The sequence below is a fragment of the Melospiza melodia genome, chromosome 19, assembly GCF_035770615.1.
Source record: "Melospiza melodia melodia isolate bMelMel2 chromosome 19, bMelMel2.pri, whole genome shotgun sequence".
NCBI classification, from domain to species: Eukaryota; Metazoa; Chordata; class Aves; order Passeriformes; family Passerellidae; genus Melospiza; species Melospiza melodia.
The window spans coordinates 15,590,278-15,695,523 of record NC_086212.1 but is presented as its reverse complement, the minus strand read 5'-3'; the positions used below and the strand labels follow the sequence as shown (position 1 = coordinate 15,695,523).

Genomic DNA, 105,246 nt, shown 5'->3' with positions numbered 1-105,246 from the left:
GGGTGGGTAAGCCAGTCTGAGTCTCCACATTTCATTGGGATGATGATATGGAAATTGTTTTTCTGTTCTACTGGCTGAAGAAATTACAGAACCATTTCTGTTTCAAATTGAACATGCTGCCTTAGAACACCAGACCAGGACAGCTAACAGGTTCTTTCCTCTGTGTCAGTTCAACATCTTGCAACTCAGTTTTTGCACCTTTACTTTTTGTAACTTTCCATAAAATGGTGGCTGGGACTCAAGTGATGAAGTACAGAGACAAAGGGAAACTAGAGCAACAAAATAGTGGTTTTGGAAAGAAGGCCAAAAGATATAATATAAAGATGAGACAGAGATTTTCAAGAAGATTGTGGAAAAGTTTCCATTGACAACAGCATAGAAAAGTATTTTTGCACTTTATAATCTTAACCATTCTGGAAGGAGAGAGAAAGGATCAGTTCCACAGACCCAATTTCTACACACAACGTTTCAGTTTATTCAATATGTTTCTTCTGATCCAGTAACATTTAGTCTCATAAAGCATTTGGGAAACATTGCAAGAACAAAGAAAGTGAAGCTTAAATAAAATAAGAGTCACTGAATAGCTCACTGGACCTGTTGAGTTACGCATTTTAATTCTAGTCCAATAGGAAGAAGATACAATAAGCCAAACCAAAACAAAGCTCCTTTTGTCTCAATGAAGATTCCTCTGAAGAATACCCAACTGCAACTCAAGAATAAATGAGTTCAGTAATGAGCAGAGAGAGGAAGCCTTTCCTGCTGAGAGGAAAGCAAACAAGCCTTCTTAAATCTGAATCAAGGAGCCGAGGACCTGCCTTTGGGAAAGACATAAAGAGTTCTGCACATACATGACTAAGGTCTGTACTGTATGATAAAGCTAGGGACATTTCTTGATGATACTCTGAGTTTCTTACAAGAAGTTATGAGAAATAAAGATCAGATTAAAGGTCAGAGAGAAGGTCACTTATTTTAATTCCTCATAGTGTTACTCATATCTTCTGATTGAAGTTATCCTGATCAAAACCCACTAAAATTGAAAACCAGGATCTTCACTAGCTTAGTATTCTGTTTCCTTTGTTTTTACTGAGTACAAGGTTTGTGTCAACAAAATCTACCTCATTATACACTTGCCTTGGTGAAAAGCAGAGTGCTGTGCAAAGCAGGCTGTTCTGTGCACAAACAACGTGGAACAGCCAGTTGTGTGCCATTCGGATACACACAACTCCAACTAGCACTTGCTTGTGTGGCAAATAAAGTCTCATTATCACCTCTCAGACAGGAAATTTGCAAGTGAGTGATTATTCAGCCCTGGGTCTTCCACCTCTCCAGCACCTCAGGGTGTGGGAGCGACTCAATTGCATTTGCATCTTTCTAAACAATTACACTTCTCACTCTGCAGGCAAACGCAGGAGTTGGCAAAAATATTTTTCCCAACTGCTCCTTCACTTTGGCTGCTATCCTTTAAAAACAAATGCACTTTTTGTTGTTTTCAAAACATGTTGTTTCTAATGTTTCTCTGTATTTAGGTAATTGCAGACTTTTGTGGCTTAGATACAGTTCTAAACACTATAAAAGGAAAATAGTTGGAAATTTTCAAGCCTGAATATATTAAGCTCTTAAAATGACTGTGTTTAGGACTGCTGCTCATCAGAAACACATGCTGCTATCAGTGAGAGCAATGGTTGTTCAATAACATGGGCCATCAGGGCAATAATATTTGAATACGTGAACACTTTGATTTAACGTCTGATATTCAGATTCTATTGCATCTCTGCTTGTCTGAATAGTTATATTCCTAACACATCCTCTTATGGTTACATATTATTTGTTATCATAACAAGGAATAGAGGCTGCAGCTCAGCATCGAAGGGTCTGTGTCTGCTTCCGTCCAGCATACGTGATTTATTGCGATACCTTCACGTGAGTCTGGTACCACAGCTGATCTCAGCATCGGCTCCTTCTGACAGGACAAGTGAAAAAAAATTTCTAACTTGGTTTTGATTGAAAGGTCAAAACAAAATTTATTTAATTTAACAAAATTATTCTGTGGGGCAATTGTCTAGTTTCTGCAGACAGGATGCCGATCCTTTGAAATGTGAGAAAAATGAAAATGCAGATTTGGAGTATAGCCAAAGTATGTATTTCAGGTTTTTTTTATAAGAAAGTTCAAGTTCTCTTATGAGAGAGAGAACGGCAAATCTGATCTGTCCTGATGGCTTTATAAGGAAAGAAGAATTTAATTTGTATTTACTTAAAATTGCATAAACCTCACCTATTCAAAATACTGCTATTATCCTTTGTAACTTACTTTAGGGTAAAATATTGGGCTAAAAGGCAAATCCCAGCAGCGAGCAGAAGTGCTGCAGTCAGGTTTGAGAACTGGGCGGTGGCTGGCAGCAATGCAGGCAGTGGCAGCAGTGCAGGGCTGACAGCGGTGCAGGGCTGACAGCAACGCAGGGCTGGCTGAGGCGCAGGGCTGGCTGAGGTGCAGGGCTGGCTGAGGTGCAATGGTGGCAGAGGTGCAGGGATGGCAGCGATGGGGGGCTGACAGCAATGCAGGGCTGGCAGCAGTGCAGGGCTGGCTGAGGCTCAGGGCTGGCTGCAGTGCAGGGCTGGCTAAGGTGCAATGCTGTCTGAGGTGCAGGGCTGAGAGCAATGCAGGGCTGGCAGAGGTGCAGGGCTGGCTGAGGCTCAGGGCTGGCTGCAGTGCACGGCTGGCTAAGGTGCAATGCTGTCTGAGGTGCAGGGCTGGCAGGAATGCAGGGCTGGCAGCAGTGCAGGGCTGGCAGCAGCAGCTCCTGCCCACCCTGGCCCAGCTCCATGGACAAACAGCTCCAGTGCCTCTCCTGCCAAGTGATTTTTCTTTTAATCTCATCACATTGCACAGTGCTGTTTCGATATATTGTCTGTCCTTTTTTCACATTACAGAGCTTCTCTGGGCTGGAGTGCAAGTTCTGTGTGAGGCTGCTGGCAGTCAGAGGGTCAGAAGATACAGATGGTCTAAGACTGGGATTTGAAGAAAATAGCGGGAATGAAAGGGAGAGCATTGTCTATATAGATCATGGTGAAATGCCTTGCTAATATCACATAAATACTTGTATACTTACTCACTTAGTAGTTATCTAATTATATTGCTAGCAGTGGGAGAATTCTTTACTATGTGTATTTATTGATTTTAGGGCATGCAGTGTTGAACTGGAAAAAATTAGAAAGTTGAGACAGTGAATCAAATGAGGACCCCCCTGGGAAATCCACTAATAAGTACATTACTGGACAGCAGGAAAAGTGGCTGGAAGCCAAGCAGAATAAATAGAATCAGTCCTAAATGAAATTATTGAAAATAGGCAGAAGAAGGGAAAAGAAGTTCTATGCTAATGTTTGACTGGGAACTAAGCTACTATACAGACCAGTGCTGGTTTTCCAAGAATTTTCCTGTCCATTCGGCATCTATTTTTAAACTGTGGTTTCCTTCCTAAAACAAGCTATGCAGCAACATGCCAGTGGTAAAGTGCTGTGAGGTTAGTCCTGTCAGTCAGTACAGAGCACCTGGCCTCTGGGCAGATATCCAGAGAGCTTCTTGCCAAGGAAGTAGCTTGTACAAACTGTGAACTCGGTCCACCTGTTAGGCATTGTTTGCTCATGATTTATGTCTCGCACTACAGACGCATTCGCCACAATGAGCTATTTACAGCAGTTTAATAGTAATTCTTGTAATTGGCACTGAATCCACTGGCAAGCAGATGCATGCAGACACATGTATATCTTCTCCCTTGGTCTGCCTTCTCTCCCACTGGAAAGGCTTTCTTTCTTTGTTTGCCTGCAGCCAGTGACACTCACTGTGCAGCTATGCTCTGCAGCACAGTGCTGTGCTCAGTAGCAGCATTGCACCGGGCTGCATTGCCTTGGAATTAGCCAAATGACTCACATCCTTCCCTCAGAAATCAGCTACTGTAATCCTAAAATACTTTGAGGAAAAGAATATTTGAAAATAGTTGTGAGAATGATATCAACCCCATTACTCTTTAAGTACATTTGGTTATTACACAGTCATGTCAGTGTAAGGAGAGCACTGAGCAGGCCTAATTAGACTTTAGAACTGTCTGTCTCTGGTGGTTGAGACCTTATGTGGGCTGGGAGACACTGAGGCATTATGCCATGTGCTGGGAAGCCCAGGTGCATTTGGTGTTCAGGTGAAAGGAGCCCTTGGCCATAACCAAACCTTAGCTAGGGGAGCGTGTCATCCACCAGCTCTGTGCTCTTCACCTGGCAGTCGGAGAGCTCACTGAAACTGAGGTCTGCTACTGAATCTGGGCTCTTTGAAATCCAAACCATAATCTCAGTGTAGCCTTACACCTATGAATTCAGATACTACTCCATGATTTCAAAAACGGGGTTTTGCCCGATAGAAATTTTTAAAAAAATCTCTGTTAAACCATCTGTTCAATCTATTTTCTGAAAACTAGCCTGTATCCATTTGCTTCTCTCCTGAGAACTAATCCTGTCCCATGATAAAAACCCTAAAATCAGAACTGATAATTTGGCTGACAATATGTGAAGAGTTCTGCTGCTTAATTAGTTCTGCAATGCTGCTGACAGTAATTACAGCCTCCTTTTGTGTCAATAACTAAGTCAGCAACTCTCAAAAAAGATTCAGGCCCTTATTTGTCTTTTAGTTATGTCACTTCTGCATCCCTGTAATTTCAGTGATAACAGTAGAATTACCCTTAATGAGCAGCAGTGTAAGTGAAAGGAGCATCCAGATGTGTACATTGGAGGTTGGGTTTGCAGTCACATTTCTTACTGGGAGCATATTTAGAAAATATGTGTCTGAAAATACAAGCACAAGTCAATTTTCCCTGGGAAATAATACTAAACTGATGCTTTGCACAGATGTTCAGAACCCTTGTTAGTGGTTTTGGGGACAAAAATTGCAGTTCTTGACAAATCAACACTAAAGGTCCATTGATGACATTTTAAGAGTTAGAGTCCTGCTGTTTGAGAAAAAGGAAGCAAAACTGCAATCTAGAGAACTGAATGTGCTCCTGTATTCTCCATTAGATGTGGCCATGTGGATTTGAAGGAGACCTTTGTGGAACTTCCATGAAGTGACGTCTGTGTGCAGTGGTGGTTAATAGAGCGAGGAGGGTGTCAATGGAGTAAACACGGACACACGTCCTGCTGGCTTTGGAGCCCTGAGCTGGATTTCAGCTGCGACGTGCTTTACCTAGGCAAAGGGTAAAGGGAGAAGATTCAATTAGGTATAAGGTTATTAACAGAGGGTTAATTTCTGTGGCTGAAAATTTAATTTTTAGTGAGTCCTCATTAATATATGACTTTGGCTCTTTCAGACGTGCTCTCTCTCCATGCCTCGTTACAAGACTGTGGGAGAGTTAACAGGGATAATGCGAATGGGGAGATACTTAGGTTAGAAGCGTTATAAAATCCAACATTCCACCAAGGCGGCCTCCCGGGCAGTAATTTACAGTTTTTCTCCAGAACGACGGACCCGGCCCTCAGTCTCAGACTCCGCCCTCATCTCCGCCCATCGCCCCTCACTCCGCCCCGCCCATCGCCCCGCCCTTGGCTCAGCCCTCGCTCCACCCCCTCGCTCCACCCCCTGGGCTCCGCCCCTCGCTCCGCCCCCACACGCGCAGCCCTGCGGGCGGGGCCAGGGCCGTGTCGAGTCACGTGACGGTGCCAACATGGCGGCGCCGTGGCGGCGGCGGCGCGGCCGCTGAGGGAGGCGCGTCCCTTCCGGGTGGTGCCGCGGGCCCGAGCGCCCGCCCGGCTCTTGCTCCCGCCTCGTCATGCAGCCACCGGCTCACGAGCAGGACGCCCGCACTAAGAGCATGTTCGTGTCGCGGGCCCTGGAGAAGATCCTGGCGGAGAAGGAGGCGAAGCGGCCCCCGCACGGGCAGCTGCGGAGAGCCTGCCAGGTGGCGCTGGGTGAGTCGGCCCGGCCCGGCCCGCGCAGGGCACGCGGGGCGCGGCGGTGGAAGGGGCCCAGCCCTCCGGCACATGTGCCCTCCAGCTCGCGTCCCGGCAGGATGCGGGAGATCCTCTCGGGACCTTGGAGCGGAGGGAGAGAGTTCTCCCTCCAGTACAGGGCGTTCAAATATGAGGGGAAAGCCCCCAAATACCTGTTTTAATAAGTTCTGGTCTCGATGTGAAACAGGAGGGTCTTGGTCTTGCCACTTCGGTTTTGAGAAAATTAATTGCAGTTTTTGGACTAGGAAACAAGAGTTTTTAAGGCCGTCGACTTACGGAGTCCCAGAGTTTCTCGGGATGTTAAATCTGACCTGATCTCCAGGTCGTGTTCGGACTGGCTGAGGACTGTTAGCATTTTGGCCAAGTACACGTAATACCTGTGATGTTTTCAGAGCTGGCAGCGCTTTTTGTGAAGTTGGTGGGCTGGTCCTGAAATCTGCAAATACAAGCTATGTAAAGGTCTCTGTGGTAAAAGTTCTGACAACATGTGACACATCTCTGTGTCACAGAGAGGGAAAAGATAAACTGAGGAGAATAGTAGAGCTCTGCAGCTGGAGTTCTCTGTGGCCCTTTCTTAATTTGCAAAAGTGACATTTCTCTTTCAGCTTTGGTTGCTTCCCATCAATAATTTCCTTTGAATTGGGAGCATTTCGTGTATCCAAGACAAGAAAAGACAGGTTGGGTATGTAAGGAGGCTGGGCAGGTGCAAGTTCTGTCTCAGGCAGAGTGAGCTTAAAGAAATGCTGTCATTTTTATCTTCCAGCAGTCTTTGCTGCCAGAGATCCGCAGGAGCTTCCTGTAGTGTAAACACATATGCCCCAGCAGTTAGAGACTGCTTTTCCTAATGAGTTCCTTTTCCTGATCTCTTCCCCAGCTGCCCCCACATGCACTGAACCCATTTACTGGGCTGAGGACCTGTTTTGCTGCTATATAAATATATCTAGAGGCTGAGAAAGGGAACTTCCTTGTAAGATGCCTGGTGAAGGCCGGTGCTTGCTGAGGCATTGGAGGCGGTGATTTTGGGAGGAGTGTTGTGCAGCAGGAGTGTTGGCACCTGCCGCTTGGGTTATGGCTGTGCCTGCGTGTTCTAAGGTGCAGCCTGTGGCAGGGGAGCTAATGCTTCTCGTGGTGGACAGAATAAACCTGCTTTGAAAAGGAGTCCGTGGGCTTTCTTGGACTAAAGCAGAGATCAGCATAAAGAGATAACCTTATGTTGACCAACTGTTAGGGGCCTGAATGACTGTATGGGAGGATCTCTGTTACATTTGGTGAATATTACTTGATTATTTTAGGTTGCTAACAGGAATGGGGTTTCTTTTATTTACATGTGATTTTCCCTCCCAAACTTTATTCTATTTTGATTGAGCCTTTTTTTTTCTTTTCTCGACTGAAAAAATCAGTCTTATTTCCATATACTTAATTTTAATTAAGCACATACTTTGTATTAACTAAGACTATGACAGTTCCAAAAGTGTAAACTTAATTTTCAAGTTCTGTGCAATAGTAAATATGTGAGGAAATGTCGGAAGAATGTTACTGGCAGTCTGAAGAATTCAGGCCGAACTTTATAACCTGCAGAAACTGTCAGGAATGAAAGAAGCTTCAATGCTGTGAATAATAATAAAAAGTCCAGTTAACACTGAATAAAATTAATTCTGTTTGAAAGAAATGTAGTTACTTTATGAAAGTGGTCATTGTGTCATCTGTTGTCTGCTGCACTTTTCTCCAAGTAATACTTCAGATAATCCATTTCTACTTACTAAATCCCTTTTGCTGTGCAGTCTTCTCTATGCAGCGGTGTTTTTATTGGAGCCTTGTGGCATTGTGCCACTTATAAACCAGGCAACACAGGCGTGGAGCATGTGTAGCTGATATCTACTCCTGGGACGAGGGAATCTAAGATGATTTTTTTTTTTCCAAATAGGGAGAAATGGATGTATTCTACAGCTGCCTAATAGAAATGAACCAGTTTTTATGGCTTCTGCTATGGTGTTACTGCAGTAGTGTTTCTATTGCTTATCTATGCTTTATATTTGTTGTTTGGTGAGAGAGAAAGAAGCTTCTAACTGTGGGAATGATGCTCTTGTTTTCTTACATGAGTTCTGTATTAATTTGTACATGTAGCTCCTGAGAATTTAGGTAAATTACTATGAAATGTTGCTGTCTCTCTTGTGTAGGAAATATAGGTATTCTTTAATTCTAATTGTTTTAATTTTTCTTAATTTTTTTAAATTTTAATTGCTTTAAGTTTTCCAAATTTAAATTCTTCTTACCCTTTTTTCCTTGTAATTCAGTCCTTTCACTGGGCTAATACTGATCAGTTTTGCACTGCAAAATACACATGACCTTGTAAAAATCAGAAGTAACTTAGGTGCATAAAGGACAGAAACACAAGTGTGGAGGAAAAGGAACAAAACACTTCACAGTGGTGTTTTTTTTGGTTTTTTGCCTCTTTCCATGCCCTCCTTTGAAATACACAGTGTTAATGTTAAGTAAGCAGAGTTTGAATAGATTCCTTCATTCAGTCTCTTGCTTCATCAGTAGGTGTAACGGTTGTCTCCTGTAGCTGTAGTGCCAGTAAGTCCTGAGGGAGACTGGGAGAAATTGAGGGTTTTAAACAGAGAAGCTGTTCTGTTCTGCTCTGCTTTAGAAAACCCTGTTTTGAAGAAAGTTTGTTTTCGACAGACCATTTTATTGTATAAAAATAGTTGCATAATGAGCATTTTCATTTACATGAAGCTCCACGTACACATGATTCTTAATAAATCTCCTGAAATTATCCTGAAAATTTTGCAGTGGAATACTGACAGTCTGTATCCCCACAGTTCATAATTGTGCATCTGGGTCACTCACATAAACTATTACCCCTGCCCTACTGGGGCTGTTTTTAATGACATACTGTGCAGCCACCCCAGTTCTGCAGCCTTCTCTGATAGCCTGGGCAGCTCCACATACAGATCTTCAAGCTTTGTGAACAACAGAATTTGTTCAGTTAGCTTGTTAACAAGTTAAAATCTTTTCAGCCCTGCCTTCACTTAGGAATCTGGTTTTGTGTTTAGGAAGTCTCTGTGTATAAATGACAGATGTCCAAAGTAAGTGGTGTTTCTTTGTTTGGCCTCTTGTCCAGCGAATTCAGAGAGCGCTGGGGCAGAGAGCAGACTGCGGCTTGCCCCGGCCCTTTTCTGAGGGGCTCTGCACAGCCTTGTGTGATCCATACCTGTTGGGCTTTGCCTGGAGTCCAAGGCAGGCTGGGCTTGGCCAATGCGGTTGGCTTTACTGTCCTGCGGGAGGGAAGTTCTGGCTGCTGCTCCACGTGTTTGTGTTGGCCCTGCTGCCTGCTGCTCGGACCATGGCCCATGTCCTTGTGCCAGCACAAGCCATTTTTTTGCCCAGGGGCTTGCTTGCTGCCACTGACACAAACCTGACTCTAAGGCCACAGAGCAGTCATTGAGCTGCAGGCAGACAACAAATGTCCTCTGCTTTAATGTGTAGTTTTCAATACAAGTGAACTGAACCTATCCATCTGCTAGAGAAAGGCAGCTACCCAATGTCAGCTTTATTCTGCTTTTATGGCCAGAAACTCTGGAAGAAATTGCTGCAAGGCCATTCTTGTTCCAGGTCTGTTGCCTGGGAGGAATGCTGCTGGACTTAGATGGGCAGCGCAGGGATTGAAGATGTTTCTGACTGAAGGAGGCGCCGTGGGAGAGACAGGGAGCTCTGGTACCTAAAGCACTAAGTGAAGGGTCAGCATTGTGCTGGCGTGACAAGATGTTGACCAATAGTGGGACTCTGTTCTGTAGCTGCAGGAGGGAGCTGAGCTGTGCCCCTTACTCCTGTGACTGGAGGAAAACAGGACCAGTGGCGGGCGGTTTCTGGAAGCTGGCTGTGTCTGGTTAGGGCTTGGCAAGCTGTTCTTGGCAGCAGCCTTCAATTAGGCAACTATTTCTGTTTCACTCACTTGTGATGGTCAGACCACCAAATGAGTACTTCAGATGTGGAGGTTTTCAAACTGTTTTGGTGCAATCAGTAGCAGAAGTGTGCCTGCAGCTTCCTTTTGTCCTTTCATTTATTCTTTTCTGCCAGTATTATCTGTTAAAATACTGTTGTGGTGAAGATATTTTCATATGTCTTTAGAAAAGCTTTTATTATAATAAAATTGTGGGGAACTTGGTCAGGCCTTGGTTTGATCTTTTTTGTTGCTGTTTATAGAGTACTTCTGAGAGTTAAACTGTTGTTGATCTAATATGGGATATTATTCTTGCACTATTTTTCCAGTGCAAGATCTGTGACAAGTATCAGTAAAGATGGGCATGATCATGTCTCCTTAAGACTATAATCTTTATGAATCTTTCAGTTCAACATGTTCTTTACTTTGCAAAACAATCAGTATGGGGGGAAATGATCTCCTTGAAAGAAAATGAAACTTAGTGGAAATTTTTGCATTAGAAAAATTTCTTCATTAAGAAAAAGCTCTGTATGCCTTAGTTCTACAGGGTGTGTGAAATACAGCATTAATTATGTTTTTGCTGACCCTGGAATCCTGCTGTACTTGGGATTGTAGCTATAGCTAAAATATGTCTTTCTCTGCCAAGACCTGGAGGCAGGACTAAGCGTTCCGAAGGTGTAAAGCTACCCAGAAGAGTCCATGTTTTAAGCAGCAGTTCCTGCATGCTATGGGAATGCGCCGTGCTAAGAGCAAGGCAATCAAAACACAATACATTGGGGCACAATTCATTGGTGGGTCACATACATTGTCAGTAGCTCTTTGGATTATATGATGTTAAAGGTGGGGAAGGTAATTAAATCAAAAGGCCTGAATTTCTGACTAGTCACCTGATTGGTAGGCCAGCTGGATCCTGGAATTAAAAACACAGTGGTTTAAGAAGTGATGCTGTGCAAGATTTACGTTGTCTGTTTGGCACAGAAAACCTTGGTCATTTCTTACCAACAGCCTCCATTCTGTTGTCTCCTCTCCTGTTGAAGCCTAAAGAATCAGGGGATGGTTGTGTTGGCTTTGGGCTGTCACAGAGCTGCAAAGTTCCTACTGACCCTGAAGCCCCAAGGCCCCAGTGCTTACACCTTTCAATAACTGGTGAAACTGTGATCTCTGAAGCCGAGGTGTTACAGGAATGGACTAGCAAATACTGAAGTGCAAAACTGGATTTAAACATCTTAGCTTTATTACTGTGTTATTGATAATGATAACTAAGGCTTGCATTTTTTTCTCTTCCAGATGAAATAAAAAGTGAGCTGGAAAAGCAAAGGTAAATTATTAATTACTCTAAACAGAAGGGTGTGACAAGAACAAATGGAATAATTTTGGGGAAGTGTAAGAGTGTATATACATTATAACAGTGAGTTTGTAAATACCCAGACCCACCTTTCTGCCAAGAACACGTGGCTGGCCTGTGTGTTTCACTTACACAATGTTTGTGGCTGTGGGTACTCAAGCCATAACTGCCTATGAATTTCACCAGGAAAATAAATTGTGAAATTTCTAAAAGGTGCCGTTTTTTTGCTTCCTTTTACTGGACTCAGTAGCCTGATAGGAAGTTATGGGGAGCAGTACATACCCTCTGTTTGATAGCATGTACTCTTTATTACCTAGATCAAGAAGACCAATTTAAATATTGCTGCAATAAAAGTTTTAAAAAAGTTTTCCAGCACTGTGCTATAATTGAAAAAGAGCAACTGGGTCTCCAGATGTGTTTCTGTTTGCTTAGTGTTCTGCTTATGGGCACTGTTTAATCCATTTTGATTAACATGGGTAGATATAGCAGTTGTGTAGGAGTTTTCCAATATTTCAGGTAGTGGGACAGTGTTGGAGTATAGCGAGGGAAGAGTTAAGCTGAAGAAGATACAAAAAAGATCAGATAGAATATAAATAAATGTAAAATGGGTTTTGTGGTTTTTAAAGAAAATTGATCTTTGTTTAAGAAAGTATATGGAGGAAAGCTGCAGTACATTTGTATGCTGCTGTGCATTATTTAGCTTTAAATTCAAAAAAAGAAGAAAGTGTGTTTTACTGTGATATACATGCTTAGAAAAATTAATAATTCTTTGTATCTGACCTAGAGAAGGCACTGCTGCTCCACCAAAAGCAAATTTCATTGAAGCAGATAAATATTTCCTTCCATTTGAGCTGGCCTGCCAGTCAAAGTCTCCACGCATTGTCAGTACTTCCCTGGATTGTTTACAGGTAAGTGTTATGGATAAGCTTGGTCAGAGTGAGATGGAGAAAGCTGCAGTGACCAGATCTGGCACGCAGCTCCCGCAGCAAGGAGCGGCCCTGCCCCGGGGTGACAGCAGGCAGGTCCGCATCCTGGGGTGACAGGAGGCAGGCTGTGTCCCCTGGGGTGACAGCAGGCAGGTCCCCACCCCAGGGCCACACTACACAGGTCCCTGCTCCGGGGTCACAGCAGGAGGGTCCCCACCCCGGGGTCACAGCAGGAGGGTCCCCACCCCGGGGTCACAGCAGGCAGGCCCTGCCTGGGGTCACACTCGGCCGGGCACTGGGCACAGGGAGGAGTGTGGCTGCCTTGCTGTAGCCCCTTTGCTGGGGCTGGGGGATCCTTACACCAGGCAGTAAAGGTGCTTCATCTGTCGTGCTCTACGAGGAGTGTTACCAAGGGGTTTCTTGTGGTGCTGACGTGACAGAGGAAGTCACACTCTGGTGTTTAAATTTTTTTCTCTGGTTATGTTATGAAGAAATGGCTCAAGTTGAAAAAGCTTTTCTGTCGTACTAAAATCTCTTTTGTCCACATATATGAGCAGTAAAAGTATTTGCTGACCAGACTGTAGATAGTGTTAAATTTGTACATTAAAACTAGTTAAGTGAGGTATGCTATCTAAACACACCTTTTTATGCTGTGCTAAACTGTTTTTCTTAACAATATATGGTCATCTAAGCTGCATTCTTTCTATCTAGAAACTCATTGCATATGGGCACATCACTGGCAATGCTCCGGACAGCGGAGCGCCCGGAAAACGGCTGATTGACCGAATAGTGGAAACCATTTGCAATTGCTTTCAGGGTCCTCAAACAGATGAAGGAGTACAACTGCAGATAATTAAGGTATTTTATTCAATTCATTTTGGTGCAACATTCATTTGCTTTCTCTCTTTCATTTTGTAACTGAAAAAAAAAAAGACAAAATATTACTGAGGGCTCATTTGCTCCATTTCTTACATTGTCCTGTGTGTTGCTGCTTTCAGGGAGGCTTCCACCAGGGCAGAATTGGTGAGGAAAATGTACTTCCTGTTGGGAGAGCAGAATGTAAAGGAATATTTTAAAAATGTTTGTCCTTTCTGAGATAAACCATCTCAGACAAATTGGTGCTCCTCATAGAGGCTCGCTATGCCTACTTCCATCAGGCCAGGGAATTGCTTTCAGCCCTAATAGCAGGCCCTGGAACTGGGATGCAGTGCCATGGAATGCTGTTCAAGCCTGTCTGCTCCCCTGGCCATTTTGCCAGTGTATTTTCTAAACAAGGCGTAGTAATGTCCGTCAGTAGTGTGTATTCTGGTTCTGAAATCTTCTTGGGCTGCTGTAGCTGAGGTTGGAAGTTCATGAACTTCTAGTAATCCAACTGGACGTTAGTGTAGGCCTATTGGCTCTTGTGTGGAAATGAAGCTATGGAATTTAGTAAATTTTTTTGGAGGTGGAGTATCTCACTTGGTGGAAATTTAGTTTTGATAAGACCCTCTAAGAACAGCTCAGGAGAGAGCAGAGATGTGGAAGTCCTTTTGAACTTTCTTTGATTTGAAGTGTTGTTGCTTGTAAAGCCTAAAAAAAATTATATCTGTGTTTAGTAGCAAACCCAGTGAGTATTTTGGAAGACATGCATGAGGAGCATTGCTGTCTACTTGCCTAGGTTTCATTTTTACTGTGTTATGGACTTTTCTAGGCTCTTCTCACTGCAGTAACATCTCCATATATAGAAATTCATGAAGGAACAATTCTTCAAACTGTTAGAACCTGCTACAACATCTATCTAGCCAGTAAAAATCTTATTAACCAGACAACTGCCAAAGCTACCCTTACACAGATGTTAAATGTAATTTTTACACGGATGGAAAACCAAGCTGTAAGTAGCTATTTCTTTTTCTCATCTCAAATGTTTAGGCTTGAAAATGACTGAAAACTTTTTTACTATTATTGTTTTTAATGAATCTGTCATTATAGTTGCATATCTGTTGATTCATCATGTTAGAAAACCTGTCAAATTGTGCAGTGAGGCACACTGATTGAGTTGAAAATAAAAGGTGACGTGCTCTGCTGATAACAAGATTTCGCACCATAGCTTCTGCCAAATGGCATTAGATAAACAAATGATGCTTTTCAAATAAACTTGAAGTGTATCTTTTTAATCTTACTGGCCAAGTGATTGTAGTTTCACTGTTTCATGCTAAGACTTGAGTTCACAAGGGAACATCAGTCATCATAGACAGGATTTCCCTCAGTGTATTCTGTACTTAGATGAACCTTTCCATATGTGTTTTCCAAGTTGCAGGAGTCCAGAGAAGCAGAGCGAACGCAGAAGCCGCAGTACCCCACAGTGGCGGGGCCGCGGTCCCCAAGGCCGGGGCAGCGGCAGCACAGCTCCTGGGGAGGCAGAGCTGGCACCGCCGGCACCGTGCTGGCCAACGGGGAGCCCGGCCGCGGGGAGCCGGGCGATGGAGAGCCCAGCGATGGAGAGCCCGGCCGCGGGGAGCTGCAGCAGGCCCCCACCATGCTGGTGGCAGGTGAGCACAACATGGGATCTGTTGCTTTCACTCACAGCCAGCTTGTTGGAAAGTGCTCTTTGAGGCGCCTTCAAGGAGCAGTGGTGGGGTGACTGGCTCCCTTGGCTTTCCACTGTAGACTTCCAGAGTGTGCTGCCATCCTCAGCTTGTGTCTACACTATAACTGCTGCAGAAAGGTTCCTGTTCTCCCTAGAATTCCAGTTAAACCATGTGTACTTTATCTATAGAGGATTGTAATGGAATTTGACTTGAACAGGTTGACAAAAGGGAAGGAAAGGAGGAGAATTGTCTTGGTATGTGGGATGTGACAGAGCTGCTCTCAGGTAATTAAGTCCTGTGGTAAAAATGGTGCATATTATGAAGACTGTATTATCAGCACATACTGCATCTTAATTAGAAATGCTTGTAACAGTTGATAAATAAAAATGACAAAACAACTGCATTGAAAATATCAGTGGTTTGATTCAAACAGCATAAAGAACATCAATGAGTATTTTTGAATGACTTCTCACAAATTGTTTTCAAGGAAGGAAACTGATAAATTTTTATGCTTCTGTCTTTGTCATGTTTTTCCTTTTAGTCTTCTTCCTAAACAAAAATACTAAATTAAAAATTCTCTCTGTGTTTCATTAGAGGAAACGATTGATGGAGGAAAGGAAATGGTTCAAGGCATCTTGGAAGATGTGGTGGATTCAGCTGTGAAAGGTAGTAAAGTCTTCTAAACTAAAATAGTTGCGTATGTATTGATTATAGAAGCATGGAAGTAATTTTTGTTATTAAGTATCTTGACAAGAACACTTACTAAGGCAGCAAGAACAGGTTTTGATTGTATCACAATATTCTTTTGCTGATAGCTGAGAAACTTTCTAGTTTACCAGTGCTACTTCTCTGCCACTCGGTGGTAAAGCTTCACAAAGTCGTGGGATAGAAAACTCTTGCATGATTTTAATAAACTTTCCATTTTCCCCTTTAGTGGCTGAAGAAAAGCAGGTAACAGAACCTGTTGAGGCTCTGCCTGCATTAGAGACTGCGGATACTCTTCTTTCTGGCTCTAGCAATGAAAATGTACAAACAAATGGGATTCCGGATGATGGGCAGTCTGTTTCCTCCACTGATAATCTGGTAAATAATTGCACTGGATGCCAATATACATCTACGAAAGAAGAAATGTTCTTATTGCGACAACTAATAGAGTGGGATTTGGCAGAAGAAAGGGACAGAAACTCTAATGTATGTGTCCTACTCAGATTCAAAAAGGAAGCAGCAGCTGCAATTTAAGCATATATTGAAAATACCTGTCCTAAAATTTAATGTATTAGTTGTATTTTAATATGGAGTGCGGACAGAGACAAAGGGTCAGTCAACATGTGTGAAAAGATCCAGATCCCTTGTAGTCCTGTTTAGGTTTAGTTTAAACTGTAGCTGATTCTCAGAGGAGCTGTGGAATCTCCTAATTGCTCTGTTTCTTTGTCTCACTGAGGGTCTTGTTGTGTTTCTTATTTTCAAGGAAACAGATGTATCTGGACATCAAGCTGCTGCCAGATTTTCCCATGTTCTACAAAAGGATGCCTTCCTTGTGTTCAGGTCATTGTGCAAGCTCTCCATGAAACCACTGGGGGAAGGACCACCAGATCCCAAGTAATGTGACAGGATTTATTATTGTGTCCTCTCCTGGTAGCTTTTAGAGACAGTTAAATTGCTGCTGTATAGTTAAGCAGGTGTTCAAAATCCACTTGTCAGGCCCTTGGTTTAGTTAGCTTGATGAATCTAGGATTGAAATACCTTTAAATTATTAAAAATTCAGTACTTGAGATTTTTGGGTTTTGTATAATAGGCTTATTAGTCTTACCAGTTGGGGTGGCCTTGACTATAGTATTTGTGAAGCTTTTGGTGGGAGAGTGGGGAAGTGCTTAAGAAGCACTGAGCTGCATTTATTAGGCTAGTCTAAGGTGTTGATATTACTAAAAAAATTTCAAATTTGGATGGTAGAAGTTCAAAATTCACTTGGCTGATTTCCACCATCTTGCCTCCTGCATTTAAATGAATCAAAGTACTTCCTGATGTAGAAGAAATGCTAGAATGCAAATGTTGAATGCAAGTATATACTAAGAAAATATAGAAATACATTTAATGTTGAATTTTTTCTAGATCACATGAATTGCGTTCCAAGGTTGTGTCTCTCCAGCTGCTTCTCTCAGTGCTGCAGAATGCTGGTCTGGTTTTCAGGACACATGAAATGTTCATCAATGCAATCAAGCAATATCTTTGTGTAGCATTATCTAAAAATGGAGTCTCTTCTGTTCCTGATGTGTTTGAGCTCTCTCTTGCCATCTTCCTCACACTGCTTTCAAATTTTAAGACCCATTTAAAAATGCAGATTGAGGTGAGAGACTTTTATTCTGTAAGTTGCATATGCTCTAGTTCTCAAAATACTGTTCTCAAGTTAAAAAGACAGCTATAACTTCCATTTTGATTTTTAGTTTGGTTTGCTTACTAAACTAATACATTACTATTGTATCCAAATTCTAATATACATGAAATATTACTCTTGAAGAGAAATTACTGAGCAGAAATTAATCTGTACATTTGATGTGGTTCTAATAAGTTTCAGATCATCAAGTCCTTAATCTTATTTATTTTGCAGGTGTTCTTCAAAGAGATCTTCCTGAATATTCTAGAGACTTCTTCAAGTTCCTTTGAACACAAGTGGATGGTGATTCAGACTTTAACTAGAATTTGTGCAGGTATTTTCACTGTGTAAAAGAATCACTTCTTCTGGCAGCAGATGAAAATTATTTTGAAAAGAAATGTCACATATCATGTTTAAGTATGAAAATTTGAATTTGATCCTAGAGTGCTTGGATTAAATGTCTGTATTCATCTGCAGTGCCTGCTCCAGCTGGCTGATTCCTTTTAAAAATTTATTGCACAGAATCCTAATTACTTCCATTTCCTTTTCTTTTCAGATGCCCAGTGTGTAGTGGATATTTATGTAAACTATGATTGTGATTTAAATGCTGCTAATATATTTGAACGTCTTGTAAATGATTTATCCAAAATTGCACAGGGACGAAGTGGGCATGAATTGGGAATGACACCTTTACAGGTAAGGAAAACAGCTTTGAAGATAAGGTACTATTGTTTCATAAACAGTGCTATCTTTGCATTGTTACAGATAGTTCCAGAGGTTCATGTTTTCTGTAACTTACTGATGTTACTTACTTTTTATTAGTTTAATAATTTGCAATTGGATGCTGAGGCAGTGCCATTAATTACTTGGTGATTTTGCTGCCTGTTTGCACTGTGAGACCAGGCTGCTTCTGGTCTCTTTAGTTTGACTGGCAAGGGAGAGAGAGCCAAATGAGCCTTCCTCTTCCTCAGTTTAATTTCTGTCTTTCTGAAACTCATACACTAGTGATACCGTCTGTGGGGTTTGCTTTACACAGACTTTATATCTCCACTATAAGCATTTTATTTTTAACATTATACTTTTCCAGTCCTTAGAGAGAGACTATTGTAGAGACTGTTCAGTATGGGCTCAGCATGGTTTGTTGGTTTGTTTTTTCTTTTTTTATTTTATTATTCTTCTTTGTGTTTTAGGAACTAAGCCTGAGGAAAAAAGGACTTGAATGTTTGGTTTCTATTTTAAAATGTATGGTAGAATGGAGCAAAGACCTTTATGTGAACCCCAATCATCAGACTAGCTTGGGTAAGATTGCTTCTGTATGGAGAGACTGGTTTATTTAATCAGTTCATTCTTGTGTTTGTTCACTGTTTAGAAGCTATTCAGAAGTGTGAGTGCCAGGTTTGTACCTTAACAATTTGTTTACACAAGTGAGGTATTTTACAAACAGCCATTAGTGCTGTTGCAGTAACTGATTCTTCAAGTGTCTGTTTTGAATAATCAGATTCTGTGGATGAGATTTAGCCAGGCCCTTGTCTCCTATAAAGGCTGATGTAGAGCAAGACATGTAACCAGTCTTGGAGTTACTAAGTTGATGTACTGGAATTTCTCCATAGATGCTGCTGGTTTTCTGCCTTTTGTTGGATTATTTTAGACTTCCATCAATAGAGCATCTTCATGTAGTATAGTGCAGCCTGCCAAAAAGTATACATGGTAAAATAAGAATGTTAACTTGTAGATTTCGCTTAAAAGTTACGTTCTGTAACTAAAAGCTCTTGACTGAACAAGGATAAGTTAAGTCTCACCTTGTTTGTAAATAGGTTCATATAAACCATCTGAACAGGAAATGGCTGAAGGTAGATGCCTGGACGCTGGAGGGAGACGGAGTAGTGTCAGTTCCTTGGACTCCACTGTATCATCAGGAGTCGGAAGTGTTGGTACCCAGACTGCTGTCCCAGATGATCCAGAGCAATTTGAAGTCATCAAGCAACAAAAGGAAATAATTGAACATGGGATAGAACTGTAAGCCCAGTATGACAGGAAAACAAAAGTTCACTTTAAATAAAATGTATTGTTTCTTATGGTCTCACAGTCACACCTGCAGGGACACTTATAAATTGATGTTAATGCTGAAGACTGTTGCCTGCTGTTGTGAAAAACCAGTGCTGGAGGCTGTCGTAGTTAAAAGGAGTTTCATAAAATTCTGGGTGGAGTGGAAGGGGTTTTCTTTCCTCCTTTTTTTTCTTTCCAGCTTTCCTTTCTACTGGCTCAGCTCCACAAGAGTGTGTACATCTAGAGAGAAGTTGGTTTGAGGATCACAGTTGTCTTGCAGCTCTTATATGATTTGTTGCCCTTTATTGAAATAGAGTTGGAAGAATTAAATCATTGTGCAGCTGTGCTTTACTTCTCTTTCATTTATTTGAAGGTCTGCATGTCTGTAAATACTAGAGAAAAATCTTGAACAGCAGCATTTTTAACATTTCATGTAGACTGTAAAATTTTTCATGTTCAAAAAGGTGAGTTTTGGGGTTTTTCAGCAATAACTTGTAAGATTATCAGCAACTCAGTGTACCTTATGAGGTGGAGCCTATGGTGTGATACAAGTAATAGATTTGTTGCGCATTCTTTAACTTTTTTCCTAACTAGAAAGAAAAGATATGGAGGTACAGCACAGAGTCTTTGATTTATGAGGATTCTGTAAAACTTCTGTAAAAAGGCTGTTATATTTTTAATTGTATGTCAATTTCCCCATGTTTTTGTCTGAATAGGTTTAATAAAAAGCCAAAGAGAGGAATACAGTATCTACAGGAGCAGGGAATGCTTGGCACTACAACAGAGGACCTGGCACAGTTCTTGCACCAAGAGGAACGCCTCTGCTCTGTAAGATTACATGCAGCACATTTGTACCTTTGCCCCTGTACCTTTGGCCCTGCCCCTGGTAGCTCTGTGCCCCTGCTCTGGAGTTCATATCTTAGAGAAATGAATGTGCAAGGCTCCCCATGGACACACCTAATGCTACAGCTACCTGCTGTTTACTGAGAAGCCTGGGACAGCAAGTAAAGTACTATGTTATAGTAAAGTGCTGGAGGGTTCCCCATCAATGGAATGTGCATTTTGTCTGTTCCTGGAGGCTGGAGGGAAACAGAGCAGTGTCAGTTGCTGGCAGTCCCTTGCCAGCAAGGGAGGATCGTGTGCTGCAGTGGCAAAGCATTCTCTGCTGTGTGTGCAGCTGGGCACAGTTCAGCTTTCCTTGGCACTGCAGTAATGCAGATCTTGCCTTTGGCAGGGAGGGAGGCAGGAATATGCAGACTGAGGAGGCATATCTGGGACCCCTGTCCCTCCCTCGGCTGCTCTGCCCACGCAGCAGCGTGTCAGCTTTACAGAGCTGACAGCTGTGCAGTTCTTGGCATAGAAACCCTCTTGCAGAGCTGGCACTTGGATTGCACAGTAATAACTGTCTCTTGTGTTTTTTAGACTCAAGTAGGGGAATTTCTTGGGGAAAGCAGCAAGTTTAACAAGGAAGTGATGTATGCCTATGTAGACCAGCTTGATTTCTGTGGAAAAGACTTTGTCTCTGCTCTGCGTATATTTCTGGAAGGTTTCCGTCTGCCAGGTGAAGCCCAGAAGATTGATAGATTAATGGAGAAGTTTGCTGCTAGATATATTGAATGCAACCAACGGTAATTCAAACCCTTTCTATCAGATCAGTGCCCAAAGAACATTCCGTGGCTGTACTGTTGTGTGGCCCTTAGGGGCAGGGGACCGATTAAGCCCATACCAGGCCAGGAACTTTTACAGGCCTGTGTGAGGAGGAGATCTTGCTGCTGATATTGGATAGGAAGGATACTGATGCTGTCATTTCTTTAAATCCCAAGTACTTGCTGAAAGGAATTACTGGAAAAGGAAAGCCCTAAGTACATTAAAATCGAACAGCTAATACAGAGACAATTTTAGACAAATGTAGATCAGTCAAGTATAAAAAACTGTATTAAGCAGTAGAAATGGCTAGAATTAAAAAAAATCATGACAAAAACAACTAATAGCATGTTACAGTGCTGTTGCTTGCCTGTTAGATGTGGAACAAAATGTCTATGTGCTATTTGATACCAAATAGGCAAAGCTGCTGTTGTTCCTAGTGCAATCAACACTGAAGTTTAGTCAGGCTTAATTAGTTCCCTTTCCTTAGTCCAGTTGGTGTGTCAGTGGGTTGGTTTTATATCAATCTTTATGAAACTCTGTGAGTAAAAAATAAGCTGTCATTTAACTTTTTTAAGATTATACATTACTGTTCTTTGGGTAATCGGTAGGGAATGTACTTGAAAATCTCAGTCTAGTTTTCAATATTGCAAAGATGATGCACTTCCCCACCCTTTTTATTTGTGTTTTAAACTGCTTGGGGTTTGATGCATTTCTAATGGTTAGCTTCAGGCTTTGTTGGCTCTTTGGTTGAGTCCATAGCACTTCTGGGTATTTTTCTTGCATATGGAACTAGAGCTAATGGATTGAGGAATTGGGAGTCTATAAACCTGTTTTGTTTTTTCCTCCCTCAGGCAAACACTATTTGCTAGTGCAGACACTGCCTATGTTTTGGCGTACTCCATTATAATGCTGACTACAGACTTGCACAGTCCACAGGTAAAAATTTAAAAAAATCCAGACTTACAGGACTACAAAGGTCCCTGGAACTTGAATTCAAAATCTGATATCCAATTTATTCCTTCTTACAGGTAAAAAATAAAATGACAAAGGAGCAATACATTAAAATGAATCGAGGAATCAATGACAGTAAAGACCTGCCAGAAGAGTATTTATCCACAATCTATGAAGAAATAGAAGGAAAGAAAATTGCGATGAAAGAGACAAAAGAATATGCAATTACAACCAAGTGTAGTAAACCAAGTAAGAAGGAACTAGAAACTGGGAAGACCACAGTGCTCTTGAACTGTGGCAGGAGCTAAGGGATGGCACAGTGGTGTGCAGAGTCCTTGTGAAAATGCCTTGTGGCAATACCTAAAGTACATTTGGAATGGTTGATAGAGGTATATGGAACCAGACCGGCTCAGTTACAATTTAACATTCCCTTCTGTGGTGGGAAGAGCTGTGTAGGTGCCTCTGGCACCGCTGCAGAGCAGCACTAGAAACCAGATCTCTTGGGGTTTTTAAACATGAGTGTGAGGAGTAACTCGAGAGGGAAATTACTTTGAAATTAACTTGTTTTTGTGTGCTAGACTATGAGTGAGGGCTTGATTTGGGCTGTTTTTTTGTCTTCCTCCATAGCTCAGTGGCTGGGAGGTGTCATAGTCCTTATGATAGTGTTTGAAAACCAGAGAGATTGGAGAGTTTGTCATAATCTGTAGTCACCTCTCCTTATACAGACCAAATGAGGGCTTCTTTGTGTAGCATGCAGTAGAAACCAGTATCCCCAGCTGTACCCTACTTTTACTCAGAATAGCTGGTACTAATTTAATTCAAATTTGTGAATTCTGAATCTTCAGCATAGTGGTTTTCCCAGTATTTTTATGCTGTTTGCAGGTTTTCTCAATCAAAATAGGAACAAAATTAATTTGCTTGAAAATGGAAGTTGCACCCTGTAGTACAAGGGTAAAGAAGCACTAAGTTATTCATTTATTTACCATTGTGGTGAGGACTTGTTTTGTTTTGGGGATGTGAGCTTAAGAAGACATAGGGTTTTCCATCCACTTTTACAGGCAGAATGACTTAATAGAGTATGCACCTCTAACGTGGAGCAATTATATAATAGCATGTGCTATATAGTAAAGGGCTGAATTAGTTATTTTGCACAGAATAAAGTCTTAAGTTTAGGTGTGGTTTTTAGTGCTGGATTTCCTTGCTTGCAGCTTGGGGCAGCCTCCTGACCTCTAAGATTTTGCAAGATTTCTGTCTTTAGATTTTATTTCCATTACCTTTATTTAACATTTTGTGATGCTCAGTGTGAAGAGAAGGAATATGCTCTTGTAAGAAAAGCAAGCAATGTCTGTGTGTGGTGTTCCCCTTAGGTGTAGCTAATGAGAAGCAGCGGAGGTTGTTGTACAACTTGGAAATGGAACAAATGGCAAAGACAGCCAAAGCCCTCATGGAGGCAGTGAGCCATGCAAAGGCACCTTTCACCAGTGCCACTCACCTGGATCATGTCAGACCCATGTTCAAAGTGAGTGTCAGGTTCTCACTGTGTCTTTGTTGTGAAGAGTTTAAAGCATGGGAAAAAAAGTGGAAAATTACTTTGAAAAGTTTGCTAATGAAACACACGGATTCTTTGGATATATTTGGCTTCAGTAACCAGTGTTTTGGGCTAAAGCTGTAAGAGACCTCTGAATTTAGTTTCTTCCTCTGTGTAGCTTGTCTGGACTCCACTGCTGGCAGCTTACAGTGTTGGCTTGCAGAACTGTGATGACCCAGAAGTTGCGTCGCTGTGTTTGGAAGGAATACGCTGTGCCATCAGAATAGCCTGTATCTTTGGAATGCAGGTTGGTGCCAGACTTAGCCTGGGACTCGCTGAGGGCCATGTGGGCTCTGGGAGGCAGGTGAAGAATTACAAACAGTATACACATAGAAGATAAAGTGTCTCATCTGCTTCCTTGAAATGGTAAAAGGTCTTGATGTAATCAAGCATTTCTTCAACTCTGCTTTTCTTGCTGAATCTTTTATTAAGAGTCTTTGCTGACTACTCTTGTTCGGCTGGAAAGTGCTCTGACAGTGCCAGCTATCCATAGAAGAAAAATTTGTAGGCAAGTTGCTTTCTCTGCTTCTTTGGGGACTTGATTTTTGTGCTTGTTTCTCTCTCTTGTAGCTTGAACGAGACGCTTATGTACAGGCCCTTGCTCGTTTTTCCTTGTTGACTGCCAGTTCCAGCATTACAGAAATGAAACAGAAGAACATTGATACCATTAAGACACTCATTACAGTTGCTCACACAGATGGCAACTATCTTGGCAATTCTTGGCATGAGGTAAATCTTTATTAGTTTAAATAGTGAACATGGTGTCGTATTTTTTCTTCTACTATCAGCTCTCAGAAGTTGCTCAAAAATGTGAAGAAAGTGCATTATATTGTTAAGTTTTTGTGGGTTTTTTTCTAATATGTAGATAAAAATAATGCACTGCATTTTTTTTTAAGACCCTGTGGAAACTGTGTGACAATATTGTAATTTTTATGGCTGCATTTGATATAGGATTTAAATTATATTAAAAAATCTCATTTGGCTTCAGAAAATTTCTCATATAAACTATTATATTCTTATTCATGGAAACAAAAATATTCTAGCTTACAGGTTCAGACTTGTCTGTGCAATGTTTGGCAGCATTTACATCATAAGCACATGAAAAATTAGGGCTAAAATACTTTGGTGGATGATTGGTAAAAATGAGCTATCAGGATTATATGCATTTTCTTAATGCCTGTTTTCCAGGAGCAATTTTATCAGCTCTAAATCTGTGCTGCTGCATTATATTCTCTGGCTCTAGTCATGGACTACATGATATGAGCCAAAATGTGCTAGAGCTGACAGATGCCTCAGACCTGGCTCACAGCACACTCTCCTGAGTGCTTGTGCCAGCCAGGGGATGTGGCTGTGGGAGAGGAAGAAGGAGGCAAGTGCAGCTTTGGCATTTAAACGCTCTAGGTTGGAATGTTGTTACTCAAGTGGTGATAGCTGCAATGTTTCAGTCTTTTCATCTCTAGGACTATGAAGTCTCTAGAAGATCAGCTCCAATTTGTTTATAGTCTTGAAAGTTAATGGTAAAAATAATGAAAAGGTATCCTTTAGTAGTTAGAGATCCAAGATAGATTTTGGAGCACTGTTTATTTTATTCTTGTATTGGAATGATTTATGGTGGCTGATAGTATTGAATGCAATCAACTTAATTTTCAGTTTTTTTAGTAATGTTTTAGCTCCATCAAAGCTCTTATAACAGCCAAAGCTGTTTGAAAGGTTGGAGAACCTAGAAAGGTCATAAATATTAAATACAAATATATGTTAAGAATAAAAAGATGGTGGTGTGCAGAAACACAATGTTAAATTTCTTTTGGTTTCAGATCTTGAAATGTATTAGCCAGCTGGAACTGGCACAGCTCATAGGAACTGGCGTGAAAACTCGGTATTTGTCTGGCTCTGGGCGTGAGAGGGAAGGCAGCATTAAGAGTTATGCCTCTGCAGGAGAAGAGTTTATGAGCCTGGGATTCGGTAAGATTATTAATCCCAAACTTCACGAAGATGCACATACAAGTGGAGTAAGGATGTTAAAGAATCCTCAGTATTATAACATACTTGAATATATTTACTTGCTTCCAGGGAAAACTATATTGGATTAATGAAATTGTGTATTCCAATATGTGTTTATAATTACCAAATCCGTTGTAACTTTAGAATTGGGTTAAGCTGTTTAATAACTACTCCACATTATTTGTTGGAATATGTTGTTGTCAAAACTGTTTTGCTGTACGAACTCATGGTTTTGTTAAAAGTATTAATTAATGAAAAGAAAAGCCATTTATTTTTAGGAATTAATAGATGTTTCAATTAGTTTTCCAAAGGAATTTCTTATCTTTACATGTTGGGTTTTCTGTTACAGTTTGTATTGTTTCTGCAGTGTGTACAAGAAACAAATCTTAGATTTTTGTCTTAAATTAGAGGGACAAGGCAAGTTGCATTAATCTTTTAAAAAATTAATTTGTATCCTTAATGGTTTTACAAACTTTGGAATGGATGCTATAATGATGATTACAATGAATACAGAACTGTGTTCAGCATTAACTATTTGTAGCTAACTTAAAGTTCATCTTTTAAAATAGTCTTTTATCTGTTCCAATTTTATTAACAATATCATATCACCTTAATCTAATAAATATGATGTTTAGCTGTGTAATAATCTGGCAAAGGCACTTTCTGCTCCATATAAATTACATGGTAGCTAGAAGCAGTAGTCACTTCTCTTTGTCTACTTGCTTGATGTTGGAGTCAATATAAAGTCATTATTTCCTAATGGCAAATACTGTTTTTTAATAATTTATGGCAGGGAACCTCGTTGGGAGTGGGGCTGACAAACGGCACATGGCGAGCATCCAGGAGTCTGTGGGAGAGACCAGCTCGCAGAGTGTGGTGGTGGCAGTAGACAGGTACTGACAATGTCACCTCTGCACTCTTACCTCAGTCATCATCTTTGTCATCTGCCCTTCTGAAATGTTGTCTAAAGACATGCTTCTCTCCTAAACTATGTGTTGGAATGGGAGTTCTTAGTAACTACTGTGCAATGGTGCAAGTCTGCGCAATCATATATTCAAACTTGCAGTGTTTATTCTAACCATGAACGTGTCTCTTACCACATCAAAGTCCAGGACATTTGGGAATGTTCTTTGCTTTATCAGTGTTCTATATGCACCAGTATCAGCAGTCTGAACTCCTCTCAAGATCAAACAGCTGAAGGGCAAGAAGGGACTAGAGTGCATCCATAGTCTTTCTCCTGTCAGTTTTGACAGCCACAGCTGACCATATTCTTAGAGGATATAAAGATCAAAGATGGCTGATAACCAGTAAAGTCTTGTAGCAAAGCTTTCTGTCTCTTTATTGTCCCCATGAAATTTAACACACTGTCACCCAAATGAGTGTCCAGTATAACTTGGCCTGGGTAAACTTGTGAGCCTGTGCCTGTTGCTGCAGTGCGGTAGGAGCATGGTAGACTGTGACTTGGTGCAGGAAAGAGGATGCTTAGACTAAGGAGAGATGCATGTACTGCTGCCAAGGAGCAATACAAGAGGTGCAGAGTTCATGGCATGGAGGACTGTGAAGTATGTCCAGATGTGCTGACCTTTTGCTGCAGCTCTGAGCTGTAACCGATTCTTGCGGATGTGCAGCTGAAACTCCAACTCTTGTATTTGTTGTAGGATATTCACGGGCTCCACGAGGCTGGACGGGAATGCCATAGGTGCGTATGGTGGGTTCCAGGGCCCCTGGCACAGGAGCAGCCTGGCTCACAGCAGGCTTCTCCCGTGCAGTTGACTTTGTGCGGTGGCTGTGCGCTGTGTCCATGGACGAGCTGGCGTCGCCGCACCACCCGCGCATGTTCAGCCTGCAGAAGATCGTGGAGATCTCCTATTACAACATGAACCGCATCAGGCTGCAGTGGTCGAGGATTTGGCATGTGATTGGAGATCACTTCAATAAGGTACTCTTTAAACTAACGTGACACAATATGCATAAATAGTGGGACTTCTTTAATCAACTTTCTGTGTTGTTAGTGGCTTGAATTCTGATATTGAAAAAGTTCCATTCGAGGCACCTAAAAGAAGCACCTACTTAAAAATCTAAAGAGTACAAATATAAATGTTTATAGGAATGATCTTTAATTGTATAATCTTCATTATATAATTTGGTATTTTTGTATTTTTTCTTTGTCTTTTCCTTCAGATAAAATGCCAAGTTAGTTTTCCTCTGAAATGTAAACAAGTGATCCTTGAACAACAGTTGTTTTCCTTGTGAAATTGACTCATGTTAGGATGAGATTTTTAACCAAAGATTCAATTTATTTTATTGTACTGTGTTTTAATTTTAGCATCTAGCTGGCTATTACAATTCTGCTTGATGCATTCAAAATCCATGGGTCTGTTTAGATGGATGAAATGACAGAAAGCCCCCTTTAACAAGAACCCCTTCTTTCCCAAGCATCAGAATACTAGAATGTGCTAGCAGTATTTAGTGGGCTGAGATGGAACTTGAGTGATGAATTTGTTACTCATATAAATGACACGTTAATTGAAAAGTGTTTGAAAATATGCTTTTCTTCTAGGTTGGGTGTAACCCTAATGAAGATGTTGCCATCTTTGCTGTAGACTCATTAAGGCAGCTGTCAATGAAATTTCTTGAGAAGGGAGAGTTAGCCAACTTCCGCTTCCAGAAAGACTTCCTAAGGCCTTTTGAGCATATTATGAAGAAAAACAGGTGTGAGGCACTGCAATTTCTGCTTTAGCTTTAGTCCCACTTAAGGATGTCACTTGGTATGGGTCATGGTCATGTACAGGGAAGTGGGGGAGTTACATTGTGCCAGTGTAAAGTAGTCTTGCATTCCTTTCTCTTCTTTTTTTTTTTTTTAAGATCTCCGACTATTCGAGACATGGTGATCCGCTGTATTGCTCAGATGGTGAACTCTCAAGCCGGTAACATTCGTTCTGGCTGGAAAAATATTTTTGCTGTCTTTCATCAAGCAGCATCAGACCACGATGGGAATATCGTAGAGCTGGCCTTTCAGACTACAGCACACATAGTTAGTAAGTAATGCTTGACAGATGCATGCACCCCAGTTGGCCTGTCTGCTGTGAGTTGGTTTCAAAAGGCTCATCTGAATAAGGCTTTTGTATTTGCAGGCAAATAAACACACAACCTTGCAGCCACACTGTTTAAACTCTGCAGCTGAGTCATACCCTTTAAGTCTCCGGAATGCTATGGACAAACTAGATACAGCTATTCTGCTGTACAACTCAGGAATGTGGTTGGTGAGGTGGGATAGGGAAGAATGCAGGAGAGGGCAAAGAACCATATTTAATGTAGAAGATCTGGCTCTTTTGTGTTTGTCTGTTCCATAGCAGTATGCCATGGGTGATGTGCCTAGATTGATGCAGTTTATCTATGGATTTTAATATCAGTAATTTTTAAAAAGTGTATTTGTTTGTTCTTTACAGCAAATATTTTTCAGCAGCATTTTCCAGCAGCAATTGACTCATTTCAAGATGCAGTAAAATGCCTCTCTGAGTTTGCCTGTAATGTTGCCTTCCCGGACACCAGCATGGAAGCCATCAGGCTTATTCGCTATTGTGCAAAATATGTCTCAGAAAGACCACAGGTATATTTGAATTTGTACCCCTGCTGCATTTTCATACTCTCTTCTACTGTTAAATGGAGATCAATTACTAAGAGCTTTCATACTCAAAGTTCAATTGCAAGTGTTTGTTTTCAAAGCTTACTTGGATTAAGGAGAAATTTTGGTATTATGTAAGCAGTAAACTAGGGCTAGTTAAGTAATGTTAATTCTTGTAAGTCCAAATGGGAAATAACTGAACTAAATAGTCTTTGGGGTTTTTTGTTTTGTTTTGTGTGGTGGGTTTTTTGTCTGGTTTTTTTTTTGTTCTTGTGGTGTTAAGATGACTTGGAAAGTGGTACTTCCTGTTCTGTCACCCTAGTTATGTCTAGTGCAGTTGGTTACAAATGTGTATTCTTCTCCATCAGTCTGTTGTGTGAATACTGAATGTAATAATCACTGGCTGAGGGGAGCCTGGAGTTACATTGCAGTTGCATGTCTCCAGTGCACTCCACGTTCAGTGTACCAGAGACTTGTAGAACTGCTTTCTGCTAATTTTAGATTTCCTTTTTATGTGTATTGATATATCAGTTGTCTGTCACTGTTAAAGTAGCTTTCTAAGAAGTCCAAACCTCAGCAGCTTGTAAGGCCTTTACCTGGACTGAAGTAAAAACAGATTGAAGTATTTATTTCCATATATTATTTTCTAGTATTTTTGCAGATAATTAATCTCAGAGTTGTGCTTGTATTTTGCAGAATTGGAGTGTTACAGTACGAACTAAGCTAACTTTCCAAGTTTCTCTGTACCACTGGTAATATCTAAATTTGTTACGTATAAAGATTTTTAAGATAATTTTTTCTTTAAATGTTTTTTCCTACTGATCTTCAAGGTATTAAGAGAATACACAAGTGATGACATGAATGTGGCTCCTGGGGACAGAGTGTGGGTTAGAGGATGGTTTCCTATTTTGTTTGAACTTTCATGTATCATCAATCGTTGCAAGTTAGATGTTCGTACAAGGTAATAATGCTTTTCTTTTTTTTCCTTTTTTCTTTTAATTCATGCAGTGAAGATATCACAGGAACACATTTTAACATCTGTTCCTATGCTTGTTTGCATTTGTTTACAGAGGCTTAACAGTGATGTTTGAAATCATGAAGAGTTACGGGCATACCTTTGAAAAGCACTGGTGGCAAGACCTGTTTAGAATTGTGTTTCGGATTTTTGATAATATGAAACTCCCTGAGCAACAAACGGAGGTAAAACAAACAAAAAAAAAAAAAACCCAAAAAGCAAGCATTCCCTAGATTTGACTTTTTAACAACTTGCACATCTGAGTCAGCAGTTTCTATTGACATCAGATATGGCCACCCCATACTGCCCCAGACTTAACTAAACACATCCTGTATTCCTTCAAATTCTGTGGCATGAGTGAAACTTTCCCCAGTCCAGTGACCTATGTGTGTGTCCACCTGATTATTTTCAAGAATGTTCTCCCACTGTTATGAACATATACAATTTTCTGACCAGTGTTCATGTGGCCAGCTGAGTGCTTCTGATAAGACATCTGTGGTCATGAGGCTTTAGTTCTGAGTTCTCCTCTCCTCAGAGCTGTGTCTTTTGTTGACCAGCCATGTATAAGCCAAGTGTTGTAATCATGGAAGAATCCCCATAAAACCAAAGACTTTTCATTTTCTGTCCCAGAAATCAGAGTGGATGACCACGACGTGCAACCACGCCCTTTATGCCATCTGTGATGTGTTCACACAGTTCTATGAAGCTTTGCACGAGATCCTTCTTCCTGACATACTTGCACAGTTACACTGGTGTGTAAAACAAGGTACCTTATTTACCTGTATCTTTTGATTAAATGTAGTTTTAAATGGTCATTACTTAAGAAGGGGAAGGTTAACTGAATTTTGGAAGAATAAAAGTTCCCATTAGGACAATATGTGTTGCAGTACATTGATGCAGTATCTTGAATATTTGAGCATCAATCTTTTTATTGAGTTAGGCAACTTTTTTGTTACTGTATTCATAAGGGGCTCATGTTGTTAACTGTGACACAGCAAAATCTTTTGGAGAATGGATCAGTCTTCTGAACCTTCTGCCAACAAGCTTTTGTAGTTTGACTGCAGTGATACATTACCTCCTTTATTTACACGTATAGATACATGCATGTATTCTGATTTTTTTCTTTTTTATTATTTGCTTGCACCTGCTTCTTCCCCCTTCTCCCAACCAATGAGTACTTCTAAATACAGCTTTGAAAAGAACATGTTTTCTTTCTGGCTCCAAGTCTTACACATGAAATCCTGCATCTTACTACCATGGAATATCGGGGGACAATCTTGCAGTAAATCATAAGCTTCCGATTGCTGCTTTTCCTTCCTTTTTCTCAGTCTCTGCTTCCCTTTTGCTTCTGCCCTGTCTTTTGTCTTCCCTAGTTGTATTTCCATCTCATGAAGGCTATTTTGAAAGACTTTTTTTTTATTCAGTAGGTTCTTCAGCTTCATATTGTTGTAACATGTAGGTAGGCTTTGAGCCAAGAGACTGTGCATTTCACAGTATTGGTAAAAAATTTTAATGGAGCAGTAATAGGGAATACTTAATTTTTCCTTGATATTGTACAAGTTGATAAATATGGAACATTTCTTTTACAGATAATGAGCAGTTGGCACGATCAGGTACAAACTGCCTAGAAAACCTGGTAATACTCAATGGACAGAAATTCAGCCCCGAAGTCTGGGGCCAGACATGCAACTGTATGCTAGAAATCTTCAAAACAACTATTCCTCATGTGTAAGTTCATAAGTTTAATTCTTATATTGATACCCAATTCTAAAGCAACAATATTTACCTTTTTTTGGTTTTTTTCCTGTTTTGTTTGATTTTTGTTTGATGTTTTTTGTTGTTGTTTTGTTTCTTTAACTCTTCGAAGCTTGCTGACATGGAAGCCTGTAGGATTGGAGGAAGATTCATCTGAAAAACACTTGGTAAGAGTTAACTCAGGGTGATAAACTGACTTGAAGGGTTTTGTGTTAGGTTAGCTTTTGAAATATTTGTTGTAGTCAATATACTTGTCAAGGAATTGATAGTAGATTGTGTTTGGTGTTACTGTAAAAATGATGTGAAGAATGGATACAGAAAGCCTTTGAATCTAGGAATAGAGAAGTCCTCTGAAAAGTGATAGCTGGTTGAGAGTTAGTGTTTCGGATTGCTGGAATTGCTCTGCACTCTCTTCTAGGATTTGGACCTAGATCACCAGTCTTTAAGCAGCATGGATAAAAATGCTTCTGAAAGAGGACAAAGCCAATATTCAAATCCAACAGATGAGAGCTGGAAAGGTGGTCCTTACACAAGTAAGGAAATCATACAAGCTTTTTCAATGCACCTTTATAGCCAGACTTAATTCACTTCTGTAGCTCTCTACAGAAAGTTTTGGGGCAAGGGGGATAAGTCTTTGCCATTTGTGTTTGTCTTGCAGTGAGATTTTCTCTTTAGAAGATAATTCACAGCATTACTAAATATCAAATTATTAAGGGGAATTTCATATTTTGCTAGCTTGCTGTAAATGAATCATGATTAATTGCTTCTGAAACTTCTGTTGCTCCATTTCATTAGACCAGAAACTATTTGCTGGCCTCCTGATCAAGTGTGTGGTACAACTGGAGTTGATACAGACCATTGACAACATAGTGTTCTATCCGGCAACAAGCAAGAAGGAAGATGCTGAGCACATGGCTGCAGCTCAGGTACCATCAGACTTACTTGTAACCTTGTGGTGACAGTAAAGTACAAACTATGGAACATTCTGACATGTTCACAAAATAGTGTCTTCTCCTGACTTTTAGCATTACCCCGAATGCGTGTGTAAACTACTTTTAAATTGTGATTTTTTTTTTTATCTGCTTCCAGTGTTGCCTGGTGCTCTGCCTGTTGTCGTATTCTATTACCTTACTTTTTATTATCAATGTAATAGATTATAGTTATTTTATCATGAATACATACTATCAAAAATGGGTTTTGTTTGTTTGGTGGGAAAGCATTCTTTTCTGCTCATTAGACTCATTAGACTCATTAGTGTCTTCATTTAGCCACAGCTGAAGCTCTTCTCAGTCTCTGGATATTTGCACTGGAAGTGTTGCAGAGGTTGAACTCTTCAGCAAGGTCAATGGTCAAGATTTCATTCATTGCTGGCTTCAGAGATGTCCCTGTCCCTGAAAGTTCTGATTCTGGGTAGTGGTGCATAGTAGCTCTGGCTTAGCTGTTAATAAGGCTATAAGCTGGAAGTTCTGGATAGTGCATTCACGTAGTGTTTTGGGAATGGTATAGTTAAATTCCTAGTGAAATTAGCTAAAAATATTGACCAATTTAATTAAATTTGGCATGAGCCAAAGCTGAGGAATTTCTACACTAGGCAACATTTAAACCCACACTGTTTTTATTGTTCATTTTGATGTTTTTAGAATTTAACAGACCTACCCAGTTAGCTTGTAGAGAAGAGGAAATGTTCTGTACTGTATTGCTGTGACTGCAGTGTTTCAATAAGGGAGTTGTTCCCTCACTCTTGAGTCTTATTTTCTTATCAGTGACTAGGATAGATCATAACTTCTCTCAAGTACCCCACTAAGAAGAATACACAACTCTGATCTTTGACAGGACCACCCTGCTGTGTTGTGCTGCACTAATACTGCATTGCACCTATAAATGAATTAGAATTACTGAAGTTTACAGCATGTGCTCTCTCTTGCTCTCTCTCTCTCTTTGTCCCTCTCCCCCTGCTCTTTAGCGAGACACATTGGATGCAGTTATCCACATTGACACAGAAGACCAAGGAATGTATAAATATATGTCTTCACATCACCTTTTTAAGTTACTGGATTGTCTGCAAGAGTCTCACTCATTTTCAAAAGCCTTTAATTCAAATTATGAGCAACGAACTGTTTTATGGAGAGCAGGTGAGGTTTTTATTTTTATTTGATAAAAATGTTGAACTACACTTCTAACTTTAAGTATCATGACACAACAATGTGCCATTGCAATCACCTATAGAGTTTATTGGACAGTTGCATGCTTTTATTGCTTGTCTCCTTCCCGATGACTTGAATAATTCTGTTTGCTAAATTATCTGCTTTTTTTGGTTAAAGTAGATCTGCACAGCTGGTACTGCTGTAGTTAAGTATCTTTATAAATAAATCAGAACTCAATCAAAATCAAGGAGGAGGAAATACTGTCTGGACAAGAAATCATTACTGGTCACTAGTGCACATATTATTGATAAAATTTATTTTTGGCTAGTAATTCCAGCTTTGGATGATCCCTCTTGTCCTGTGTGGGACTGATTTCTAGGGTTCAAGGGTAAATCAAAACCCAATCTCCTAAAACAAGAGACCAGCAGTCTGGCATGCTGCCTGAGGATCCTGTTCCGGATGTATGTGGATGAGAGCCGGCGGGAGGCCTGGGACGCGGTCCAGCGGCGGCTGCTCAGGTAGGACAGCCTTGCCCTGCCCTGCCCTGCCCTGCCTGGGGGGAACAGCCCTGCCCTGCCTGAGGGGACAGCCCTGCCCTGCCCTGCCCTGCCCTGCCTGGGGGGACAGCCCTGCCTGGGGGGAACAGCCCTGCCCTGCCCTGCCCTGCCCTGCCCTGCCCTGCCTGGGGGGACAGCCCTGCCTGGGGGGAACAGCCCTGCCCTGCCCTGCCCTGCCCTGCCCTGCCCTGCCTGGGGGGAACAGCCCTGCCCTGCCTGAGGGGACAGCCCTGCCCTGCCCTGTCCTGCCTGGGGGGGCAGCCCTGCCGGGGGATGTGGCCACTCTGCACTCTGAGTTCACTTAGCAGTAAGGAAGCAATCTGCCTAGAATAGATGGAGCACCTTCTTGCCTGACATAGGCTTTTCTTTATAGAAGTGCTGGTGTCTGAATAGCTTTTCCACTGACTACACAGTGATAGAGGTATAATAGGATACACTATAATTGAAAAAGAGTGCAGTATAAGCTGCTGTACACCTGGAATTTAAACAAATTGTTGCATGTGATTGAGAACTTTCCCATGGAAGTGCATCTTGCTTGAAAACAAAGTACACTGAGAGGACAAACAGATCATGTAATCAAAAACTTTATAAGGGTTTTCTTTATGGTTTATGTGAACTGTGCCATCTCTGCAGTGTGTGCAGTGAAGCCCTGGCGTATTTTATTACTGTCAACTCGGAAAGCCACAGAGAAGCCTGGACCAATCTCCTGCTGTTGCTTTTAACAAAAACACTAAAAATCAGTGATGATAAGGTAAGAAGGGGCTTGAAGTCATGTCTGCTTTTGGGTATGTTTTTCATTCCTGCTTTAGCCTGAGTTCAGTCTTTATTTCCATCCAGATTGGAGGTGGGCCATTCCTCATAGTGAGCGCTCTCCTTGCAATACAGCAGTGGCACCTCCACTGTCTGCAGGCCTTCTGCATTGTGGAAATGAGGCTGCATCCATGCAATTCCCAGTTGTGTGGGAATGCGGATAGAATTACTGAACATTGTGCTTTTTCACGTAAAAGCACAATGAGTGTGCAGTAAGGGAGAGGCTTATGCTGTATTACAGCCACACAGGAATGGTAAGGGTGAATTTCACGCCTGTAAAATTGGAATTCCAGTTTCCTTGGCCACCTTGGCAAGAATTATTTTTATGATCTTGGCCCTTTAGAGGAAAACCAAATATTCATGTTGCCACAAATAGACTCTGGCACTACCTCTGGCCTGAGAAGTCACACAACCCTGGCTCTGTTTAGGGAGTAACACCAGAGCACACTCTGCCTGCGCCGCTGCCGCAAACAACACGGATCTCGGTGCCCTTGGGCCGTCGGGAGGGCTTGGGTGAGACCTGGTGTTCTAACAAGTTGCTGTAGCCATGAATGTGTCAACATTTTTTATTTTGCTCTAGCAGTTGAGAATGACGTCCTGTTTCTGTGTCTTGGCTAGTTCAGGGCGCACGCTTCCGCGTATTACCCGTACCTGTGTGAGATCATGCAGTTCGACCTGATCCCCGAGCTGCGGGCGGTGCTGCGCAAGTTCTTCCTGCGCATCGGGCTGGTGTTCAACATCTGCATCACGGGCGAGTAGGCACGCACAGCTGGCACGAGCCTGCCTTCCTGGTAGCTCCCGGTGAGGCTGTTACACCGGCCTGTACGTAAAGCTGTGTCCAGAGATGGATTTAAGTGGATGGGAAAAAATGGGACCCTGTTGTATCACCACAGGAGCAAGTTATTCTTACCACAATGGCATTTGAGAACGAGGAAAATAATCCTGTTCTGTCCATCCTACAGAAGTGTCAGCAGTTTTATTTAAATTATTGCTTACAGAGTCTATACAGTAGATGTGCAGTCTCTTTGTTTCAATGCTAATCATTTGTATGATCCAGTATGTCTCTTCTAGTCTTTTATGCACTGCTCAGTCTTTCATCCCAGCTAGAGCTGATAAATCAGCTGGATATCTCCACAGACATTATGCCCCTTGGAACTAATGACTGTATTTGTGTAGCCTTGTGATGTTGGCAAGTGTTCATAATAAACTTGACTGTGGTGGCCAGTGACCACCCGAGATCCCTCTGGGTTTTCCTTTGTGTCCTGGACCAGGCCAGGCAGGGCACTGGGCTGTTGAAAAGGACAGCCTGGAGGATATTCGGAGAAGGTTTTCCTCCTGTGTAGCAAATGACTTAATTTTTTTTTTAATATCAGTACTGCATCTTCTGAGACTTATTTTTAGTTTTATGGAAGATTTTACATCAGGAGCACCAATAGCATCTACTCCTTTCGCTTATTAGGCTTGAGTTAAAGGCAATTTAAGAAAATGAAAAGGCATTTCTTTTCCTTCCATATATTGGCAGATCATAGAGCATACACAGGAGCATCAAAAACAAGGCTCAGAAGAAATAAACCTACCTTTTTGACCCTTGAATATAATTTAGCAGTAATGGTGATTGATTAGCAAAAAGTCCAATCCTTAACACAACTTTGCCTCCTTTTACTGCAGATCTGCAAGTTCTGATTTGTCATTTTGTGCAAATGAGTTTTGTTCTCAACTCTTAGTTCCTAGTGGCATCTAAAAACCCTGAATTTCCAAAAAACTGCTCTAGCAAAATTAAACAAGTTCATTCACGTGCTCTAAGGTAACAACACAATTCTGTGCTTTGAAGGCTTTCTGTGAAGCAAAATATGATGTGACACCACAGCTTTGTTTGCCCAAGAGAATTTTCTTTCCTTGAAATGCATCACGTTTCTGTGACAATGTTTCTATGACAGGATGCTGTCTTGACCTTTGAAATAATTTTAAATTTCAAGTTCAAAACTTTTCTAAACCAGGGAAGTATGGCAAGATAAGAGGTTCCACTTCCTAAAATAATGCAAAGTAGTATTAAGTGCTGTGCTATCCAGAGTAGCAAACTCAAAATATTAACAGTATTGAAAGAAAAAAACAAACCAACAAACAGCAACAACAACCTACCTACTTGAGTGGAACTAAGTGTATAACATTACTTTCTTTTTTGAGTTGAGTTTCCTGGTAGGATGGCCTCGGGTGAGGTTGTCTTTGGATATGCTGCTCTGAGCTGCTGGGAATGTTCTGTCTTTGGAGGTTTTTTGTTTGTTTGTTTTTGGTTGTTGTTGGTTTTTGTTGTTGTTGTTTTTGTTTGTTTGGTTTGTTTTTTGTGATCTTTTTCCCAAAGGGTTTTTATGGTGCTCCTCAATACATCAGTTTGTCCTGTGTAAGCATTGTTTGGGAAAGGTTTTACAGTCAGTAGTAGTGACAAAGCTTTCACAGTTTATTTTCACTTTTTATTTTTAACCAAAGAAGAGTGGTAGTTGTGGTTATTTGACTTTTAAATGCCCATTAGGTTAAATCTATACACTGCTATTTAGTAGAAGGGAGTGAATGGCTATATATGAAAATAGGAGAAGACTGAAAAATAAGTAATGCTGGTATTTAACTTGCTGCATTTGCAATATCCTTTTGTGTTGCATCTCGTGTAGCTGCTCATTCCCTGGGAATGTCACTGCATTGGGTACTGCAGAAAATGAAGTATTTATTTTAATTCTATTAAAATCTGTAATAATATGCTATTCCTTTTCTTCTGGTTGTAGGTAGTCCTAAGGAAAATATTTGAACCATTATTTTTCAGATTTGGAATGTGTTACTGCCTCATGGAATGTGTTCCCTCATGTCCCGTCAGACACACCTGGCCCAGCTGCATGTGTTGCAGGTTTGAAAGCCCTACAGTCGTGTCTTGAAAAAAGTCTCAATTTTGAGGTCTTAAATGACTTCACAGTTGCTTCATGGGCTTTCTTTAGTGTAAAGGGCAGCATGTGTAGTCTCTCTCTGCACATAGGATATTTAATCCATGCTTCCTTTCAGCCTTTGGTCTGAGACTGTTCTTCTCCTTAAGAAAAGCTTTTGTTGTATTTATACCAGTTACAAACCCCTGAAGTTGGGCATGTGATATCCAACTATCTCAGGGTCTGCAGAGCATGAAGGAGAAAGGGGCCTGGGATGCAATTGCATTGTCAGAGCCCAACCCTGTCCTGTTCCTGCAGGCCCTGTCCCCAGCACAGCAATAATCAAATAATCAGGGGGTGCTCAGCTTCCTCGACAGCACTCGTGGGTTTTCCTCAGAGAGTCAGGAAGGGCCAAGCCCACCTCCATGCCAGCTCAGCTCAGCCCCTGCAGTGGTGCCAGCTGGTTCCTGTGTGCCAGCTCAGCTCAGCCCTCATGGCTGGCTCTGTGGAGAGCAGGACTGTGCAGCAGAGGGAGGCAGAGCAGTCACCCCTTGGACGGGCTGTGCAACAGAGGGATGTGCAGCTCACCCACCTGTTATGGCAGAAATCCTCCAGACCCCATTGCTTTGTTATGAGTCATTTCAGGCCTCCCAAGGGAATGGAGGAGGAGAGGATGCTAATGAGGAAAACCCTAAATCCTCCCTTTTGTGGTGATTAAAAACTCCCTTCATGTTGCTTCTGTTGTCTTACCGTCCAGGAAAAGGTTGGTTTTTACAGCAGTTTATCCATGTCTGGTACCTCACATTCTAAATGTGAACAGAACAATCTAAACCAATGTCCACTACTAAAACCAAAACCCCCTCAGGTTTTATTTAGCTCAGTCTTAATATTCAGGAAAAAGATTAAAAATAGTAACTCTGTCAAAAGTGCATCTAGCTTTAATCTGTGACTTCAGTTTGTTCAGCACCTTTGTTTAAAACGTATGTTTTCACATATTTAAAATGCCTGAGTTTTAATATCTCTATTAAGTGCATTTACTATCAATAATTTAAAGACTATTCCTTGCCAATGGATGTATAGAGTTCTGGGAGAATACCAAAATTATATAATATGAAAAACTATGTAAAGTTTTCTACATGAAAATACAATGTACAATAGTTATAATATTCCATGCTTTAATCAAGTGATAAATCAATAAAGTTTTACGAAGTGTTCCTTTTTTGTTCAGGTGCTTCCTTAAGCGGCTCAGAGGCTTCGGCGCCACTCGGGCTTCTCTGCGGGTTTGGGGGGTTCCGGTTCGTGTTTTATACCGCACGCTCCGTCCTCGTCGCTGTTCCGCCGGGAGGCCAGGCCCGTTCCCTTGACAGTGCAGGCGCTCGGACCGGGCCCCGCTCCCGGGGCTCCAGCTGGGCCCTGCGGCCCCCGTCCTGCTCGCTTCGGTCCCAGGGCTCCAGCTGGGCCCTGCGGCCCCCGGCCCCGTTCGCCCCCGTCCCGGGGCTCCAGCTGGGCCCTGCGGCCCCCGGCCCCGCTCGCCCCCGTCCCGGGGCTCCAGCTGGGCCCTGCGGCCCCCGGCCCCGCTCGCCCTCGTCCCGGGGCTCCAGCTGGGCCCTGCGGCCCCCGGCCCCGCTCGCCCCCGTCCCGGGGCTCCAGCTGGGCCCTGCGGCCCCCGGCCCCGCTCGCCCCCGTCCCGGGGCTCCAGCTGGGCCCTGCGGCCCCCGGCCCCGCTCGCCCCCGTCCCGGGGCTCCAGCTGGGCCCTGCGGCCCCCGGCCCCGCTCGCCCCCGTCCCGGGGCTCCAGCTGGGCCCTGCGGCCCCCGGCCCCGCTCGCCCCCGTCCCGGGGCTCCAGCTGGGCCCTGCGGCCCCCGGCCCCGCTCGCCCCCGTCCCGGGGCTCGGGGCGGGGCTCGGCCGCCGCGCTACGAGAGGCGCCGCGGGGCCTTGTGGGAAGGACCCAGCCATTGGCCGCCGCCTATTGAGCGCGGTCCGGATTGGCTGCCAGCGGCGCGCCCGGGGCCGACGCGGGTGCTGATTGGCCGGACCGCAGCGCGATGTCACCGCCCCGCGCGATGCGGTCACGGAGCCGCCGCCGCGCCCTCGCCCGGCGGTTTGAATGTGAAGCGCAGCCGGAGCGCTCGGAGCTGCCGCCGCCGCCGCCGCTGCCGCCGGGGGGGAGCCGCCAGGTAAGGCCGGGACGCGCTGCCCCGCAGGGCGATAGGGCTGGGGCGGCCCCGTGCCCTGGCGGCACAGCGGCCGCCCGCGTGCCAACTCCGCGTTGCGCTCGGCTCTGGGCCCGCGGCGCGGCCACAGGCGCAGCGCACCATGCTGGGCCCTTCCGCCCGCCTCTCGCGGCCCACGATTGGTCCGAGGCCACTGGGCCTGGACAGTCCGCGCCCCTCATTGGCTGCGGCAGCTGCCAGTCCGGGCTGCCGCGGGGGAGGGGGACCGAGTTAGTCTGAGGGGTCTGGGGCCGCCGGGGGTCTCGCTTGGCCCCGGCCCCGCCGCCGCCGCCCCTCACGGCCCCGCCCGGCCCGGCCCGGCCCGGCCCGGCGCTCTCTGCAGGGGCCGCCGCAGGAGGCTGCCGGAGCGGAGCAGGCGCGGCCCGGCGCCGGGACGGACGGAGTCGCCCCGACCCTTCCGCGGGTGAACGGCCCGGCGGGCCGCGGGAGGGCGCGGGGCCGGTCCCCGCCGCGGAGTCGCGGCTGCTCCGGCACGGCCTGGCCCCGCGGTTCGCGGGCGGGGGCGCGGGGCCGCTGCCGCCGGCCCTGGCGCTGCTGTCCCAGGCCCGCGCTTTGGGGAAGCGGGAAATGCCCCGGGACCCTCAGAGCGCTGCCAGGATGGCTTTTCCCATCGGATCTGGCTCCTGAACATTGTTCGGCGCTGGGAGGTGTCCGGGCAGTGCTGCGTGAGGGGTGCACTTGGGTGAAGCTCTTCCCGGGCCGAGCCCCAGGGGTACGGCCACGTTCTGCTGGGTCTGCGTTTCTTTGTAAGTGAGCTGCATTAATTTGACTGAAGTTGGTGATGTATTAAGCACACTTTATGAGTTTTCTGAGGCCTTTTCTCCAGACACATGGTACAACCCAAGCATCTTATCACTCCAGCTAAAGTACCACCAATGTTTTTCGTACTGAAAAACAAACATGAAGTGCTAGATGAGGAGAAGGAAATAAGCATGTGTAGGTAACAGGTCAAAATATGTTGGTGGGTGTGAATTGGTGAACAAGACTATGGACAGGTAAACCCCAAAAGCACAGGGAAACATGGAAGAGGACTGTTCGGATAGATTTTTACTTCTTGCAAAATATGTTAGGATCTGATTTGCTTATTAACATTTATCTAAGAGGAAGCTGCTACTGTCTTTTAAAATTATATAGATGCCATAACTGACATAAAAATTGCATCATTAAAACTTACTGCCTTTGCAAGCATGCTTATACAGAAGCTTATACATGCTTATACTGTGTTTTGCACTGGTGATCACCATAAAATAACTCCAAAGCGGGACAGGTAAATTTTCGTCAATTGTACTAAATAGAAACTCCAGAGGAAAAATGGAAACATTTGTTTCCTCATAACCGTTGTAGGGAGTGAACTGTGCTGGTGGTGGTGGGAAGGACGGGAAGGATTGATGATCATGTCCAGAGGAGCATCTCCATTAAAGCACATCTTACTGTCATTGTATTGCTGTAATTTTAATTATTCCAGTGCAGGCTGTGAAGTAAATATAAGAATATGTGTGGGAGAATTACTAGAGAGGAGCAATATGGACTTATTGCAGAGTTATTCTGTAAAAAGTATTGCATTCAAATTAGCCCTCACCCTAGTCTGAACTAATTTTACAGGAAGGATAAACTAACTGGCTTTGAACAGTCTTTTGTCTCTTTTTTAAAAAAAAGTATTTTCTTTTGAGATTTTTCATTTATAAGGAGGTTTTGATTTTTTGAAAAAGCTTTGACTCTTCAACACACTTTGAATTGTTTTGTTTACAATTATGTAGGGCAGGACTGTTCAGCTATTTCAGTCAGGAGCAGTTTCTGGGGCTGGCAGCAGAGCAAAAGCAGAGCCAAGTTCGTGTTGTCCTGAAAGGGCAGGAGATCATCTTTTGGCTGTACCTGTTTGTGTCTGCGGGATGCGTAAGCCTTTTCTGGACTTTGGGGTCCATAAACCAGACACTAGCAGCTACCTGTAGCTTGAGAGCTGGGATCTTTGCTGTGCCTGGTGCACCCTGGTTGGGACTGTGCTCGTGAGCTGTTGTCCCAAAGAGCTGCTGTTGCTGCTGTGGGATCTGGTTTAGATGGGTAGCTTTAGGATAGATTTTCTGATCTCTGGTTGTAACAAAACTACTTGTGGGTTTTAGGTTCTGCCAAAATGGAGCTCAGTGATGCCAATTTACAAACTTTAACTGAATATCTAAAGAAAACACTAGATCCAGATCCTGCCATAAGGCGTCCTGGTAAGTGATTCTCATGATTGAGAACAAAAAAGTTCTGTTTCTTTTTGTCTCTCCTGTCTCTGTGTAGCAAACTGTAGTGGATATTTATGCAATAACCTCTTTACAGAACTTCTCAGTATCCTTTTAAAATGAAACCCCAGAAAAAACTAATGAAGGGTAGATATAAATAGAAATAATTTTATGTACTTTTTGTGATTTTGTTTTTCTGTATTCTTGCTCTTTTTTTTTTTTTTTTTTCCCTTTTGCACTGTTGTTATTTAAAACAGCGCTGCTGTTCCCAACAAGTGAGGATTTACTTCTCTTGGGTTGTGGCTTTTCCAAGGGTGAGGAGGCAGTATTTCCTCATCCTGCTGGGGATCCAGAGCTGTTGTTGACAGCAGGAACGCTGAGGAGCTGGGGAGCAAAGAAGCTGTGATAACTTTTGTCAGACATGTTCCTGTGAAGCTCTGGGAAGTGTTTGTGTTGGGTATTTTAAACAGACACTTGAGGAATCGTAGGATTCCCATTAGAGAAAGCAGCTGAGCTTTTGCTAACCGCAGTGTATTCCCTTACAGCGGAAAAGTTCCTTGAATCTGTGGAAGGAAGCCAGAACTATCCGCTGTTACTCTTAACGCTGCTGGAGAAATCACAGGAAAATGTCATCAAAGTTTGTGCATCTGTAACGTTCAAGAATTATATTAAAAGGAACTGGAGAATTGTAGGTATTCTAGTGAGGAAGTATGCTAAGAACTAATTATCCTTTTAAGGTACAATAAGCAGATCCACATCCCACCCAACTCAGTGTCATCTGTGAACCTGCTGAGGGAGCCCTTGATCCTCTCATCCAGATCATCAGTAAAGATATTAATCAGTAGTGGCCCCAATACTGAGCCTGGGGGAGCCACCTTTGTGACTGATGGTATAGATAAGCATACCTTGAACTTTTGAAATTGCTAACTTTTGATTTAAGTATGTGGAAAGATGGTAAAATGGATGTGAGAAAGTTGGTGGTACCATTAGGCTTAAGATATCTCAAGATTGAGTGTCTCCCTGGAGGTGCTTTTCTCTTTTAATTGCTGGATGATTTCTAGGTCTCTGAACTTCACTGCTGTCATCACAGATAATGTGACTGTTACTGCTGTCACCAGGCTGGGACAAGCCACCTCATTATTTTATTTTTTTAGTAGCAGCTTTGTGATTTTCTACTACTTGACACTGCTGACTGACTGGACTTGGAGCTGATTGGTGTTTTGAACTGGTTAGATAACCTAAAGTCAATGTTAGGGTTTTGATTGTGTAACTTGCACCTTCATGTACAGTCTCTAGAAAGGATGGCTCGAGACAGCTCACACAAAATCAGTTTGTGGGTTTGGCAGAGGTGCTGTTTGGTGTGGTGGAAGAGGAGATGTGGTTAAATGTGGGGATTTTATTGCCGTGTGCACCCACCCTCACTGCTGCTCAATTGCTGACCCGAAAAGTTACCCTTAGGGAAGAGAAAAAAAATTCTTCAAAGTTTTACAGAAGGATATTATTTCTTTCAGCTTTTTTCAGATACTGCTGTTCCAGATTCATTGAAGGCAGTGTCTCTAACAGGTCTGCTTCTTAGGTTCTTCAGCATGGTAATAGTTACATAAATCAGTATAAACAGGTGGTCTCTGAAATGCTGATCATCTCTTATTGCCTGGAGAATGCCGATATGCCCATAAGTTATTGTTTTCATTTTAGGTTGAGGATGAACCAAACAAAATATGTGAATCGGACAGAATAGCCATTAAAGCCAACATAGTGCCCTTGATGCTTAGCAGCCCAGAACAAATTCAAAAGCAGGTAATATGTCATTCCTGGTTGTATCCATGAAACTTCGGGAATATTCCAAGCATGTCTAGAGTCTATGTTTATTGGCAGAGCTCAGTTCCCTTACCAGTGAGCTCAACCTTATCCAAATAACTTTGAGGATATTGTTACAGGTATTTCTACCTACTTTAACATTTCTTTAATATGATTATTGTGTAATCTTATAGCTAAGTTCTACTATTAGGAAGTTAAACAGCAGTTCTAGAAGATAAGATTGTATAAGCTTAAGGTGAGATTTTTGTATTTGTGTGGAAAGTAGTAGATAATTTAATCCAGTGATTTTTGAATTGGACAAGAATAACCAGGATTTTCTGGGATGTTGGCAGCATCTGGCACAACTGCTGTGTGCTGTTCTGTCAGCGAAGCTCCGTTTCCATTGCAGTTAAGTGATGCCATCAGTATTATTGGGCGGGAAGACTTCCCTCAGAAGTGGCCAGACCTGCTGACAGAAATGGTGAATCGCTTCCAGAGCGGAGATTTCCATGTCATCAATGGGGTTCTGCGCACCGCCCACTCTCTATTTAAAAGGTACTGCAAATAAGGGAGTTTGTGTATGGGTGGTAAAAGTTCTGTTCAGCTGGCATGTTTTACTGTTAGACTTCATTTCGGACATTTACAGAAGTCTATAGTTGTGACTTCTGCATATATCTTTCAAGTAGTTATCAAATTGTGCACCAGGCAGGGTTTTGAATCATGTTGCTTAGTTCTTGTTTACTTTACAGTTTTTTTTCCACGGTTCAGCACAAAACAAAATTCTGTGTGAATTAATTTGGTAATACATGTAAAGACTATTCTGTTTTTCATGTGCTTCTCTCTTGCTTGTCAGGTACCGCCATGAATTTAAGTCAAATGAATTATGGACAGAGATCAAGCTTGTTCTTGATGCCTTTGCTCTACCCTTGACAAATCTCTTTAAGGTATTTCTCGTTGAGTCATTTCTAAAACAAGTTTCATGTTCTGAATTGCTTGCTGTGGATACCGGTATTATTAAAACTCAAGAATTGTTGTTCAAATCTCTTAAAGGGGTTCACATTCAAGGCATGAAATGAGACCTAACAAGACTGATAAGAGGATGAAAAATAACCATATTTTCTGGTTTAAAAAAAAAGTTCCATGACATTTTTCAATATTTTGTTGGTGTGGGTTTTGTACTTGACAATCTTGCGTCTTTTTCTAGGCAACTATTGAACTTTGCAGCACGCATGCAAATGATGCCAGTGCCCTGAAGATTCTCTTTTCTTCTCTCATTCTAATTGCGAAGCTGTTCTACAGTTTAAATTTTCAGGTGAATCTCCTTGTTCTTGGGATAGTTTTGCTTTGTTCTGAGGAAGCTGGTACTATAGAAATTATTTGAGGCAGCCTTTAAGGCCGTGCTTTATGGCAAAAAGAAAAATCACCAGTGAAGTAAAAGCACAGTAAGGAAGGGTTATTTAAGACGTTAGCTTGAGCCTTTGCAAGCAAAAGTTCAAGAGAGTCTGACTGGCACTGCTTCAACGAGGTGTTGTATGGGGCCTCTGAGTAGGAGCTGGGAAAGGCAGGAGTACAGTGCCTGAGTTTCTATTCACTGTGCCCCCTTTTATAAATGTGCTTTTACTGACAGGAACTGGTCATGTAGGTGGGAGTCCACTACGTGTAGCTCTGTGGCACTGTAGGAGCAATAATTCTGGGAGCACTGTGGGTTGTCTGGGTTTGAAATCAGATCTACATTTTGGACATTATTAAGTGTGCTCTATGGGAAATGCTAAAGCTCCCTTGCTGAGGTGACATTTATTTAGTATCTCAACATGAACGCAAGTCTGTGAAGTGTGATTGTGCTTGGATTCCTTGGGCTGCTCTTCCATAGGGGGCAGAAGAATCAGCTGGAGTTAAAAAAGACTTGCTCTCTCTTGTTCTGAAAGTGAGAGGTGATAAGGCTCATTCATTATAAAAATGTGAACTGTTTAGAGTCTAAGCAACTAGTTTATTTGGAACTAGTTGCATTCTGGGGCTCTGCCAGAACAGTTTTTGTTTGGGAGGAGGGAGGGGCACTGTTTCAATTTGAAGATTGTTTTCCACAGGTTACTGTCTCTCAGTAGATTATAAGGTGAATGCACTACTTCCAGTGTAGGTACGTTATCTAAGCAGTGCAGCTGGAAATTAAAATGTAGATATATGCTTTTCTTTCACAGGATCTTCCTGAGTTTTTTGAAGATAACATGGAAACATGGATGACAAACTTTCATAGCCTTTTAACTTTAGATAATAAACTCTTACAGACTGATGTAAGTACTGCATAAACCACCTGGTTTGCATCTGTAGGGGAGAAGGTGGATTGACAACTCAGGTCTAATTCTGAACAGCGCAGTGTTTTTTTGTGGGGCAAACAAAGGAGTGGAATGACTGCAAGAAAATGGGATTTAGGAGAAGTTGCTCTGCTGTCTAAGGAATTTGAGGTTCAGTTCTTCAAGCTGTATGACAGTTACAGGTATACCCAGCTGTGCACAGAAATCAAATTACCAATACTCATCACTGAGTTGATTCTTCCAAGAACAGCTGCTGTAGTGACCTGACCATTAGCATCACAGGACTCAGGTTTTCTGTATCTGTCAGCTGGTTCTAGAAAACAGGGTACCTTAAAGGACTTGAAACAATTGAACATAGAGGGCAGGGCATCTCTTCAGTATTTCAGTATTTGCTATCTTGGTCTAATTAAAGAATCAGAAATTTCACTGGTGAAAGCTGATACCAGGTCAGCAAAACTCCAGTTGTTTTTGTGTGTGTTTTCTGCATTTTAAGTGGTGTTGTCTTCCATCATCACAGCACAATAGTTTGCCACTTGATGGAGCCAAAACAACTCTTCCTTGACAACACATAGGGAGGCACACATATTAAGTGTATGTTGTGCTCTAGTTACCCTTCTGCTAAAATAAGCTTTGCTGCTCTTTTGTCTTGTGTCTGTGCGCTGCTCCCAGCACAAGCACTGGTGCAGCTGAACTGGGACAGGCAGTAAAGCTCAAAAGTGGGGGTGGAGGGAAGAGGGGCAGACAGAACTGGGGTGGGGTTTGGTTGAGTTGTTTTTTTAATTCCAGTTCAATTTCCCAGTTTGCATTGTAGCTCCACAAATATCTGTGATCTGGGGAGAGGGAAGGAACTTCTACAGCTACTCCAATTAATGAATCATGATGTAGTGGCTTCTAAGTGTATTTTTCATTGCCTTGTGTTGTCTTTTCTGTATTACATTTGTAAATTAATTTTGTGCGAATCATTGTGTCTGTTTTCAAGTACACAGTACCTGATATGAAATGTAGGTATGATTTCTAACTTGAAAAGCAGTTTGGATATGATCAGCAAAATACAGTAGTTCTAGGGACAGTGAGAGGGATTTCTTTCACCTGTTTAGGACATGGTAAAACAGTGATGCAAATATTTAATGTAAATACATTGATATTTTTAATGTTAGAGTAATACTGAAGTTTGGATATTTAAGTCCTTAGTTTTGTTTTATGTGAGGATGAAGAGGAAGCTGGATTGCTGGAGCTCTTGAAATCACAAATTTGTGATAATGCTGCTTTATATGCTCAAAAATATGATGAAGAATTCCAACCCTACCTGCCGCGTTTTGTAACAGCAATCTGGAATCTGTTAGTCACAACCGGCCAGGAAGTGAAGTATGACTTGGTGAGTTGCTAAAATCTGATCTTGTCAAGTTTTATAATAAATCATAAATGATTCAGTCCTGCTAAAGTTTTACTTTCTGTTTGTGGTGCTGTAGCTGGTCAGTAACGCGATCCAGTTTCTGGCCTCAGTTTGTGAGAGACCACATTACAAGCATCTGTTTGAAGACCAGAATACATTGACAAGCATCTGTGAAAAAGTTATTGTTCCCAATATGGAATTTAGAGGTAACTTTCTGAGACTTAAATTTTGAAAACATAGCAAGAATATAACTAATTATCATGACATGTTGCTTTACAGGACTAAGAATTGAGGATTCCCTCTTGTGTATCTTAGTGCTAGATACAAACCCAAGTTTCTGCAGCAGATTGCTGTCCTGTGGGCTTTGTAGAGTTGTATGAGTATACCTAACTTTTCATGCAGTGAAAATATATTGCAGTGATAAGAAGCTTCTCTCTCTTAAGTCTATGACTCTAAAAGCCTCTTCAAATACACCTGGTGTGGAATATGTGTTGAGGTTTTTCTTAGAATCAATACATCAGCCCATGAGCATGAAAGACTAATTTGTGGGACAGAAGCTAAACAGACTAATCTGGCAGGATATTTCTCGTTAATTAACATTAATGTTATAGAAAGGTCCTTGGAAAAAATAGCAAGTTTATTATGACACACCATTTTACTATAAAAACCAAAGACTTCACTACTTCAACTTCCATGTATTTTGTATTTTCAGCGGCTGATGAAGAAGCATTTGAAGATAATTCTGAAGAGTATATAAGAAGGGATTTGGAAGGATCTGGTAATCCACAGATTTATACTAAGAATACTTGGTCTTTAAATATAGCTCTAAAGAGCTGAAGCAATTTACTGAAGCTTTTATAACTTCATTTTGAAATTGAGAAGGTTTCCACACACCACCCCCAGCTGGATTTTATCCAGTCTATAATCAAGCCTACTGTCACGATAAGTTTGTCACAGTGTCTTTCTGGTTTGAACAATGTTTTTATAGGGCTTTTTCCTTAATTGGATTGGTATGTCTTCTGCACTGCCCACATTCTCATTTCAGCAAGGACAGCCTATAAGTCAATTCTGAGTAGTAGCCAGTTGTGTATTTAGTTCCTATGTGTGGAGTTTTAAGTAACAGGGAGAGACTCTTGATGTTGTGGCTGAAATTGTGCCTGGGGTTGCACACAAACTGTGCTTGGGCCAGCTGGCCAGGAGCCAGGCTGGGACGTGGCATATGTTCAGAGCAGTGCCTGCCCTGAGACATGGCTGTGCCAGCCCAGCTGCTGGAGTGCTGGGGGAGGCTGTGCTCTGCAGCCAGGCCAGAGCCCGAGTGAGCCACACCTGGCTCTGTGTGACAGGGCTGCGCCACCTGCAGTTCTCTGACAGACGCTTTGGAACTGATGGCATTTTGTGATTGATTGATTGATTGATTGATTGATTGAAGAGATTACAGTATTCTTGCAGTGGAGGAGAAAATTGGAGGAAACATTTTTGAACTTTTTTCAAGAAAACATCATTCTTATCCAGGATTGGCTGCATTTTAGGTATTTGTGAAGTTTTTTATGAAAACGTACTATCAGGTGTGATGGGCCAATAGCTGGCTTGTGCTCCAGCATGTTGCAGTCTGATGGGGGCGAGAGAAGGAGGGGTGAAATTGAGAAGACTCATGGATAAAGACAGTTCAAGTGAAAGGGGAGAGAAGTTAGTGACTCACCATTGCCCACAGGCAAACTTTTGCCCAGCCTGTCCCTGAGCAATGGCTACTTCCCCCAGAGCTGCCCCCCTTGGTTTTTATTGTTGAACATGTTATACAGCTTGGAATGTCTTGCTGGTCAGTTTGGATTAGCTGCCCAGGTTATCCCCTCCCAGATCTTTGCCTGCCCCAAACTACTTGCTGGGAAAGCAAAGCAGGAAGAAGAAGAAGCCCTGACACTGTGACAGTGCTCTTCAGCAGCAGCCAAACCCTGGGTGTTACCAGCAGCTTCAGTCATTGGTACAAACACAGCACCAAGTGGGCCACTAGGGCAAAAATGAGCTCCCTCCCAGCCAGAGCCAGTACCTTTGGGTGCATAATGTCCAGGCAGTACCGGCCCCCCTGCATGCCTGCTGCCACTGCTCAGGGGCAGGTGTCCCTTCTCTTTGGTGTGCAAGTAGTCCAGTTGTGACAGTAAATAAAAGGCTTACCAGTGTTCTTACACAGCAGTGTGGAGGGTTGCAGTAATTAACATGGGATGTGGCTGTAACTTGAGAAGCTGTTACTGTTTTGATTATTTTGTTTATTAATATGAAAAGCTGTCTGCTTTCTCATATCCTAAGAATCTTTGGTTCTCATGCAGATATTGACACCAGGCGCAGAGCAGCTTGTGATCTGGTCAGAGGCTTGTGCAAATTTTTTGAAGGACCTGTAACAGGGATTTTTTCTGGATATGTTAATTCTATGCTGCAAGAGTATGCAAAGAATCCATCTGTTAACTGGAAGCACAAAGATGCAGCTATTTACCTTGTAACATCTTTGGCATCCAAAGCTCAGACACAGAAGGTACTTGTACATTTTATTCTTTGCAACATGGCTGCATTCAGATATTACAGTGCAGATGAGGCCTGCTGTTTGTTTCAGCTGTTTCAGAAAGGGAGTAACTGTGTATGCTATAGTTCATATTGATGAGATGAAAAGCTGCCCTTTAAATGATCCTATCACAGTTGGTGCCATCTGACCTTCAGGTAGATGGGGCACAGTGTGGCCCTGTGGCTGACATGTGGGATCCAGCCAGACAAAGAAACAAAACTGCCTCGGCTCTGGAGCCTCTGAGTGGTCCTTAGGCACTCTGGAAGCCATGGAAGGCAAATAGAGCTTTACAGAAGATGATCAGACCTGTTAAGCAGATCAAAAGGAATTTAAATGACTCTTGGAGTTCTTGATATTTCCCAATATTTCCTGCTACTTGAATGTGGGATTTGTGAATGACATGTGGATGCTAATGATGGTTGGAAATGGATGTCATAACTTGCTGATAGAGTGGAGACAATGAAAAAGCACAGCTGGGCTAACCTGTATTTGGAAACAGAAGCATTATATCGAATGTCCTATGGAACAAGTTTAGATGTACTACTAGATATTTTAAATGCTGTCACAGTTCAAATCTCAGGGTCTTTACAAGACAGATTTGAGGCAAACATAGTAAAATGTGTACATCGTTTCATGCAATTTTGCTGAAGGTTCTCAGCAAATTTCGCTGAAGCCATATTATGCTGCTGCCCAGCAGTTGTTAGTGATGTGTAACGGGAACCAGTCCGGTAGCATTTGGGAAACGACAAAGTTTGTGTCTTTTTCTATGCTATTTAATGGCAAATATGGACTAATTTAGAACACTTCATTGAAAAATCTCCATCTAAAAATCCTGGTTTAAAAAGAGATTGTATTTTTTGTAAGAGAAAACTAATAGTAATTTTTTTAAATTAGTAAGAAAACTAGCAGCTTATATGTCAGCATATAAAAATAAGAGTTGTTTTTTACTTCTTCCAGCATGGCATAACACAGGCCAATGAACTTGTTAATCTGACAGAATTCTTTGTGAATCACATTCAACCTGACTTAAAGTCTGCTACTGGTAAGTTAATGTTAATTTTGGTAGGGTATTTTTGTGATGTATCATAACCTTGACAGTGACCATTGTTTGTGAAGTCTCAAGCACTCCTTTATCAGCAGAATCTCTGAGATGGACTCTTAACACCTGGCACAAAGTAATTAATTTTTGTTTGGCCAGCAGTGAAGAAGCTCTTACAGCAAGGCGGACTGCCACCTTACCACCTGCTCTCTGCAAGATCAGGGCATGTACACACATGGTTGCTGTCAGCTACATGCTTAAACTTGTTGTATCAAATTTGATTTCTGTATTTGAGACCTTATAGTAAACTTCTATGCTCTACAAAACCCTGAGAAGTTAAAATACTGAGGCCCTATTGATGAGGTTGTGGATGTCTAGATTTAAACCATGCGGTTTATTTTACACTTTAACAATTATCTTCCTGCAGCTGAAGCATAGTGGGTTGTATCGAAATGTGTAATTGAAGGCTGCTGAAATTGAAACCAGAAGATGAAATTCATCTGAGCTGGACTGTACTTTTAATGGTACTGGGATGTGATTTGTACCTAAAACTGATATTCTAACAGTGCCCATACGAAAGTGCAGGAACTAAGAAATGTAGAAAAACATTGTATTATTTTCTACAGGGGAAAATTATTATGTAGTGTCAAGTGTCACTTGTATATATAGTACATGTTCAGAAATCACATTTGTATGAGGAGTATCAACGAAGTTTGCATATTTTTTCTATTTCAGTGAATGAATTCCCTGTGCTAAAAGCAGATGGTATCAAATATATCATGATTTTTAGAAACCAAGTAAGTTTTTCTTTCACTCTTATGGAAAAACATATTGTAGGATGTTACTTTATTTTTGCCAAGCCTAATTTATCGCACTTGGCCATATGCTAACTCAACAGGTGTTTGATAGTCATATACAACACTTCATGCTGAATTTTTAGTTTAGAAAGTAAATGATATTGTTATAAATATCCAATTAACATGTAGTCTATATGCTGTCCATATGCTATGGGAACACTGAATATCTTAGCTGCTTAATTCTGTGACACACTCAGATGTTTCCAAGTCAGTGTTAGTCCAAACCCTTGATTGCTTGTATCATTGTGGTAGTTGTTACAGAGTACAGCAGTTTTGTCCTTGAGCTTTTCTGATTCATGAGATAGGGTGAGAAAATATGTTGCATATTATTCTAAATTCTGGACTACCTTTATTAATTTCTTATGAAATATATGTGATACTGGTTTTTTCAAACCTTGATATTTTAATTACCTATTAAGATGAAATAAAATGGAAAGGGAAATATACATTAGGGTTGTCTGCACTTACTGCTAATTCAATGTACCACTGGTGTTCAGGGGCAGTGTATGAGCCATGACAGAAGTAGGTACCTCCTGGTTGTCAGGATGTGAAGGAGCAACAGGAGGAGCCTCCCAAGATACCTCCCTCTGCCAAGCTCTGCATGTCGCTGATGAGCTTGGCTGTGCTCTAGAGTTGAACCATCTGTATTTTTTAACATACTTATGATTTGTTGCTATACTTTTGTAGGTACCAAAAGAACAACTGCTGGTGTCTATTCCCCTCTTAATCAATCATCTCCAAGCCGAAAGTATTGTGGTCCATACTTATGCAGCCCATGCTCTTGAAAGACTGTTTACCATGAGAGGGACAAATAATGCAACCCTGTAAGTTTCCAAGCAGAAATAAATCCATTGCTAACAGATTTTTGGATATTAAGGATGAGAAATACCTGTAGGGCATCCTTTGAGTCATATACTATGGTATTGTATAAGGCTTGAAGTTTGTTACTCTCATCATTAAGGAGTTGTGTTTCATTTAACAGCATTACAGCTGCAGAAATGGCACCGTTTGTAGAAGTGCTGTTAACAAACCTTTTCAAAGCTCTGACACTTCCTGGCTCATCTGAAAATGAATACATTATGAAAGGTAAATGCATAATGAGTCCTGCAATATAAGAATAACTTGGTTAACTTGAGGTAAAGGCTTACAGTTACAGGTTCCTGACATTTTTATTTGCAAAACCTGTTTTATGCAAATGTGTTGAATAGTCTGCAGTTACTTATCAGGCTGTGTCAAGTCATCTTCAACTAAACTTAGGGTAGCAGAGAGAAACACCAAACATAATGGTACTAAGTTATTTCTCAAATGGTACTCTTGTAGTCAGGACAACTCCCTGGACAGTGTCAGGGGAAGATCTGAGCAGTCTGGTCATGGAGGGGACATGTGGTCATGGCTAGTGAAAGGATAGATCTGATCATGGCTTAGGAGATGCTGAGATCTCAGACTTGCCCAGGACAAGTGATGGCCTCTGTAAAGTTACTTGATCTCCTATGCTCATCTCTAGAATGAGAATAAGGAGGGTTTGTTTCATGCTTTGTCAGGGTTATAGATTGAATGTTCTTGCAGCAGGTGCTCTTTGTTCTGTACCTAATTTCTTGGGATCCTATTTTAACAGTAAAAGGTAAAGGATTTAGGCATATGTTGAGTGGCAGTGTATTTTGTCTTCAGAAGCTAAAATTTTCCATTTATTTGCAGCCATCATGAGGAGTTTTTCTCTGCTGCAGGAGTCCATAATTCCATACATCCCTTCTGTCATCACCCAGCTCACACAGAAACTGCTGGCTGTCAGTAAGGTAAAGAAGCAGAGCAAAAGGGTCACCTTTTACCTTTTAGAGCAGTCTTGCTGAGGACTTACGTCCTGTTGGTGGTGTTCTGTTAGAATACTCTAAATAGTTCAGTATTTTCTGATGCAACTAATTTGAAACAGCATTCCAGTGAGGTACTGACTTCCTTTTAGAACATATTCTCAGATCATTCTTCCTTCTCTCATCTGAAATTTAGAAGCAGCATATGAAAAGCAGCATCCAGCTTTTTTTTTTTAATGCTAGTTTGTTGTAGTATAAATGCTTGCTTGTGCAGAGGCCACCAGTACAATAATTGGTTTTATCACAACTCCTGTATTCTTTGCCCATGAAACTTCTGAAGCTAATAATAATTGGCATTGAAATGTGGGATTGAATTAAATAAATTACCCTTCTGCTTTTGGTGGGTAAAATTCTCTTAGTTTTGTATTGAGACTTCAAATTCTTAACCATTGACAATAGGGAATATCTTAGAATACCTTCATTGATTGTGCAGAAAACTACTCTGTACAGTTTAAACTCAGCTTAAACAGCTTATAAGGAGTATTCAATAGAGAATTGACTGGACACTTGAAAGATGAAAAATAATTTTTTTCTGGTTTTTGTTCTGTGGTATTTTAACTGGTAGTTTATATAGAGCTTCTGAAAAACACTTGCTACAAAAAAACCCTCTCCTTTATGGAATGAATTTCAGAAGCAACTTATGTATGTTAGTGCATAAATTAAAAGTATCCTTACTCTGAAATGCTACTTTATTTAGTCTTCAGTTGATAAAAATGTATATTTAGCAAAATAAGTGACTTGTCTGCAAGTTTGGGTTGATTTATCTGTTTATAACTTGTTTTCAGAATCCCAGCAAACCTCACTTTAACCATTATATGTTTGAGTCAATCTGCTTGTCAATAAGGATAACGTGCAAGGCAAACCCAGAGGCAGTGGGGAGCTTTGAGGAGGCTTTGTTCCTGGTGTTCACAGAGATCCTGCAGAATGATGTGCAAGGTAAGGACAGTCAGTGAGTGCCTGTGCTCTCTCCGCTGGGGTTGGCTTCCAGGATTTACCTTATGGCAGGCTTTTTGTAGCACAGGAAATTCAAGGGGAGAAACAATATTTTCACAGTCTGAAAGTGTTTTGATTGTTCCATAGGGTACGTCAACAGCATTCGCTTATTTTAAATCGCATTCTTAAAATGTCTAGCAATCACTACTCCAAAGCCTCTTCATATTCTTAATTCTGTTGCCTTTTTTCTAGTAGTTTGTTTTTTATGTTCTGAAAAATTAACAGGTTGAGGAAATAGAAAGTGTATAGATGCAATGCTTGTTAATTTTTGGAATAATTACATTTGGGAAGGTATGTTTCTTCAGAGTTTTATTTATTGAATTCTTAATGATAATATCAAAATTGTGGGTTCAATCCATAGATATGTGTTTTCTGGGAACTGACAGTGACCATGTTGTCTGACTTCGTAAATGTCATCATTTCTCTTCCAGAGTTCATTCCCTATGTGTTTCAAGTGATGTCACTACTTCTAGAAATGCATAAAAATGAAATCCCATCATCATATATGGCATTGTTTCCCCATCTGCTCCAGCCAGTTCTCTGGGAAAGGACAGGAAATATTCCCCCTCTGGTCAGGCTCCTGCAGGCTTACCTGGAGCGGGGTGCCAGCACCATCGCCAGCGCTGCCGCCGACAAAATCGTGAGTTCTGGGGCACAGTCACAGTTTGGCCTGGAGACATGGTGATCTGAGGCTCCAGATTGTGAGGAACTCCAGCAAACAGCTGGATTTGTGCAGAGTTTGGTGCTTACTTACAAAGACAGACTAATACTCTGAACATAGCTTTTTGGGTTGTTTTCTATTATGTGGATAAGGTGAATTGTAGGCTGTTATGCTTTTGTCAACTGAGATAAAGAATTCCTGCTTTTAGTTTTTGCAAGCAGGTAAGTTTCCAGTTTTCCTGTCTTGTTTGCCTCATGTTAAACATGTGCATAATGAGTGCTCTCAGGTTCTGTTCAGAACAGTCTTGAGAAGAGTGAGAAGAAGCAAAAATGTGTTTTCCTTGGCCTGAACCTTATAAACTGAATCCTGGCTTAGGTTATGAAGGCTCTTGCCTTGGTGTATGCTTTAAATGGTAATGGTCAATTTTCTGGTAGGGTCACATATGAAGAATTGTGGTCTAATGATTTTGTATTTGCTTTTTTTGCAGCCTGGATTGTTAGGTGTGTTCCAGAAGTTGATTGCCTCTAAAGCGAATGATCATCAAGGGTTCTATCTTCTAAACAGTATCATTGAGCATATGCCTCCGTGAGTATGAGCTGAAATTACATTTAAAGCTAATTTCTGTAGATTTTAATTATGAAGTGTATGAACATGCCAAATGCTAATTTTTAACAACTGAAAACATCACATTTTTCAGTCAGATATATTTTAACAGTTCTATATATGTTTTCTGTGAAGTGACATTAGTAAAATCTCAGTGTGAATTGAATAACTATCCTTTTAAATTTCCAGTGAATCAGTTGACCAGTACAGGAAACAGATCTTCATTCTGCTATTCCAAAGACTTCAAAATTCCAAAACAACAAAGTTTATCAAAAGTAAGTTCCTTGCTGTGTGGAAAGCTCTGGTGACAGCAGCAGTTCAGAGGTGCAGCTGTGCAGAACAAGAGTCCTGTTGTGCCCCGCGGATACGCGCACGGAGGGACAGCGCTGACTCCTGGGACTTGTGCAAATCCCTTGTCATCAAGAGGGGTGTATGGGGCAGTCACCATAGCAGGTGATACTTACTTCATGAAAGTGAGGGAATGGAATTAAAATAAGGAGCAAGACTTGGGTATTTCTCTTCCTTTCCTAGTGTATGGTGTCATTATTGAAAATGTCTCAATTTAATCTCCAACCAATAGCAGCAAACTTTCCCTCTCATGCAGCACAGCAATACTGACCACATGTCCTGTAGTTGTGTGTTAGTGCTGTGAAATATTCTATGCTTGTGTAATTTTGGCTTTAGTATGACTAAATTTATTGATAAGGTTTTATGTTAAACTGGCAAAGTTGTGACAGATAATTGCAATACATATTCTAGTTATTCATGCTGTCACAAGAAGATTGTCATAGTTAATAAATTATTTTCATGATACTATTGCTACCCAAATTATGCAGTGTCCATTACTTAGCCCTATAAAATCTGGTTAATGCCATCTGATAGGAACAAGAATGATAAATTTGATTATAATGATCTTCCACAAATAAGGCTGAAGTGGTGCTTTTTATATACTGCACCCTGTACAAAGGGGCTCATACCTCACCTCAGTGTCTGCATTGTGTGAAGTTTTCTGCTAAAAGTAAAGTTTTTGGAAGAGTTTCTTTGGTTCCTGATCTGAAAAAAAAATTGCAAATGAGTTTTCTGATGCCTTTTTATAACTGCTATGAGGGGAAAAAGGAATAACTCTTGTCTTGTTGTACCACCTTGTTTTTGTGTTGTGGTCTGTAAAAAGCTGAGCTTTTACACAAATTTCAAGGCAGCAAGTTCACGTACTTCACTTAAACAGAACTTGTATAAAGACTGCCATTTCTATCCCCTTGAAAAACCTGGAATGTATTTTGCTGCTGACTCTAAAACTATCCTTTTGTTTTCATGTTAAGTTTTACTTTGTCTTTTTTCTTGTTACAGGTTTCCTTGTCTTCATTAACTTGTATTGTGTAAGATATGGGGCATTAGCTCTGCAAGAAATATTTGACAGCATACAGCCAAAGTTAGTATGTTTTGTTTGTTTGAGTTATATTTAATACGGCTGTGTTATTTTTATCTTTTGAAGTAAGAAACAGCTGTCTGTTTAGCTAGACTATCAGACTACATTTATCACTAATTTGAGTGGCCACATGTTTCTCTTAATGTGGTTCATTTATTTGTCTAGAAAGTTGTCTTTTTTTCTGAATTTCTGACCACAGTTCCTCACTGATAGTTCAGTGAAGTTACTAATCTAAAAAGGTTATAAAAAGGAAAGATTGATGTTTTTAGTTGTTATCACTTGTGAAAAGTCTGTATGTACAAATGTCTACTGCAACAGGGCAGCATCTTAACAAATTATCTCGTTGTTTCTATTCCCTAGTGATTTATATTATTTCTGATTCTCTTCTGTCACAATAAGGCTGATGAGGCTTTCTAATACTTTTTTCTCTCAATGCCACCATAGGATGTTTGGAATGGTGTTGGAGAAAATTATAATTCCTGAAATCCAGAAAGTGTCTGGACAAGTTGAAAAGAAAATCTGTGCTGTTGGCATTACAAAAATATTAACAGAATGTCCTCCCATGATGGACACAGAGTACACCAAACTGTGGTAGGTACCACACTTCTTCAGGATGTGCTGGTGAGGCTGTTGGAGTTACTGAAAATGGGAGCTCAGACCAAAATACATCCCCGTAGGAAACTCCTTGGTGATCTCCTCAGACCCTCAAGGCTGTTTTAGGCCTTTCATCCTGCTTCTGTTTCTCAGCAAACGAAACTGTATTTTCAGAGGATGACAGAACTGGTTTGAGATGTTTTTGATGGAGATAGCAGATTTGGCTAGCTGGACCTGCATTTAGGGAAATACACTGCTTTCCTCCAGCTTGTATTCTTTCTGAAAAGCTGGGCCCAGTTTTGACTTACAGCTCTTCTAGTCAAGAGACCTGAGCATATTCATAACCTGGCAGAGAAACTGTAATATCTTAGCTTGAGAGTGGAATTCTGGGGAAAGCCAGCAGGGAAGTTTGATTGTCAACCGGTGCAGCAGTCCAGCATGCCTGGTAGTTTGAATTTGATGACAATCACTGGATCCCAGACTAGATCCCTGAACTATAACTTTGTTTTTAATATGCTCAGAGGAAAGTTGTGATCTGGAAAAATCATTGCTCTTTTCAGGTATGTTTCATGACAATTTGAGCTGATAAATACATACATTGCTCATGCTGTTGATAGGAGTACCCAAATTATGCCTGTAAAATATTCAGACCCACAATTCTTCTGGTCCAGCGCACTTTGGGCATTTACAATTTCAGTAGCCAATCAAGTACTTGCAAAGGCTGAATTATAAGGGGTTCCAAATAACTTGAGCCTGTCCTAACATATTCTAAGCACTCCAATTTTGCCCTCCTCTCTTTGCTCCCAGGATTCCTTTGCTGCAGGCCCTCATTGGCCTCTTTGAGCTGCCTGAGGATGACACGATCCCTGACGAGGAACACTTCATTGACATAGAAGATACTCCAGGCTATCAGACTGCATTCTCCCAGCTAGCCTTTGCTGGGAAGAAAGAACATGATCCTGTAGGTCAAATGGTGAACAATCCTAGAATCCATCTGGCACAGTCGCTCCACAAACTGTCTACAGCGTGTCCAGGCAGGGTAGGTGACTTATGCAGTTGCATGCTGATGCTGCATTGTGCACAGAGGAAATGCCTTTGTAAGAATGGGTCTGTTTGCTGATGTCTGATAATCAGCAAAATTAAGTAGGTCATAACTAGAATGCAAGATCATGCCTGTGTTCTATTCTTCATTGGAATAGAACCAATTTTTGTAAGGTTTTTCCTTAGGAGCCTTAGAAAGGCTTTATTTTCACAGCACATAATTTTGCAATGAGCTTAAAAAGAAAATTTTTAAAAAGAAAATTTACGCGCTTGATGGTCTATAACTCATGTGTCTTGAGTTTGATTGGTTGCATGCACTTGTCGAATTCAGGCAGCTCATTTAAAATTAGACAAGGTGAGTGTACAGTTAACTCTTTTAGCCCACAGCATGTTTGTTTTCCCTGAGATTTTGTAAGTAAAGACTGCCTGCTGCTTTCCCCGTGGGTGACTGCTGCTCTGTGTCTGGCTGTGTACTGCGGGTGAGGGCAGCTGGGCGTTCATGTTGCACTCCCTGACACCTCTGCTCCCCTGTGCCTCAGGTTCTGTCCATGCTGAGCACCAGCCTGAACGCAGAAGCATTGCAGTATCTCCAAGGATACCTCCAGGCTGCAAGTGTCAGTCTGCTCTGAGCTGCGCAGACTCCACAAGCAAGATCAAAAGCTGGTTTGTTATGCAGAACGTTGACACTGACTTTTATAGCAGAGCTCAGACAAAGTCAAAAAGCTGCTTGAAGTTGTATTGCAGATTCCATCTTGTAAAAGATAGGTGTGGCTTTACGCTGAAAGTGAAGAATTTGATGGTTTGTATACTCATAGATAAGGGTGGCTAACTTCCATTCCCAGTTTAATTTCAAAGGGAATAGTCATAGCGGTTTGTTATGGGATTGATTTGAAATCTGCATCTGCAGTGTTTGGATAATATTTGGAAATGTGTGGAGAGCCCTGGCTGTAGAAACTCACTTCAGTCACTAAAATTCCTTTTCATTTTAATGTTGTCCTTTGTATTTCTTTTGTCTTTCCTTAAACTTTATCTGAATTGTGAATAAATAAGAAGTACTTGTTTAAAATGCCTGTCACTGTGGTCTTACTGATTCAGAAGAATATAGTTGTTTTAAAAAAAGATGCTTTACATTTAGAATAGAATATGAAATAGTGGGACTGTGAGGGTTTTTCTTTACATAATAGTTTAGGTGCATTGTAGGATTGTACAGAGCAAATCTAAAACTTTGGGAGAAGAGCAGAGCTGCTCACCAGCAGGCACAGGTGCTCTGGAACAGGTCCTGTCAGTGCCAGGCACTGAGGGCAGGTGTCTTCCCTGGGATCAGGCTGCAGGTGGGGGTTCGTGCTCTGTTGAAGCTGAAGCAGTGACCTTGGAGGTCGGTCTGAGTCGGGTGTTCTCCTCATCCAGGCTCTGATGAGGCCTGGGGGCATCGGGCTCCTGCTCGCGGCTCTTGGAGTGAGCCAGCGATGCCTGAGCCTGTGTTCTCAGGGGGCACCCGGCTGCCAGGCCGGGCTTTGGGAGGCACAGCTCCAGTCCCGGGTGTGCTTCTGCCAGCTGTGCGCACACCCAGGTGTGCTCTGCCAGCTGCGCGCAGCTGTGTGCTGCAGGTGCGCTCTGCCAGCTGTGGGTGCTGCAGGTGTGCTCCTGCCAGCTGTGTGCAGCTGTGCCCCCGGGGTTGGAGCCTGCTCGGCTGCGTCTGTCCGGGACTACTTGGGATTACTTGTGGGTCTTTCTCACCCGTGGTTTGAAATGTGAGGTTTTGGTTAAATACTCATCAGTGGGTGCGTTGGTGACATCCGCGCTCCCTCCTGCGCTAGCCGCGCTGGGTGACCGCCCCGGCAGCGGCTGCGCCCGCTCGCCTCGCGTTTCTTTTCCCGGAATGCAGAGATGCGAAGAGAACACCAGGGTGATGGGGCGCGGCCGCTCTCCGTGCGGGCACCGGGACGGGCGGAGCCGGAACGAACGGGGCCGGGACGGGCGGGGCGGGGCCGGAAGTGACGGCAGACGCAGAGGCACGACTCGACCCCGGCCCCGCGCAGGGCACGCCGGGAGTTGTAGTTTCTCGCTCTGCAGCTCGCGCGGAGCACGCTGGGACTCGTAGTCATCGCGGAGGGGGCGGTGCTCCCGGCAAGGCGGCGCGTCTATTGGCCAGGAGCGCGGTGAGGGGCGGGGTCTCTGGGGGCCCGCTCCCTGCCGATTGGCTGTGCGGGGGCCCGGCCCCCGGCGCGATGCCGTCAGTTCCGGCGGGCCGCGCCGCCCCGCTCATTCTCTTTGGTGTTTGCCCTGTGCCGCCCCGCCGGTCCCACCCGGCCCATGGACTGAGCGACCCCCGCCCGCCCCGGCCCGGAGCCGAGCCCAGCGCAGGTGAGGGGGCGCGGGCGGCCCGGGCCTGGCGGGGCCAAGGGCGGGAGGCGACGGGGCCTGGCGGGCCCGCGCCGGGCCGGAGCCGAGGCCGGGGCCGGGGCCGGGTCCGTGGGGAGGGGGCGGCCTGGAACCCCCTGCGCGTCCGGGGCTCGCCCTGTGCCCCTTCCCGGCCCGGGGCTCATCCCGCGCACGGCCGGGCTGTGCCCGCTCCTGCGGTGCCGGGAGACCGCCCCGGCGGGGAGCGGGGACCGGACCGCGATGGGCCCGGCACTGGCGCCCACGGCCCCGACCTGCGGGGAAGTGTCGGGGCTGACGGCGCTGCCGCCGTCCCGGGCGGGCCGTGACAGCGGCGCTCCGCGCCTCCCGCAGCCGTGGCAGCGCGCCCGGGGGCGGGGGGTCCCCGGCGCGGCTCCGGCGCGGCAGCGGCGGCTCCCGGCGCAGGGGCCGGGGCAGCGGAGCCCGTTCGGCTGCCGGGCCCCGGGACGCGGCTGCGGCCGTGCCCGCCGAGCGCCCAGAGCCCAGCATCCTCCCGGGCCGAGGCGGCAGAACCGGAGTGCCGAGCCGGCCGGGGGCGCCGCGGGGACAGCGGCAGCCCCTCCCGGCACGGCTGAACGGGCGAGCCCGGCTTTCCCCGCGCTCCCACCGGGGCTCGCAGCCGGCGCTCTCCAGGATCACTTCTCCCTGTTTTTCCCGCGGTGTAAAGCAACAAGTCCCGTGTAAGGCTTCCCCTGCCTCTGGCTGGCTGCAGGCAGCGCAGTTTGGGGTGTCTGTCTGGGCGTGCTGGACCTGGAAGTGCCAGAGCCGTTTTTATGATGTATTCATCTGCTCGGTATTGTTGTTGTTGCTTTTCCAGCAGGTTTAGGGCAAACCTAGGAGGAGCATCCTTTGGAATGTCAATGAAGGCTAGGTGTGTATATATATATGCATATATATACACATATATCAGTGAACTAAAATATCTGAATGAAGTCTGTGGTCTGCTTTTGGAATGGTATATTTGTAAAATCTAATTTCTTCTAACTATAACGTGCAACTGTACTGCACAGTTCCCTTGCTCAAAGTGGAGGCAATGTTTTGAGTTTGTTTTTTTAATACTAGTGGACATGAAAATTTGAGTTCTGATTATGAAGCTATGGCTGCATTGTAATAAAGTGATTTCTGCTTTATCTGTTGATTATTTCATACATGCAACAAATGTGTGTTCTGACTTACTCAAGGTCTGTCACATCTTGATGAGAATGTAAAAATCTTTTACTATATTTTCTATTTTCTGAAGTTGTATCACAAACTTATTTCCAAGCTGTTCTAAAGGGATGCATGCAAGAAACAATTCCATTTTATTTTGTTATTTTAAGCAGCCACTCTGTTCAGAGTTTTTCATAACATCATGAATCATTTTTGCACTATCAGTAAAGTTAGTCAAAATGTGTTTTGTGGCAAAATTATTCATAGGTTGAAATAAATTTGAGGTGATATGACTGTACAAAGTCAGAGCAAAACTGGAAATTGCTTTGTGCCTTTCAGATCTTCCTGAAGAACAGCAGCTTTATTTTGGAGAGAAAAGAACATTCCAAAAACCCTTTTCCTGGCTCCTTTGGCCAGGCTCCTTGCCAGGGTTGGTTATTTCACTCGAGGTGCTGCAGATGCCCCAGGGCAGTGCAGGAGCTCCGGGCACGCTGGCTCTCAGCAGTGTCTGTGGGTTCTGTGTCCCGGTTCTACTGCCGGGAGAAAGCCAAACCCCGCCAACTGTTTTGTCACAACACTAATTGAGCTAGAAGTATCAGTTAGGTGTTTATTGATTATATCACTTCCTGGCTTATCAATTTCCTTTGTTTGGCACTGTCTGGTTTATGTGTATGTTTGGTAGGTCCCTCTTTTCATTCAGCTGTTACTTTGAAGTTTTAGCTTTTCTTCTCTTATCAGTAATCCGTATCTTGGCTCCCAAACTACTTTGCATAACATTTAGTTTTTGTACCCTTACCAAAAAGGGCAGCACCTTTTTCTACAGTGTTACTTTTGGGAAGGGCCCTGTCTTGCAGAAATGTTGCAGAAGATTTATCTAAGAAGAAAACATTGTTCAGCCAATATTTTACATTTTGTGCAGATAGCCTTAATTCTGTAAAATTTAGTCATTGTTTATCAATTTATAGTGAGACTTTCCAGTTGTAAATAGATGATGTTAAACACTGTTGCAGCAGCTTGAGAATTTTATGCTGTATGTTACAAAGCTCCCATAATGTGGGTTTTTCAAAGCTATTTTAGGTAACAGTATCTCAACAAATCTCCTAGAGTTTGTGGATATTTATTTTTTGTGCCTCAAAATAGTTGATGGTTGTATCTGGCATTTGCCCTGCTTCAGGTGCAGGTGGAGCAGAGGGGGAGTGTGTGCCCCAGGGTGGGAATGGGGCACGACTGGTTCCCTGCAAGGGCCACAGGGAGAGTGTCAGGAGCTGCACCTGGCGAGGCTGCCCCTGCTGAGGAGCGGGCGCCTGTCTGAGTGCTGCTCCTGGCGGGGAGGGAGCTGTCCCTGCGCTTGCAGGGGGCTCTCAGCGCTGAGGGCAGCCTGTGGCGGGCGCCCCGTGCCCGCTGTGCGGCCAGGCTGGTGTCCCTGGGCCGGGGCACAGGGCTGTGAGCAGGGCTGGCAGTGCAGCCTCTGCAGAGGCAGCCGTGCCGGGGTGACGGCCCCCACGCTGTGACAGGTGTGACAGGGACTTGCGGCTTGCCCCGGCGGGGGAGCCTGTGCCGCCGGGGCAGAGAAGTTCAGGGTGGCTGCCAGCAATGGCTTTCTTGATGCATTTTAAGCCCGTTGCCTCTCATTCTGTCACTTTAGCCATAAAGAACACATTGTTCTTTTCCACTCCAGAATCCTTTCAAGTAGGTGAGCTGCTGGTTCTCAGCCCCCAGCCAGCCCTTTCCTCTCCAGAACACACAAGTTCAGGTGCTTTAGCAGTTTTCCCATAGGTTATATTTCTCTGAAGGGAGTGTTCTGGGCTTTTCCTCCTTTGCTTCTGCTTGGAGCCTGGTTCCCAGTGAGTGCAGGGCTCCAGCTGAGGGCTCAGTGTGTGAGTGCAGAGCAGGACTAGTGCAGCCCTCGCTCGGGCTGGTTCTTGCTGCTGCATCTTGGCCTGGGGAGGGCTTTTGCCGAAGCAGCCTGGCGGTGTCAGCTTGTGCTAGGAAGTGCTGTTGGTTGTAACTCTTCTCCACTCTACTGGTGCCCGTCAGTGGTGTCTGCACAGCCCCTTGGGCTTGTTCTGCTGAGGTGGAGGGCTTCATTCTTGGCAGAGTTACCAGGAATGGCTGGGGGAGAAAATTCTCTTGTCTTTATGCAACTTGGTCTTGACCCTGCCTGCAAACGTGATGCATTTCCTTGTTTTTCAGGTACTTAGTTTAGCCTCCAGAAAACCCTGTAGAAGAAGAGTTGAGCTGAGTGTAATCCTCTTGTGTTCCCTCTTCACTCTGCTGTTGGTAAACACCAGGTGTGCTGCCAGCCTGGTTCAGGCTCTGCATCCTCCTTGGTCCCAGCAGCAGAACTGCTCACAGTCCTGGGAGTTGGCCTAAGAGTTTGAAATGCCTGTCTGAAGTAAATTCAGGAGCTCTGTCCTCTTCTAACCCGGATCAAGATTGGGCTCTCCCCCATTTTGTAGCTGGGAATGATGTTGCTGGCATCTGCACGGAGTTGGCTTAGGCATGGAAAAGAAGGATTAAACACTTTGTGCTATATTTGTAAGCAGAATAAAATAGGTTTTGATTTCCATTTAGAGCAGTCCGTGCAGTGACAGGTTTCATATGCGGCACTGAGATAATTTTGTTCTGAAATGGTTTTAGCCTATTTGTGAGTGAAATCACTAGATGGGAAATGTAGCCAAAAGGTAGAATTTTTATCATTTTCTGTGATTTGTAGCTACCAGAATTTCTCAGTTTGTGGCTTGCTTTTGGTTTGGCTTTGTGAATGAAGGTCTAAGTCTAATTTTGGGAGCTGATCTCTAGGGCTCTTAGGAAGAACTTCACTACAGAAAGGAAACCTCACTACAGAAGGAAAATTGGCAAGTGACTCCTGTAATTCTGCAAATAGCACTATTGTGAGATTCTAGTGCTTGGGTGAGAAACATCACTTGGGGCAGGGAAAAGAGCAAGGAAGGTTCTTGGATCAGGTTGGAAATTCTACTTGGAAAAGCAGCTGAGTTGAGCAGTTTGTCAGTGGTAATGGAAGGGTCATACCAGTCCTTGTGATCAAATAGATGAGGCAAACTCAGTGCAGGGTGAGAGATTCTCCAGACAAGATATTTTTGTGCCTTTAGGAAGCAAAATGCTAACTCTTTTTTCTTTTAGGCATTCTCCATCGTAAATATCCTATTTAGAACTAAATACAAATCTTCACTCTCTGGATCTCCTAAAGGTACTGGAAACTTACTTAAAACATTAAAGTTTCTTACCTTTCTATTTGCATCATATTAAAAAATGACAAGTTGTGGTAAAATATGATTATCCATAGGAAGCGTTTGATTTTTGTTTGGTCCTCTGTCTTCTACCTGCAACTCCCGTGAGAATTATAACACAAAAAGTCCCCAAGAAAAACTTTAATCTAAAAATGCTACATTCTTTTACATATGAAGATCTTAATTTATTTTTGGCTGAGTGGACTGACCATGCTCACATATTCGTTCATTTCTTTGGTTACCCCTAGTGACACCTGAACTTTGCGTTTTAATGTGTTCAAAATTTCTGGGAATGTTCTAGGCATTGATCCACCAAAAGAAAATTAAAATCGGAAAGCAAGTACTGAGCAGTCCTCTGTCAGCTGGAGATCCATGAAGTTCAGCATTGCCCACAGGTGGCTGAGTTGTTTGAGGGCAGCCACCCGGGGCGGGGATCACCTTCTAGTGCAACACTGTTGTGGTGACCCTGCAAAAACTCTTGTACGAGGTAGCGAAAAGTAACTGTGGGAAAGGAGCAGTTCTGTAATTAGCTGCTGGCTCGGGTTGTGTGAGTAAAACATTTGTTCTTTTGAACAAGAAACGCGTTTGGATATCTTGGATATCTGAGTGGGCTTTAGTTCTAGCAATGCCTTGAGTATTGAGTAGGGATCACTTGCACCAGGAGGTGCAAGTCTTGAAAAGTTTGAAGTATCTAACCTCTGATTTACATGGAAAAATGCCCTGAAATTCTGGCATTGTTGTTCCTCTATCCACCGAAACAGCCTTTATGACTTGTTAGCTTCAACTTTCTCAATTATGGTGCTTTTTTCTTGGATAGTTAGAATTTTAGCCTGTTATAGGGTAAAGAGCATATTTCTTTGTACAAGCACTGTAAACCCTTTGAGAATCCCCAAATAACCTATAGTTAAATGTGCAATGATGGACAGTGAGTTCTTTTACCTGAATGAAATACTTCCCACAAATGAACTAAAGCACTGTCACCTGCACAGGTAGCTGTGAATGCAAGCACAAATTGCAGTTTGTTTTGTCAGGCCGGTTTTGGAAGGTGCTTGTCTCAGGTGTGGGATGTGCCCTGGAGTCCCCAGAGGTTTCTGTGTTCAGGGCTGCAGAGGAGCTGGGCCGTGCCTGAGAGCTGCTGGGAGCTCCTGGGGCTGGGCAGAGAGCCCCGGGGTGGTGCCCTGCTCCTCCCGGCCCTCAGCACTGCTCTGCTCTGTCCTGGGGCGCTCGCCTGGTCCCTAACACCGCGCCGTGGCTGCCATGGCAAAGATAGGGCCTTGCTTTGAAAGCAAACTGCTTGTACAAGTTTTCTGGAAACAATATCAAGCTTCCTTTCCAGCATGATCTCAGACATACTGATGTTTCTGACATCAAAATAACTTTTGCTGTTGTCCTCTTAAAATGGGTGGCTGAAAACTGTAACTTCAGTTCCTTAGAAAGACATTGCATTTCAGCAGGAAAGGAGTGTGAGTGTTTGCTTTTCTCATTACAAGATTTCAGTGCGTTTCTTTGTCTGCAAGATTTTGGTATAGTCTTTGCCAGGCAATTACTATTGTTGTGTTATGTCTGAAAATTTTCAGTGATTCTAGTGATGCTCTTGGGAAAGAAATATAGTGACTGTAAAGTTATTACCCTGGAGTCTTTTTCTAAATACTTTTCTTCTTTGTCTTGCAGTTTCTTAGATGTCCTTTAGAGAGATTCTCTAACGCCACTCTCACAGTTACAATGCACCTCATGTGTAACTGCTGCAAATTCAGTAGTCAATAAAGGATTTGTTATGAGTATAATCTGCATACGTCTCTACTGGACTAATGAGACCTGAACTGTTTTTGCTCTCTAGTAAAAACAAAGTTATCCAGGTGGTAGTATGATAAGTCTGACATGTTTATGATGTTTTTTTCCAAAGTAAAAATACTCCAGATGATAGATTTGGTGGTCTATCTGTTGTTTCCCAGTACTTTCTTACCTCTTATTTAATAGATAATTAAATTTTTCTGTCCATGAATGTATTAATCTAGGTTCTCCCTTTAGGCTTGTTTTGTCAGTAACTAGCTAAAAACTTCCCTCTGACTCATTGTTGCTCCTCTCACATTTGGAAATCCATTCACAGGTTCAGAATTTGAAGCTCACAGAGCACTAGTGGCGTTGTGTTGCTGCTAATAGCCCTCTGGTGGTAGCTAGGGCACTGATTTCTCCTTTTCACCTATGAGTTAGGAAAGAATAAACCTTTGTTTGCTGCCCTAATCAGATCTGTAGGTGACTGATGTGTGTGTGCACATGTTTGAGTGCCTTGGTGTGTAAAATGGATTTACTTGGCTGTAAAATGTATTTTTAATAAATAAATTGATACGTGGCTTGTAAGTGGATCTGGACAGCTGACCTGTTTGTGTCTATTTAGGTTCCACTGGCTGAACATGAAGATAATTTTGCGTCCATGTGGTAGAGAAATCTAATACTAATTTGTCAGCACAGGGAAGATCTGTCACAGCACTGCACACGGGCTGGGGCCCTGCTGCGCTCCCAGGGGCTTTAAATGGCCATAGGTGCCCATGAGCACTTCCTACATTGCTTATAGTGCTGCAGAGCCAAGTGACTCTAAATTGATGCTTGAACTGTGACTGAGACATGCCCTGGCTTAAATCGAAGTAACCTTCAGGATACATGTAGCTGATACAGTTTGTGAACTCTTACACACCTGCTTTTCCCAGCCAGACCTACTTCAGCATTTCCTGCTGGACTCCAGCTTTTCCCCCTCATCAGCAGTTTGGCATTCTTGATGATCCTGAAACTCTATGATATAATAATAAAGGATGTATTCTCTAGATAGTTTTTTCATAAAGGCTGCATTTATTTCTTGCCCTCCAAGTGAAAAAGTTTAACTTCAAGTGGTAGAATGCATGAAATGTAACTTGTCCGTGGAAGTTGCTCTTTGTTCGGTGTATAACCAGTGGCTCTGGGTGTAAGTAACAGGATTTGCTTCTAAGTGGATTCAGTTGTGGGGAAAGGAGATGGACAGTAATGAACAAGCATAAACAAAGCTTCTGTACTACTCTTCTGTGAATGAAAGAAATGTGAAACACGATGGGGCGTACGGCTGGAACTGTGCTGTGCAAACTGATGTGTGAGTGACTAACTGGACAAAGTGGGAACAATGACTGCTTGGTTGAACACTTTTTCCCTTTTCGCTGATGGAGGAATTATTTCAGTAGGTTGTTAGAGAATGCTAAATATTTAGTATAATCTATTTTTCATCTTTACATTTTAGGTCAGCAATTTGGCTTCCAAAATTGGAGTTTGTCTGCGTTCAAAGCTGTTTGCCTACAGTAATCTGCTCTGGTTGGAAGTGAACATGTCTCAAGTACAGATTCAGAATCCTTCTGCTGCCCTTGCAGGGAGCCAAATACTGAATAAAAACCCATCTCTTTCACAGCCTTTGAGTATTCCTTCTACTACCAGTTCTTTGCCCTCTGAAAATGCAGGCAGACCTATCCAGAACTCTGCTTTGCCCTCTGCTTCAGTTACATCCACCAATGCAGCTGCAGGTAAGATAGAGGGTCAGTAACTATATCTTTTTAATGCTTATGGTTTGGCATGATATGTTCCTGATGTCTTGCACCTACATGTAATTTAAAGTAATATTTATCCAACTGCAGTAGTTCCCTATGGAATGAAATCTGTTGGAGACATGTAGGAGCATACTTTTACATAAAATTCCAGCAATTAATTGATATGGTTTTAATAGTGAAGAATATTTAAGTTGTATTAAATTTTTGAAACATTACTATCAGTCTTTTCTACCAGTAGCGTGTTTTAAATATGAAAAAATGTTGTTTGAAATAGTTTTTTTAATTCTGTTATCTTTAGTTATTTTATGACCAGTTTAATGATAAATATATTATGCCATCAAAATGCAACAGAACAAATAAAAGGTAATAAAAATAGCTAATTGGGGAAAATAGGAGAAGAGATATAAAATTAACAGAGTTTTTGAAATTATTCAAAGCAAGGGATAATGAGGAAGACTTGGAAGATTTGTTCCTTGACACATACTAGATGAGATGTGAGCTGTTTGCAGGAGTCTTCTACCTTCATGCTTCATGCTTCAGGCTTGCGTTAGAACCGTGAATTTAATGATGGTGCTTTTTAGGCATGATCATTGCTAGGAAAACCCAAAGTTCAATAGGTTGTTACCAGTTTTGGCCAGTGAGCAAAGCTGTCTGTTCCAGCATTGCAGACAACTAGATGCTAAGCCACTGAGATTTCTTTTTTTAATTAAAATTTGTAGTAAAGTTCACAGTTATCAGTTCATTTATCAGATCTAATGTAACCTTTCAGCTCCTTCAAACATGGCAAACCCCAAAGAGAAAACCCCCATGTGTCTTGTGAATGAATTAGCCCGTTTCAACAAGATTCAGCCCGAGTATAAACTTCTGAGTGAGCAAGGTCCAGCTCATTCTAAGGTAAATGTTCATACCAGTTTCTTACTGCTGCTGCTTCTCTCCTTCACCTTCAGGAGTGGGAAGGCAATGTGTGGGATTTTGGTGCAAAATAATCCAGAGCAGTGGAGAAGAAAGGGAAGCCCCCAACAGAATCAGTGGTAGGGAAGTGTGAAGCTGGTGGCTGGGAAGTAAAAAGTTGAGGTCCAAAAAATGTTTCATGAGCTTCAAGGTGTGAAGGAGTTGACATTTACAAAAAGTATTGGAATAACATTCAGAACATCTGTACAATTGTGTTTCATTGATCTGTGGGCATGTAGAAGCTTTTATGGTACATTGTGAACTTAACTTTCTTCAAACTGATGAAAAATGTCTTAAATAAACCTTTTAGAGAATTAAAGCCACAATGGAGTTATGTGTTACAGAGAAGGGTGAGTTTCCAGTCTGCTGTTCAGTGACATGGGCACAGCAGCTCTCCTGGGGCTGTCACCTCTCCCCACACTGCTTTGAGTGTTTATCCTGTCAGATCTCATGCAGGGTACTTGCCAGCTACAATTGTTGTGAAATTCTTAGTTCAGTAATCAGGAAAATCCTGTTGATGTCCAAAGTGATGGAAGTCTGGGGATTACATGGGAGTTATGGATTACTGTATTCTCAACTTGTGCATCACTGAAAGACTCATTGTTTTGTGTAAGAGAGTCTGATAAACTACATAAATTTTGAAGAAGCCTTTTACAAAATACCTGTTTGTGGTTTTGAGGTGTTTACAGTGCAGCTGACTCTTGGGGACCAGCATTGGGAAGCTGAAGGAACTAGTATTAAAAAAGCGCAACATGCAGCAGCTGCCAAAGCTTTGGAAGGGACAAAATTCCCTAAACCTACGGCTCGTCCATCTCGTAGTGAAGGCAAGAATCCAGGTATATGCCACAACAAACTGATTTAAAATAATCATACATAGAGAGAATGCACCTTTCTGCTTTTGGTATGTATTGAAGTTGTATAAAGATGAATTAAAACTGTGATTCTGCCTGTTTAACAATGGCAATTGTCAGCTAGCAAGTACTTATTTTGTCTGTGCATCTGTTCCATAGGTCATTTTCTTTTGGCAATTACTTTACACCAGACCTCTTGCACTGGATTACAGCTGATTTCTGAGCCAGTGAGACTTGTGGTAGAAAAAATGACACTTACTGAGTGTTCTTTCTCCAGTCAGAATTGACTAGGAGTCAGTTCTTCATGCCCACAATACCAGAGAGAAATGTTTTAGCCCTCAGTAGCAATTTACCTGCCTTTTGACAAAGCCAGTTGCAATTTGAAAATGAAGAGTCATAGAAACCCCTCTAGGTCACTGAGGACAGAGAAATGTTTGATCATTTTCAGTAAGCAGGAGACACAGAAGGGATGTAGCATGTCTGGTAACTTAAAAGTGTATTTGGAGAAATTTCTTCACTGCAGAAAATTCTTCTTCTTTGTTAGATACAAAGAAGGTAGGTAAATTAGCAGCTTCAGAAATTAAAAGCTAAATGATAGAACCCTCCAAAACACATCCAATAAAAGTTCCCAGCAAATTCACTTTTTTGTAACAGGATTTCTCACAACTTTACGAGGCTGCTTTCATGTGCATCATATAGACTTATTCTCTTTTTGTTCATTAGCAGTTCTGTTTGGAATTCAGTCATTTAAGATGCTGCATGTGGCAAAAGTTGAGCTCATTTTTCCCTGCTGTGAGCCAGCAATAAGAGTTTAAGTTGTCTCAGTTCCTTGTGACAGGTGGACAACCCTTTCTATTCCTTTTTCTGTAGACAGTGTAACCCCCACAGTGGAGTTGAATGCCCTTTGCATGAAGCTGGGGAAGAAGCCCATGTACAAACCCATCGACCCTTACACGGGGATGAGATCCACCTACAGCTACACCATGCGAGGTGGCACCTACCCCCCACGGTAGGTGTTGGCTCAGGTGCAGCCCCCCGAGCACCCCTGCCTCGCTGCTGCCTCTGGGAGCTGCCCGTGTCCCCTTCAGGGACGCTCCCTCCTGAGGCAGGAGCTTTGGAGAACTCCACCCACCAGTATCTCTAACTTGCCTTATTTCCACTGCTTTATTTCTTTGGGGTGGGGCAAGGCAGCTGGACTGAAAGTTGAAGTGTTTTTGAGAGTATTCAGGTATAGCCAGCTTCATGGAGCAAATAGCTAAATATATAGATAGCTAAGTATTAGGTAAATGTTTCTTGCATTTCCTTTCAGTGTAAAAGCAAAAGTAAAGAAAACAGATTGATTCTGCTTCTTCTGAAACTATTTAAATTAAAGTTGCAGTTTAAAGAATTTTATGTAGGCATAGGAACTTAAAATTCAAAACTTCCTAGATTGCGAAGTCCGTAGAAGTGCGGTCATGTTCTCTTGGTGTAGCACTTGGTCAGAAATGTGTTCTTGTTGTAAAGCAAGGAATGTCAATATTTATTTCAAAGGTAGCTCACTAAAATCTTTTAGACTCTAAATCAAAATTTAGTTTTTTAAAACTAGTGCTTCAGTGCTGGTGTGGTTACTGATATCCAAGAGATTGACCCACATCTGACTTAGGTGTCTGTTTGCTTTGCAGGGCAAGTCATTTGCTTATTCCCTGCTCTCTTTGCAGGTACTTTTACCCATTTCCTGTTGGGCCTTTACTTTATCAAGTGGAGCTTTCAATTGGAGGGCAGCAGTTTCATGGGAAGGGAAGAACAAGACAAGCTGCTAAGCATGATGCAGCTGCTAAAGCTCTGAAAGTTCTGCAGAATGAGCCCTTGCCTGAGAAACCAGAGGTGGGAATTAATCTTAAGTGTTGTAAGCATAAATTGCTAGAATAAACTGGGATATTTTTTTCCTTGTTGAGGAGACAGTTGGGAAATCTAATTCTGTGTGGCAGTGGTGACTTACTTGTGTCAATAGAAACACTTTGATGTAAAAGCATAAATTTCTATGGAACTACCATTTTCCCAGATGAAGTTATGTTAATTTTTTTACTGTCATATTTTTCCACAGCAATGCTGTAGACCTCTGTCAGATATGAGCACTGGAAGCATAGATAGGAATTAATATCTTACCAGGTACAGATCATACACAAACTTCTGAAGAAGTGCATAAATGGGCAACATAAAACTCAGGCATGGATTTACTTCCTATGACAAATTCCTGCATGATTTTGGAAAGAACCACTGAAGTTCTAGAAGAGCAGGAAATGCATAGAAATAGTAGACTCAAACACACGTTTTGATAGGAATATAAGAAGTCAATTTTTATCCCTTCATATATTTATGGCTGCCCAGCACTTTCCATTCAATACCATTATTGTGTTTTTCCTGCTTTTTTGTTGAGTGGCTTTAGGCAGAAGGTCTCACGGTGAGCACAGGAGTTGCTTTGCTGCTGGGCTGGCTGGGAGCCTGCACCACATCGTGTATGTTGGCTGCTTTGGGCAAGGACAGAACTGTAACTTGCAATCTGGGGAGTGTGAGAGCTTGCTGGATATGGAGTCTGGCTGTGTGCTGAGAAAGAAGGGAAATGAAGAATTGGAGGAGAAGGTAACAAGGGGTCTCAGACTGAGAAAAAAAATCACTGAGAACTACCAGGAATGGCAGGGCAAGAGGCTTGAAGAAACATGAATCCAAGGGACATTGAGTCAAAACTTGGTGTGTGTGGGAGTGAGCATTGCCCAGGCGATTGGGCAAAAGCACTGGAACTGACAGTTCAGGGCAGAGGCTTGGGAGGCACTGATGGAGGTGCTTCAGGTAAGAGAAAGCTCTCCTGGAGGAATGCAGACTGAAAGATGGAGGGAAAAGAGCATGATGCTGGGAACAGGAGCTGGGACTGGGGCTGAGCCCTGCCCTGAAATCTGAACTGGTGGCTGGCACAGTGTGGGCAGGGGCCAGCTGGTCATCATGCAGGAGAGGCCAAAGCAGAGGAGGATGTTCCCCTTCAGTTCTGGGAACCCCAAATTCTGGAATATTGTTCTGTGACAGTGGTGCAGAACATCCCCTTTTTATGCTCACCCTTGTAACAGATGAGCTGCTCTCTTGGGCCCTTTTCCCCCTCAGGGAGCACAGACCCAGGGAGAGCAGCTCTGCAGGGCTCACATATCACTGAATTATTCTCTGTTCACTCTTCTAGGAATGCTTCAGTACAGGTCACTGTATGAAAGTATATAGAATTGTGGAGTTGAATAGCGTGAGGTCTTGAGAACAAACTGCAGTTGTTGTAGGATGCCTCATTCTGTGTGAGGGGTGTAAATCCAGAGGCAGAGGAAGTAAATGAGGCAAGAGACTGCAAGAAGGGAGGATTATTAATAAAACAGGACCTGAATGGTGTCTTGACCTTGAGAAAACTGCATTTGTCATTTTATTTTTCAATTTAAATTTGACTTGTCTGTAGAAAGAACAGTAGGAAATACAGCTTAGAGAAAGGAGAGTGAGCCTTGGAACATGGTGTGCTGGTTTATAGCAAGTACTTGGATAATCAAGTTTTCATTTAAAGTTTGGTACTTAAATTCATTGATATTTGAGGCTTTCAACTGTTGTAGTTTTAGGAGTATCTGAGGGAATTGTTTCTGTAGCAGAATTTCACCATAGCCAAGAGGAATGTAGAAAAAGGATGGTTGTGGTGCTGAGTGAATCCTGTTCATTCCTGCATCCAGTGAGGCAAGGGCCGGAAAGGATACAAGAGTGTGAGGTCATGAGAGGTGCTGTTAAAAATGCCTGTGTACAACAGAGGCAAATCAAGATTTCAGAAGCAGACATAATCCTGATACTTCCTAACAGTCATTTGATGTTGCCAGTAATTTTTTTTAAATGTAGTTATTTTGGTGTATCCCATTTGAGTGTGTTCTTATGTAAAAAGTATTCTGATGTTTGAACTCACGTGTTTTAAGGAGGAGTAATTTTGTACGTTCTTATTATTTGGGGGGATTTTTTAAACAAGTTTTTGTTTTTATGGAATTTTACTCTTGTTTTTATAAGTTGGAAAATACTTGGTGGATAATAACAGTTGGGCGCAGTGATCTTAAAGATCTTTTCCAAGCTAAATGATTCTGTGATTCTAAGAAGAAATCATTGAGTAAACTGATTAGACTTTAAGGGAAAGAAGGACCATTTCCCACACCTTTTCAGGTGCAAATCTAGGAGCAAGTGGCATGAAAAAGCATGGAATAATATTGGCTCTTGGCTGGACCAAGCCCTCCCTAAGAGCTGTGCTGAGTGTTGGAGCATTGAGGGGGGGCTGTGGTGGGAGAGCTCACAGGGACCTTCAGTGTGGCTGGGGTTGGATGTGCTACTGAAGGAGCAGGGTGCGTTACTGGGCATATTCAAAGACAGATGATAAAACATTGACTTAAAGCTTAGGAAACATGGAGAGCTGGGCTTCCTAGCACGATTCTTAGGCAGGAATTCTAATTTTGCCTCAAAATTTGCTTCTGTGTTTGTTGTCAGCTCACTTGGTAAATATCAGCTGCTCTTTATACCCTTAATGTGGAAGGACAGGCTCAGACTGATGGCTGTGGTTAGTCACTGCAGTGCTGGGCAGCAGCTCCTCCGTGTTCAGCATTTGCTCACAAGCAGCCTTGAGGAAGGGAAGGGAGCTGGAAGGAGTTCCTGGAAGAGGGCAAGTCCCTCGTAATGGAGTACAGGACTTGTGGAATTTGCTTGAACAACGTGATGAGAGCTAAGAATGGCAAGTGCTTTGGGGTCTCATTCAGATTTAGAGGCACATAATTCTTGGAGAGTTTAGTCAATGCAAACAGGCAAAATACCTCAAAAGCAAACTTATGCATCCTCTGCCTTGAAGTGTGCAGGGAAAGGGAGAGAGAGTGTGTGTATGACTATTTTTGATTTATAAAGTAAACTGATCCAGAACTCAAGTAGAGTCAATCAGTAAAATAGTTGTATTCTGTTAAGGGTTATTTTGCTAATAATTCACTCTTTTTAGATAAAGGAATTGAGGAAAAGAACCTTCATTTTGCACTATGCACACAGATCTGAAATGCACATACACTGCAATAGAGCAGATAATTCCATTCTATTTATTTACATTCTCTTGAGAGGATATTAGTGGGAAAATTTAATCCAATAAAGAGAAGTCATAGTCATCCTCACAAAGAAAAATGTAGGAATTTGAAACTCTAGAATCTGTCTGAAATTACAAGGAGAGGAAAAGTGCTTGTAATCGAAGTTGTTGTGGCAGTGTTGGTGAGCGAGGGCAGGGACAGACCATTTCTGGCTGTGCCTTAGGAGTTGACATGTTGCTCCTGGGAATATGCTGCTGTTCCTTTGGAGCTTGGCGCCGGGGCTTGGCAGACGATGCTGGAGACCTTAGGGGGCTGTACTGGGCCGGGTTTGCTCGGAGTGGAGCAGAGCAGGGCTCTGGGACAGCCCCGCCAGGAGCTGCCCTGCTCTGCCACAGCACCACAGGGCCAGGGCTGGGCCCAGAATCCAGCCTGGTGGACAGGGGCAGCCCAGGAGAACAGTGCAAAGTCTGATGGGACAGTGGGAGGAGTGAAAACTTGAGATTAATTTTGTCAACTATTTTTTATCTAAGATAAGAAAAACCTGTCTGAACTGGTGGGATAAAAAAATCCTTTGTGTTTTAAACTAACCTGTTAGTAGCAGACATGGGGGATGCTTGCTGCCATCCAACAGGTTTTAATCTATTAAAGCTCTCTAGCTCAGCTCCCCTGATGCTGCTCCAATAAGATACTTAAATCATTTTTATTACCTGGTTGCATAACTAGTATTGTGGCATGATATAATCAGTGATATTGTTCATCTTTATCATAATCTTTCCAATATCACTACTGGACACCTAAAATTTCTCTGTTGCTGTTGACATGCATCAGCTCACGTTGGTGCCAGCATCAGTGAAGACACTTTTGGAATCCCAGTCAGAGTTTTACCTGGAGATATGTAGACATGCCTGTAGGAAAGCTTCACTGGCAGTGTTGTCTCAGCAGGTTTGAGTTCTCAGAGATGGTCAGCATTTGTTTTAGGGCAAGGATGCTCTTGACCTGAGAAAGCAAAGCTGTTACACTTACAGGCACTTACAAGGGAGCATGTGAAAAGACACGACTGTGCCAGGGGCTTGTCAGCCATCCCTCATTCACGTTGGTCCCACTCTCAGAGTCTTTATTTTTCCTGCCCTTTCTCTTACCTGATCCTGTCTTAGTGCTTTTGGTGCAAATGTCCAATCAGTATATGAAAATTGTATTTCATAAAGGTACTTCCATTTGGAAATCAGTGCATTTAACACTTCGATTTCATTTTCTATAAACGCATTTTTAAACCTATTGGCCCTTATTCCATTTGTTCTTTCTTGTAATGAGCACATGAAAATATGAAGGTTTGAAAGCTTTTACACATACACCTTAATGAGCTTTTTAAGATTCAGTTCTGTAGTATGTGGGCTGCTTTTCTCCACATTCATGTAACATGACAGTAAAGGTTAGAGTATTTAAAATTTTGAGAGTTCAGTAAAGTGGTTGAATGGATAAAATTCAATTTAATAGGATCTTTATTTTAAATAGAGTATGCTTCTTTTAGGTTAACGGAAAAGAACCAGATGATGAAAATCTCAATAAATCTGAAATAAGCCAAGTTTTTGAGATTGCACTTAAAAGGAACTTGCCTGTGAATTTTGAGGTATGTTTACTTTACAAACTCTAGATTTGTTTTTATTAGACTATTAAGGGTATGCATTAAGTTGAGTCTCTCCTATATAACCCAAACAACTGACTTTTAACGTCTTGTTAGTTGTGAATACACTTTAACCTTTGACAGTCACCCTGATTGTCTTGGAGTTTATATGGTAAAGGGAAGAAAAAGGAAAAATTCACCTGTTCATAAATTCATGCCCTGAAACGATCACATAGAGTGAACAGCTACACTGTGGTTGTCTGTGCAATCTTTTTTCCAAGCTTTTTAAGAAAAGCTTATTACAGTGAAGAACCAAAGCCCAACCCTGAATTAATGATTAGAACATGGAAGTGAGTAGAGCTCACTCTGAAAGACACATATGGAAGTATTTGCTTAATTAAGCACTGATCTGGACTACCCATGAGTGCAGAATCTCACAAGTAGGTTTCTTTTCTTGCCATGAGGTGACCTCATGTGCACCTGACTTTCCTTTCCCTTTGGCCTGGCTGCTTGCTGCCTCTTTGCCCCTCTTGATCATTTCAGTTATCCTAAATTAGGAGCTTCCACAGGAGCATCTCTGTTTCATTAAAATATTAATTTATCATGCTGCTTTTCTGAGCTGGCAAAGTAATATTTAATCCAACCATCTCAATTATTATAGTAAGAAAATGCCATTGTGTGTAACTAAATTGCTTCTGAAACTGTTCTATGAAATTTTACATGAAACTTTCAATTATTGCAGATTAGCCTGAGTATCACTGGTAAAAATACACTGTCACACAAAGCCAATTGTGGGTGGAAGCTCTTAAAATTAATTCTTACTTCTTGACTGTATGGATATTTTGGAGTATGATGTGTTTTGAATGGAGTTAAAAGCCTAAATCTGTAGTGGGCAGCTGTCTCTTAGATGTCTTCTAGTTTCTTCAGAACTTCAGAGTTCAGAAATCAGAATTTCTGGACTAAAATGCTAGATCCTAAAGAGTTGCTTTCTCCGTAATATTTTATTGCTGTACCATGGTATATTTAATGAGGTGCTGTTAACTGTGGGGAAGTACACACTGGTGAAATAGAACAGTCCTGTTTTTATACTGAAACAGTAAATGAGTAAATTAAATAGGATGGGTTAATGACTTGTGTAAATACTGTTTACTGCTTGCTGCATCTGATCTTTTAAAAATGTATGCTTAGTTGGGTGGGAATATGTTATTAGAATATGTTTTACTTTTTGGATTGTATGAGAATCTAAAATCTCTTTATCCTTAGTTCTTGAGAGAAGTTTGCTATAAACAATGTGCCCTGCCATTTTTAATAAGTGTTTATCACGCTTTCACTCAGTTTTTCCCTCTGAAACAGGTGACCAAGGAAAGTGGTCCTCCCCATATGAAGAGTTTTGTAACCAAGGTATCAGTTGGAGAATTTATGGGTGAAGGTGAAGGAAAGAGCAAGAAGATCTCAAAGAAGAATGCTGCAATAGCAGTCCTAGAAGAACTGAAAAAATTGCCACCCCTTCCTACAGTTGAGAAAATGAAGCCACGAATCAAAAAGAAAACAAAATCAATAGTGAAGGTAAGGGGGAAAAGATTGGAAATTTTACTGTGCAAATAATAATCAGAGAGGCTTTTCTGAGTCGGTTTTAAACACTCTTCAGCTGCTCAGCCTTTACCAGCCCTCTGGTGCAACAAATGAGCTGGTACTTTGCTCCCACTTTAATGGGGTTCTGCCACCACTTTTGTAGCAGTTATTAGTAAATTCAGGATGAAAGAGAAGCCTTATAAAGGGAAGAGCAGCACATAAAAATCAAGCTCTGACTTTCAAGCCTCAGGCTTTAAAGCTTCAGGTTTTGCTTGTACAAATTCTCCTGCAAGCTTGTCCCTCCTAATATAGCAGGATTAGAATTTGTAAAGCTATTAGCAGGGTAGGTTACATGTGGTCAAGTGTGATAGTGGAGCCATATAAATTCAGTATTTCTCTTTTGCTGTGACAGTGTTTCATTAAGCAACTTTTATTTCAGTATTTTTAAAATCTAGAGATGAGTTAATTCAGAGGCATGCTGCATTCTGTCTATTAAACCGAATATTCATAAAGTTTGGCTTATTTCCTAAACACTGTTCTACATAGCTGCAAACAAGTCCAGAATACGGTCAAGGAATGAATCCCATTAGCAGACTTGCCCAGATACAGCAGGCCAAGAAGGAGAAGGAGCCCGAGTACATGCTCATCACAGAACGTGGGCTGCCCAGGCGCAGGGAGTTCGTCATGCAGGTGGGTGTGATGGCACACAGTGGAGGTGTGGCTGTGGCAGTGGCACACAGCTGGAGGTGTGGCTGTGGCCCTGTGGCAGTGGCACACAGCTGGAGGTGTGGCTGTGGCCCTGTGGCAGTGGCACACAGCTGGAGGTGTGGCTGTGGCCCTGTGACCATGGCACACAGCTGGAGGTGTGGCTGTGGCCCTGTGACAGTGGCACAGAGCTGGAGGTGTGTCTGTGGCCCTGTGGCAGTGGCACACAGCTGGAGGTGTGTCTGTGGCCCTGTGGCAGTGGCACACAGCTGGAGGTGTGGCTGTGGCCCTGTGACAGTGGCACACAGCTGGAGGTGTGGCTGTGGCCCTGTGACCATGGCACACAGCTGGAGGTGTGTCTGTGGCCCTGTGGCAGTGGCACACAGCTGGAGGTGTGGCTGTGGCCCTGTGACCATGGCACACAGCTGGAGGTGTGGCTGTGGCCCTGTGACAGTGGCACACAGCTGGAGGTGTGGCTGGCACCTCATTTTTTTTTCTTACGGCAGTCAGGTTGTCAGGATGATATACAGGCTTAACAGATTTCCATGACATGATTTAACAAAATATCTAATGGGCTACATTCACAGAAGATAAAGGTTCAAGAAAATTAAAAAAAAAAATTGTATGTTGTAACTGCCTAATGTTTTAATTAACAGGAGTATTGATACTCTGCTTAGAGGTACTAAGCTGCTTGTATTTTGTAATGTAGGATTTATTAACACTAACTTGGGTTCCCAAGGTAAGATGATGAAATACAATTCTTTGTGTGACTTTTGTTTGGGTTTTTTGTGCTTGAAGGCCAATGATTATTGATAATAAATGACAGCTTGCTCAGAACAATGATCACTTGAACTATTTTGTGACTCATGGCATGCTGGAGACACAGATCACTAATAAGGGAATCCCAATACTACTGCTTAAGAATTGAATTTTCTTCCTCTTCTGTCCAGGTGAAAGTTGGTGTACACACAGCTGAAGGAATGGGCACGAACAAAAAGGTTGCTAAACGCAATGCAGCGGAAAATATGTTGGAAATTTTAGGTTTCAAAGTCCCTCAACCTCAGCCTCCAAAACCAGCATTAAAGACAGAAGAGAAGGTGAGTCTTGAGGAAGCAGCAGCTTGTTAATGCTGCAGCAAAGCCTAAGCTGAACAGAAGCAGCTTTGCAAGGCAGTAACAGGATAGGTAGTTCATTCTCTCTGCCCTACTCGAAAACAGTTGTATTGAGGGCACTGCTCTCTGAAGAAATATTAAATATCCAGTGTTTTGGATACATTAAGCATTTGGGTTTTCAGGTTAATGAGAGTCTCATCAGACGGATAAATTAATGTATTCATGCTTTATGAAATGTCTCAGAACCTGTGATAATTGATGTGTTGGTCTTAGAAGCTTGCAGACCTGTAGGTTACAGTCCTCTGCTAGCAATGGTTTTGCACAGCCTTGTCACAGTTGCAGTGAAAAGTTTGTTCCAGGTCTCTCTGAGGAAAGGAGCCTTCTGTGTTCTGCTGGTGATTCAGCAGATGCTACCAGGGAGCTCAAACACAAATCCAGGGTTGCTTTTCTCCTTTTCATGCATGTGCTCATTGGTGTCTGGTGTGCTCCCCTCAGCAGTACCAGTGACTAATGGCAGTTAAACTGGCTTTATTCTGGTGTCTGGTTCTGAGTAGCTGTGTTCCTAAACTACCACTTCTCTCAGATGTGGTAGTTTTAGGCCTTCAGTGAATAAGAATCACTGAACTTCTCTTTTTTTGATAGCAATGTAGTTATTGATGTTTTAGAATTATAAGTTTTTCAGTAAAATTTTGGCTGATCAGATCACCTGCATCTTGGAAACTTTAGAATTTTGGGAAAAGAAGTCTAAAAGGGATATTGTGTGTTTGAGTTCTTTTCCTTTTATTTTTAAGACCCCAGTGAAGAAACCTGGTGATGGAAGAAAAGTAACCTTCTTTGAGCCGGGCTCTGAAGAGACTTCAGCTAGTGAGTAACCTGGTGAAAGCAGCAGGGCCCAGCTGGGGGCGTCAGGTCTGTTGCCAGTCCCTTCAGCAGTGCCATCTAGCACTCTGGGATGAGCAGAGCAGTGCAGCTGCTGCCTTGCAAACCAAATGGAGTCCTTGGAAAGGTTTGGTTATTCCTCCCAAGGCCCCTGTTCCTGGCGTGAAGATGAGAAGGGTGCCAGTACTGACTGGTCAGCCTCAGGCAGAGTTGGAGAGGGAAGGAACCACCTCAGTCTGTGCCTGGTCTCTGATGGCTGAGAGCAGGAGCTGTGCCTGCCCTTGTTTCAGGCAGTGAATAGTTGTGATGGTCCCACCCAGGGTGGCAGGCTGGAATCAAAACACCTCAAACCTGGCCTCCCTGTACACAGACATTGCTTTCTGGAATGTCATCTGGTGGGAGGAATCATTATGGAAAGTTTGTCTATCACCACAGATTGCTGTTCTGGAGAGCATATTTCAGGTACTTTACATGTTTACATATGACTTTGCTATTTAAATTATAGTAAGTTGGAATTGACATGGACTTTGGTACTGTTTCACTGCATCCAGAAGATTTTAGGTAAACTTCTGAACTTCCTATTCAGATTTTGCTATTCCTGTTTTCTTCCATTTACAAATTTTGGCTTTCATCCTTAGACTTGAAACAGCTCAGTCCTGCAGAACTTCATTAATCTGCTCTGCCATAAAAATGACTCCTTTGGTTTATTTTGGTGGCACTATCTTCCCTGCCTTTCTTGAGCACGCCTGTGCAAGTTTCAGCCATAACTCTGTGTGAGTTCCCCTTAAAAAGCTGTTCTTATCCCTCTTTAACTTATACCATAATGTCAGCAAATTGCTGTCAATTGACTGTGGCTGGACATTTGCTGTAAATAGTCTTACCTCTTTGTGCTAACATTCCATTTTACCTTTCCTACCTGCTTGTTCTCACCATATACAGTTTAAACTTTGTGGACTGTCACTCTCTTTACATCCTTAATGGTGGCTCTGGCCATTCTGTGCTTTCGTTATTTGCTCCTACAGCTTAAATAATGGAATAGAAAATTCTGAAAGCAAAGGATATATTTAGAATAGGGTTGCAGCTGAGGTGTCTGTGAGCTTGACTGATCTGGAGAAGCTCTTCCTGGAGGTAAAGGTGCTCCCTTTGGCAGAAGCAGCCGTTGCACTGAGTCAGTAATTCAGTAAGAAAACTCTGTCTTGATGGTGCTGAAGCTCTGACCCTCTAAAGGCTGATTGAGCCTTCCAAGTTTGTTAGTATGTCAAAAGTAATTTGAAAGGAATTAATTTTTTTCCAAAGTGACTTTTGGTGCCCGTGTGTGCCTGCAGGAGGGACTCTCAAACAGCAGCTCTTCAGTGTGCACCTCTCTCCTCCCAGGTAATAAAGAAGATGAGTTCAGGATGCCTTATCTCAGCCATCAGCAGCTTCCTGCTGGCATTCTTCCCATGGTCCCTGAGGTTGCACAGGCTGTAGGAGCCAACCAAGGACACCACACCAAAGAGTTCAGTCGGGCAGCTCCCAACCCCGCCAAGGCCACGGTGACGGCCATGATCGCCCGGGAGCTGCTCTACGGGGGCACCTCTCCCACTGCCGAGACCATCCTGAAGAGCAGCAGCTCCTCGGGACACTTCCCCCACGGGCCTCTGACCAGGCCCTCCGAGCAGCTGGACTATCTTTCCAATGTCCAAGGAATCCAGGTAGATGTTCAACTTCACGGCACTTCTTCCAAAGCTATTGTTCAAAAGCTTTTCAGTTCTGTTGGTGAGAGATGAGTTCTGAGCCTGCTGAAATGCATGTCACCATTTTGCTTTACCTATGACACGTGCCAAATTTTACATCTTTTTAAATTTAATTTGCAAGTGTGCATTTCTGTACCATTCTCAGCCCCAATTCACTGCTACTCTGAGGTCTTGGAAGAGCAAAAAAAAAAAAGGCAGCATTAAAATAAAGCAGCATTTTCTGAAAATTGTCCCAATATAGGAAGACATTGTGGATTTGAACTTGGCTGATGTGAAATCAGATTTTTTCACTAATCTGTCATACATGAATATTTGCTGTAAGCTCTGCATTTTCTCACATTTGCTCCCTTTAATGGGAATTTTACTAAGTTCCTGTATTCATATGACAGATGAGCTCAGTGGATCAAAAAACAATACAGAAATTTGAAATGCAGTTAGCAGTGATCAGAATAAAGGGTCCAGTAACAATCATTATTAAGTAGCCACTTGCGTTCAGGAGCCTTGCCAAGCTCTTTTGAGTACTACGAAACATTGTAAGTGAGGTTAAACTTCAAATGGAGGGGCTCTACTAACTGGGAGAACGATGAGAAGAAAGGTTCAGTGTCATATATTTGCAAATAATCTGTAGCAGTTGTGATATACTTCCAGTACTTGGTTAACTGAAAAGAAGTAAATCCTTCTCTTTTCTTCAGGTTGAATATAAGGACTTTCCAAAAAATAACAAGAATGAGTTTGTATCTCTTATAAACTGTTCCTCTCAGCCACCGCTGATCAGTCATGGGATTGGAAAGGATGTGGAGTCCTGCCATGACATGGTATGAACATTGCTGAAATGCTGCTCTTGGGCCTTCCCTGAGGGGAAACCAAGGTTTTATATCACTGATGGGAGCAATTAAATGTTCTACGATTCCCTGGCTAATTTTTGTCTAATATTTCACAGGTTGCAGAAATAATGATTAATAATAACATAATGTAATCTAAATAATGCTTAATATGCTAAGCACTTGATCACAGTTTTGGCGTACAAAAAGCACATTTGCTTTGTCTTGATAGTATTTGCACGAGCCCATGACAGTAAATGCACAGAAAGGAATGTATAAACCTAACAGCTTATTTCCTTATTATATCAGAATGGGCTGATGTTTCATTGGGAATTGTGATACTTGGGCTCAGGTTCCCAGACTTGCAGTGGAAGTGGAATCCCCTATGGAAGAAATGCATTGGATAGTAAAAGACACTCTAAATCTGTTCAGCTCCCTTTATAAAAAAGATTTTTTTTTTTTTACCAGTGCCTGAAATATTTCTTTGTGAAAGAATGAGTCTGCTAAAGTGAAACCTTCAGGGGACTTTGGCTCTAAAAGACTTTAGGTGAAGCTGATAGGATGTTCTCAGTCTGCTCCCATTCAGAGGAATTGTTCTTTTGGTCTCCAGAGGTGATCTGAGTGTGGCAGCCTGAAGGAGTCATTTGCACTATTTGAATACCCTTAGGAAAACCTGATTCTGCTGATTTTTATACTCAAAACTGTTGCAGTACTTTACTAATGGACACTGTGAGCCCCCTCCTCAGTTCAGGGTTCAGCTGTCACTAAGGCACATGCCAGAGTCAGGGGTATGCTGGAAAGCTGCACCTGAAATTGCTCTGAATGAAGTGGGGAAAAAGAAGTCAGTTCTCAGGGGAGGTGTCTGACCTTTAGCTGTGGCACACTGGCCCTGCTAAACAGTCACGTGGGCCCCTCCTGTTTTGTAGTTTTGATTCTTGTGTAACTTGTTTTCTTTTCTGGAAAAGGACGCTGATTCTGTGTCTTTTTCTGTCCTTTTGTCTTAAGCTCTGCACAGTTGGAGCTGTTACTAATTTATTGTCTTTTTTCTTGCTGTTTCTAGTCCTGGTGTGTTAGTTTGAAACAAGTGCAGTGGGAATCCCCAGTCACAGCACCATCCAATTGTTTCATGAAGCACGATGAAATTCTACACCTTTGCATTTTCCACCATAATTATGGAACTTAAAAAAATTCTTTAAAAATATCGCCAAAATAAGAACATTTGTTTGGGTTAAGTGAGTGCTTTCACTAAGTTACTGAACTATCTGGAGGCTAAATTGCTGAGTGCTCTTTCTTCTTTTTAGGCTGCATTGAATATTTTAAAGTTGCTGTCTGAGTTGGACCAACAAACCACAGAGATGCCAAGGACGGGAAATGGACCAATGTCTGTGTGAGTTGTTCCCATCCACGTCCCTTGCACTGATGCAAATTAACCCTATGAGAGTTTTTAGACAAATAACATGTGAGGGGCTTGATTTGCCAGAAAGGTTGGAATGCCAAGGGCTGTTTGCCTTCCAGCAGGACCAGAGGGAGGGTTGGATGGTCAACCCTGTCACTTTCACATGTCAAAGGCAAAGCACTGAGCAGGAGTGAGTGGGTGACGTGTGCTGGCTGTGGTGTGACCCCAGCCCTGTGTGACATCTCTGGGCCCCAGCAGCTCAGCTGCCCCTTCCCATTTCTCTGTAAGGAGTGTGACTCTGCAGTGGCTTGGGGTTCCAAGTGCTCCTCTCTCTCTCCTGCAATCTTGTGTGTCACAGGTAAAGGGATATACAGGGGTCAAAGCTCATTTTCAGCAGAAGCATGGAGAAGTGCAAATTATTCTCTTGGCTGGGTTTGGGAGGAGAGAAAGTTGAGCCTCTCATTCAGATAATAAGCTCTCAAATTAACAGTGGTGAGATTAACAAAGTGCTAATTGATTGAAAATCAGGGCAGTTATATGGTAACAAATTGTTAAATGCACATCAAATTATTTGTATCCAATTTAAAGTATCTTATTTGTGGAAATAGCGTTTTGTCTCCTAAGTAACAGGTGTTTTCTCATTTTAGATGTGTGAAACAAGAAATGGAAAGTGACCCTCTCCTCAAACCGGCGAGCGCAAACCCTTTGGGACAAACACTGGACAGCACTGCCTGAAACAGGCTCTTGACTGAACCCAAACCTGAAAGCACCAGAGAAAATCAAATGCTTCCTCTTAATGTAACCTAACTGTTGGAGTGCTACAGTCTCTACAACCTACTGTAGTGTCAAAATCATAACTGTTGCTTTTTCTTCAAACAGTGATACATTTTTAGTTTCATTATGTTGTTTTGATTGAAATGACACTATACATTTTTCATTTAAAAGTTTCTTAATTGTATCTAGAACCATAGCACAGTTTAGAAACTTTGTCTTCTGAGACTGACATGTTACCTGTGAACTAACTTGGGAAGATCATATCCATGTATGTGTTTATTTTGGTTTTATTGGAATAGCAGCGTTTCACTGGAAACAGGCTGTGTCCCACCATTTTAAAAAGCCCCATATTTTTGCAAACCAACCCTAATTATCTAATGGTTGAATGAATTTAAACACTTTAGGAATTTTAAACTTGGTTTGATCATTTTTGGTTAATTTCTAGTTTTCTTGAGTGTGGGGTAGGGGAACTCGAATGCAACGTGACTTTCAGTGATCTCTGAGCTGTGTTTTAGGGACTGTGCGTTGGTGGCTCACAGCTCACTACAGTACAGGATATGATCTCAATGTAGTGCATATAAAACTGCAGATTGATTTTCCTTGAGTGCTTTATACTGTTTAATTACATCTCCATGTAGGGCTGAAAAAAATTACCTATGTTTATATATAACTGTGTTGCTTTTGATGTTGTGTTCTTGCGCACGGTCGGTGCGCGCTGAGGTTTGCATTGGTCCAGGTACAGCACGATAGCCGCGCGAGTTCAGTACTGCTTCCGTTCATTGTTTACGCTGGAATTTTTTCTCCCCATGGAATGTAAGTAAAACGTAGTGTTTGTCACCAATAAATGGTAATACTAAATTTTTTTTGTTAGTTTATTCCTGTACACCACCACAGGGGCTGCTTTTTTATAGATTTGTAATGCTTGTGCTCTAGTCTGGGCAGTGTGTTGAGCTGTGGAGTAACTTCCAGTGGTTCTTGAGTGCATAGAGAATGTTCTATGTTCTGTGCTGTGCAGGGCGTGCAGACCTGGCAGAGCAAGGGAATGCAAAGTAACGTGGGTACAGTTTGTTATTTGTGCCACAGTGTTAGTGCAGCTGTATTAATGGGAGCTCAAACTGGACTTTAAAGTGAAACTTAAAAGTTCGCTTAAATGAGGAACCTGGCACAGCCAGCGGATGGGACTTCCTCGAAGTAGAGACTTTAACTCTGTTTCCTTGTTTGCTTGTAAGCTGAGCCACAGCCTTGCGTTGCCTGAGCGCTGCTGGGGGCAGTGCTGCAGAGCAGAGCTTGGCTCCTGCAGCAGCGCTGGCCCCAGCACGGCCCCGCAGGCTGACACGTGTCTGTGTCTTGTCCAGTGTGAGCTACGGTCAGTGTTTACTTACCTGGGACCTGCAGGAGCAGTTCCTACACCTGTGTGCAGCGCCCACGGGAACTTCTGCCACAGAGGGCAGTTCCTGCAGGTGCTGTCTCAGAGCTAAATGTCTTGGCCATTTTATTTGCATCATCCAAAGCAATCGGGCCACAGGAACTGAAGACCAGATTGCATTGAATCACGTTGGGTGTGATCATTATAAGCTAAAAACCCCCAAACATTGTAAAGGTTTTTTTGGTTTTAATTTTTTTTTTTACATTTGTAGAACTAAAATGCTGTACATTTAAAAATTAAAAGAAACTTGCTAGGCTGAGGCTTTGTATTGCAAATTTTTCCAACTCAGAAACTCCTTACTAAACCATTCCTATTGGAAAGCAGGGAGTGCACTGACAGCAGTGGACCCAGGTTCTCCCTACCTTCATCTGCTGCACTTGACTTTTCTCCTCGGATGGGACTAGAGCCTGCTCTTGGGACTCTTCTGCAGCAGTCACTTGTGGCTAATGCTGTGTTTTATAGGAACCTGGATTAAGGCACTTTGGCACAGGGAGCTGTGCAGTGCTGTTAAACACCCTGATCCCCTCTTGGGCCTGAGTAAGAGAAGTGTCTCCTCTCCCAGACCTTGCTGCAATCACAGCCTCCTGGTGGGACAGTCCGTGGTACCTGTGGATTCTGGGTAAGCTGACGTGAGCTCTGCATAAAAGTGGGGCTTTGGCTGACTACTACAGTCCCTTGCTTTTCCTGTTGTCTCCTCTGTGCCTGATGCAGCAAAGGCAGAAGACACAGCTGAAACAGTGTTCTTGTTTCTCCTCAGAACTGCCCCCTCATTGCCCCAGCCTTTTAACCTTGCAGCCATTCTGCATGCAGAGCTGCCCAGGGCAGGGCAGGGAGGGCTGCGCTCACCATCTTCCACTCCTGGTTTCAGAGCCGGAAGGCCTGATTCCCCAAGGAACAAATATGACCTTGTGATCCATCAGTCTTGCTTTCAGGATTAAGATCTGAAAGAATTTCTGCAAAATTTTTTGGGAATTTTGGCCTGCAAGATAGCTAAAATGCACCTTTTAATTCTTATAAAAGGCTCTGTAGGAGAGCTGAATGGGAAGCAGCCTGGAGCCATAGCAGTAATCCATCCTGTGAATTTTGTGTTTGGGATTTTTCCTATTCTAAAAGAACAGTGTGTGTGATTTGGCAGAAGCTCATGAAACTGTTTTTCCAGCCCCCATCAGTGTGCTGACTGTTTTATTTAGACTGTCACAGTGAAGCTGCTGACCCAACAGTTCAGGGAGATCTTTTAATGGCCTTTTTGATGCCTTTTTTTACAATAAAGTCTATTTGCTGGAAAATCACAATCTGTATTAGAAAAGTCAAGAATATTGTAGCATCTGGTGCTCATTTAGGTTATGTTGGAAAAGCAGGGGTTTTATCCCTACTAAATTTTAGATTTCTTCATAGTCAGTTCTGGTTTTAAAAGAACCCTGAACATAAAAATGTAGCAGTTAAGAGGATGGCACATGAAACATTTGTTTAGCAATTCAAGAACAGTTCATCTTTTCCCGTCTCCCCTGCCCAGAGGAAAGAATGGTTCGGTGCTGACACTCATGAGCTGGCACATGGGAAATGCTGACAGAATCCCTGTGAGGGCTGTAAGAGAATGCAAATAAATTCTCCGGGGCTGTGGTACTTTAAAAAGAAATAAATGTGTCTTTCAGCCACTTACTCTAGCCCTGGGCAGGGCACGGGAGTGTCCCCTGATGTCCTGGGATGGACTGTGGGGCACCAGAGCTCCCCCTGCACTGCAGGGGAACAAGGAGGAGAACTGGGACTGGAGACTTTTGCTGCCTCTTGAGAACTTCCTGAGTCCAACAAGCCTGAGCTGAAGAACTCATTTAGCTAAAGATATTTTCCACCTGGTTTTGCCAAGGAGAATAAAATCCAAACATAAAATTGAATAAATTTAATACTAAGTTCTGCTGCAGCTGTTGACTATCTCAGACCTCCCCACTTTCCCTTCCTTGCCAAGCTAGGCAGCACAAATCACGTTTACAGTTCCTTTTGCATTGTGCATGTGACAGGGGTTTGCAGTACAACAAGATTTTCCCTGTAATCCTCTTAAAATGTCCTTCCTTTGATTGTCTTTTCATCTTTTGGTGTTCTGGTACTTGGATTAACAGCATCAAGATTTATTCCACAAGTCCTGTTTGATAAGCTGCTTTCAAAAATTATTTGCCTACAAACACACTTAATTTGGAAAAATCATTTTAACAGGAGCTGAATTAAGCAGTGTGTATTTTACAAACAGAAAAAAAGCAAAGCATGGAGCCATGGCAGGATTCTGAGCCAGTCTGGACCACAGCTTCTTCCTTCAGGACACAGCTCTTCCTCTCCTGCGTTTAGTCCCAGATGCTGTAAAGGCTTCTGGCTTTGTTCCTCCCTGCCCGTGCCCTGCTGCATTTCAACCCCATCTCTTCCGCTGGTGTTATTCCGGACCGAAGATGCTGCCTTCCCCGGGCGGGCGCGGCTCGGGCAGCGCTGTTGGCCGCGCACGCCGCTGCCCCGGGGAACAGCGGCAGCGTTCGAGGCCGGCATGCGGCACGGCTCCCCCGGTGCCGCGGGACTGCGCTCACACCCCCTGCCCACGGCGAAGTTTTAGCTATAAAAATCACAACTCAGTGCTTGGGTTACAAACTGGGCTGCTTTCATTAAAGACACATCCTTTGTTTTCTATTTCGTTCCTTACGTTAGTCAGTGGCAGACGATTTAACGCAACATAATTTACCTGTCTAAACACCTAAAAGCCAAGTACCTGCAGACAGGGGCAGGTCCCCCGACAGAGCCCCGAGCCGGGAGCGGGCGCGCCCACCGCGCTGCCGCGGCTGCGGGCTGGCAGCCATGGGGAGCACGGCCGTGATGGCTGTCGGCGCTGCAGCGGCCGTGCCTTTGGACAAGGCAGAGTATCTCTTAACTCTTGTTTATTATTCTAGTTTGTAAAAAAAATTAAGTGTCCAAAGCCACGCTCGGCGATCCCAAAGGATACCAAACGTACCAATACCCCGGGTTCCGCTGCTCGCCCCGCTCCGCCTGCCCCGGCCGCCTTCACCCGCACGCAGCGCGGCCGGGCCAGGCCATGGGGCGCAGCGCCCGCCCCGCGCGGCACCGCGAAATGGCGGCGCCTCCCGCCCCCTCCCGCGGCTCCGAGCTCGCCACAGCGCCGGGCGGGCGCACGGGCACCCGGCCCCTCGCCGGGAGCCCGGCCCCTGCTCCTGAGGCAGCAGCAGCGGCTCCGCAGGGCACCGCCCGGCATGGCGGCGATGGCGGCGCCCCAGCGCGGGCGGAGGGGCGGAGGGGCGGAGGGGCGGAGGGGCGGAGGGGCGGGCCCGGGGCGGGGCCTGCGGAGCCCATAAATGCCCTCGCGCGGCTCTGCACGGCCTCTTGCTCCGGGCCGGCCGAGGTGAGTGCAGGTGCTGCGGCAGGGAGCGTTCGGGAGTTCCCCCTGCCCCGTCCCTGGGGGTAGGCCGGGTCTCTGTGCGCGCCCGTCGGCGGGGGCAGCGCCGCGCCGTGTGACCGCCTCGCTTCCGCTGGGCCCCGGGCCCTGCCGCAAGGGCGCCTCAGCGGGCTCCGGCCGCCCTCCCGCCGAGCTCACACGGAGCTCCCCGGGCGCTCGCTGGTGGAGCTGATGACTCTTTCCCCGTCAGAGCGGCAGTGTTGACTATCGCTGTCCAAGCCAGGTCGTGTCTGATGTACCAGCGAAGCGGCCGCTGGCCGGTGCTGACCGTCCGCTGCTCCCGGTGCTCATTGTGCTTTGTTTCTCTGTAGGACGGCGGAGCCCAGGGCGCCTGCGGGAGCCCCGTGCCCGGAGCCAGGCCGGCGATGGGGGCACTTCCCCGGCGTGCGCCGGCAGGCCCGAGCCTCTGCCGGGGCCAGGCGGTAAGTCTGTTCCGAACCGAATTAAAACCGCACATATTTGTATTTGCTCTTCCAAAGGAGTTACTGAGTTATACGGGCCGCGAGTTGCCAGGGTGGTGTTACTGTAGGTGACAGGTGTGGGTCCCTCCCGCAGGAGCGCCGCGGTGGGGGCGGCCCCGGGGGCTCTCCGGGCCCTTCCTGCGCCGGCACCGCGCGGGCCCGCACGGCCCCCTCGTGGCCTGGGCCGCACGGCGCCTGCCGGCGGGGAACGGGAGCCCCACGTGGAGACCAGGCCTAGGGCTGCAAAAGCAGTAATAATCTGTTAATCTCTTCCTGACGCCTCCTTTTCTGTTAAATGACTTGGCTGTCTTGAACTCTGCTCTAAAACACCCATACATTGCTGTTCTCCATTTTTTGGGACTATTTCCCTGTCCTCTACTTGTAGAGCATGCCAGCCATCCACATTTTGGGGGAAGAATTTGCATTAGCTCCCTCGTTGCCTATAGTTCTGACAGGGAAGGTGGATGTGTGGCACAGCTGCTGGGAGTGTGCAGCCACAGCTCCTGGGGATTTGCTGGTGTAAGTGATGACTAAATTTTTTCCCCATCAGAGCGACAGTGTTGATTACTTGCTGTTCAAGCCAGATCGTGTCTGATGCACCAGCAGGGAATGGCTGCTGTGTCCCACACCCTGGTGTTAACAATGTCCAAAATATTGAAATCGGGGCCCTGATGCTGATGGTTCCCTTTGACTTTACCCCCAGGGCACTGAAGGCAAAAGTGGGGAGGTGAGCCTTGGGGAGACCTGAAGTTATGGCTGCGGCTGACAGTGAAGAGGTGTGTGATGTGGGCAGTTGTCTGGTTTGCTCTACCGTGCCTGAATCTCTAGCAAATAATGGTAAGCCTTTGAAGTAAGTGTGAATCACATTTAATTAAATTTACAAAGGAGAAGAGAGGGGGGAAGGAGAAGAAATATCTTTCTGCAAGGGAGTTGCTTCCAGTTTATCCCTACAGACCATACTGATGAGTGTTAGCCTGAGTAATGTAAAAGTGAGAGTACAGGGATTTTCCTCCTGCAGAAGCATTGCTTTGAGGTCCTTTGGGCCTCCGGTTCCATCATGTCCCTGTGGAGGTGCTGCTGGCAGGGCTCCTGTGCCCTGACCCTTGCTGGCCAGCTTAAGGGAGTGCAGAGGATTGCCAGAGTGGGCATGGCTCTGCTGCTTCCTCTGCTGTTAGCTCAGAGTGCCTGCGGCTCTGCCAGGGATGTGGGAGTGTGGCACAGCTGCTGGGGGTGTGCTGCCACAGCTCCTGGGGATTTGCTGGTGTAAGTGATGACTGAATTTTTTCCCCATCAGAGCGACAGTGTTGATTACTTGCTGTTCAAGCCAGATCGTGTCTGATGCACCAGCAGGGAATGGCTGCTGTGTCCCACACCCTGACAGGCTCTGGTGCTGACAGTTCCTCTGGCTTTACCCCCAGGGCACTGTGAAGGCAGAGGTGGGGAGTTGAGCCTTGGGGAGACCTGAAGTTCAGGCTGCAGCTGACAATGAAGAGATGTGGATGAGGACATTGTCTGGTTTGCTCCACCATGTGTGCCCCTTTGTCAGGGGAGAATGGTAAGTCTTTAATTCACCTGTGTTCACTGGGTTTAATAAAGAAAAAGGGAAAGAATACCTTTTTCCAAGGAAGCTGCTTCTGCAGTGCCTTGACAAGTTAAAGTCCCTGGATGTTTGGCAGAGTGGGGATTAGTATTGCAGAAGGGGCCCTTGTAAGTGCTAAAACCTAAGTATCCCTGTTAAAAAAGTAGTTTCCTGCAGGGAAGTTCCTGTTAAAGTTTTTTCCAAAGATCTTAAATTAAGGGCAGAGAGGTCTGAAAGATTTCAATTAAACTTCAAGGTCATAAATGTAATGTTTTTGTCTTGTCCTATTTAAGCAGTGTTAAGGTACTTCTTGCAAAGTCTGGGAGCTTTTGTTCTTTATAGTTTTTGAGTTCACTCCCCCCGTGGGAGGTTCTCAATGTCTTGAGAAGTGGATGACAGTCATGCTTTCAGCAATGTGTTTGTAAGAGAGGGATTGCTTTTGGTGTTCTTTTTGTTACTTGAAGATAAACTGTGACATCTGAAAATCTGTCTGGTTAGCATTTCACTAATTTTTTTAGAAAATGTGCATAATAGAACTTTATCAGATCATCAGCTGTTGCCACTGGCTTGTCCAGTTCCAGCCTGATGTTGCTGTTGAGAGCAGCTGCTCCCAAGAGCAGGATTGTGTCCTCTCTCAGCAAAAGCATGCAAGTACTCAGTTCAAATGGTGGAGCTGGTTGAGCTGACTGAATGTTTCTCTGGCACTCTCTGCCCTGTTAGTTCTTGTCAAGTCCTGCCCTAAAAGCTCCTGCAGTGCAGTTTGAGTTCACCCTGTTTGGAGTGCTTGGCAAGGAGGAAACTCCGCCTCTTTAGAGAGAGCAGCTGTTGTCCAGTGGTTTTTATGGGGCTGGAGTGGATTTGAAAGCTGTAGATTTGCTGTTTGTGGTACAGTGGATAGACAGAATGTTGTCTGTTCTCTTGACAGGTTGAGATTTACAAAAAGTTGTCCTGGGTCCTGCTGGAGTTTGAGTGTTCTGCTTAAGAAGATGGATGGTTCTGCTGCTCCCTTGCTGCTGCCTGGGATCCTCATTCAAGCCACAGCATTCCCATACCCTGCAATAGTTCTGACCTCTCAAAGCTGTCAGGAGTGATGAATTTGTGTCCTGCCAGCTTAGACAGAGGGTGTTACAATTTCTATCCCCTGGGTACAAGGCATGTAACTGGAGTGGATTCTGGAACTTGCTGCGTGTTTAATGCAGTTGGATGCTTTTATCGGCAGGGGCTGCATTCCCAACCTGGCACAGATCATGCCATAGCATGCAAGGCAAGGAAGCCTTTCCTGGGAGCAGCTGTCAGCTACTGGGAGGATGGATGGCCTTGTGTGTAAGGAGGGGAGTCAGGGCTTGGTTCTCCCCTGCCATCCAGAAAGCTGCAATGCTGTATCCCTGGCAGCCTGTGAAGCGGGCAAGGTGTGTCTGGGGTGCTGCAGCACAGTGTGTTTCTGTACTGTTCCAAGCCTGGTTTTAATAAAACCTTGAGTAATGGCTTGGTTTGGCTGGTGACTGAAATTCTCTTGACCCACGTTTAACAGCTCATTCCTAGATCTCACAGTGGTTTGGGGAGTTGAAAAGCACAGCACCAGTGTGCTGCTGTGAGTGGTGCTGGAGCTGCCTGCTGCCTCAAGCCAGGAGGTATCTCATGGCAGCAGCGCTCCACATACCCCGGAGCAGGAGTGCTTGGCTGAGGCTGTGACTGCTGCTGTGCTGCGGCTCTGGGGAGAGGTGCAGTTTGCTCATCTGCATAATTAATCAGTTTCAGTGGTTCTGGGATGGGGCTTGAGGTGTCTGAGCTGAGGGTGGGCTTTAGCATGTGTGCTTAGTGGGAAACAGCAATGATGGAAAATCAGCTACTATTCAACATTCAGAGCAGTCTTCAATTAAACTGAGTAGAGATTTTTCTTATTCAATTAATGTAAGCAGCCTGATCTCTTAAAACTGCTTACGGGTGAGGGACCAGAACTGCTGCTAATACAATTACTTTCATTAATGTAATTAGCAGACCTACCAGCAAACATTCCGTAGTAGGAGAGAGTGCTTGTCCAGTGGGAGCTGGAGAGACATGCAGCTGAAACATGGCATATTCTTGTTCTTGGCATGTGCTATTGCCTCTGCAAGAGCAGTTGCTCAGGTCAGGTTTCAAGCTCTGCTGCTATTGCATGTATGCATCAGGATGAAACTTGGTAGGTTACTAATCCACCCTGGCTGGTACATTACTAATCCCAGGCAAGCCCTGAATGCTGCAGGGATGATTTGGGTACCTGCGGGTACCCGGGGCAGGGTTTGGGCGCCTGCAGCGGTGCTGCGGCCCGCAGGGGGCGCTGTGCGGCCGCTGCTGACCCTCAGGGCGCTGCCCCGCGGGCACCCGGAGCCCCCAGATCTGCCGCGGGGTCCCTGAGCCCCCCCAGACCTTCCGTGGGGTCCCTGAGCCCCCCCAGACCTTCCATGGGGTCCCTGAGCCTCCCCAGACCTTCCGCGGGGTCCCAGAGCCCCCCAGATCTGCCGCGGGGTCCCTGAGCCCCCCAAACCTTCCGCGGGGTCCCAGAGCCCCCCCAGACCTTCCGCGGGGTCCCAGAGCCCCCCCAGACCTTCCGCGGGGTCCCAGAGCCCCCCCAGATCTGCCGCGGGGTCCCAGAGCCCCCCCAGATCTGCCGCGGGGTCCCTGAGCCCCCCAAACCTTCCGCGGGGTCCCTGAGCCCCCCCAGATCTGCCGCAGTGTCCCCTGAGCCCCCAGAGCAGCTGTGACAGAACCTCCTGGGCCGCGGGGAGCCGGTACAGACACTGCTTGGGCTGTAGCAGCCATGGGAGACAGACAACCCCGTTAGAAAATCTCTTACTATGTTGCTTTGGTAAGAGGTGGGGATGAGGAGGTTTAACTCTGAATTGAAAGCAGTCAGACTTTGACTGGCCCTGGCCAGCTCCCGAGTTTGTGTGCTGGATGGTTGATCGTGGGGATGGAGCTGAGGTGTGCTCTGGATGAAGGCTGGCCTGCAGCTGCTCTGTGCCAGGAGGGCTCCCTGCAGCAGAGCCACACTGCGCGGCTCTGGGGGCTCTGCAGGGCTGGGCTAGGCCCAGCTCTCCGCTCCATCAGCTGTACAGAAACAGACCTTGCTGTTGTTACTCGTGTAACTTTCTGAACTGAAGCCTGGAGTCACTCACTGGGCTGGTATGTTTAAGCAAATGTTTACTTTTCTCAAACAGATCTGTTTCTTGGTGCCATGAACATTTAGAGAAAAATAGATTATTTCTCTGTCTGATGTTGCTTTTAATAGAAATTTTCATACATAGGGGGAGTTTTAACATTTGTATTCCCAAAGACCCAGGCATATTTTGACTGCATGGTGATTATTATATTCTTTTTAGACCCATGTGTTAGCTGCTGCATTAGTTTGTGGCAAAACACAGCCCATTACTAATTGCTGCTTCTAATTGCTGTGTTACTTCCTCTCTGTTCAGTGATAAGATTATATGACACATCAGCTGTGTTGACAGGCTTGACATTACCATGGACAGCTAATGAAGCACAACTTGTGTTTGTGAGCACCCAAAGAACATCCAGATTTTGGGACCCTTAGTCTGCTCCAGGCAGTAAGAAGACTTTGTTTTGAAGCAGAGTATTTCTGTCTCATACAGCATCCACTGTTTTAAACAGATATTCTGCAGCTATAACTTTTTGACTATTAGACTCTTCCACACCTCTTGGCAGATCCCCTGCAGTGGAGATGTTACTGAGGTCAGTCTTGTGGTTTTCTGCTGATGTGGTCTAGATGTGATGACCTTTTTTTGTCATTCTGATAGGAATGGTGTCATCCAGTTTTGGGAAAACCAACCAAGGAAATCTCCTACCTTGTTTCTCTATGATGTCCAGCTACTGAACCATAGTTGTGAGGTCTATAGGCAGCTCTGGTCATTCAGGCAACGGCCTTCCTTTACCATTCACAGCACAAGTCATCGGACTTGTCAAGCATTTCTGGTGATCCCCACACTGTAGAACGTGTGTTGGGACTCATGGACCAAGTCCTGCAGGCAGCAGAATAAAAGGTGAGCCTACAAGAAGTCCCAGAGAGCTGCACTTGGTTGTCTGCCTGTGTAAACTTGAGATCCCAGGGCAAAGACAGTTCCAAAGAACCTGGAGGAGAAGGGGCAGTTACCTGTTTTCCCCAAAGGTTACCATCTTCCGCTTGTATTGCTCTTAAAACTTCTATGGTGACCTACTATTATTTTCATCAACGAAGAATTCCCCTTTTTATACTACAGTGAACACCCACTGGTGTTCCCAAGGACATCCCTGCAAGCTGTTCTGCTCCTGAACCTCTCCCTGTATGACAGACTAGCCACATTTCCTTTCTGTAAAAGCACACTTTCTTGGCTCCTCACAGGGCCAGCAGACCCATCCAGACTTGGCAATTTGTCCTGCTAGAAATCTGTTGCTGGGTTGATGGTCCAGCCTGTCTTGGGCCACGTTTCCTTGGCATCTTTAGAGCCTGTCAGGGGAAAAAACCCCAAACCCTAAAAAATCCCCAAGGTTATGTCAAGCCAGAACAAGGGAGAGCTGCTTTCACTCTGGGAATGTAAGACAAGAAACAAAGTTTGCTCCCAGGAGCTTGCTGGGCATCTCCTTCTGAGATGCCTTGACCAAGATCCAACTTTCCTAGCCACACAGGGCCAGTCAAAATTGCAGTATTTATGTAGACCCATAGCTTTCTGAAGCTAAATTTCATTCAGTCTGTGTCTCAGAATAAGGTGAAGGCATTCCTTGTAGCTCAGCTGTTGGCAGGGGCATGTGGAGCAGGGCAGCAAGAGTGCTCGACTGGGAGCTGTGCTCTGTCCCTGAGTGCTGGCCCTGGGAGCTGAGCTCTGTTAGTGCCCCTCAGGGAATGGCACAAGAGCCGCACCCACCTCTGCTTGGTGTGAAGGAATCAGCTGAGTAATGCAATCTCCTTGGGAATGTCCTTCCTGCTCTAGATCAAGAACGAGACATGCCTCGGTTAAATGACTTACCCGAGGTCACACAGTGAGTGACTCATTGGCAGAGGCAGGAATTTACACAGTATCTTTAAATTCCAGCTTCCTGGACCCCATAGCTACTGATTTCTAGTGCTCTTCTCTTTCCTCTCCCAGTCTTTAGCCTTTATGCCTCTTGCTCACTGAAGGATTTGCCACACATGTGATTTCCAAGCTGACAATATCTGACCACTGCCAAGCAAATGAGATGCCTGTTCTTTGCTGCAGACATCTAGTGATATACAAAGAAGCTAACGTTCTATTTCTTATCTTTTTGGAACATTTTACCACGTTATGCTCAAGCTGATGCAGTGCCAGGTCTCCTCTATGCCCATGCCTCCAAAATTGTACATGTTGAAGGTCTTAACCTGTCCTCTCATGTTATTTTCTCTTTTTCTAGAAACATCTTTGCTGCAGTTTCCCTGAAGTTGGAGCACTGTCCATACCTAGTCTTAGTACAATAGCATAATCACTTGCAAAAAAAAAAAAAAGTCAGTGGGTGGGTTTTATAAATCCCAATTCAATGTTCAGCAAGGTATAACATCTGTTGTGATCAATATTTTAGGGCAAGCCTCTTTGATTAAAAAGTTACAGTAAAGCCCTTTGCTTTGTACTGAATAGCTAAATAATTCACAGGAGTGGCTGTAATCTCTCTAAGCCTCTTGCATTTCAAATAAAGAAGAAAATTCTGGGTAATTCTTTAGAGAGGTAGCATAGCCAGCTGGATTGTTGTCCTTAGGAGCTGCTGTACTGGCAGTGAAGTACTTTCCATTCTTCATGGCTCCTGAGGTACGCTGGAGTCAAATCCGCCAAAAAAATTCATCTCCACCAGATTATCGACACATTATCTTTCCATGACAATGTGTCAATAATCTGATGGGTAAATACCAGCAGTCAGGGCTGAAGAGTTTTTGGTTTGACGAGTCCACAGAAAGGGACTGTGGGCTGCGCGGCCAGCGTGGGGTGTCTCGGAGAGGCAGGCGATGAGGGGAGAGCAGGGGCTGGCGATGAGGGCACAGAGCGATGGGAGCGGCACAGAACGGGCAGGCGATGAGGGCACAGAGCGATGGGAGCGGCACAGAACGGGCAGGCGATGAGGGCACAGAGCGATGGGAGCGGCACCTGCCGCCGGCCCGGCCCCGTCTGCCCGGGGCCATGGCCGGCCGTGCCCGCTGGCTCCCGGTGCTCTCGGCGCTGCTGCTGCTGCCGCTGCTGCCGCCGGCGCTGCCCCGCCGCCCCTCGGGCTGCGCCGGCCTCGGGCTCTGCTGCCCCGGCCGCGACCGTGGCTGCCTGAGCGCCGGCCTGCGGCCCGACGGCTCCTCCGGGCCCTGCTACTGCGACCAGGCGTGCGCCCGCGCCCTCGACTGCTGCCACGACTACGCACGGGCCTGCCCAGGTGAGGGACTGCAGGCTGGCACCGCTGGGCTCAGCAGCGCCTGTGGGGAAGAGCCTGGAGAAGAGCTGCTGAGAACTGCCCAAGACAACCATGGGATAGCTCTGAAATAAGGAAGGATGTGCTATGTCCAAAAGTGTTATTTCTGCAGCAGGCATTTCACTGGCATGACTCCTGTAACTTTCCACATCCCCGTTGTTCTTCCTCCAGCGATCCCCTGTGTCGTATCTCAGTGGAGTGCCTGGAGTGGCTGTGCAGCGCCTTGCAAGACAACCTATCGAGTCCGGATGAGGCACATCATCCAGGAGCCCAGCAATGGGGGAGAATCATGTCCTGCTCTGGAGGAGAGGGCTGGCTGCGTGGAGTACTGGACTCGGCAGGGAACAGAGTGCCAGCAGTCCCTCAGTAAGTCCACAGAAAAGTGCCTGGATAGTCCTGGGAGGACTCTGGTTTGGGTCAGCAGAGCTGTTTTTTCCTCTGTTTGAAGGATTGTTTTCAGACAGTGGTATGTTTGCTGTGGGTCTGCCTGGGCTAATTGAGAACTGAGCTCTTCACGTAGGAGCTTAGACAAGTCCTTCACGGGACAATGGTGAAAGTGGTGCCTACCATTTGCTGTGATCCACTGTGTTCCAAAAGTGAGATATTACAGGTCTGCTCTGCTCTCACTTATACAAGTGCAAATCTCTGGAAATTTTGGTGAGATTGGCAGATTTATGTCTCTTTAAAACTTCTGTGAGTGTTGCACACTTATTTTTTCATATATATATATATATATATATATATATATATATATTTCTAAAGCTAAAACCCTATGAAATTAAACGCCCATCTTTTCTGTTTTGCAGACATAACGAGCCTTAAAGCGCCATTGCCACTGACACTCTGTACCCTTTCTCTTTGGTATACACAGTCCCAGCATTAATAACTACGGGAGGGTTTGGAAAAGCGAGGAAGAAAAGAGCTGCAGCTGATGGCAGTGAAAGGGCAGGGTAAGTTGGAGGTTGTGGCTCAGGGACTTGGCTGTGCTCCACCCGCAGAGCCTCTCTGGTTACAGGTGGGAGAGCATCACGAGGAAAACCTTTACAGTCCAAATCTTAGCTCCCATCACAACCTGCCCTACAAAACCCATTCTAAGTAACTGAGGGGAGACGATAGAGGAAATGTGGCTCAGAACGTGGATACCAGACTTGGAATTAGATTAGTCAAATGCTTGATCAGTCTGTCTCCCTATGGGTAAAAACAGATGCCAGTCATACCTGATACTTTTTATATGTTAGCTGAAAGCCTCAGCAGAGCAGTTTTATCCCGTTTAACCTTGTCAAGATTCAGGTACATGACATGTTCTGCTCTTAATGATCTAGGAGGGGGGGGATTTTTTGGTGTGGTTTGGTTGTTGTTAATCAGAGGTCTGTGGTGTGGCAGGCGTGTGCCCGCCGTTTGCGCCGAGCTGGCTGTTGTGTTGCAGGTACTGCGTGCAGTTCCAGCTGGTGTCCCTGGCGCCGGGCTGCCGGCGCGGCCAGCGCTGGATGAGCGGGCTCCGGGCGGGGCTGCGGCTCTGCGTGGAGTGCCAGCCCCCAGCCCTGCCCCGCCCGGGGCAGCGCTGCCGCGGGGACGGCGCCCCGGCCCGCAGTGAGAGCTTTACCCTCGGCTTCATGTGCAATTTCTGATTCTTCCCCCTCGAGCCACTTGTTTCAGGGGCACAGTGCACTGCATGCAGCTCTCTGGAGAAATCAGGGGTCTTTGTGCTCTCTGTGGGCAGCTCTCTGCACAGAGCAAGAGTTGATCCAGTTGTGGTAGCTGTGTTTCTCCAGGGGTCAGGGATGGGAGCTATTGATGTGAGAAATTTCCTTAAACCTTAAATTATAAAATCCTCAAATCCAAATCCTTAAATGATAAAATCTGGGAAGGGGCACAGTGCTACAGAAAAGTGTCTGTTCCTGTCAGTGTTAGGTTTTACTTCACATTAGTACAACCTGTGGGCCTCTCTGTGGCTGCTGCTGCTTTACAGTGTAGAGAGGCAGAATCGGGCCCATGGAGTAAAAAGGGATGTTACAGACTAAATGGGATTTGCTGGGTGATTTAAGCCCTATTGTACCTCGTGGTGACTGCCCTGCAGGGGAGGTGCAGCTCATTTTCTCTCACTTTAATGACTGTGTTTCAGGAATCAGCTGTTGCACTGGCAGGCGGTGGGGAACCAGCGATGCAAGGGAACCTGGAGGAGAATTCGCCGACTGGACACTTGTTCCTGCCCTTCTGTTCACAGTTTCTTGTTCATCTGACCGCTCCTGGCAGTCCCTGCAAGCCCCAGTGTGCGGCAGCAGCAGAGCCCCAGCCAGAGCAGGGACTGCTCCGTGTCAGAGCCTTTGCTTTCCCTGCCTTTCCAGAGGTGCTGGCTGGACACAGCCACCTGGAATCCTCTGTGTGTGTGTGTGCTCCTCAATTTCCAAGGATATCAAGTGGGAACTGCCAATCTCTTTTTTCCCTGAGAGAATCTTGTCTTGTCTGACCTTGATGACTTCTTGCAATTACTCCCTTCTTGAAAGGAATGAGAATTTACCAAATACCAAATCAAACAAAAAAGGCCATAAGAAGTCAGGTTTAATTATTATTTTTTAAAAGTCTTAATGAAGAATCAACAATGCAAAATAAATTAATCTAAGTGCCTTCTTTTTGTGGCAACAGCACTTTGTGGATACTTCCTGCTCTTGCTTGTGATTCTGTTCCTTCTATTTTTATCCTCCCTGGTCTCATAATTTCATTTGGCCCTCAGTCTTAGAGAGGGTTGATCTTGTGCTGCTGAGGTAATGACAGAACTTAGAAATGCACTTGTCAAATCTGTGAGAATAGAGACAAACTGGCCCTTGACTTCAGCTTCAAGGAACATCTCTGAGTTGGCCCAAAAGGCAATGCAGTCTCCTGGGGCTCTGAATAGGAAGTCAGCTCAGCTGTGCCAGGAGGGCTGACTATAGCCTTGTGTTTTTGACTGGGAAATACTTGAAATAGTTTCCTTATATTCTGCTTACTAATATTAATACTTTTCTATAAATGAAAATAAAGAAGACTGGAGATATTCTCCCAATGTCTGTCTGTTTGATTAATGTGTGTAGGGCCATCTCTTTAGCTTCTTAACCTAATTTGTTCCAGACAGGAACTCTCTGCAGTGTGAGATTGAGGTCATTCTGTTTGTCACACCTGGGTGAGTGGCTGGGGCTGGCTCCAGGAGAGTTTTAATGCTCAGCTCCAACTCTAGTCTGGAAGTGGATCACAAACCCCTCTAATGGCCATGCTGAAGGTCTTGCAGGGAGACACCAAGGGGCACTGTGGATTTGTGCTGCAGATGCTGAGGTGTGTGGGGAGCCAGGAGAGCTCTGGAAGCACCTGAAGCCTTTGGCCAGTGCAGTAGGGATTTGAGAGCAAGGCTGTGTACAGGCTGTCTGTGAATTAAAGACTCACAGGGGTTGATCCCTCATCCCAGAGGAGGAAGATTTTAAGGAAAAAAACCAAAAGGTCTTGTATTTCACTGTGTAACATAACCTGTCATTAACCTGGGGCCTGCTCAGGAACACTTGCTGGTGTGTGAGCAGAGGGGTGGGTTGGGAATAAATCACTGGAGCGAGTCATTTTGGTTTCTGCAGTGAGGATCTCTGTCCAGCTAAAAGCCAGTTTCATTTCTTAGTGGTCTGTAATGAGAGTAGCATTTTGTCACTGGAAAGTTTTCTTTGTCCTGCAGAAGCCCCTTATTGAGCCATCGGCTCCTAAAGAAGGCAGGTGGTTATTTCAGAATGGAAACAGCTATTGGAAAAGTTTTTCATTTTCAAAATCTACCCAAACTGTTGATCATGGGAAACCTTGCTTTTACCACATTCTTTCAGAATTGAGTACTGAAGCTACAAAGGATGCAGCTTTTGTGTAGTAGTTTTTAAAAACTATTCTTCCACATGGATTTTCTTTGCTGCTGCCTCATCCCTGAGAGCTGATAACAAATGGTCTTATCAAGAGCCACTGTTGGTGGCATGGTAGGACTGCCAGGCCTTTCCTTCTTTCACTGTGGCCTGGAGATGCAGGAGTATGAAAGATTTAGCCCCCAGGGGACCCTCACAGCAGCTGCGTTTCTGCACAGACTGTCACTCGATGACACAAAACATTGCAAATCTCTGCATCAGCACATCCTAAAAAGGGCTGTGCAGTGTGCTGGCTTCACCTCCATACCTTGTGTGACTGTACAAACAGATCCTGTTGGCAAATTCCTGGGGCAAGTATGTGAGAGGGAGCAGGAGTGAGCCTTTTGAGTAGA

At 43.8% G+C, this 105,246-nt stretch overlaps 4 protein-coding genes, 1 long non-coding RNA gene and 3 other non-coding genes across 14 annotated transcripts; all 8 read left to right on the top strand.

The window, feature by feature from the left end:
• The first annotated feature begins 5,764 nt into the window (after positions 1 to 5,764).
• On the top strand, positions 5,765 to 39,402 carry ARFGEF2 (ADP ribosylation factor guanine nucleotide exchange factor 2). 3 transcript variants are annotated; one of them, XM_063172678.1, is made up of 39 exons: positions 5,765 to 5,946; positions 11,222 to 11,252; positions 12,064 to 12,187; positions 12,917 to 13,063; positions 13,896 to 14,075; positions 14,502 to 14,733; positions 15,367 to 15,438; positions 15,707 to 15,855; positions 16,241 to 16,371; positions 16,882 to 17,116; positions 17,378 to 17,477; positions 17,700 to 17,839; positions 18,334 to 18,442; positions 18,958 to 19,159; positions 19,906 to 20,017; positions 20,612 to 20,817; positions 21,688 to 21,772; positions 21,865 to 22,036; positions 23,155 to 23,306; positions 23,494 to 23,622; positions 23,946 to 24,104; positions 25,190 to 25,337; positions 26,170 to 26,269; positions 27,035 to 27,075; positions 27,146 to 27,315; positions 27,937 to 28,088; positions 28,242 to 28,414; positions 28,826 to 28,986; positions 29,832 to 29,962; positions 30,072 to 30,201; positions 30,647 to 30,782; positions 31,606 to 31,744; positions 31,884 to 31,938; positions 32,190 to 32,304; positions 32,567 to 32,697; positions 33,735 to 33,903; positions 34,295 to 34,433; positions 35,106 to 35,223; positions 35,901 to 39,402. In XM_063172678.1, the coding sequence occupies exons 1-39, from the start codon at positions 5,808 to 5,810 to the stop codon at positions 36,039 to 36,041; spliced, it is 5,355 nt and encodes a 1,784-aa protein (XP_063028748.1). In that variant the 5' UTR covers positions 5,765 to 5,807; the 3' UTR covers positions 36,042 to 39,402. The 3 variants fall into 3 exon arrangements, with proteins under 3 accessions (XP_063028748.1, XP_063028749.1, XP_063028747.1); XM_063172679.1 differs by having other exon boundaries at positions 14,496 to 14,733; positions 35,906 to 39,402; XM_063172677.1 differs by having other exon boundaries at positions 5,766 to 5,946; positions 14,496 to 14,733.
• Positions 39,403 to 40,274: 872 nt separating this feature from the next.
• On the top strand, positions 40,275 to 60,840 carry CSE1L (chromosome segregation 1 like). 2 transcript variants are annotated; one of them, XM_063172675.1, is made up of 25 exons: positions 40,275 to 40,366; positions 42,541 to 42,636; positions 43,191 to 43,333; positions 44,341 to 44,442; positions 44,852 to 44,997; positions 45,296 to 45,386; positions 45,647 to 45,754; positions 46,638 to 46,730; positions 47,959 to 48,126; positions 48,221 to 48,350; positions 48,857 to 48,922; positions 50,466 to 50,668; positions 51,653 to 51,737; positions 52,470 to 52,531; positions 53,279 to 53,415; positions 53,574 to 53,677; positions 54,287 to 54,384; positions 55,242 to 55,392; positions 55,881 to 56,089; positions 56,598 to 56,695; positions 56,903 to 56,988; positions 58,061 to 58,142; positions 58,584 to 58,730; positions 59,541 to 59,772; positions 60,314 to 60,840. In XM_063172675.1, the coding sequence occupies exons 2-25, from the start codon at positions 42,552 to 42,554 to the stop codon at positions 60,401 to 60,403; spliced, it is 2,916 nt and encodes a 971-aa protein (XP_063028745.1). In that variant the 5' UTR covers positions 40,275 to 40,366; positions 42,541 to 42,551; the 3' UTR covers positions 60,404 to 60,840. The 2 variants fall into 2 exon arrangements, with proteins under 2 accessions (XP_063028745.1, XP_063028746.1); XM_063172676.1 differs by lacking the exon at positions 40,275 to 40,366 and adding an exon at positions 41,033 to 41,169.
• Positions 60,841 to 62,035: 1,195 nt separating this feature from the next.
• STAU1 (staufen double-stranded RNA binding protein 1) lies at positions 62,036 to 88,506 on the top strand. 4 transcript variants are annotated; one of them, XM_063172671.1, is made up of 15 exons: positions 62,036 to 62,138; positions 69,837 to 70,113; positions 70,907 to 71,031; positions 71,768 to 71,924; positions 72,810 to 72,948; positions 73,637 to 73,802; positions 78,561 to 78,659; positions 80,007 to 80,219; positions 80,772 to 80,915; positions 81,881 to 82,027; positions 82,834 to 82,906; positions 84,296 to 84,615; positions 85,350 to 85,472; positions 86,780 to 86,865; positions 87,522 to 88,506. In XM_063172671.1, the coding sequence occupies exons 2-15, from the start codon at positions 69,921 to 69,923 to the stop codon at positions 87,607 to 87,609; spliced, it is 2,073 nt and encodes a 690-aa protein (XP_063028741.1). In that variant the 5' UTR covers positions 62,036 to 62,138; positions 69,837 to 69,920; the 3' UTR covers positions 87,610 to 88,506. The 4 variants fall into 4 exon arrangements, with proteins under 4 accessions (XP_063028741.1, XP_063028743.1, XP_063028740.1 ...); XM_063172673.1 differs by having other exon boundaries at positions 79,989 to 80,219; positions 87,536 to 88,506; XM_063172670.1 differs by having other exon boundaries at positions 79,989 to 80,219.
• Positions 88,507 to 92,677: 4,171 nt separating this feature from the next.
• On the top strand, positions 92,678 to 92,762 carry LOC134427158 (small nucleolar SNORD12/SNORD106). Its single transcript, XR_010030115.1, has one exon. It is a non-coding gene; the product is annotated as a small nucleolar SNORD12/SNORD106 (small nucleolar RNA).
• Positions 92,763 to 92,813: 51 nt separating this feature from the next.
• LOC134427118 (uncharacterized) lies at positions 92,814 to 96,045 on the top strand. Its single transcript, XR_010030098.1, has 4 exons — positions 92,814 to 92,941; positions 93,684 to 93,817; positions 94,399 to 94,535; positions 95,485 to 96,045. It is a non-coding gene; the product is annotated as an uncharacterized LOC134427118 (long non-coding RNA).
• LOC134427156 (small nucleolar SNORD12/SNORD106) lies at positions 93,494 to 93,584 on the top strand. The gene has a single exon (XR_010030113.1). It is a non-coding gene; the product is annotated as a small nucleolar SNORD12/SNORD106 (small nucleolar RNA).
• LOC134427157 (small nucleolar SNORD12/SNORD106) lies at positions 94,238 to 94,328 on the top strand. The gene has a single exon (XR_010030114.1). It is a non-coding gene; the product is annotated as a small nucleolar SNORD12/SNORD106 (small nucleolar RNA).
• Positions 96,046 to 100,609: 4,564 nt separating the features above from the next.
• Positions 100,610 to 104,025, top strand: LOC134427155 (somatomedin-B and thrombospondin type-1 domain-containing protein-like). Its single transcript, XM_063172741.1, has 5 exons — positions 100,610 to 100,955; positions 101,163 to 101,357; positions 101,863 to 101,941; positions 102,418 to 102,579; positions 103,111 to 104,025. The coding sequence occupies exons 1-5, from the start codon at positions 100,610 to 100,612 to the stop codon at positions 103,229 to 103,231; spliced, it is 903 nt and encodes a 300-aa protein (XP_063028811.1). The 3' UTR covers positions 103,232 to 104,025.
• Positions 104,026 to 105,246: the final 1,221 nt, after the last annotated feature.

What these genes read in the sequence shown, in the direction of transcription:
- ARFGEF2 (XM_063172677.1), top strand. Translation starts at nt 5,808, where the DNA reads ATGCAGCCACCGGCTCACGAGCAGGACGCCCGCACTAAGAGCATGTTC. An exon ending in GAAGGACCACCAGATCCCAA is followed by an intron (nt 16,372 to 16,881) that starts GTAATGTGACAG and finishes AATTTTTTCTAG; the next exon opens with ATCACATGAATTGCGTTCCA. An exon ending in ACACTGGTGTGTAAAACAAG is followed by an intron (nt 30,783 to 31,605) that starts GTACCTTATTTA and finishes TTTCTTTTACAG; the next exon opens with ATAATGAGCAGTTGGCACGA.
- CSE1L (XM_063172675.1), top strand. Translation starts at nt 42,552, where the DNA reads ATGGAGCTCAGTGATGCCAATTTACAAACTTTAACTGAATATCTAAAG. An exon ending in GGGACAAATAATGCAACCCT is followed by an intron (nt 53,416 to 53,573) that starts GTAAGTTTCCAA and finishes TTCATTTAACAG; the next exon opens with CATTACAGCTGCAGAAATGG. An exon ending in ACAGAGTACACCAAACTGTG is followed by an intron (nt 58,731 to 59,540) that starts GTAGGTACCACA and finishes CTTTGCTCCCAG; the next exon opens with GATTCCTTTGCTGCAGGCCC.
- STAU1 (XM_063172670.1), top strand. Translation starts at nt 69,921, where the DNA reads ATGTCTCAAGTACAGATTCAGAATCCTTCTGCTGCCCTTGCAGGGAGC. An exon ending in AAGGTCCAGCTCATTCTAAG is followed by an intron (nt 71,032 to 71,767) that starts GTAAATGTTCAT and finishes TGTGGTTTTGAG; the next exon opens with GTGTTTACAGTGCAGCTGAC. An exon ending in GGTGGCACCTACCCCCCACG is followed by an intron (nt 72,949 to 73,636) that starts GTAGGTGTTGGC and finishes CTCTCTTTGCAG; the next exon opens with GTACTTTTACCCATTTCCTG.
- LOC134427155 (XM_063172741.1), top strand. Translation starts at nt 100,610, where the DNA reads ATGAGGGCACAGAGCGATGGGAGCGGCACAGAACGGGCAGGCGATGAG. An exon ending in CTACGCACGGGCCTGCCCAG is followed by an intron (nt 100,956 to 101,162) that starts GTGAGGGACTGC and finishes TTCTTCCTCCAG; the next exon opens with CGATCCCCTGTGTCGTATCT. An exon ending in AGAGTGCCAGCAGTCCCTCA is followed by an intron (nt 101,358 to 101,862) that starts GTAAGTCCACAG and finishes TGGTATACACAG; the next exon opens with TCCCAGCATTAATAACTACG.